General features: G+C 45.0%; 6 protein-coding genes across 16 annotated transcripts; 4 read left to right on the forward strand and 2 right to left on the reverse strand.

The window, feature by feature from the left end:
* The first annotated feature begins 2058 nt into the window (after positions 1-2058).
* On the forward strand, positions 2059-26917 carry pdss2 (prenyl (decaprenyl) diphosphate synthase, subunit 2). Its single transcript, XM_056426874.1, has 8 exons — positions 2059-2565; positions 10057-10191; positions 14999-15197; positions 19014-19088; positions 19825-19998; positions 21271-21402; positions 21825-21860; positions 23949-26917. The coding sequence occupies exons 1-8, from the start codon at positions 2318-2320 to the stop codon at positions 24102-24104; spliced, it is 1155 nt and encodes a 384-aa protein (XP_056282849.1). The 5' UTR covers positions 2059-2317; the 3' UTR covers positions 24105-26917.
* Positions 26918-28353: 1436 nt separating this feature from the next.
* On the forward strand, positions 28354-34433 carry bend3 (BEN domain containing 3). Of its 2 annotated transcripts, none has more exons than XM_056426902.1 (4): positions 28354-29725; positions 30466-30520; positions 30724-30902; positions 30983-34433. In XM_056426902.1, exons 2-4 carry the CDS (start codon positions 30469-30471, stop codon positions 33221-33223), a joined length of 2472 nt encoding a protein of 823 aa, XP_056282877.1. In that variant the 5' UTR covers positions 28354-29725; positions 30466-30468; the 3' UTR covers positions 33224-34433. The 2 variants fall into 2 exon arrangements, with proteins under 2 accessions (XP_056282877.1, XP_056282875.1); XM_056426900.1 differs by lacking the exon at positions 28354-29725 and adding an exon at positions 29825-30268.
* Positions 34434-34673: 240 nt separating this feature from the next.
* Positions 34674-36819, reverse strand: mtres1 (mitochondrial transcription rescue factor 1). Its single transcript, XM_056426903.1, has 4 exons — positions 36761-36819; positions 35462-35921; positions 35158-35230; positions 34674-35056 (listed from the first exon to the last, which is right to left on the reverse strand). Exons 1-4 carry the CDS (start codon positions 36777-36779, stop codon positions 34874-34876), a joined length of 735 nt encoding a protein of 244 aa, XP_056282878.1. The 5' UTR covers positions 36780-36819; the 3' UTR covers positions 34674-34873.
* Positions 36820-49425: 12606 nt separating this feature from the next.
* tmem151bb (transmembrane protein 151Bb) lies at positions 49426-51415 on the reverse strand. Its single transcript, XM_056427156.1, has 2 exons — positions 51338-51415; positions 49426-50838 (listed from the first exon to the last, which is right to left on the reverse strand). Exons 1-2 carry the CDS (start codon positions 51413-51415, stop codon positions 49426-49428), a joined length of 1491 nt encoding a protein of 496 aa, XP_056283131.1.
* An 18221-nt stretch (positions 51416-69636) lies between these two features.
* Positions 69637-74555, forward strand: LOC130200983 (protein tyrosine phosphatase type IVA 2-like). 3 transcript variants are annotated; one of them, XM_056425553.1, is made up of 8 exons: positions 69637-69715; positions 70264-70402; positions 70490-70629; positions 70932-71666; positions 71774-71866; positions 71942-72072; positions 73018-73092; positions 73247-74555. In XM_056425553.1, exons 4-8 carry the CDS (start codon positions 71571-71573, stop codon positions 73356-73358), a joined length of 507 nt encoding a protein of 168 aa, XP_056281528.1. In that variant the 5' UTR covers positions 69637-69715; positions 70264-70402; positions 70490-70629; positions 70932-71570; the 3' UTR covers positions 73359-74555. The 3 variants fall into 3 exon arrangements, with proteins under 3 accessions (XP_056281528.1, XP_056281529.1, XP_056281530.1); XM_056425554.1 differs by having other exon boundaries at positions 70490-70615; XM_056425555.1 differs by having other exon boundaries at positions 69695-69715; positions 70267-70402.
* Positions 74556-76358: 1803 nt separating this feature from the next.
* On the forward strand, positions 76359-118663 carry LOC130200981 (apoptosis-stimulating of p53 protein 1-like). 8 transcript variants are annotated; one of them, XM_056425548.1, is made up of 24 exons: positions 76359-76501; positions 86976-87123; positions 89353-89460; positions 91792-91856; positions 103076-103171; positions 104891-104947; positions 105126-105246; positions 105368-105447; positions 105535-105693; positions 106095-106235; positions 106355-106550; positions 106860-106988; positions 111062-111129; positions 111272-111473; positions 112046-112267; positions 112373-112585; positions 112907-113057; positions 113147-113184; positions 113269-113636; positions 113729-113866; positions 115482-115615; positions 116071-116237; positions 116335-116534; positions 117070-118663. In XM_056425548.1, exons 1-24 carry the CDS (start codon positions 76493-76495, stop codon positions 117109-117111), a joined length of 3252 nt encoding a protein of 1083 aa, XP_056281523.1. In that variant the 5' UTR covers positions 76359-76492; the 3' UTR covers positions 117112-118663. The 8 variants fall into 8 exon arrangements, with proteins under 8 accessions (XP_056281523.1, XP_056281525.1, XP_056281520.1 ...); XM_056425545.1 differs by lacking the exon at positions 76359-76501 and adding an exon at positions 83620-83852; XM_056425547.1 differs by lacking the exon at positions 76359-76501 and adding an exon at positions 83620-83852 and having other exon boundaries at positions 112085-112267.
* Positions 118664-132930: the final 14267 nt, after the last annotated feature.

A 132930-nucleotide genomic window follows, 5' to 3' on the forward strand; every position in this document is an offset into this window, starting at 1 on the left:
GGTCATTGGTGGCATATGGAACAGTTTCAAAACCCCATTATAAGTGTTATTTTTTTGCTACAGGCATGAGTTTACCTGTTTCATCTGTGTGCTGCAGGCTGTCACAGAATTACAATGAGTTGGCAGGTGGAAAGCCACTGAGTGTGCCTGGGGAGGAGGGGTGTAGGGAGAGGAGGGGAGATAGGGAGGGAGGGGTGGGGGGCTGCTCATGGCATTGTGACACCCGTTTGAGCCGGAAAATCGGCAGGAAAAAACGGGAGCTGTGAACCGTGACGCAGGGTCAGGAGGGAGATGAGTGGCGCGCGCTACGGCGCGCATCCGTGCCACGGCAGCTCGGCTTATAGCGTAATACGACTATGAGGCTCCCGGTGGCAAGCGGCGCGGTAATGCAGGTGCATGGCGGCGCGCGTGTCAATAAGGATCCGTGTGAAGGAAAACACTTTTTGGGGGGAGGATATAGAATCAAATAAAGCGTGTGTGTTGATTCTGGTGCAATTTTGTTTTGTGCGTGTGTGTGTGTGTGTGTGTGTGTGTGTGTGTGTGTGTGTGTGTGTGTGTGTGTGTGTGTGTGTAAATTGTGCTCGACAGACGCTCTCTCGCTGTCGGGGCATTTCCCTGGAACTGTAACAAGGATGATATTACATGATGAACTGAAACACGAGGGGTGTTTTTTCACAATTTAAACACTTTGGTTTAAATGGATAGTTTATTTTTTTCCCATCTGGTATTCATCTTCAGATTTGTGGTTTGCTCAACGTCGCTGGGAATAGAAACACTGACATAGGACAGAATTAAGACGATTTGATCCAAACGCGGTCCCATGGCGTCAAGTCTCAGGAAGCAGGTTCTCGTTTTGCAGTAATCTGACTTAATATATAAACTTTAAAACATGCATGTTTCAGGGTCAATTAAATAAGGAGAAAGCTGTGAGGAAGCACTGCCTCTTAATATATAAAAAAGAAGCAGCATAATTTGTTTTGAGGTTCCTGGCCTCTATTTATTGAAATCATTCCCATTTTTGTTGATTAATTCAAAGGCAAACGTTGAATAATTAAATAATTTGACACTGCACAAGGCCGAGTCATTCATTCCATCCGCCATGCTGAAGGCATCCGTCCTTGTGTATAGCTGGATAAAGACCCTATAATTAAGCTTTTCTTTAGCTTGGGGGATGAGTTATGAAGGCATGTTGATAAGACTTTGCTTTGCAAGCGATAATTGTTAGCAAATCAAGAAGTTTCCTCCCAACTTCATCGTTGGACGGCCCTGCATGACGTCATCGCTACTGATGCACGTGCTTGAAGCAGGCGCACTGCACCTCCAGCATATTCTGGCTTTCTGTGCTATCTCGTGCGCACAAATTAACCAACACATGGGAATGGTTTAATAAAATTGAAGCCACAACATATATTCTGTGTGCGTTACAAATTAATATATGATACTAAAATACGATGAAGCAAATCACAAATAGGCCCATCAATTCAGCTATGACCAAAATATGATCCACTTGTCCCCATGCAACCCTAAATGTTTCAGCAATCAATGCATCGGGCCATTTGGATACCACACTATTTCGTGATTCACTTTTTAATGAGCCCAATACATAATTAAAACAGATTTATTCCCAAACATTAAAAAAAGAAACTAAACTCTTGTTTATTGGTTTGTATTGGGGCACTAGGTTACTTGACAATAGCACAGTTGTTGTTGTTGTTGTTGTTGTTGTTGTTGTGAATGGTGGTGGTGATTGTGTGACATCTTCACCACCATTGAGACTGATGAATACATAATAATTGACCTGCTGTGTATTTTCACAATGACGTTGCTGAATCATTCGCAACATTTGACCAGGTGACACTTTATTAATCTTATTCCCACCGAATCAAGCACTAAAACTAAGGAAATTCGTAACTTTATTCACGTCACGGAGTAAAAGTGTCTCATTTTCTAACGGCCCTCTCTTCCTTGATATTAAGGGGCGTGTTCTATCTCAAGTTGACGGAAGACGTCATCACGTTGACGACGTAACGTGTCACGTGAGTAAAGATGGCGGCCCGCAGCAGCCGACAGGTCGTGTGTTGTGAAACTTCTAGTTGCCCCCACGGTGACATTACGTGGTTTCTGTCATGACGGTGGACTATAACGTTTAATAAACGATACCAACGCGGTCCAGTTTGAGAGCACGTCACGGCGTTAGCGGTTTGAATCTGGGAATACAGTACAGAGATGTTGGCGTGTACCCGAGCGGCACCGTGAGCAACTTATCTACAAACTGCAAAAACAAAAACATTACAGTCAAGATATATAAAGAGAGAAAATGTTTCCAGCGACGTGGTCGCGACTGTCCCGCGCGGCGTTGTCCCGCGCAGGACTGAGGACGCGGACTCTGCTGTCCAGCTCCGGACCTTCCGACTGGAGCAAAGTGGTGTCCGACGCGGAGAAGCTCGTCGGGTATCCGACCTCCTTCATGAGCCTGCGCTGCCTGCTCAGCGATGAGCTTAGTAACGTGGCCATGCACGTGAGGAAGCTGTTGGGGACTCAACACCCGTTGCTCAACACTGCAAGGTAACGCCGTGAAGATCGCCTCCCCCGCCACACCCCCTCGTTTCCGGTGTAACGGTTAAACAGGCGACCCTGTTTACTGTAGCGTTTTCACCTAACATGTAGCTGTCCTCGTGAATGCCGCTTGGTTTGATGTTGTAATGAAGTGTCAACCCATATTCTCTCATATACTTAATAATATATACTATACAAACTAAACAATGCGGCGTTAACGAGAGCAGCTACGTGTTCTCTTCCAATTTTCAACGGCTGTCTGTAACTACGACTTTGGTTCAAAGTCGCCAGTTAACACGGGCACTTAAACCGTAACACCGGTCGGTGGGCTTTCCACCCCCAGGGAGTGAACGACACTAAACAAAATCTGTGTGGATAATAACACGAGTCTCGTCTGCGAGAAAAGCGTCTTAAGATAGACGATGACGCGATAAGATCTTGGAATGATTGTAATCCACCAACTGACAGTCTGAGTAGAGATCATGTCAGTGAGATGAGGTCACGGGGTCATGAATGTGGTGTTCCTTCAGTCCTTGAGCCTCTCATTGAATCATCTCTCTTTCTTATCAAAAAGGTTTCACTGACGTTGAAACTCAAATCACCGCGTCAAAACCGCAACAACAAAAACACATACAGGGCAAACTTAAAATTGAAACCAGCATGTCATTTGTTCTCGTAGTGGGTTGATGTTGTGGCCCACACACGGACAAACACTTGACCCCCACCTGCTGATTCATGGTATCCACTTTCATAATCCTATAGACCTGTGGGTGAACAGCAATTGTTTGGAATCAATAAATCCATATTTAGCCCCAGACAGACATTGGTGTAGATTTCAGACGCTATATTGAGTGTTTACATTTTTTTAGAATTATTGGAAAATGGGTGGTTGAGTGGTTAGCACTGTCGCCTCGCAGCAAGAGGGCCCTGGGTTCGGATTCCGGTGTTGGCGGTCCTTCTGGGTAGAGTTTGCACGTTCTCCCCGTGACAGCGTGGGTTCCCTCCGGGTTCTCCGGCTTCCTACCACAGTCCAGACATGCAGCTCAGGTTATTTGGACTTAAATGGTTGTCTGTCTATATATGTGCCCTACAATAGACTGGTGACCTGTCCAGGTGAACCCCGCCTTCGCCCAATGTCAGCAGGGATTGGCCTGTTCAGATTATGGAAAGGAATGGAATAATAGGCACAATTACCAAAAGAAAAATAAAGTCAGAAACCGCATCGGTCTTTATTAGACCAGGTGGGACGCGTCTCATATCCTGACATGTTTCACTCGCTCACAGGAAACGTCTTGCATTAAATGACCAAACTTTACAACCGGCATCGTTTCCTAACCAGGGCTGAGCAATTATGGGCGAAATGTTCTGTCACAAACTAGATAATTTTAGATCTCTGTCACAATGCATATCAATAAACATATATCAAATAACCACATTGGCTTCTGTGAATGAGTAGTTGACGAATAAGATGTGCTGAGTGTTTACTCGCATAATTATAAAAAAGCGTCTGCTAAATGACATGTAATGTAATTAAGTCCAAAATAATGTGATTTTTCGGAGAAATGTTAGTCGGCTTGCGCTCGTTATTTTCAATTCTAGACATCGTGATTGTGTGTCATGATATGTCAATATAAAAAAGGTCAAGAAAAGAATCCTGTGCTTTTATTTTGAATGTAATTTCTTGTGCAGTGGAGTGGAGTGGATAAAAGCTGCTCCTCAAGACACTGACTCGTTTCCATAGTGCAGCGTTGGTTGTCATGGATTCGGTGAGTGAGTATTATCAGCTGAAGTTGCATCATCTTTTTCAAACTATCTCTCACTAGACTTTTTTATTTCATGTTTGTGCATTAATGCACTGAGTATTTTTTTAAAGTCAATTTTTAAGTTGAAAATGTTCCTTGATTTGGGTCACGGCTTGTCATTCAGGGGTGATGCTGGGTTCCACAGCCAGACCAGCTGAGAAATACTGCCCCAGACCAGTGGAGAACCACTGCCCCAGACCAGTTAAGAACCACTGCCCCAGACCAGTTAAGAACCACTGCCCCAGACCAGTTAAGAACCACTGCCTAAGACTAGTGGAGAACCACTGCCTCAGACTAGTGGAGAACCACTGCCCCAGACCAGCGGCGAACCACTGCCCCAGACCAGTGGCGAACCACTGCCCCAGACTAGTGGCGAACCACTGCCCCAGACTAGTGGAGAACCACTGCCCCAGACCAGTGGCGAACCACTGCCCCAGACCAGTTAAGAACCACTGCCCCAGACTAGTGGAGAACCACTACCCCAGACAAGTGGAGGTCCACTGCCACAGACCAGTGAACAACCACTTCCCCAGACTAGTAGTGGAGAATCACTGCCCCAGATCAGTGAAGAACCACTGCCCCGGACCAGTGAAGAACCACTGCCCCAAACCAGTATAGAACCACTGTCCCAGACTAGTGGAGAACCACTGCCCCAGACTAGTGGAGAACCACTGCCCCAGACCAGTGGAGAACCACTGCCCCAGACCAGTGGCGAACCACTGCCCCAGACCAGTTAAGAACCACTGCCTAAGACTTGTGGAGAACCACTGCCTCAGACCAGTGGAGAACCACTGCCCCAGACCAGTGGCGAACCACTGCCCCAGACCAGTTAAGAACCACTGCCTAAGACTAGTGGAGAACCACTGCCCCAGACCAGTGGAGGTCCACTGCCACAGACCAGTGAACAACCACAGCCCCAGACCAGTGGAGAACCACTGCCCCAGACTAGTGGAGAACCACTACCCCAGACAAGTGGAGGTCCACTGCCACAGACTAGTGGAGAACCACTACCCAGACCAGTAGAGAACCACTGCCCCAGACCAGTAGAGAACCACTGCCCCAGACCACACCTGTCACCTGTTCTTAGCAGCTCACTCTTTGGTGAGTTTTGTCTCAACTGTGATAATAAAGCTTCGAACAAAGTTAATGTAATAACGTGCGCTTGATCTTTGACACAGTAATGTGGGTTTCTTAACCCTACATTAAATGGATTATGTTATAATAACAAAGACTTTTCATAAAGCGTGTACAATATTTTTACACTTAAACAATAGTCAAATGCAAAGACAGTTATGTAACAATATGTTCGTGAGTAGTTACAATTATTTAACTTTTGTGGGCATTTCTTGTATGGAATTTGTTCTCTGGGGACATTTTAAAATGACGGGAGCAAAAGCAGAACCATGAATCGGTCCGTTGCGTCACGAAGGCTCCACTTCCAGAGGAACACTCACAGGAACGTGTCCCACCTTTCACAGTTTGCCCGCTAAATACTTTGTGGGTGTTTTCTTTTGTGTATATCGTTATAAAAGACCTGCATTCAAAGGGACACATAAGACTGTTCCCTCCTCTTTTTGGGTGTTTAAATCAACTTTATTAGACATTCCTAAACAGACCTACGGCCACGGCATGCGTCGTTGTATCCAGTGCATCGCTACATCCCGGCCGCTTTGTGACGCAACTGCAAAGCCGCAGAACAGATTAACATCTTCCAAGTATCATCCCGTCGCTTTTAGATAGGAATTGCCTGCAGGTATGTTAGAAAAAATTAAATGTTATCAAAGAAATCAGGCACTCGGAGCACCAAAGGAAGAGAAGGAGACGAGAGAGTCCTCAAGCTGCATCCAGACGGGTGTGTTGGAAACAGGAGCCCAAGGGTGTAATAACCTATACGCCTAAATCTGATATGACAATCCATTTGGGTGTTGTAGCAGAGGGGCGGTGGTGGAGGGGCGAGCGCAGACCTCTTGACAGTCCGACTCCTCACTGTCAGCTTGGGTTCGGCTGGTTCGTATTTCCCACTGTGTCTCCGCCATAGACGCGTTGCAGATAAAAATATCCACAATAGCAGACAGGCAGACCCCCGTGGGGTCGGGTTTCGGTGTTCCCTTTCCCTTTCATTCTCAAAAAACTGCAGCTCAGCTAACTTTGCCACAAAGTCTGGAGTTACAGCGACACGGGGACCGCGGCCCGGGATGACAAAACTTAACTTGCTTACAGTCCTTGAGAGTTTGACTTCGACTGGCGTTCCTTCCCAAGCGTCCCTCCCCCTCCCTCCCGTCCCCCCTCCTCCTCCTCAGGCTCCGAGCTTGATCATCAGGCCCGTGTTCAATACGGCGCCCGTTTAGGATTCGTTCTAAAATGGACCCGAACAAGCAGAGTCTTTCGGAGCCACTGAGGACATGAATGAGAAATATCAAAGATCCTCTCCGGTCAAAGACGTAAGAATGGCTTGTTTTTCTTCTTCTGTTATTAATGTAATTGACCGATTTGAGGACGACTGCTAGCATGTAAACAAATGGGAATTGTCTAAATCTCCGCCGTGAAATGACCATCATAGTTAGACGAAAGCGGTGCATTGATTGGATCCTTTGGCTCAAAGTAAGAAGCCGTTTTCAGAAGCCGAGTGTCTTCAAGACAAAAGAGGCCCACTTCCTCACCACAGGAGGAACACCCGCCTGCTGTACTCCAGACGTTTTGGAATTGTGGGAATAAACTGCCGGGCGATTTGTCTGGACCGTCGTTATGACCACGTGTGAAGGTATCTGCACAGTGGAGGCGGACGCATTGCATGAATTCTGTCCTCCAAGGAAAGTATCGGCCCCGTTCCTTCTTTCGATATTTACAACAACAAAAAAAGGCTGACAGAAAATTTGAGATGCACGATCAGGTTTTTGGTGCCGATCACCGATCACTGAAATCAGTATCTGCCGATCCGATAATACCGATCACGGTGTCGATTGAAGCATTCTATTTATTGTGTAGCATTATTGCCTAGGACTATGAGGAAATACATATATAAAGCAACTCAAACATTAAAGAAATTACCGATTTCTTTAAACATTTAGGACTTTTACTTTGAAAAATGTCCTAATTGATACATTAAAATTGTTTGATTGCTATTGTAGGGGATTTCAGATATTTATGGAACACATCTGCATTATTCATTTCCTGGAACTCTTGGGGAAATCTATTTACAGGACTTTTTTTAACATACAGAGTCTGACTTATTTTTTATAAACTCTTCCTTGGTACAGTAAAAATGTTTTAATGTGAGCATAATTTAAGCTAAATCTCAGAAAAGATCTATAAAGATACCAAATCAGTTCATTGTTTACTTTTATATGCTAGTGTATTTGTCGACATTTTATTTTGATAAACGGATGTTGTTTCACGTGGTTCTTTCCGCTAACTTTGCAAAACCGGATGTTGTCAGTTAAATCCTTCCGCTAACTTTATCAAAACCCTCGCGCGCTCCGGATCGAATGCGTTTACCGTCAACATCAGTCTCTAGGGGCTCAGACATGTGAGAGTCAGCTGAGTCGACCCAGTGATTCAACTCGAAGGACGGGGACGCCGCTCGGTGGTGAGGATCCCCCCGTGGACCTCTCACTCTGCGGCCCTCGCCGAGTGCATTGTCACCGTTGCGGTGCGCGGCGATTGAAACGTCTGATAGTTCTCGCAGATGTTACGTCATCTGATCGGCCGTTTTGAGAACGCCGATCAAAACCGATAATGGGAATATCGGCCGATATGGATCGGCGCCGATCAGATCGGTGCATCCCTACAGAAAATCAGTAAACACACACACGCACGCGCGCGCGCACACACACACACGGTCATACATTCGCAAGCATTACTTCAGGCCCCTGCACACGGCGTCTAAAGTTCCTGAAATTCCTGCGCAGCAGTTGCAGAGCAGAAGGCGTGGTGACCCGTTCACAACCCTTTTTAAAATGACAGCAGCCCATTTTTCGCTCTCTCTCTCTCGCTCTCCCACACCTCTGAAGCCCTCGCTGTCTCTCGTTCTCCCATATCATCCTGGCCCCACCCCTTTTTGCGGGAGGGCGTTTGTGATTGATTGATGTGTGCTGGTGTGGAAAGTGACATACATATTAATCATCTGCCACCGCCAGTCCACTGGCCATAACCGGACTCCCCAGGAGGAGAGCAGCTTCATCATCTTTATTTTTTTTATTTTTTTCGCTCTTGCCTTGTTTTTAACGGGCTTCTGTATTAATCAGAGCACCGGGCTGTTTTCTCCCTTTGAGCAGAAATGTGACCATAAATATGATGATAAAAGACGGCCCTGCGTAATGTCAGCTTTATCGTAATTGTTATGGGGGTGAGCAACATGAGGTGTTTTTTATTTTTATTTGGAAGAAACAAAGCTTTAGGGTCTTTTTCTCTCTCTTTCAGCACCAGAACACTTGTGTGTGTGTTTTTCTGTCTGGCCTCTTTTCCCTCCATCTCTCTTCGGTTCCCTCCCTCTCGTCGTGCTTTATCTCTCGCATACACTCTCTGCGTCGGGTTCCTCCACCTCCCCCATGTGGTGCAGGGGTGGGTCAGAGAGACTGTGTGTGTGTGTGTGTGTGGGAGGGAGGGAGGGAGGGGGGGATAGTAGAGGTGGCGGTGAGGGCCGGTGTCTGGGCATCGAGCGGGGGGGGGGGGGGGGGCGTGGCTGCCTGTCTGCCTCGGAGCCCCTAACGAGAGCGTGATTCATGGCACAAGGGGCTCCCGCAGGGACGGGATTAGAGGTGCTCTGTCTAACCGCTCCCCAGAGAGACTAAAAATATATTTAATCTGCCCACCATGCAGGCAGCCACCACCGTGTGAGTCTTCATGGGATGTTTCTGTCTGTCTATGCCCCCCCCCTCTCCTATATTGACATATACAATCCTACAGCAAGAGTCTGATCCATTATGTTCCTGTATTTGTCATTTACCATGTTTTGTGTCATCAAGTTGCACATCGTGTTTCTCTTTATTCCTTTTCAAGTGTCCTCATGTTAACACACGTAGATATTAAAGCTGCTGTGATCTCTGTTGTTCTTTTGTTCTTTTAACTAAAGGATTCGTTCATAAAGGCAAACCCACAGAGGAGCGTCGCCCCTCAGAGCATGACACCATCTTTAAACTCTTTGTTTCTTGGTGCCGTCACTTGGTAACTTTTTACCTCGTTGGTTCGGTCTCGCCGTTTCATTTGCACGTTGTTTGTCGTCACGCTATCGGAAACCGCCCCGCGGCGATGATGAGCTGCCCTCGACGTGGCGCTCGAGCATCCGCCGCCTCGAGATCGCCGGAGATCGAAGGAGAGAGAAAGAGTTGAGCTTTAAAAGATGTAATGTGTCGGCCGACGTCGAGTCCCTTCCACTGTTGAAACCGCACAGCTCTCCACATTCGCTCGCCGAATGAGTTCACGCTGTTACCGGCTCCTAAAACATCGCTCATTGAAACGGGGCAGTGGGAGCAGGTGTAACTGGAACTGGGCGCTTCACAACAGATGGCAGCAGGGTGTCGGACAGATGTTGGAAACACGAATGCCGCAGGTCTGAGTCACCGTCCAGGACGACAAGGAAACGCTTTTTCACACAGAGTTAACGGACCTTCATGACTTCAAGTGTACAGTCGAGTTACATCACCGGTGTTTCATGTTTTTTTTCCCGTTTGTACTTCAATCTATGCTATTTTCTTTCCAGGGGCTACGTGTACGACAGCCGGCACAACCTCCAGACCAGGGGCCTGATCGTGCTGCTGCTGTCGAAGGCGGCGGGGCCGAGCCACGCGGCCGCCGGCCTCCTGTCCCACGACATGGTCAGCGGCATCTACCCGAGGTACGGCGCTCGGCGCTACCGCCGGCGGGCAAACGGTTTGAATTGCGTTTGGTTTGAGTCACAAGACGGCGAGTTGGGGACCACGGGTTCAATTCAGTTCATTTTATATCGCCCAATATCACAAGTTATGAATAGCAGGGCCATGCGAGAGGCATCAGACACCGCCGTGAAGTCACAAAGACCCCAGGGAGGAAGTGGAGGTAGTAATGTGTGATGGAGAGATGAAATATCATCCGTAAGTCGAGAGAGAAGAGGAGAGAGGTGCTCAGCGTATCTTCACACGTCCCCCAGCAGCCTCCAACTCGATTCCGTGCACCCCTCCAGGAAACATTGGCTAAGAAGAATACGTCCTTGAGAATCTTTTCTCAAACGCTAAATGTTTTCCACCAACTCTCCTCACGGCGAAGGAGTTCACCACAACCCGTTTTCCCGCCGGGCAAATCGTTTAAAAGATGCCGTCGTGCCGGTGATTCCCGCGCGCGGCAGCCGGTTCGTATCGGTCACCCAGCAGACGATCCTCAGTTCTCATTGTATGCGCTACCGGGCAGGAAACACGTGTCCCAGTGCACCGTAGAGCCATAAATGTGCAGAGCGAGAAAGGCGATGCCGCTTCCGTCCCCGTTACACGGCTGCAGAAGGGTAAATAGTGTGTGGGGGGGGTGAAGGGGGGGGGGGATCCTGGTGTGAGGTAATTCTATCTCGTCGTCTGTGGTTATCATCCATATCTATTCCTGTAAGTGAAGCGCTACATTATCGAGAGAATATGATGGGATGTGAGGGTGATAACACCACGGATAGAAGACGGAATCTAATTATGTATAAATTATTTGTTGGATTTAAAATGTCGCTAATGGGGAAACTGTTCTTCCAGCTGCGGCTCTGAAATCATTTCGTTCTTGCATTTTTCCCCAACGGCCACCATTTTGGTTCCAATGACATTCCCATCGGCCTCGGTCGGTGTGCAGGTGACATCTATCTAAACTAAACGTTGTCGATTATTGGCAAGGAATTGGCTTTGTTGTGTTATTTGACACCACCCTCTGGCTAATTATAACATTTGCTCCACCGCAAATTCCCCAAACCACGAGTGGTTGTTGACTTCTCGATTCTGCACGGTGAGCGTTCACATGACCGACTTGCCTGGAACCACAACACGCGTTGATTTATTCCGAACCATTCAAACGCGCAGTGGTATTAATAATACGCTGCTGTTTCCGGCCTCTCTGGCTTTCTCACACACATTAACCACCGGCACGCCGCTCAGAACCGGGGAGGCGGGCCAAGCGCTTTCCAGAAGTGACTGCTGCTGTGTTTGGCGTGGCCGTGCGCTCCGTGCCTGAAAGGCCCCTTTCTTACTGCTAGCTGACCCAAGACGCGTGTGTGTGTGTGTGTGTGTGTGTGTGTGTGTGTTCGTGCAGGAACATCCTAATATTAGCACTAATTGGAATAACCCTGGGCGCCGCAGCAGCGCTCGGAGCCCCCGTCCCTTTCATTCGTGGCCCGCGACGGCGAGACCGCGACGCCAGGTTGCGTCTCACTGCAGGAAGTCATGACATCACAACCGGGCCCTCACTGGGACTCTGGATCACTGAGTCCATCATGCAGCATTCCCTCACTCTTGTGCGATAGATGGAGCACACACACACACACACACACACAGCATGACTTGATCACCTCATTTGCACTATTTTGCTCCCTCTTTCTCTCCCCCTAACACCCACCCCCCACCTCTCCCGTGGCTCATTAGCACCTCTGATGGAAGAGATGGAGGGTGTTGGGTTGGGGGGGGGGGGGGTCATTGAAGCCTCTGGGGGATGGTCTCCTCCCTCCTGGCAGGCAGCATTTGTAAAACATTCCCCACTCTGCTGCCTGACACTGATGGCTCACAAAAGCACCACCATGATGGATGGATGGAGGGATGGTTAGATGGACCTATAGATAGATAGATAACACACACTCACAGATGTACCCACCACACTTCTTAATTTCTCGTGACTAATGAAAGCCGCGCCGCCGAGCCACACGTCTCGCTGCCGGCGTGATGGACAGGCCGCCTCTTTAAATCACACGGGGACGCACTTACATCCGCAAGGCTGCATTTTGATGGCGCCGGCAGACTGCGGAGGGAGGAAATGGAACGGAGCAGTCAGGACAAGGGGCGTGGCGAGGGGCGTTACACCTCGGCAACATGGCATCGGTTGCTATGCAACTGGGCACCAAAGCTATTTATACACCGTCCCCGTTTTTCCTTTTTGCCCTCCCGAGCTCCACTGTTACCCGTCAGGACTGCCAGATTGGAGGCGCAGCGTCGGGATGCGTATCCGCCGAGGTTCAACTGATTTGGGGTTTTTTGGTGGTCGATACTTTAAGATAAAAAATTCCAACTAGTTCCAAAGGTTTTGTGTTTCCTCTTGATTTCTTTCACGTGATTATGGGACACTGGAAGTGTCAATTGAAGCCAAACCAATGGATTTCTGATCTCTCTTCATTCCCCCTATGAATTACAGTTTGGGGATATGACCGTATATTTATATCACAAGATTATATTAGATTGTCCCCAATGGCAGAATGTACTATTTATGCCACCACAGCTATCCCCTTTTGATATATTTGGGTATTTTATTCAATTTATTTTAATGTTACGAATAATTAGAACTGCATGAAGTCAATATCGTTTTTAGGATTTTTTCATCATTCCATCTTTCATCCACAAATCTTATTTCGGTGGCCTTTTCCATAACATTTACAATACCTCAATATAGTATAAAGATATCGCAGGTCTTTTATTGGCCGCTGCTTTTCTGAGATACACATTATAAATACAAGTTGTTGGGGCCATTAATTCAAAAGAGAAGACTTTATAATCCTAAAGAAAGTGGAACTTCATTATTGCACACGTAAAAAGGGAGCTGTATAAAATCGGATAGATTGCCTCGAGTGGGTTAGGGCCCGAAGTTTGTTGGTGGTGTCGAGTTTAGAAGGATGTGCGTGTGACAGACCTCTGTAGGCGGCTCGATGCTGCATTAGTAGGCGTACACTACTAGTGGCACACCCAAATCTCTAGCCAAACTTCATGCATTGCATTGTGGGAAATGTAGGCCGTAGGTTCTGACGAAGAAGACAAATGCGTGGAATACAAAAAATGACCAATGTGTCCACTGTGAGTCCTACAATCGTATGAGAGTGCAACACTAAATCAAAGGAGAGCTCTTACCACTGAAATACAAGAAGGTCTCTTTCATTGTAAACTATTGATGTAGAATTAGGACCGCAGTCGGCGTTCCTGATCACTTGATCAGGCGATGTACAACAAGTGGTCTGGGCCTGTTGAGTCAGTGGAGATGAAGCTCCACTTTGACTCTTCAGACCTGCAGTAGCCGTGTGTTCCACCTCGATGGATCGTCGTGTTGAAGTGGAGCCAATGACGGGTTCATAAAAAATGAATTGAAGTTAAACAACCAAGGAAACGGTCACAAGTCTGACCTTGGCCATTTAAATATGTTGGTTCTGTGACCCCGAACGCTGCCACCGCCCTTTATCGTCCTCCTCTCGCCCGTGACAACGAGTTCACCTCTTGACAACCCGCCGAGCGCCGTCCTCCCCCCCCCCCCCCGAAGGCGCCTCGAGAATACGCGGCCAATCCATTAATTTCCTCTCATTGCAGAACCCTGAACTTTATTAACTCTCATTCGGGGCGACCGTGTTGTTGCTCTGCGTCAGCGAGCTGAGAAACCAACCAGACAATGGAAGTGATTGAGAGGCGAAATAGATGACATTATTGAATTCTAATCACATCTTTTCCACGGCGACGTCGAACACGGCAATTACCTGGCTACAAGACGTGTGTGTGTGTGTGTGTGTGTGTGTGGAGAAAGGGGTTGGAGCGCAAGGCAGGCGACTGGCTCATCAGGTTCTCACAGCGGCTGAAAGAAGGTCGTAAGTGGCTATCAGCGCACCCAACCCTGTCTGGATGGATCCCTCCTGTCGCAGCGTGGCGAGCTCCTTCCATATGGAGAGGGGCCTAATTATCCCCCACCAATGGCTGAATCAACATTTGATTATGTCCTCCCTAAGGCTGCTCTGAAAGACTCTATTCAAAGACCACTTTTATGTTTTCTCTCTCATAATCAAGAATGGCTGTTATTTGCTAATGATGAGTTTTAATTTATTTTATTTTTTTAACACAACCCCTTCCCCCCCGCCGACGCACTGTGCAGCAAGACGTCTGACACTTGCACTGGTTAATGCCCTTGAGTGCTCTGATTTTAACTTGAAAGGTTTTTTAATCAAATTGTAGCTGGAGCGAAATCTCCTCCTCTTTTTTGTTTGTCTATTTTCTTTTTTTCCATGATGCACAGTAATTTATTCTATTATTTAAGTTGTCTACTCGGTTTATGTATCAGATGAACTGATGATCCCTGCAGAGCTGTTTTGCATATTTAAGTTAAAAAAAGAAAGAAAAAGAAAACCTTTGTATTAATAAATAGATGATTTTTCCCCCTGTCTGCTAACGGGATGAAATGAAACTCCTTTGTACGCGATTGATTCCTCTTGTGGTCAGCACACCTGTGCGTGATCGCAAATCACCTGCATATTTCAATTCAATTCAGTTTATTTTGTATAGCCTAATATCACAAATACAAAGACTCAAAGGCCTTTACAATCTGTTAACATATGACATCCCTGATCTTTGACCTCACATTGGATCAGGAGAAACTCCCAAGAAATAGAAAAAACCCTTTCACGGGAAAAATAAATGAAATTAAAATGTTGTAATTCTTTTTTTTTTCTTCTTTCTGTTTCATAGCCAACGGAACTTGGCAGAAATCACAGAGTTGATCCACACGGCGTTCCTGGTGCATCGTGGGGTCGTCGACCTGAAGGGGTGGACGGACTCGGACGGCCCCCTGAAGGACATGGAGTTTGGGAACAAGATGGCGATCCTGAGCGGCGACTTCCTGCTGGCGAACGCTTGTACCGGACTTGCCCAACTGAACAACACCAAGGTACCCCAGTCTCTTGGTAACGGCCTGTAGCTCTGTGAGACATGTGACCTGACATCGACCGTCTCAGTACCAGCTCCCAGCTGCTGTCACAGCTCCAGATTTCGGTGTCGGTCCTGATTCCTGCATCTGTTTTCACCTCCAAACTCAACACCTCACACCTGCATCCACAGTTACCCAGGATCGTGGAATATTCTAGATTCTTTTAGGTGTTTTCACCCGCAGTGCAAACTTCCTCTGCAACCAATCTGCAGTGTTTTTATTTTGTCTGGATCTGAGCGAGCGTCGGTGTGAGAGTCCTTTTTTACACAAACAGCGTAGCCCGGGGATTCCCAATCCGCAAGATAAACCTGAGGGGGCTGTGGCATGATCCACGAGATTAGCCTGTTTGAAGACCTTTAAATTACCACACATCCAATTCAGTCCGCCGTTCCAATAAGTCGGCTGTTGTCCTGCTGTTTCTCCCACTTAGAGAATAACGTGGTGAGATTGACCCCCTTCCCCAACCGATGGCTGTTTCTGCCAGTTGCGGAAATGACACAGTGGATGATCTCGACACAGCTCTACAAATGTATAGGGATTAAATGAATACCAACTCCGAAAGCCACATATTCCTTTAAACAAAGGGGCAAACGCATTGAAGGTACAGACGGCGTCAAAGTGTTCAGAGCAGCTGTCAATCACTTTTTTCATCTTTTAAAAAGCAGACTCGTTCTGGTGAGCAACACAGAATGTAAACACAACTTGTGTTTGCTCACCGAAGAAGAAGAAAAAACACGGGCAACTGCAACTTCAACTTCCCTGTCAACTGACGAATCAGCGGCGGCTCGCTACTGAGCAGTCCAGACTTGAACCCTGGTGAAGCTCGCCCTCACAGCCCTTCTCATGCCAAACACGGCGTGCTCTCAGATGCCCGGCCTTTCCGGCGGCGTACGTTAGACACGTGGTTGTTGAGACACCGCAGGCCGTGGGAATCCCACTTGTGCCGCGAGCCCTCGTCGCCTCCTCGGCAGCCTCCTGTTCAGCACGCGCCGGGCTGCGTTCATTGAAAGCTCATTTTAAAGGTGTGGCGTTTCCCTTCGCGGCGCTAATCGACTCGAGCCGATGAGGATGTGATCGCGTTAAGCGCTCATTTCAGCGCGAGCATGTCGGCTAACGGCCGAATGGGAGTTTGGGAGCGACCCCCGTCCCCTCTGGCGGCGCGGCCCGCTCGTCGAGGCCAGATCCACCACACGGGCCCGAAGCCCACCGGCCCAAACAAACCAGCAGTGATGTTCACGGGGAGCGTGACTGTAATCTGAAGCGGCCGCAGTTTCTTCTCGTTTTTAATGGCATTAAGGAGACAGACATCCGATAGCCGGCAGTTACTCGAGTTTGAAAAGGTTTGCAAAACAAAATGAACGGAGGGCAAACTACGATATGCATGGTGCTCATATTTGGTTGTGTTTTTGTGAAGCCTGCATTATAAGAGGAGATGGGGGGGGGGGGGGGGGGAGGTGTTATTAGATGATTGCAAACAGAAACATGAACATCATACTGACCTACATTTATTTATTTGACCTGTTGGGAAGATTCATGTTGACTTTTCTCCACGATTCATCTGTCGATGTGATTTATGTCGAGAACCTTTGAAGTCTTGGAAATTGGGATCTTGAAAAGATTAAGACATAATCTGAGAAGACGTAACTCTCCTACTGGCACAATAAATCCAGAAGAAGTACGACATACATAGATACATGTATACCATGCGAGCATGATAATAAAGAGCACACATAATAAAGGTGGCAACAGACTATTATAATATTTTTTTACAAAATTAAAACAGACGAGGCTGTGACATCCTGACATCTTGTTTTTTAGTAACTACATTTCCCATGATGCAGCTGGAAATCATCATGAGACTGTCCCTGTCTCCTCCATGCCCACGCAGTTCAGACCCTGCACATCCAATTCCTAAAAAACCCCGATAACATCACCAGGGTTATCTTTCTGAAAAGAAAGTTTCAAAGGGCAGCAGAAGGATAATTATTCATGGAAATACAGCCTGCAGAGGTGCTCTTTTAAACTCCATCCACCCCGGTTTAGCTACTCCGTGGAAACAAACAACAGATAGGTAGTCTGCTATGTGCCTATCTGTAACTCCATCCGTGCGTTAAATTGGAGTCGCTAAACGGAGCCTCTGGCCGCGTCCTTCCTCGCGGCTTGTGTGTGGTCATCGTCGCACACCGTCCTCATCCATCAGAAGCTCTCGCAGCTTTTCAAGTTTTCTCATAAACCAGCTTCTTTATTCTCCATTCTTTTTTTCCTTCTTTTTAAGCGAGTGAGAGCGATGGCGATCATGTGTCGTGGCCTTGAGACGAAACCTACGCCGCTACTTGTGTAAACTGTAAAGTAATCCCGGCGTGGAGGGCTCCGGTTTCTCCCTCCCCGCGCAGACCTGTCGGCAAAACACGATCTGGCTGGATTTGGGAATGGAGTAAGGGGGAGGCAGGGGCAGAGCTTATCTGATACCTTCCAAAAAAAGACCCCCGCTGGCCCCCACTTCCCAAGGCAGGCAGAGACACCACATCTGGTAATACTGTAGGCACATTGTCCTTCCAGGTCTGTGGGCGAACGCTCGGGTTTCCTCAATATTTTCCCCCGGTGGATTCGGTTACCCAAAGGGCACCGCGGAGCGCGGCCGACGGAGCGTCACCGGACTTTTTCTGAGGGACCAAGGATGTCTGGGATGAGCTGAAGGAGCTCTAAATTTAACCTCATTCATCCGGGCCGCACGGGGCCCGGCCCACAGTGCGGCTGTGAGCGGAGGACGGAGGGAGAGATCGACGGAGGGAGAGATCGACGGAGGGAGAGATCGCCTTCGCTCCGTCATCTGAGCTTTTTTGAATAACCCTTTTGAAAAAGATGCAGCGTGTCCTCCGGTGGGTTGGTCCAGGGGCCCGCGGTGTAGAAATGTAGTCGTGCATGCCCCCTGCAAGAGGGAAGGAGCAACTGCAGCCTGAGAGAATATGTTCAGACCTCCCATTTCTATCCAATCGATTTGTTGCCCATCTATTGGGAGGTCGTTATACATCCACAAAGCAGCGTGTTGTTCCCTGTGCAGTTTATTGATTGAAAAAATAGAAGTGGTTCTTTCTCATTTTTCACTTTCTTATGTTTTTGCTTGCATCTCTGACTCCGCAGAAAACTACCAACGTAGAGATACTCCGAGGTATCTCCGGAATAATAATAGGGGACTTTAAAAAAGAAAAGGAGATCAAAGAGTCAGATCCACCCTCCCTCGACCTCGTTAACCCCTTTGCTCTCGGGACTCACTCGGTCTCGCGTCTACCCTCTCAGCTCCATCTTAGGTCTCCGTGAATACAGAGTCTGATGAACCAAGGGGAGCCGGGATCTGCCCGTCACATGGTCTCCAACCCTGGTCTCGCCTCTTCTTGTTCTTCTTCACCCAACGAGCTGCTCAGGCGGGAGCGCCGATGGCCTCAATTAGGGGAAATTGTGTTTGGTGTTTTTCTAATTGGCAAATGTCACGGATGAACCGAGCGGCGCGTCGGCTTCCATCGACCTCGTTCACGTCTACATGTCAAGGAGTTTAATCGAGGCCGTTAGCCGCAGTGATTCGAAACGAGGGAGAAGGTTATCGGTTCGGTGCCCGAGTCCGAGGACACTTCAACGGGACGCGGGGAATGTTGAGCCGATGGATCCCTTTATTGATCTCTCTCACAGGCGTGAGGACGGCGTGCACATGAACTGTAGTCGGGGGTTCTGATGCATCGATAAATGAGAAGATTAACCCAAATGTCTCCTGTTGTCTGGCAGGTGGTCGAGCTGATCTCCAGTGCCATCGGGGATGTGGTTCAAGGCATCTACAGCGAGAGTTACAGTAATACGGAGGTAAGGCGTGTGTTGCGTTCAGGGCAAAGCAATGGCCGATATTGGAGCTTTTAAAAATAATGATACGATGATCCAAAATGGATGACTTGAGATGAAGAATAAAGGCAAATCCAGTTCTATCGCTTTCATACATATCGGTGATTCAAACGACAGAAATGTAGGATTGACTTCAGTTATTTTTCTCTAGGAGACGTACTGGTCCTTTTCCTGCCGCGGCCGGAGGCACGATGCGTTCAGGGGTCGTCCTTTCGGTCCATTTTCGTGATATCAAAAGCGCCTTGAGCAACCTTTTATTTTTCATTTAGCACAAGCCTCCACTTGTACTTAAGGACGAACTGATTGAGAAACCTCCCGGTACACACGTGAGGCCGTGACATGGGATTGTTACGCTGATTAGGAACACGAATAAAACACGGAGCGTAAACATTCCCCGTGTCCCTCAAACAGAGTTTCAATTCTGACCTCTAGAAAACACCGGAGGGGGGATGAACATAGAGTCCCTGTTTCTCGATCATCCAGTACATGCATGACCTCAGGACTGGCGTGTAACTCTGTCGAATGTCCTCTGTGGGAACCTTTTTTTGTTTGTGGAAGTTGCCGTGTCGAAGCAGCGAGAGCTCATGATATCAAAAGCCCTACTTTTTAAGACTCTAGGGACCAAAAGTACTACACACTCCGTCATACTCCTTGAATGTGTTTCTATAACTCTGTAATGCTTCCTCTGTTCGCCCCGCAGGATGGCGGTGCCACCGACGGCGTGGACGTGGCGGCGTGGGAGGAGCACGCCTTCCTGTCGCACGGGGCGCTGCTGGCCAAGAGCTGCCAAGCTGCGATGGAGCTCGCCAAACACGACAAGGGCTCGCAGAGGTCGGCCTTCAAGTACGGCAAGCACATCTCGCTGGGCCACAAGGTGAGTGCCGTGGGATCGGCCCACGAAGGAAATAACCGTGAGGTTTGTCTTCGGGAGGACTAATCCATGACGGGTATGTTTTTCGATGCTCTGTTTAAAGGCCCAAAAGAATCCCGCCATTTTTCAATCGCCTTCGTGATGAAATGCAATGAGTGATGATGGAATATACAATATTCATGACCTGAACCACGGTTCTCCCAGAGGCGGCAGTATCTAAACATTTCCCTCTTCTAACGTGGGCTTGTTCTTAGCTTCACAATATAAGTATGTCCTCACAGTAGTTCTTCATACGTGGGGTGGATAAAAAACAACCCGCCTTTGTGGGAATGTAATCCTCCCTTTGTAGACGGAGCTCATCTGGCAGTAATTAACATTTAACTGTCTTTTTCTTCTCACACCAGCGACAAACACACATTTTATATATATAAACTACCGTTCAAAAGTTTGGGGTCACTTAGAAATGTCTTTATTTTTCAAAGAAAAGCACTGTTTTTTCAATAAAGATAACATGAATCAAAACTACACTCTATACATTGTTAATGTGGTAAATGACTATTCTAGGTGGAAACGTCTGGTTTCTAATGAAATATCTCCATAGGTGTATAGAGGCCCATTTCCATCAACTATCACTCCAGTGTTCTAATGGTACATTGTGTTTGCTAATCATCTTAGAAGACTAATATCTGATTAGAAAACCCTTGTGCAATTATGTTAGCACAGCTGAAAACAGTTATGCTGGTGATATAAGCTATACAACTGGCCTTCCTTTGAGCTTGAAGTTTGAAGAACAAAATTAATACTTCAAATATTAATCATTATTTCTAACCTTGTCAAAGTCTTGACTATATTTTCTATTAAATTTTCAATTCATTTGATAAGTAAAAGTGAGTTTTCATGGAAGACACGAAATTGTCTGGATGACCCCAAACCTTTGAACGGTAGTGTGTATATATATATATATATACACTAAGTTTAGCAGATAATGGAGATGTTTTGAGGTGGCTCGATGGTTGCCAGCCAGAGGGTCCCCCCCACCGTGGCTCCCTGCAGCCGCTGCTCTGCGTGCCTCATGCGGCTACAAGGAATCTCAGCGTGGGACGGCCCCGCGAACTCGCCGCTCATTAGCAGAGCGTCGGTGGGCTCGCCTGTTGGCGCTCTCTCGCCGCCGGGCTGCTTTAATTGGCGCACGGGAGTCACAAAGTGTGATTGGTGCCCTCATTGGCCAACGCGTTCTCTCTCTCTCTCCCTCCCTCCCTCCCTCCCCCCTTGCAGCTGAACTCTGACCTGCAGCCGTTTCTGAAGAGCGGCGCGGGAGAGCCGGCGTCTTTCAGTCTGACCGCCGCCCCGGTGGTTTTCCACCGTCAGATCGTCGGCCAGGAGAGGTGGCGGCAGCAGCTGCAGCAGGTACCAGGGGTCCCCGACTCCAAACAACGCCGATCGTCATCTGACATTGTTTCTACCGATATCACCTGTGAGATGTCTAAATGAATAGTTGAATGATGAACCACCAGCACGCTGCAACGGGTTTACCCGGTGAGAGCGACCTCGGCCTTGAAAAGCTTCTCCAGGGTCTGTAGCGGAGGGACCTCGGCAACATTTAATCCCCACATTCAGTTGCCTCATCCGACTTGCACTTTTCTTTATTATTTTTTTAATTGAAAACATTTAATCCCGATGATAATTACTTATTGGGCTTTTGAGACGCACCGAAGCAACAACATTTAAAATGAATGGTGGGGGGAGTTTGAAGTTTTCATTAAATTGTATCTTTTTGTAAAAGGCAACCTCTCTCTCTCTCTCTCTCTCTCTCTCTCTTTCTTTTGAAGGCCACAACACTGAGAAACCAGCTGGATTACTCAAAGGTAAGCCCTCTGGGTTCTGTTATCTATTCACGGGGTTCGTATGGTCATGGAAAACCTGGTAAAGGTCATGGAATTTGTAAATGTTTTTTTCCAGGCCTGTAAAGTCTTGGCGGAAAAAGAATCCCCAACATTTCAAAAAAGTCATGGAAATGTGTTAAATTCATATGTGCTTTTACACTGAGTTTTAAATAATTAATCTGCTCTTAAAAGAGTGACACTCAAAATATAAGCCGGCATACATTCATTCTGAAGTGAACGCACCTTAGCTGAAAAGACATAATTGTTTATTCTTGTAATCAAATCCATTGTCTCTCACTCATTTGTGTCATTTCGGGTTATATACTGTATGCTTTGGAATCCTCATTGTTAGTTTAAATACAAAATATTCTCACTTTTTCATGTTATTTCACAAAATGTTTGATCATGTTAAAAGTCCTTGAAGTCCTGGAAATGCACTGGTCACCATGTGCATGACCCTGTGTTCAGAGCACGGTGACCTCCGCTACCTCGGCATTACATTTTTCGGTACGTTGTCATTGTTTCAACTCTCTGCAATCACCTGTTCTTCACCTGCCGTGCCGTCGGGACGTCTTCTCCCTGTAACCCATATCAGAGACACACGCTTCCCAAAGTCAATGTGTGAGGGGCGAGGGGGGGGGGGGTGCAAGAAGAGCCCGGCACTCCAGAGGAGGGGTCCGGTGGATGTCGTGGGGGTTATCTGGTCCCGCCTGAAACCAGAGCAGGAAGGATCGGTTACCGAGGCCTATTTGCGGAGGAGACACTCGGGCTGTGAGGCGGAGGCATTGAGAGAGAATCTCCTTCAGCGGAGCCGCCGAGAAAAGGGACACGAGGAGAAGTTTGAGGGGAAGGAGAGACGAGGGGACACGAGGAGGAAAGCTGAGAGCAGGACACAAGGGGGAGGGAAGTGATTTCTTTTTGTTGTTCTTTTTTTGGGGGGGGGGGGGAGAAGAAAGAAAGACCTTGGGCCCACGGGTGTCACACTTTGCTTTGCGCATCTTTAGAGGAACTTTTCTGGCATTTACATTAATTTAGCACGTGCTTTCTTCCCATTAACTCTGATAATTACATACGTACATCTACACAGAAAGACCCATTTTATTCTGCTTTGTACTCTTAACAACCCCAGAAATGTCACTTAAAAATAAATAAATTAGATTGAAGGATCAAACAAGAGTCGACACTCTACATCTTCCAAAACATTGTTTTGCACTTATAATGCAAGAAAATGTGACTAAACGTTAGAAGTGATGAGGACTTCAGCCCATTGACAAATAATGACGAGTCTGTGTAAAAGAAATGACTCAAACTACACCAAAAAAAGGAAAAGTAGCAAGGACCTGCTACCAATACATATATATTATTAAATATATTGATGAGAGCAACAAGATGCACAAGATGGGAGAACAAAGCCGACAGTTCGCTATCTTTTTTATTTTGTTTATTTCTTAAAGAAGGAACGCCTACGGGGATTTCCACCTCGGAATAAATTCATGAGGTATTTGGCCCCCGGCAAAAAGATGTCCCAACACACCGGCAGTAACTTTCTCCAAATGATCAATTCAAATCGATCACGGATGGCGATGGAAAAACTCCGTTGACACCCCCGGGGTGAGCGAGACATTTTAATTTCCTCCGCTTTGCACCTCCGTTCATTTTATTACCTGGAGAAAAAAACTGTCTGTGCAGCGCTCCTGTGATCCGGTGCCGTAATTAGGAGACTATAAAAAGACGGTGGAGAGGCTGCGTGCGTTTTCCCTTCTCGCCGTCAGAACTGGCGTGACTAATTATTATTATTTTATTTTTAATCTGAAATGTTCCCCTTGTAGTTAAATGTAGTGCGCTGCCTCTGGCGGCGCCGGGGGCAGCGTTCCTAACGGTGTCATACGATGTGATTTATGTTATTATTATTTTTTAGCCTTTTGCTCCCGTACGATCCAGTTACTTTTCCGCGTCTCTCTCCAGTTCGCCGTGTGGTTGGCGGTGAAACCGGGGAGCGGTACAAAACGTTGACAGGCTTTTTAACGTGTGTGTGTGTGTGTTTGTGTGTGTTTTCATCCCCTCCGGCAGCTTTTGGCGACGGTGAAGTCGGAGAAAGGCGTGAGCTCGGCGGTGGACTTGTGCTGTTACCATGGCAACAGGGCTCTGGAGGCCATCCACGCTTTCCCCTCCTCCGAGGCTCGATCCGCCCTGGAGAACATCGCCTCCGCTGTCAACAAATTTTGACCTGGACACACACACACACACGCACACACACACACACTCTCTCTCACTCACACAGAGTGTCTTTGTCTGCAGAGGCAAGAGGACGAGAACCACTGAACACTTGAGACGAATCAACTTCTCGCGTCTGGAGGAGCCGCCGCTCTTCACCGTCGGGGATGACGGTGTCCAACGGCCGTGCCCGTAAACGGTCGCCATTAAAAAGAGTAGAAGTCCATGACTTCAGCATCATGTCGTGCATTGTGCTGCGCTCCACGACACATACCTTACCTCTCTTTCCCTGCGGAGGAAAAACATCATCACGCTAAGCTGCATTTCCCACAACAACAAAAAAGAAAATGCCAGTTTTATCACCGTCTTATCGGCAGAGCCACATTCAGGACGCTTTTCAAGATGTTCCCGCAGAAATGTCATTCATCTGGAAAATGTGCCGTGAACGGCAAAACGAAGGCGCCAAGCAGCGCGTCTTATTCAAACCAAAACGTTATGGGGGGTTGGGGGAATCACCCCGATTCGCCCCACTCGTTACTGCACCCCTCGGGCGGCGCGGTTGTAAATCCGGTTGTAAAAAAGTCCCAAAGTCATGTTCCACCAGGTATGTGCAGCTACTGATAAGCACATCTGCAAAAAAAGAATAAGGTATTTTGCGTGATATTCGCTCCACGTGTGTGTGTGTGTGTGGGGGGGGGGTACTCGAACCAGGACAAATGTCATCCATGTTGCCTTATTATGTGTGTCCCCATTCCCGTGAACGTGATCCAAGACGACCCAGGGGCGGGGAAAGGTCACGCAGTCGCTCCCCTCGGCCCCGAACAGCGAGCGCACTGAAGCGCCGCCAAGCAGGAATTATTAATGAAGAGAGCAAATGGACAGGAAGTGCAGAGGTATTGATCGGGCCGGCTGCCCCGCTCCAAGAACTACAGGCTGGCGCCAGCCTGGTGGCCTGTGGTTTCCCAGGCTGCTGTCTGCAGAGGAGCAGGGGGGGGCATGGGGGGGGGGGGTGTGAAACCAGGCCACCGGCGGCAGCTGTCTGTCACATCCAGGCCACACCTGAAGGACGGAGCAGCGGAGACGAGGTCTGAGCTAACGGAAACATGTGGCAGCTAGCTGGAAGTAACGGTCCAGTGTGAACTTAGTTTGAAGTTGTTGGATGTCGATTCCTTCGGGAACGCCGCTATTAGCTCCAGTTGCAACTCCTGGTGAAACACCTGTGTGTTTTTAGCTTAGCTAGCGGCGTGGCTCTAGGGTCCACACGAGAATGAAACGCCTCAACGGCGTCACATGGGTTCATGTTCATGCAGCGTTCGCAGTCCCCAGAGGAAACGCCCCGTCGGTGCAGCTGTGCTTTACGTTTAGTGCTAATTGGCTAATGCTAAAGTCTGTTGGTGAGCGCGGGGAAACATTACATCGGCGTAACGTTAGCATGCCGGCGTACCGAGGCTCTGAGGTCATTTGATGGTTTTCCCAAAATACAACTTTAATAAAAACCTGTGCCACGGAAAGCTAAATAAATAATAATATAAATAATTAATAATACATTGTTTCTGTTTTTCAAGCCCCTTGTTTGAATGTTGGTGGTAATGGTTTGATCCGATACCTCACTGAGTAAACCATGTTTTGAGTAAAGATCGATGTGGCACGAAGTATTTGTGTCTGTTGCCGGGTCGTCCTCCACTTCCTCTCCTCTTGTTTTGGGTTTTCCGTTGCCCGGGTACCAGCGAGGTGCAGCGCGTGCCTCCGGCTCTTCATGAAATATGTATCCTCGCCGTGAGGAGACATGAGGAAAGTTACATGGAAAGTTAAGAGGACCAAACAAGGAAGCAGGCCGGGGCGCTGCCAGAATGACAAATATAGTTAGAAAACAGAACTATTTTTATTTTGTTCTTCTTAAAGGGGTCCGACCTACGCAGTGAAACAGAGTCCAACTCAACCAGGCGCTGCAGAAGCAGATTGAAGGGACGGGTTGTAACCTTTATTTAATTTTTTTCGACTTCAAGAAGGGAAGCACAGTTCTTCAAGCTAAATATTTAATGGAGAACAGAAATTGTAGCCTCCTCCTCCTCTCTGACAATATCGCCAGGGCCAGCATTAATCTCTTCAATATCTCCTGCGTGGCCCAAATGAAGAGGGAGGAGGAGAGGAGGTCCGGCCGCTCGGTGTCCTGCGCAGCAGAAACCGGACCCTGTGTTTGCTTACAGCTCAGAGTCTGAAAGTCTCCGGTGTCATGAAAGCAAGAGGTGTCAAGGCTATGAGTTTACATGCAAAACACAATGCGGGGCAACAGCGGCCCTGGTGTGCCCCGGCCCCGGCCCCGGCCCAGACGATGACCGGTGAAATTACAGCAGGGTCCGGTGGAGAGAGACGGTCAGCACACACAGCTGGAGACAAAGCCACCGGCAGCTCGGGAGTTGAATGTGAGGCTGCAGTGTTCTGGAAAATCTCCCCGAGTTTCTCGTTTCAATGCACATCGAGTACGGAGGCAACGCGTTGAGGACGGAGATCAGAGGCCCGCTGACGCAATGTGAAGTTTGTGTATCAACAAGTAGAGGAACACTAAATGACCCATGATGAAATCTTAAGGATTGTCACTTTAAATTATCCTCAGTGAATGCCATATTATTATTATTTGTTGGTGATATTCTGTAACTATGTGGAACAATTCCAGGATTCATTTATATACTAAAGGGTCAGAGTTACAAGGGTTGACTTTTTTTAATTTTTTATACTTGATATTTTATTTCGGTATTTTTACAGATACAACCTTCAAAAGTAAGAATGCATAATAATAAAAAAAAATAAAGTGAAAATTAACCATGCATCTGGCCAAGAGGGGTTTTTGAAGCGTGGACGCAGTCGAGCTGCACCTCCTCTGAGCCTCCAGCTCGTGAGGATGAAATGTTTCCAAAATGTCAGTCCCTCTTTTTTAAAATGTTAATCAGCGAGTAGTGGGAGGCTCGTCCCCCCCTTAGTGTCGTCACACTGCGCCCCCATTGGTTGGATGACACTGTCAAATATTGTAATCCAAATTCTAATTGGTACGTCTGTATTGCACAATGATGCACGGCCTTCTATTGGACGATTCTTTTAACATTTTGTATTCGTTGGAGTTGCCCGTCAGCAATTCTCCCGGAAGTCCAGGAGCTGCTGTTGTTTTTGTTGAGTGACCTCGGCGACCCCGGATTATCGGCACGGAGCAGGAGCTCAACTCCCTGGTGGCTGAGGCCCGAAAGACGCCTCTCTTCTGAGGACACGGACGTGTGTGTTGTGATGCCCATTTTATGATGTAATCTCTGTTGCTAAATAGTGTTATGCCTTTATTATTCACTAAAGTATGAGGGAAAAGTACCCATGTTGTATTTGTTAGTGGTGAAGCCTTTAAAATCAGGAAGCTGATCTTCATTGGGTCCACGATGGATGACATATACACATATGACCAAGTGTGCCTGATAATCTCACCACTGCTATGATTATTTTTTAATTTGTAGTTTTTTTCTAAATAGATTCACCATGTTTAAATTTGCCAAATTGACTAGCAGCTCAAAAGCAGTTGTGAACAATTTATTTTCTCCCAAGTATGTAATATTTACTGATTAAAAAACAAACAAATCCCCCCAAAATGTAGTTTGACCTATGACCTTTACAGCGGGAGATACGTCATTAATCAGGAATGATGTCATCTGTCACTCAGAAAGTTCATTTTAAGATATATTGCTTCTATGATAATAAAAAAGGAAGTATTATTTCTAAAATGTTCCGAGTAAAGACATTTGTTCTGAGGGGTTTGCAGTTCGCGGTGGGCTGCTCGTCCCCGCGCGCAGCCCCCACGTGACCCCTAAACGCGGCGTGGGAAATGACCGCGGAGTGAGACGAGCGCCTCCATCTGTCTCCCCTGAGTGGCCTCTCAGTAAACACCTGCTAACGCCATCGCGCGCTGACGGTGACGGATGAGGCCTCGACGCAGACGAGCATATTGGCCAAAAACGACACTTTAACGAGCTTCTTCCCGGTGTTAAGTGGCACGCGCCGGCCCCCTCATCGGGAGCTGACGCGGGGAGCCGTGCTCCGGGAGAGGTGGGGGCCACGCGGGGGGGGGGGCGGACAACCGCGCTCATTGGCTGACAGATCAGACTGCAATAGCGACGGCTCGTTAGTCGGATAATGACTGCGTGCGTGTGTGTGGGGGGGGGGGGGGGGGGGCACGGTGAGGTCATCTGTTCACGTCTCACCAACCCGTTCACCAGCCCCCCCCCCTTCTCAAATCCAATTGCCCCTGGTTTGCTACAATCCGATGCAGCTTCAAATGATGATTGCCCTCTTAATAATTTTCCCAGCAAGGCATTATTTCATTTGTTTAAGTTTTGACTCCATACTCTTTAATACTGTGATTATTGATAACAGATAACTTTTGTGTGCAAATTTTCTTTTGTCAGAACGAAGAGTATGTTTGTGTACAAAAGGTCTCAAATCACGTGACAAACATGCAGCGCAACCGAGTGGTATATTAATGTGTCTGTGGCATCGCATTTACAGATCATTAACCTCAATTAATACATTGTTGCATGGAGCATGATAGGGACATCTGTAAAAAATCTGTCTGAGGTAAATTTGTCGGAGACAATAAAATTAAAATGAGTTATCGACAGCACAGTGTGAGATGTTTAGGTCACAAACATTAACTATCGATGCAATGAAAGAAAACAATATGTAGCAAGAACATGTTTAATTATGTCGAACACGTGAGTGGAGTCACTGCCAAGTCGTTATCGATAAAATAGTATTCCTACTTCATTCTCCTTTGTCTAATTTAAAGATTGTGCCATTTCATTTCAACCGTCGCTGTTTCACATGCGGCCCAGAGCTCGCGCTGCTGTTGCGGCCTCTCTCCACGTGAGGGCGCTGTTCGCCCATGTAATGTGTGCTTTGGAGTTCATGGTGGACAGAGATAGTGGATCAAGAGGTATCACTCCTACCCACTTCTGTTTTTGCTTTACGAAACAACTTGCATGACTCGAATCATTGCGCTCCACTGTTTACATAAAGTACAAACATTTAGTTATTCTGCTTTATATTATGGATATAGAAAAGGCTATATACGATTATTTTTTACAGGTGCACTAATATGTTAACATTGCAATGGTGTAGTTGGCCAATCAGCTGATTTTAGCTCGTTGTATAATGTGGGCGGTTTAATTTACTGTACATTGCAAAAACAAAAACAAAAACGTGTGAGCACGAGCTCTGAGTCCTCGCGTGAGCCTCAGCGTCATGACAGCTGTCAAACTATTATTATTATTTTTAAACGCGGAACTATAACTATTGTTTCAACACAACAATACGAGTTTAACATCAACGTTATTTCATGGAGACAGAATAATAACTTTTTCTTCTTTTTTTTCTTCTTTTTTTCTTCTTCCCACCCTTCTCCCCACAGCTGTGCGGAAGTGACACAGCAGGCGCGCGCCCCGGTCACGTCACGCGAGAAAGCACAGGAGCCGAGCGAGCAAGAGAAAAAAAATGTATCAACAACAAGAACAACTGTTAGCTGCAAACACAGCCGCGTGAGAGGCCGCAGACATGTCCGACACGCCGCTAACAGTCCGAAAGGATTGCATGGACTCGTGAAGGTGAGCTCCAACCGCCGGTCACGCGCCTTTACCGTTAATTTAACGAGAGCCTGAGAGGGGGAGGAGGAAGAGGGGAGGGGTTGGGTTGGGGGGGGGGGGACTCGTCCACGCAAACATCGCCGCGTCATTACAATTCGCTTATGAAATGTTGCGTTCAAGGGACAAGTTCGTGATGGACTCTCGTTCCCACGGCTCGTGTTTTGGTTCAAGGGTTCACGGGGCGGAAGAATGAGGAAGTAGCCGGAGGAGAGCGAGGAGGCGACTCCTGTGTGCGCCGTGCACACAGCGCGCAGTGCCCGGCGGTAGCGCACCGAGCTTCTTCCTTTTCTCTGGAGGAACACAGGCACGTTGAGCTGGTACCGTCCTCACGGGCTACGGTGTTCGGCTGCAGCTGGTCCCGCGAGCCGCCTCTTGCAGCTCCCGCACGCCGATAAGAGAAGTGCAATGGGCAGTTCGGACCTGTGGTGGGAAGCCCAACGGCTGCTTAGTTGGTGGACTTCCGGTTCTGGAAATGTCTTTTTTTTCTCAGTCCACATCCTGCAGGTTAGAGAAGCAAGAAAGACGGAGGGCTAATAATACCTTAAAGATACTTTAGGAATATATTGAACATCAACATTATGGACTAAACAATACATGTACTCATAGTTCCCGCTCTTCTGTATTGTGTGTTGTCCTGCTCGTGATGTATATTAAACTTATTTTTATTTGTGACTCCATATGTTTGTGATTCACTCTTCCAGGCCATGAATTCCTCTGAGTATGGAGAAGTTTCAGAAGAAGCGATGCTTGACAACGGTAACTACCGCAGCGCCTATCGGTGTCTAAATAAAGATCAATATATTTGCAGTGTAAAGCGAGATCCATTTCTTCTAATAATCACCGTACGTCACCAAAAAACACAAACAATCCAACGTTCAACTTTCCTGTGTGTATATAAATGAGAACCAGACAACCAGTAGTTTTTAAGAAAGTAAACGTGAACCTCTCATTATTTGCAGAACATAATCATGTCCAGGACGTTAAGGAGGAATCGGAGGACGTCTCTATTTGCCAGTCACCTGAAGCACTCGGAGGAGGGTCTCCTGGAGCCCCCGAGGCTGGTTCACGGCCGTCTTCGGGGAGGGGCCCTTACACGTACCAGACCACTGGCAGCAAGAGAGCCAGACTCTCTAGCGAGGTGAGCTGACCTCCACTGACCTCACATCCTACAGGCGTCTCCCACACGCGTGTGTTCTGAATGTTATTCACTCTGTCCAGATGAGGCGGCACTTGATGGATGAGAGCGGCAGACACGAGCCACTTTGCCTCGCCACGACCGGAGAGAGGAGGAACCACGTCCAGCAGAAACCCCGAGTCTCCTACAGGAAGCCCCTCTTCAGCATCTCCCACAGGATCTCGGAGAGGAGGATCACGCCGAGCCTGGAGCAGCAGGCCGCTCACGGGGCCGCCGCCGCCGATCGGCTCGACTTCGCCGCCATCCTCTCGTCCAAGCTCCAGAGCTCGGAGGGAAACGGCCCGTCGGAGACCCCCCCCGCCAATGACGCCTCAGGCCAAGCCCCGTCAACGGACGCCAGCCTTTATCCGCTGATTGAGAAAATGTTTCTCATCATCAACACGCTCAACTCGAGCATGACGCAGCTGCATAGCAAAGTGGATTTGCTCACCCTCGAAGTCCTGCGAATAAAGAAGCAGATCCAGCCGGCCGAGATGGGGGCCGAGTTCCAGCCGCCCCCCGAGTATCTGCTGACGAGCGACGAGCTGAATCAGCTGATGGAGCAGACCTCCAGCGCCGGGGAGCTGGGCTGCCGGCTGCTGGTGCATCTCTTCCCGGAGCTGTTCAAGGCCAGGGAGTGCGCCCACGAATGCGTGGCGAGCAGGAGAACGCTGGAGTCCCTCCACCTGCAGCTGATCCGCAACTACGTGGAGGTGTGCTACCCTTCGGTCAAGGGCAACGGCGTCTGGCAGGACGAGTGCCTCCTCCAGGTCAACGACGTGTTCAACCGCTTCTGGGCGCAGAGGGACATGGAGAGCGCTCGGCTGCTCCGGAAGACGACGACGGCGGCGGCGGCGGGCGCCGCGATCAAGGCGGAGCGCCCCGAAACCTGCCGCTTAATCGACGAGCAGGGCCGGGAGGAGCACGCCCCGTCGGAGGAGCAGCAGAGCGGCGGCGCCGCGACGGACCTCGCGTTCGACGCGCGAGCCACGGAGGAGCTGGACGAGTTCTCCTCGCCCGAGGACTTCGTGGTGTTTCTCATGCACCGTCTGTTCCCCGAGGTTTTCGAAGAGGGGAGAATGCCGGAAGGCTCCGGTCCCTGCGGCAGCGCGGGGCAGCTCATCCTGGACTCGGACAAGATGGAAATCATAAGGAAGTACATGGAAGCAAATTTCCCAGATGTGCCTGAGGACAGCTGGCTTCAGGTGTGTATTCAGCACATGGAGGACGCTCTGGAGGGTCCTCGCAGCAACGGGAGCGACGGCGACAACGACAACCTCGAGGGCTACGACCTGGCCGGCCTCCCCGGGGATGATTCTGTCATCGAGGTACCTGAGGTGGGCGATTACGAAATGCTCGGCCGCAAGGCCAAGAAGTCGCTGCTGACGCCCGTGGATTTCGACCATCTCGAGGTTCCTCTCCCCGAGTTCCCCGTGCCCCAGGAGTACCTGCTGCCCAGGGAGCAGCTGAAGAACAACTATGAATGCAGCCTGTCCATCGGGAACTTTGCCTCCCGGCTGCTGGTGCTCATGTTCCCCGAGCTCTTCACCCACGAGAACGCGCGCAAGCAGTACAACTGCAGCGGCTCCCTGGGCAAGAAGCAGCTGGACCCCGTTCGCGTGAACCTCATCCGCCACTACGTGCAGCTGGTCTACTCTCGGGCCAAGAACGACCGCGTGTGGATGTTGGAATTCGTGGGCAAGCTGGACGAGCGGTGCAGGAGGCGCGACACGGAGCAGCGGAGATCCTACCTGCAGCAGCGCAAAGTCTACGGCCACGAGTCGGACCAGGACTTTCTCTGCCACCTGAACCAGCTCCACCCAGATAGCACGAGGGAGGATTCGGACGCTCCCCCTCTACCGCCTGAGAAAAGTAGTAAAGACTTCTGTAAGATCCCCCTGGAGGAGCTGACCATCTCCACGCCGGACTTCCCCGTCCCTTCCCTCTACCTGCTCTCGGACGCGGAGGTCCGGGAAATCGTCCAGCAGAGTCTCTCCGTCGGGAACTTCGCCGCCCGCTTGTTGGTGCGCCTCTTCCCGGAGCTCTTCACTCAGGAGAACCTGCGGCTGCAGTACAACCACTCGGGGGCCTGCAACAAGAAGCAGCTCGACCCCACCCGCCTCCGACTCATCCGCCACTACGTGGAGGCGGTGTATCCTGTGGATAAGATGGAGGAGGTGTGGCACTACGAATGCGTGCCGAGCATCGACGAACGCTGCCGGCGGCCGAATCGCAAGAAGTGCGACATCCTCAAAAAGGCCAAGAGGTCAAGCACTGTGTCCTAGTCACCGTAGTATTCACTTAGGCAACACTTGGTTGGAAGAGAAATAATAATAATTGCACAGTATATAAGCTGAAAGCGCTTTGTGTAACTTTTTACAAACTGTCCTCTGTAGGATGAAGCCAAGCTGTTCAGAGCTCCGATCACACCTGACGCGACTTGTAAAACGGCAGAGCGCGCCTGCGTGCGCAGCCGGGCGAAAAAACGTCATTGACAAGATGGATTCAAGCAGACGGCTGCGTTGTGGGATGAGGAGGAGGAAAAAGCCCCGAGGTTTTGGGTTCACGATGTCTAGAAAAGAAAAGGCTAGAGTACGACCAATTCAGTTAAATTCAGTTTATTTGTATAGCCCAATTTCACAAATTAGTCTCAGAGTGCTTTACAATCTGTACACATAGACATCCCTGCCCCAAAACCTCACATCAGATCAGGAAAAACTCCCAAATAACCCTTCAGGGGGGGAAAAGGGAAGAAACCTGCAGGAGAGCAACAGAGGAGGATCCCTCTCCTAGGATGGACAGATGCAATAGATGTAATGTGTACAGAAGGACAGATTTAGAGTTATAATACATTCAATGAATATGACAGAGTATGAATAGTTCGTAGTAGGCATATTCCACCTCGAATACCACCATCTGTTCCGTGAATTGTGTCTCGATGGCGAGCGCTTTGAGTTGCACTTCCGGCTGAGCCGGAGTCAGTCGGAGCGCCTTAAAAAACGCTCGAAAAACGCGCCGCGCGGCTTTTAAAAGACGCGCACGAAAGGCGCCGTGCCGTCGGAGAGCGATGGTTTTCCTAACGATACGTTTTTGAGCGTTGCGTCCGGTGTGATCGAGCCCTGAGTCATCTTTTACTTAGTGACTACAGCAGTAGAGGTTGTGGCTCATGTAGTCTTATCGTTGGATAAAACTGCTTCTATTTATGAGCCGTAGCTCATCTAACAAACCGTGTCGATAGATGTTGTAGCCTTAAAAGCGATAACGATGATAGTAGCTTATAGCGTAGGCCACATATTTGCCCTATGGATAGAAATGGATCACGACGGCGTGATATGTTTCCTTTGCAGTTACTGATGTAGCATTGTGCCACCACTGTTTTAATAACAATGTGCTTATGTTAAGCCTTCTTATAGAAGTTTATATTATAAAAGACAATTTAACATGACAATGGATCATGGTAACCGATTTCTAATAAAACCACAGCTATGAATATGACACCTGGTTGGACTGTTTTACGTGTTGGCGTCAGTGTTCCTGTTGAGGTCTCTAAACTGGACATTCAGAGGATTCAGAGGTGACCCCTTCCTGAAACCGCCCCAACGAGCGCAACATAAATAGTGCTTCTACTCACGCTTACCATTTGTACGTTTTAGCCTCGATGTGGAAAGAGTAGCCGAACGTACCACAAAGCAAATGTGCGCCGTCCACCAGCGACTCATTGGGACAACGATCTCAAAATGTCAAAGTGCACCTTTATTGGAAGAGTCACAGCATAGTGGGGAATGGTAAACACTTTGAATCTTTCTCCCAACCAGCTGAGACCTGTTAACCTTTACAATCCATTAGAGACCGCTCATCTGGTCGCATTCATCTCTCCGGCCGCGGTCGCCTTCACCGGTAAATGACGTCCCAGTCCACACCGCCCTGCTCCCAGTTCACGGCTTAATGGCCTCGTCTGAAGGAAGCTCGACACTTTTCCAGCGCCTTATGGCGACCTTGTACTTTTCTTGGTTGTTGGATTGGCCCAAAAACTTCTGGAAGACGACTCTCATCAGAGTGACTGTGTTTTCCTCGTGGTTCTCCGACAGCACCAGGTCCAAGGTGGCCCCGACCTTCACCTGGATACACAACGGGGTAGGATTCAATGAGAACAGAGTTACAAGGCACACGTGGGGCAGCGAGATATTTTTTTGGCGAGCATGTGTAACTTGTAACTCACCGTTTTACTTTTCTTGAGGAGTATCTCTCCGTTGAGCCTGAGCTTGTTTTTGTAGAAGGCGTCCTCAATTTTACTGTTTTAGGACAAAAGAAAAAGGGGTTTATTAACGGTCCTTTAGTCGACAAGTTATGTTCATGCTTCAAATGTCACCATCAGTTATTCCTGTAGGAGGCTAAAACACCACAGGTAGCACACCACGGGGAACAAATTCACCAGTCGAGCACTGGTTTAGTTCCAATGAGCCGACAACAAAGGAAAACTTCGGGTATTCAAAGCTGACGGCGTCCGAGAGGAAGCGACTCACTTGCGTGACATGTCCAGGCCGGCTTTCATCATGACATCGTACCGAAAGGACGGCACATATTTCTCCATGTCTTTATAGTCCTTTCGTAGATTTGGGTCCTCGTCCACCCCATCTTCATAATCCCTCTCCTCAGGGTCTTTTTTATCCTCATCATCCTCATCCTCTTCGTCCTCCTGCACTGTCCTCGCGGCGCCTTTCTTCTTGCTGCTCTTAAACCTCGGATGGTGGACGGACCAGCCCCTGGCGCCGTCTCTGCCTAGTAAAGCGGGCCGGTGACAGCCGAGCCCGGGGAGAGCACAGCAGCCCCACAGCTGGCGCGTGTGGATGGTCCTGGGACACCATTCAGTCTGCCTGAGTCCATATCCAGCAGCCAGCAGGTGGCGGGGGTTCAACCGGCCGAGCTGCCTCATGGCAAGTGCCTGCACCACCAAACTCTGCATGTTGGCACTCCACCTGGTCACTAAAGGAAAACGTGAAGCATTCTGGGAGATGTCTGTTCTTCAGTATTAAAGGCAGTTTGTAAAAATGATTGTAGGTGTATTAATAATATAAATTTCATCACTGACATTTTAAAATAGTCTATTTATACACCTATGAATCATCTCTTACAATAAATTGTCACCTGATGTTATGAAGGTCAAGAATAAGCTGATCAAGACCAACATTTTAGATTTACTCTTCCATCATGGCTCATTTCCGTATTGATAGTAACAGTTATTGTATGAGATACATCGTTTCTTGTTTAATTGCTAAAGTACCGTTGTTAAGAAGGTAAGGTAAGTAAATGCACCTTCAAAATAAAAGCTTTATTTTAGTTCTAGCCCTGGTGTGCCACACTCACGTGATACTAGATGGTAAATGGAAACACTGTTGTAAGTATATTGTGTGGAAAAGAATAGGTTAATAGAACGCAATTACACAATTTAAGCTGAACTACGCATTTTAAACTGCGTTTGTTGATTTCTCCATAAGTGGCGTTGTGTAGGTTTAGCTCGACACGAGCAGACAACAAACATTTATATCAGAGTAATTTCACAGTTCAGGCATATTGTATCGTGTGCGTCCACACGCTGTCTGAACTGTTGCATTGAGCGTGACATTTTCCAGGCTTTAGTTGAACCCGAGGGGAAGCGGACTGGGCTAGCTAGCTTCAACGTGACTTTTCTTCATTAGACTCATTATTATAGGGCACGTGCACCTCCCCCCGGGCTTGCTAGCCAATACACGGCATTGTCCGTTATTACTTTGCTGCCACATGATAAATATGAACACGCAATAACTACTTGGTAGTCCACTCACCTATGGAATAACCTTTCATTGCTCGTTCCAGCAGTTCGTCGGCTGGCTGGGTTACTTGTTTACCAGCCGTGGAGCGGTGCTGCCCCTATCGGACGGGAGTGGAACGACATCACGGGGCCGAGCTGTTGATGGAGCAACAAACCACAATGTGGATCTTTTTCCTTCTTCTTCGGTGGTGTTTGATATGGAAGCCCGTTTCCGCCACTGTGAGAATTTTTTTTTCATAATAATGAGATAGTATCTCATAATAATAAGATACTATCTCATTATTTTGAATTAGTATCTAATTATTATCAGATAGTAAATCTCATTAAAGAATTAGGATCCTGTAAATAATAATAATGAGATACGATCTCATTTCGTCTTAGCCTACTATCTTATAATAATAGATAGTAAGTCATATTAATACTCACATTCCTCGAGGCACCGGTCGAGGAGGTGGAGTAGCAGCCATCTTTGAATCGAGCCTATTAATTAATCCTCAACCAAAATTACACTACACCTCATTTGAAAGCCTTGTTCTTAGTCTTTCACATCCAACCTGGAAAACACTACAGCCAATTCTATTTGTGATTCTGTACCGGCCACCAGGTCCATATTCAGAGTTTATATCTGAATTCTCAGAATTTATATCAAGTTTGGTTCTTAAAACCGATAAAGTTATTATTGTTGGAGATTTTAATATCCATGTGGATGTTGATAATGATTGCCTTAGTGCTGCATTCATCTCCTTGTTGGACTCGATTGGCTTCTGTCAGAGAGTACAGAAACCCACTCACAGCTTTGGCCACACGCTTGATCTTGTTCTTACTTATGGCGTTGACATTGAGCATTTGAACGTCTTCCCACAGAATCCTCTTCTGTCAGACCACAACCTCATAACTTTTGAATTTATACTACCGGAGTGTACTCCGTTAGTCAAAAGTTTCTACACTAGATGTCTAACTGACAGTGCTGTAGCTAAATTTAAAGAAGCGATTCCTTCTGTATTTGATTCGATACCACGTCTCAATATAACAGAGGACTCCTGGTCTAACTTTAGTCCGTCCCAGATTGATCATCTTGTTGACAGTGCCATAGGCTCTCTGAGAATGACACTGGACTCGATAGCCCCTCTGAAGAAGAAGACAGTGAGGAAGAGGAGGTTTGCTCACTGGTATAACCCTCAGACCCGCAAACTGAAGCAACGTCACGAAGCTTGAACGCATATGGCGTCAACTAATCTCGAAGAATCCCGCTTAGTTTGGCGAGATAGTCTTAAAACATATAAGAAGGCCCTCCGTAATGCCAGAGCAGCCTATTACTCATCAATAATATAAAAAAATAAAAACAACCCCAGGTTTCTCTTCAGCACTGTAGCCAGGCTGACAGAGAGTCACAGCTCTGTGGAGCCGAGCATTCCTATAAACCTTAGTGGTAATGACTTTATGAACTTCTTTAATGAAAAGATTTTAACTATTAGGACAAGATTAATAATCTCTTGCCCATAACCAGTGCCAATCTGTCCTCAAGTGGAATGGCCTTGGAAACCGCTGTATGCCCTGGTGTATATTTGGAGGATTTTCTCCTATCAACCGTGACCAATTATTTTCAACGGTTTCTACTTCAACACGCCTACCTGTCTCTTGGACCCCATCCCGACGAGGCTGCTTAAAGACGTTTTGCCTTTAATTGGCGGCTCTCTTAGATATTATCAATGTGTCTCTGCTAACAGGCCACGTACCACACTCCTTCAAGGTGGCTGTTATTAAACCTCTCCTGAAGAAGCCCACTCTGGATCCAGAGGTATTGGCTAACTACAGACCGATCTCTAACCTCCCTTCCTCTCCAAGATCCTTGAGAAAGTGGTCGCAAATCAGTTGTGCGACTTTCTACATCATAATAGTTTATTTGAGAAATTTCAATCAGGATTTAGAAAACACCACAGCACCGAGACGGCACTGGTGAAAATTACAAATGACCTCTTAATGGCAGCAGATAAAGGACCTCTCACTGTCCTGGTCTTGTTAGACCTTAGTGCTGCATTCGACACCATTGACCATGACATCCTGTTACAGAGACTGGAGCAGTCGATTGGCATTTCAGGCACGGCACTAATTTGGTTTAAATCCTATTTATCAGATCGATCTCAGTTTGTATTTGTAAACGATGACGCCGATAACCACCAACGTTAATCACGGAGTTCCACAAGGTTCTGTGCTTGGACCAATTTTTTTTACCTTATACATGCTTCCTTTGGGCAATATTATCAGGAAACACTCCATAAACTTTCATTGTTATGCAGATGACACTCAACTATATTTATCGATAAAACCAGAGGAGAGCAACCAACTCTGTAAAATTCAAGCATGTCTTAAAGACATAAAACATGGATGACCTGCAACTTCTTGATGTTAAACTCAGACAAAACGAAGTAATTTTAATCGGCCCTGAGCACCTCAGAGATCAATTATCTGGTGATGTGGATTCTGTAGACGGCATTGCCCTGGCATCCAACACCACTGTAAAGAATCTTGGCGTTATCTTTGATCGACTTGTCCTTTAACTCCCACGTAAAGCAAATCTCATGACTGCATTCTTTCATCTACGTAATATTTCAAAAATCAGGCACATCTTGTCTCAAAAGATGCAGAAAATTGGTTCACGCTCGTTACTTCGAGACTGGATTACTGCAACCCTTATCAGCAGGCTGCTCTAATAAATCTCTTAGGTCCCTCCAGTTGATCCAGAATGCTGCAGCTCGTGTTCTCACTAAAACTAAGAAAAGAGATCACATCACTCCTGCACTAGCTGCTCTGCACTGGCTCCCAGTAAAATCAAGAATCACTTTTAAAATTCTTCTCTTAACCTACAAAGCCTTGATTGGTGATGCTCCATCATATCTTAAGGAGCTTGTCGTACCATATTGCTCCACTAGAGAGCTACGCACACTAAATGCGGGTCTACTTGTAGTTCCTAGAGTCTAGTCATGTAGTATGGGAGCCAGAGCCTTTACTTATCGAGCTCCTCTTTTATGGAGCCAGCATCCAGTTTCAGTCCGGGAGGCAGACACAGTCACCTCGCTTAAGAGTAGACTTAAGACCTTCCTCTTTGACAGAGTTTAGTTAGGGCTGAATCAGGTTTGCCCTGGTCCAGCCCCTTGATATGCTGCTATAGGCTTATAGCTGCCGGGGACGTTTAGGATGCACTGAGTACCTATCTCCTCTTTTTCTCTCCTTAAGGATGAATTTTCATCTCTCAATCACACGCTTAACTCTGCTTTCTCCCGAAGTCCTTTTGACTTTACGCCTCATGGGGTCATCGGCCCCTATGGGACGGCATAGGTCCTATCTCCCTGAGGGATCGTCTGGGTCGGGGAATTCCTGCTCATGACTACCCCACTGCCCTGTTGGGACTCCGCCCTCCTCCCCACCGCCATCTGCCTGATGGATCGTGGAGGTCTCCATCGTGGAATATGCCTACTATGAACTATTCATACACTCTGTCATATTCATTGAATGTATTTTAACTCTAAATCTGTCCTTCTGTACACATTACATCTATTGCATCTGTCCATCCGAGGAGAGGGATCCTCCTCTGTTGCTCTCCTGAAGGTTTTTTCCCCCTGAAGGGTTATTTGGGAGTTTTTCCTGGTCCGATGTGAGGTTTTGGGGCAGGGATGTCTATGTGTACAGATTGTAAAGCACTCCGAGACAAATTTGTAATTTGTGAAATTGGGCTATACAAATAAACTGAATTGAATTGAATTAAGTCGAAATAATGTGATACTATCTAATTATTATGAGATAGTATCTCATAATAATTCAATACTATCTCATTATTTCGACTTACTATCTATTATTATCAGATAGTAAGTCGACATAATGAGATAGTATCTCATTATTCTGACTTACAGGATCCTAATTTTTTTTCTCACAGTGTCGGAAACGGGCTTCCATAGTTTAACGGCAGCTTCGTAACAACTAAACATTTCAGTCTTGTTGCTCTTGGGAAGTTTGTAAAGCCCTTCTTCCCGGATTACTAGATCCCCATTCCAGTATATTAATCCTCTCATTACCTCCAGGATTTGTCATGTCACGTGTTGCTTTGATTCTGCGGTGCATCTTGCACATAATGTGCACTTATTTTATTATCAGGCATCTTCGTAGTCAATGGGTAATCTTGCTTTTTGTTGGAAGGATTTAAACTAATATTTCGTTATATTTGTTTGCCATGTTGTTGTTTTTTATTATTAAAAGTTAAGGGTATGACTCACCGGAAAGCGACGGGCCTGTAGTCATTGAGTCCTGTGATCTTGGGTTTTTTGGGGACGGGGATGATGGTGGAGGCCTTGAAGCAGGCTGGAACGTGGCATGTCTCCAGGGAGGTGTTGAAGATGTCGGTGAACACCGGAGACAGCTGGTCAGCACAGTGCTTCAGGGTGGAGGGGGAGACGGAGTCCGGGCCCGCTGCTTTGCGGGGGTTCTGCTTTTTAAACAGCCTGTTGACGGATCTCTCCAGGATGACGAGGGGCCGCTGAGTTGATGGAGGGTGCTCCAGAGGTGTGAGCCCTGATGGGCTGGGGAGGTGGGCTGATGGTCTGTGGCTTGTTGGTGGGGCTGTGGGGATTGTCTCAGGACTGCTCCATTGTCTTTCAAAGCGGCAGTAGAACTCATTTAGCCTGCCTGCCAGAAGCACATTGTTCATGGAGTGGGGTGATTTGGGCTTGTAGTTGGTGATCTGCCTGAGCCTCTCCAGACAGAAGCAGAGTCGTTTGCTGAGAGCTGCTGTTGCAGTTTCTCAGAGTACAGTCGGTTAGCATCTCTCACCGCCTTGCTAAACCTGTATTTGGACTCTGTGTACAGGTCCTTGTCCCCACTCCTGAATGCCTGGTCCTTCTGCAGTCTTAGCTTCCTGAGCTCCGCTGTGAACCAGGGTTTGTCGTTGTTATAACTCACCCTGGAGCTGGATGGAATACAGCTGTCCTCACAGAAGCTGATGGGAAGTTACAGCCTCTGTGTACTCATCCAGGCTGTTGGTAGCAGTCCTGAAGACATCCCAGTCAGTACAGTCAAAGCACGCCCAGATCCTCCAGAGCCTCACTGGTCCACTTCTTGAACTTCCTCACCACAGGTTTGCAGAGCTTTAGTCTCTGCCTGTATGAGGGAATCAGATGAACCATGACGTGGTCAGAGTTTCCCAGTGCAGCTCGAGGGACGGCGTGATAGGCCCTGCTGATTGTTGTGTAGCAGTGGTCCAGAATGCTCTTCTCTGGTAGGGCATTTAATTAACTGTCTATATTTAGGAGTTCGTGGCTGAGGTTTCCTTTGTTAAAACCCCGAGTACAATAACTAAAGAGTCCGGAAGGTCCGCCCACACACCGTATCTGTTCGGCGAGGGTCCGCTGTGCCTCGTTCACGTTCCCGGCGGCATGTAAACCCGCCAGGATGAATGAAGCGAACTCACGTGGGAGTAGAAGGGTTTGCAGTGGATGATAAAGATTCCAGGTCCGCGAACAGTGCTGTAGAATCACCGTTACGTCGTTGCACCAGCCGTTGTTGAGGTAAAAGCAGATTCCTCCACCCTTTTTTTACCGGAGAGCTCCGTGGCCCGGTCCGCTCGGAACAGCTGGAAGCCAGCGAGCTGAGCGCAGAGTCTGGTATCGAGCCACTAAGCCATGATTCCGTGAAACACAGAACGGAGGATGAGGAGAAGTCTCTGTCTCCCCACCAGCAGCTGGAGTTCGTCCAGTTTGTTGCACAGTGAGCGGACGTTGGAGAAATATGCCCGCAGCGCTGTACGAGATCCCCGCTCGTAGCCGCATAAGCGCCCGAACGTTTCCTCTCCGCCGGCGTTTCACCACGTGGGCGAAGGTGAGCACACCTTTACAAAATGTCCAGTAACTCCACAGAAGTTAAAAACGTTGGAAGTAACCGCTGGAGTTGTTCCCTGATGATCAAGAGCTCTTCTCTGGTGAAAGAGCTCTGGGAATCCTGCAGAAAACAGTATTTAAACGAAAACAATAAAAACATCGCGCACCAACACACCGAGGCGACCTTTACGGGCGGTCGGGCTCATCACGGCGGGACTGACTGACTGTCACCCCAGGACTACCACCCTTCTTCCACCTTCCTCTCTCCTCCTTCTTCCCGCCCTTCTCTCCCTCCTCCTCCCTCTCCTCCCACCTCCTCCCTCCTCCCTCCTGATTGTTGTTTGTTGTCATGTCCAAATGTTGCACCTTCCACCAAAAAAAAATGTCCAGAAAACATTCATTCATTCTTTGGCAATAAACCTGTTTCTGATTCTGATTCTGATTCTGATCATGAGCATAAAGTGTAGTATACATAATAAATAATAATTTAACTGATGACATCAAAGAAAGTACAAATCTGGTGCAATTTAAAAAAAAGTTTAAAAACATGACTGGAGAAGTATAGAATTGACAGTAATGATAAAGCATAAGAATAAGTAATGGATTATGGAGACAAATGCTTGAATTTCTGGGTTGTTTGTTTTGTTTTTGTTTTATATATATAAGGTTCTTTTGAACAAGTTGTTTAAGCAATCATAGTTTAGGGCACTTATAAGCTAGATAGCTTCAGCTTTAACCCTTTAGGTAAGCCACATGTATCTTTCTTCTTTTTTTAAATTACTGGTGGTTGTATATTTTGCTGATAGAAAAAAATGTATAAACTCAAACTCAAACTCAAATATACTGTGTCTAGTCTTTAAGTATAACAAGTATACATGCTGTGCCTTCCATCGACATATGCATTCATGCTTTTATAGGCCTTGTCTACAGCATATATTTTGACATGTCATAATAGTGAAAGCATGGTATTAATAACATTTACATAATGGCTCAGTTGTATTTTGGTGTCCCAGTAAGTCATGTGACAGTGAGCCAGCATGTACGATCATAACCTCAGCATTCATTCGCTTTATCATTTAAACCTGTCGTTCTCCTCCTGTGGCGCGTCTCAATATCTACTGTCAAAATATGTTTGAGGATCCAAGCCAGCAACAATATTTTAAATATACACGGATTCGCCCCAAACATTTATTGCAACTTTTATTTTTTCAGCATAAGATACAATCGAATACACATTTTAAAAGGTAATCAAGTTATGTATACAGCCCATTTGATTATAATGACGAGAACATTCTTCACATTTTACAAGAAACCGTAAGTGGTCGTGTATCATTGTTACTGTCTGAGCAGTTATGCATTTGTAAATATATCAGCTTTAATATGTTAAGGAAAATTACGTCAACATTCAAATTAACTACAATTCATAATGTCTAGTGTCACTTCAAGTGCATAATACTGTTTTCACCACATTATGGAAAATAATATAAGAACAAGCTGTAATTGTCAAGGATGCATACAATGCGTTTCTGATTTTTCTTTTTATGTATCATTAATCTGATTCGATGTGTAAACATAAAGGCATTTACATCGTTGCATATCTGCCTGTGAGCTCTTATCCAAAGAGTCAAGGAGCTCAGATAAATAAATGTCTTTATTAAACATGGTGACGCGTTAGTGTGTGCTCTGTCACTAACTCTATACAGCTCAACATGCACTGGGCAGTGAAGAATAAACATGTAACGTCAGTCCGTGTCCTATGGACACCTAATGCACATACACAAGAGTGTATTCTTCGCTCGGTGTGTATTCTTCGCTCGGTTCGACGTGAGAACGCAGCCCAAGGCAGCGCCCGAGGAGGCCAGCCTGCTGAACAGCACAGAGGCCGACGTGCGCAGAGCCTCAAGCCGGTGGACATCCGAAGGCAGCAGGTCCCGACCACATCCCGGGCGCGCCTCAGAGCATGTGCAGACCAGTTGGCAGGAGTCTTCGCAGACATCTTCAACCTCTCCCTGTCCCAGGCTGTTGTTCCTGAGAGCTTCAAGATGTCCACCATTGTGCCTGTCCCCAAACACCCCAAGGTAACCTGCCTGAATGACTGGAGACCCGTAGCCCTCACCCGATTGTCAGTAAATGCTTCAGAGGTTGGTCAAGGACTTCATTTGTTCCATGTTGCCTGCCACGCTGGACCCATGGCAATTTGCATATCGTCAAAACAGATCCACCGACGACGCAATTGCCATGGCACTTCACACCGCCTTTCCCACCTGGAGGAGGAACTGTTGTGTGCAATGCTGGCTGTGGACTACAGCTCAGCTGCTCAACACTATTGTTCCCGCCAAGCTCGACACCAAGCTCAGAGGTTCAGGCCTGCACCTACCATGTGCAGCTGGATACTGACTTCCTGTCGGGCCGCCGCCAGGTGGTGAGGATGGGCGGTACCACCCCAGAGCCGCTGACCCTCAACACGGGAGCCCCTCAGGGATGCGTGTTGAGCCCTCTCCTCTACTCCCTGTACACCCACGACTGCACGGCCATGCACAAAGTAAATCTCATTAAAGAATTAGGATCCTGTAAATCATAATAATGAGATACGATCTCATTTCGTCTATATTATCTTATAATAATAGATAGTAAGTCGAAATAATGTGATACTATCTAATTATTATGAGATAGTATCTCATAATAATTCAATACTATCTCATTATTTCGACTTACTATCTATTATTATCAGATAGTAAGTCGACATAATGAGATAGTATCTCATTATTCTGACTTACAGGATCCTAATTTTTTTTCTCACAGTGTCGGAAACGGGCTTCCATAGTTTAACGGCAGCTTCGTAACAACTAAACATTTCAGTCTTGTTGCTCGCAGGAAGTTTGTAAAGCCCCTTCTTCCCGGATTACTAGATCCCCATTCCAGTATATTAATCCTCTCATTACCTCCAGGATTTGTCATGTCACGTGTTGCTTTGATTCTGCGGTGCATCTTGCACATAATGTGCACTTATTTTATTATCAGGCATCTTCGTAGTCAATGGGTAATCTTGCTTTTTGTTGGAAGGATTTAAACTAATATTTCGTTATATTTGTTTGCCATGTTGTTGTTTTTTATTATTAAAAGTTAAGGGTATGACTCACCGGAAAGCATCATCATCATGAGCATAAAGTGTAGTATACATAATAAATAATAATTTAACTGATGACATCAAAGAAAGTACAAATCTGGTGCAATTTAAAAAAAAGTTTAAAAACATGACTGGAGAAGTATAGAATTGACAGTAATGATAAAGCATAAGAATAAGTAATGGATTATGGAGACAAATGCTTGAATTTCTGGGTTGTTTGTTTTGTTTTTGTTTGTTTTGTTTTTGTTTTATATATATAAGGTTCTTTTGAACAAGTTGTTTAAGCAATCATAGTTTAGGGCACTTATAAGCTAGATAGCTTCAGCTTTAACCCTTTAGGTAAGCCATATGTATCTTTCTTCTTTTTTGAAATTACTGGTGGTTGTATATTTTGCTGATAGAAAAAAATGTATAAACTCAAACTCAAACTCAAATATACTGTGTCTAGTCTTTAAGTATAACAAGTATACATGCTGTGCCTTCCATCGATATATGCATTCATGCTTTTATAGGCCTTGTCTACAGCATATATTTTGACATGTCATAATAGTGAAAGCATGGTATTAATAACATTTACATAATGGCTCAGTTGTATTTTGGTGTCCCAGTAAGTCATGTGACAGTGAGCCAGCATGTACGATCATAACCTCAGCATTCATTCGTTTTATCATTTAAACCTGTCGTTCTCCTCCTGTGGCGCGTCTCAATATCTACTGTCAAAATATGTTTGAGGATCCAAGCCAGCAACAATATTTTAAATATACACGGATTCGCCCCAAACATTTATTGCAACTTTTATTTTTTCAGCATAAGATACAATCGAATACACATTTTAAAAGGTAATCAAGTTATGTATACAGCCCATTTGATTATAATGACGAGAACATTCTTCACATTTTACAAGAAACCGTAAGTGGTCGTGTATCATTGTTACTGTCTGAGCAGTTATGCATTTGTAAATATATCAGCTTTAATATGTTAAGGAAAATTACGTCAACATTCAAATTAACTACAATTCATAATGTCTAGTGTCACTTCAAGTGCATAATACTGTTTTCACCACATTATGGAAAATAATATAAGAACAAGCTGTAATTGTCAAGGATGCATACAATGCGTTTCTGATTTTTCTTTTTATGTATCATTAATCTGATTCGATGTGTAAACATAAAGGCATTTACATCGTTGCATATCTGCCTGTGAGCTCTTATCCAAAGAGTCAAGGAGCTCAGATAAATAAATGTCTTTATTAAACATGGTGACGCGTTAGTGTGTGCTCTGTCACTAACTCTATACAGCTCAACATGCACTGGGCAGTGAAGAATAAACATGTAACGTCAGTCCGTGTCCTATGGACACCTAATGCACATACACAAGAGTGTATCATATATGCTGGTGGTTTACATTCAGATATGTTTTATGAATATTAACAAAGTGTCTTAGCAGAAGGAAATCATGCAAATTTCAGCATGGATTTGATGACTTCATCTTGAGGCAGTTAAACCCTGTGGTGTGTTGTTTTGAACAATTATAATGGGGACTGATGCATGTGGATGCCCATTTCTGCCACTGTGAAATATAAAACATGAGAAAATATCTCAAAGTATTGATTTAGCATCCCACAAATAATGACTTCTAAAAATAATAAATTTGCATCTCAAATGAATCCCTTCATATCACAAAATATGCGACAAAATATAAAGAAAGTTTTGTAGTATTTTGAGTTGATACGTCCATATTTTGAAATTATAATTCTATATTTTAGACACGTCATTATCTTGTGATATGTCCATATTTCGAGATACTAATTCCTTATTTTTATTTAACTTTTAATGACATTCATGGCAGTGGGGGAAAAGGGCTTCCATCGGTGTGACATCCACCTGTTCAGATGTATTCAATGTTAACGTGTCCTTGTCTTTTTTGACTACACGTTTACTGTCATAACACTTACAATATACAGGGACGGAAAGTATTCAGACCCCTTTAAATGTTTCACTTTGTTTTATTGCAGCCATTTGCTAAAATCAAAAAAGTTAATTTAATTTCTCATTAATGTTCACTCAGCACCCCATCTTGACAGAAAAAACAGAAATATAGAAATGTTTGCAAATTTATTATAAAAGAAAAACTGAAATATCAGATGGTCATAAGTATTCAAACCCTTAACCCAGGTGTGAACAACTTGTTGCATCATTCCCCAGAAGACTCATGGCTTTACTAGCTCAAAAGGCTTCTACTCAATACTGAGTATAGGGACTGAATACTTATGACCATGTGATATTTCACTTTTTCTTTTTTAATACATTTTCAAAAAATTCTACATTTCTGTTTTTTTCTGTCAAGATGGGGTGCTGAGTTACATTAATGACAAATAAAATGAACTTTTTTTAATTTTAGCAAATGGCTGCAATGAAACAAAGAGTGAACATTTTAAATGGGTCTGAATACTCTCCGTACCCATTGGAAGTGTTTGGGGGTCTGGTTGTGGCAGTAGGTAGAACAATAATGTCTAATGTAAGAAGAGGTGAAGGCTCTAGTGACTAGACAGCGTTAGTGCTCCAACCAGTTTCTAGTGTCTGGGTCAGTCAAGACCAATGAGGTGTCAAATGTTACAGCAAAAATACAACCAAAAACAACACATATACATTCTTGACTCTGTTTTTCTCGCAGATATTCAAACTGTGCCAATGTGCCATCACAATTACATAATTCCAGAATCTACGGTGGAGGTTCGTTGGACGACAGGTCTCAAAAACAGCAACTGTAAACATCAACATCCAAAAGAAAGGTGTGTTCCTCTCTGGAGCTGCCAGGTATAGCACCAACAGTCAACAGTCCAAAAAAAGGAAGAAATCCCCAGTAGCCTCAATAGCCTAGAATGCAATGCAAGCACAAGACAGGTTTGCTCTGAGTCTATTACAGTATAATGGCCGTCACTCGGTTTCTTTTTGACACAGTCCACCAACACAGAAAACCCACAGCTGAAAATAAGCTTATACCTGTCTTCTGCAGTTCGCCCAAAGGCATTCTGGGGAATGCAGAAAGTCACTAACTAAAGTAGAAATACAGTAGATGAGGCATGTTGATAAAAAAAAGAAAGAAAAGTTACAACACTTCAATGTAATTGTCATAAATGTAACAGTGCGTGAGAGTATCCCAGAGATCCCACGTCTCTCTTGGATCGGAGGTTTCCATGACGACCAATGTGTCTTTCCCATTGATACGTTTTCACTCCAGATGGTGTTTGATTTCACAGTTGTTGCCGTAATGATCTGATGTGTTTGTGTGACTGTGTTTGAACCTGCCCATCTCGTCCGTGGCCTCGGGGGGGAAGAAGAAGGTCTCATGAGGTATAACTGCAGCTTCAGCCTTGAGACCTTGAAGGCTCTGGCCAGGATGTTCAGTGTAACAGTCTTTGCCTGCTTGCTTGTCATTGGAAGCTGGGCATGACGTCATCTTTTCACAAGTGCGCATCCTCCTAAGTTCACATGCCACCATTGCTTTGGCTCTCCAATCACTCCTTTGCGCTTTTACTTTGGTGATTTGCACATTCAGGATTCAGGTTTTCTGATCTCATGACAAGACGGCGTGAATCGGTGTATCTCGCATGAAGACTTGTTTGCACACTGCGGCGTCCTCGGTGTTTGGCTGCTTCACACATGCCACTGAGTTCTGTCTGCGTGGTCACAAGGAAGTCTCCACGCAGGAGGCGTTTCTGTGGAAGGACCTGTGGTTGTGGCAGTTCTCGCTACAGTGGACGATGAGCACCGGGTAGCAGAGCGAGTCCTCGTAGTCCGGCGGGCCCTCGTCGCCTGTGCTGAGGCGCTCCGACAGACAGCGGGTGTTTTCCCCGGGGCTCTCCTGGTCGTCCAAGCTGCCGCTCCGCCAGAAGCAGCTGTGCTGGGAGCCGTAGTGCCGCGCCAACGAGAAGCGGCTGCCGCTGAAGGGGATCCGGGAGCTGGCGCCGGTGCAGACGCTGAGGGCGCTCCTGGAGAACACCGAGGAGCAGCTGACGGCTCGGTGGCAGCGCTCGCAGTTCTGACGAGAACCGCTGAAGCTCGAGGGGCACTGGGCCAGGTCCATCAGGCCGGCCTCGGAGTAACTGGGCACCAGTTGCTGGTTGGACCGAATGTGCCACTCCAGCTCGGTGCTGTCGATGGTGTTGACGCGAGGGATGCGGCGCCAATACGGACGATCGTCGCCCGGGGTCGCGGCGGGGAGGTAATCGTGCCCGAAGAGCTTCTCGACGCGGTAGTGGACGTAGGCAGTGTGATACTCGGTGAAGACTCTGAGAGGCCAGGAGAAAGTGAGGACCGAGGCCAACCAGAAGACGTAGCGGGAGAGGTACCAAGGGTGGCGCTCCGGGTCAGACATCACCATGACGTACTCCTTCAGGTCGATGTTCTTCAGGTGCATGCCCTCCCTGGCCTCCATGTAGTCATCCAGGCCCTCATTGTCGGTGAAAAAACGCGCCCGCTGCGTGAGGTAGGAGTTCTCGGACTCCACGTTGGCAAAACTGAAGCACTTGGTGAAGCGCATCTTCGTGAGGGCGGACTTCTCCAAGCCCAGCAGCTGCTTGGACACGTCTTTGACGCCACAGTGGGCGTAGTCGTACTCGGCCTCCGCCACGTAGGTGTTGACGCGCTCGTGGTAAACTTGGGTGCTGGTGTACGCGTCTCCGTTGCGGTAGCGCGTGACTTGCCGCGTCCGGCGGACATAGTGGTAGCTGAAGGCCTTCCACCAGATGCAGGGTTTGGCCTGCTGCATCCTCTCGATTCGCTCGTAGATGCCCTCCGCGTCCACCTTGTGCTGCAGCTCGTTCTTCGCGTGGCAGTGCCAGGACTCCACGAGGTAGACCAAGTAGAGCATGCCCAGCAGGGCCAGGGGGATGTAGATGTAGCCATCCGAGCAGGGGCTGTCATGGTACATCATGGATTTCCCTTTGAAGGCGCTGTCGAAGGTGAGGCGGGTCACCTTGGTGACGTGACACCAGACCATCGCTCCCATGCAACCGTACATGAGGACGGATAAGAGCAGGCATTTCCAAAAACTCTCCCGGCACAGGGACTTGCTCAGCGACTGCTTCTGGGGTCTTTGCTGTTGAGTCAAAGCAAAAAGTAGAAGCAATCAACAATAATGTTACATATCTTTTGCTTGATTGCTGCAACATAAGCATGAATATGGACTTGTGAAAGACTTGGGCTAAGATTTAATGAGCGAGCAATGAACCAGTATAACACCATTAGACATTCCCTTGACGGCGGATAACAAGAACGTTTTTTCAGGCCTTGTGGCCATTTTCACAGCTGTGAAAATACAGGAGGTGAAAGACAGGTGAAGACCGATCACGTGACCACTCATTAACAGCGCAGGATCCACTACCACAGAAATACCTTCTGTCAAACTGTCACCATGGAGATCAGGTGGCAAGGAATTCACCTGCTGGGGTTATAGTTCTGCAGAAGGCGCACACGGATCCACTAAAGCACTGCGCCAAGAACAACAACTAACAAAACACACACACACACACACACACACACACACACACACACTCAAGGTGTTCGCTCGCATGATGAAAGATGAAAAGCTCGTATACCTCCTCCCTGGTGTCCTCCTCGAAGACGGTGGTCGCGCTGCTTTCACTCGCCGTCGCGGCCGATGCTGGAGGGGACATGGTGCCGGAGGGGGGGCGGGGAGGGATGGAGGGAGTGAGGGGGGGGGGGGTGCTATCGATAATCAACGACACAGGGCGCGCGTGTATATAAGAGGAAAGATGTCACTACCTGGCTCTGCAGAGAGACCCCCCCTCATCCGAGACGAATCGGTGCACTTGTCGGGGCGCGCGCATCACATCTGTAACCCCGAGAGGAAGCAGCGCGAGACAAGTCGACGGCGGCATGTTTGATCGGTGGAGCCCCGAAATAATGGGGATATCTCTTTAAAAAGATATTATTATCATAATAATAATAATGATGAAGCGGACAGGGTGTCTGCATCCCGCCCTCAGCGCCGCAGCGACGTGGTGGAAGACGAGGCGGCGATGAGCTGGTAGTCGTTACAGAAGGAAACATGCCCTGCCCCTCGGGGCCCGCCGCGTCGCCTCGACCGGGAGCCGTGTTAAGGGAGCTGTCCGTGGTGCTGACGGAGGCAGGCAGGTGTGTACGGGGAGATGTCGGTGCACCGATCTGCCGCTTAAAGGGGAGGTCCGCCCCGAAGCGAGCAGCGGCTGCACTTCCAGTTGTGACGGGGGAGACGTACAGATGTGCAGAAGACGTGCGTGCTGTTTGTGTTTGTTGCTAAGATGGAGATCAGAGCATCGAGACTTTTTGAAGTGTTGATCTTTAGAGGCATTATCTCCCCCTATACACACATATACACTTTTTATAAATGTGTAAAGGCTGCTGATGTTCCCTCTAAGCTGCGCGCCTGTGCAATCGCGCACTGCTCGCACATTCTCAGCGCATAAGAAAATCTATGCAGCGCATAAAATAAAATTCACCATAAAAGTATTAATTAATATCTAATATTAGACCTAATCTAATCTAATTAATTAAACCAATAATGTGTTTTTTGTACCATTTTTCAATGTAACACAGTGAGTGACAGGTGTCCAGCCAATGATACGATACGGTTTACTTACGCTACGCAGCCAATCATAGCATTGATAGTGCCCTGCCCATACGCACCATGCAGGTTAGCTAGTGTCGTGTATTTTCATATTACTCTTAAAAGATACAGCTAGTTTATAGATCTGAGGCCTACAAGGCCTCAAGCATATTTGGAGGGAAAAGCTCTTTTGTCATCAAGCTGGCGCGACAGTCCACAGCGGGGGACTGCCCTATATATATCCATATTTGGTGGCCAACGCGCCGGAGATCTTCTTTGGAGGAAGGGGGGCTATGGGGATTCTTTGGGGAGCCTATAGAATCGAACATGAGACCTCCCCTCTGTCTCTTGTCTATATAAACTGTAAACACACATATCTCCGTTGAATTCCTGATACACGGACCCGTGGATTCCCAGCCGTTCGAACGAAGCGTCTGTTTTTACTTTGTACTCTAAAGAATAAACTTTGTATTCTTGGAGTGCTGGGTCTCTCGAAACTTCTTTTCCAACAAGTCCTCATTCAAACTGCGCCGACGGAAACCCCAAGAAGAAAGATACAACAAGTGGCGTCTACGAACAGTCACGTGTGAGAATACTCGGGGACGACAAACACGGTGAGCATCTGCTGACGTCATTGAGATGCTGGTTCATTAAAGTGCAGTCTGTGTGTGAGCCGTGGTTCAAGAATAATTTCACCGTGTCGAACGATATTTTTATTTTTCCTGCATATTTGAGTGCGGGGAGGAAGTGTGTGCGTTTGAATTGAGAGGGAAAAGTTTTTTCGGAATAAAGTAATAGTGGTAAAATAGCGAATGTTATTGAGGTGTATTAATTAGTAAGTGCAGTTATCCGAAAATAAGGCCTTTGATTTGTTTTAACGTTAAGACGCGGGAAAGTTAATCGCTAAAATAACATTGCGCGTAGTCAGGGAAACAGAGATAAGTAGTGCGACGTGTAGGCACATTGCCTGATCACGTTTGGAACAAAGGGAATAAGAAGAGTCATAAGGTTAAAGGACCTAAAGCGACGTGTAGGCACATTGCCTGATCACGTTCGGGACTAGGGGAATAAAAAGAGCGGGGAATTGCTTCGGGCGGAGAAATTGCACCCTGAGTGTGTGTGTGTGTGCGTGCGCGCGAGCCTGCTGTGTGTGTGTGCGTTGAGTTGCTGTGTGCGGGTGTGTGGAGTTTTTCAATAAACTCTAAATCACGCCGTGCATTTTTATTCTATAAGAGAACGTAAAGACAAACGTGAGTTCCCTGAAGAGGAGACTAACTAGTTAATAAGATCGTCGAAATAAAAAAGAAAAAATAGTAGAGGACTGACTCGTGCTCTCGCGAGAGTCCCACGGGGAACGAACACGTGGTGGTCGACTAGTCATCGCCATCTTGTGGGCAAACATCCTCATCTCAGTCCTTACATCCGGTGCACGGGTGGGGGGAACGGGGTGAACGTGTTGGGTTACACAGATGGAAGCCATGCATTCCGGGGAGAACACAGTCTGTTAAACATAAGGTTACATGCTGATAGAACCTAACCATTTCATATTTCTGTTCTTTTACTCATTTTATGACGAATGAGATTTGAGAGAAAAGAGGACAAAGAACCAGTTAACACCAAGGGCCAGGCCGGGGGCGTGGCCACTGACGTTTGGCACCACCTGCTGGACAATCTGCAACAAAAGGCCGGTACATGTTTCACTCCACAAGCTTTTTCATTTGTGTTGATATATTCGAGTCAAAGTCAGATATTCATGATACACATTGTAAAGCTGCGTACAGTGGTGAAACTGTAGAACATTGATCTAGGTAAACACATGAAGGCTTGGCGGCTGACTGATCAAGTACAATTTTAATTAAATTGGGGTACATAATAGTTGGTCGAAACTCGGCTGACAAATACGGTTTCATTTTATTTACTTAATGTTTAATTTGTTCATTTGAATCTTTAATTTTATTTTTAATTTGTAATTTTTAATTTTTAATTCTAATTATTTTTTTTATTTTTTATTATTATTTAATTTTCATATCTTTTTATTTTCATAATTTTTTTTTTATTTTATTTTTTTTTTATTTTTTTTACTTTTCATTTTTATTTTTCTTTAGTTTGCTTTGCTTATGTTTTTATGCAGTGTTTGTTTTGATATGTGCTGAATGGTGATTCAACACGGACATTGCTAGAAGAGTTCAAGACCACATTCGAGGACAGAGGGCAAACCTCTGCTTGACGTTTGGTGTCAGGAACGAGGGTATGCACTGGCTGTGTTGATTAGCACATACATTACTCAAGGTTGGGCCTGTGAGCCTTTGGTATTTTGGCAGAGACAAATCAATCTCATTAATAAAAGGGGGGAGTCTGGATTTGATTAATTCGTTAATTGGTTAATTGATTTGTTTTTGTTAATTGATTTCTGTTAATTGGTTAATTGAAGTACTTTGAGCTTGCAATAAACAATACAATAATAACAGTGCGTAAGAAAGCCGTCATAATGGGGAAAAATGTCACCAAAGAGCCAAAGGTATCTACTCCAGTTGATGTAGTACAGAAAAACAATCCTTTGGTCAGCGGCATCGCAAACATCGCAAAGATATCCAAGAAATGGTCAAAACGATGGCCCCAGGTTGACCAACCGTGGCCCAAGGAGGGGACACTCAACCCAGAGGTGATTAACGTGATGAAGGTACTTGTGTCCACATACAAGGCAGGCGAAAAGAAAGGCACAAAGGGAGGAAGACGCAAAGAGAAGAGACTGGTGGAGCTTGGCATCCTTCAGTTATTTGAAGAAGAAGGACAGAAGCTCAGGAATGCTACCATCGAGAAAAGAGATAAATACGCGGAAGAAATAGAGCAAAATACGAAACAAACTGAGAAACTGCTGACCGACACCGATCCAACTTTCTCACATATGAATCCAGTAAAAAGACGACCACGCCATGAAGAAGAGAAGAAGCCCAAGATGGTTTATCCGCAGCTACCAGTGATGAGTCAGAAGGGATCTTATCTGGTCAGAGACAGTGAGGACCAAATAACCGAGAGAGGACGAGCGGAGACAACTATAACAACGTATCCAACATCCGGAAGGAAGAAGACAACTGACTGGGAGACTGAGGTCGATTGGGTGGACTTGAGAGATGAAGAAATCGACGAGAGTGATGAAGAAGAGGACGTGGGGGGATACGATCCTAAAGTTAAGCGGACGCTGGCTAGAGCGGAAAGAAGAGGAGATAGAACCACTCAAGACAATGAAGAGGAGGGCAGCGATGAAGAGGATACACAGAGGACTGTGAGAGAGGTTGAAGTAAGCATCGACCGGCTTCTCCGTGACTTGAAGAAAACTGAAAGACAAAAAGAACAAAGGAAGCTGATAAAGCAGTTGGAAGAGTTGCAGATACAGAAGGAAGATTTACAAAGAGAAGACTCAAGGCAATCAGGCATGAAGAACAGATTGCGCCCTAGGAAACAGTCCACGCCCAAGACAATGTGCCCAGTGATCGTCCGAGGCCAGAATCTGGAGTATAAGCCATTGCTGAGCACCGATATGTCGAATATACTGGAAAAACTGCCCATTATTCAAGACGGAGCACATCCTTGGATTGCAAAACTGGAAGAAATCATGATTGGCTCACAGCCAGCGATGGGAGACATCAAAAGACTCCTGGCTAATCTCCTTGGGGTCCACGGCATGGGAGAAATCCTAGAAAAAGCTGGACTGGCGCGGTACGTGGGAACGGCTGTAAATGACTCAGAGCTGTTCGCGGCAAGCAGAGGTCGCTTGTGTAGGGCACTAAAGGAGACATTTCCGACAAATGTGCATCCCGACAACATCTTGATTGAACCACTGGGAGAGGCTGAGAACCCAAGAGCCTATGTGTCAAGAACTCATCAAACATGGAGGAATGTCACAGGGAATGATCCGGATTTGAGTCGCATGGACCAGTCAGTGTTGAGAGGCAAGATCCTGCTGGGTTTGCCGCTGCCAGTACGAAGCAAATTGGCAGAAGTGGTTGGGCTTGGGAGCATGGAAAGAAGAGTGTACACTGATCATATTGCACACCAGGTGGAGCTGTACAGGAAGAAAGACCAGGACATCAAGGGTCAGGAACAAGAAACCCTCAGGAAATTGAACAATATACAACTCGCAGACACAAAGAGGACAGAGAGGAAGCAAGCGTTGGTTATGCAGAGTCAGGCACCACCAACTCAACCTGTGTTGACATCAGAGCCATACCAGGCCCAGTTCCAGCAGCTACAGCAATCTCCAGTGGCTCCCGCCGCCTTCTACCCACGGGCAGATTACAACCAAGAACAACCCTGGAATGGCAGAAATCAAAGAAATCGCGGAAGAGGAGGACGGTATAATCCCAATTCCCAACAGCGTTCAGATGAATGCTATACGTGTGGAGCCCTTGGCCATTTCGCCAAGGAGTGTAACCAAGGAGATTACAGAGGAAATAATAGAGGAAATCCCAGAGGAGGATACAGGGGCCAATCCGGAGCGAACCAAGGACCAGTGAACCCTGACAGAGGCCCGGAACCAGGGCTATAGAGGTGCCCGGAAGACTCGAAGGGGAGGTGCCAGCTGGTAGTATCAGGCCCGGAGAAAGATCCAACGATAAAGGTGAAAATAAATAATCGACCATTGGAAGTGATGGTAGACAGCGGAGCGGCTTTCACCTGTATTCGGCCTAAAGATGCTACACATCTCCCCATGTCTGGCCAATGGATCCGGACAATCGGGTTTGAGGGAGTAAAACAGCTGATCCCTCTCACAGAGCCAGTTGATCTCAGCTACCAAGAAGTAAAGATCAAACTACCCATATTGGTCTCTGAACAGACACCTATAGCGCTGTTGGGAAGAGATGCGTTATGTAGGTTGAAGTGTACAATAAAGTGTACTCCAGACGGCTGTCTGGTTGAAATACTAAACGATATATTTCATCAATCAGTGATGAAAACAGAGACGGAAGCACCTACAGTATTCTGGATCGGAAACCTCCAGGAAGACCTTGTGGCGCCTGCCAAGTTGTGGGAGAAATTTATCATCGCCAATATGCCCAATGCGAAACTTCCAGAGAATCCACTTCACTGCACGCTCAAGTACTTCGACAAAAACGCCCAACCCAACCCAGAAGAATGGCTAAGCCACCAACCAAAGCAAGTCCAACTCAATTCAGGCTGCATAATTGTGGGACCACAAGGAGCAGCAATGAAGATACACCGGGACGACTACGTGAACAGAGAGTTTGATATCACAAGGAGTGTGCCGCATGTGACCTTGTTGGTAAATGAAGAACACACGCAGAAGCAGATAGGAGAAATGATGGCAGAAGCTGAAGAAGCTGTGTTCACACCTAAAAGAAAATCAGGCCATTTGGAGGAGCGAGGATCAGCGATTCATCAAGATTATGATCTCGGCTCAAGGACGAGGACAGCCACAAACTGCGAGGATGACACACGAATCAATTTGCAGTGTCAAACTGGACTCGGATGCATTAAGAGAAGAGATGTTACAACAAGTTCCAGAAGATTTATGGGCGCGACATAGTACTGATATTGGACTGGTAAAGTCAGCCCAACCAGTAAGAACTGAACTCAGACCAGGAGCCAGTCCACCTTGGAAAAACCAGTACCAACTGAAGGAAGAGGCAATCCGAGGAATCGCACCACAGATTGAAGGACTTCTGAAGGCAGGTGTCTTGAGGATAACACAGAACCCCCAGAGCAACACGCCTTTGTTGCCAGTGAAGAAGCCAGACAATTCTTATCGTCTGACACATGATTTGAGAGCAGTGAACGAAGCGGTAACTGACTTTCGAGCAGAGGTGCCAGATCCACACACCTTGCTAGACCAAATCCCTGCAAACGCGTCACACTTCACAGTGGTAGATTTATGTGGTGCATTTTTCAGCGTACCACTAAGCAAAGAGAGTCAAGGCCTATTTGGTTTCACATACAATGGACAATCATACGAGTATGAGAGACTGCCACAAGGTTTCAAACACAGTCCTCACATCTTCAACAAAATATTGAAAGACGATTTGGTCGGGATAGATCAGGTGATACAAAGTACTGTGATTCAGTACGTGGATGACATTATCATTTGTTCAACTGATGAGGACACATGCCATAAAGACTCAATTAAACTGCTTCAAATACTGGCAGAGAAAGGACACAAGGCCTCTCTGAAAAAGCTACAATATTGCCAGGAGAAGGTGGCATATTTGGGCCAACAAATCACGATGGGACACCGAAGCATCTCTGAAATTCATCTGGAAGCCATTCGGTCGGCTCCAAAACCCAGAACAGTCCGAGAGATGATGACATTCCTTGGCATTGCAGGGTATTCCTCAGCGTGGGTTGAGGAGTATGCCAGCTTAACGGGACCGTTGAGAGCTATGATCAAGGACACTGGAAATGCTAAACTCCACTGCAACCTTTCTTGGACGCACGATGGCCTTTTGGCATTTGAAATGACAAAAAAGAGATTGCAGGAGGCTCCGGCCTTGGCTCTTCCCGACTACTCCAAGAATTTCGTGCTATATGTATCTACATCCATTGGGGGTAAACATACATGTGCAGTCCTTTGTCAGCCAACAGGGACGGGAACAGGGCCTCAACCTATTTCCTACTACTCCACTGCTTTTTCAGAAGTAGAGTTAGGACTACCACTATGCTACAGGGCAATGGTGGGGGTTTCTCTAATGTATAGTAAAGCATCATCAGTGACCATGGGGTACCCGGTGACAATTCTTACACATCATAGTCTCAGAAATCTTTTGAACTATGGAAAGAACAATTTGACTATGTCTAGGCTCAGAGACTATCATAGGCTTTTAGAGCAGGAGGATGTCACTCTCGTAAGGTGTGTCACGACAAATCCAGCGGAAAATTTGCCAACTCCAGAGGACGGGGAGCCACACGATTGTGTTCATGAAGCAGAGAAATACTCCAGACTGAGGTCGGATTTGACAGCCCTCCCGTTGAGTGAGGTGGACCTGGAGTATTGGACGGACGGCTCCTGTTATCGTATTGGCGACAAGTTGAGTGCTGGATACGCCGTGGTGAAAGCCCAAGGAACCGGATTCACTGTTGAAAAAGCTGAAGTGATACCACAGCCGGCATCGGCGCAGCTTGCAGAGCTCAGGGGCCTGACTGAAGCGTGTTTGATGGCCGAAGGAAAGCGAGTGACAATATACACCGATTCTGCTTATGCGCATAATGTGTGTCATCTGTTTGGATCCGTATGGAAGAACCGAGGATTCAAGAAAACGGATGGGTCTCCAATACAACATCACGCCCAGATCATGAAACTGCTGCACGCGATGATGAAGCCCAAAGAAATAGCGATAGCCAAATGTGCAGCACACAAAAAGGATGCTTCAAAGATTTCAAAAGGGAACAGAGCGGCAGACGAAGCAGCCAAAGCAGTCACAGGAGCAAACAAAGTGGGCAAATGCCGGCTCGTCACTCATGAAGTGACCTTGGAAGACAAAATAACACTCAAAGATGTAATTTTGATACAGGAAGCCGGAAACGGACAAACAGCTGTGGGTAGAGCGGGGTGCCACCCGAGATTCTACCGAACTTTGGAGAAATCATGAGGGACTGATAATCGCACCACCGGACTTGTTGGGCCTAATGATTCATGAGGCGCATGGTCTGGCTCACGTGGCAAGGGGGGAAGTCAAGAGAAAAATCACAAAGGAGTATGGTTTCTGGGCACCTTATTTGCTTCAACAGATTGATTATGTGATAGGCAGGTGCACAATTTGTCTAAAAAACAATGTTCGGAGCGGAGTGACGGTCCCACCAGGTTACATTCCAACCCCAAGAGGTCCAATGCGAGAACTGGTGGTGGACTACGTGGACATGATAAAACCAATTGACGGTAAAAGATACATGCTGGTCGTTGTGGACAGATTTTCCCGATGGCCGGAAGCATGCCCGACAAAACGTAAAGATGCTCAGTCAGTTGCCAAGTTCTTGTGTAAAGAGGTCATATGCAGATGGGGGCTCCCAGACCGAATATCCTCAGACAATGGGAAAGAGTTTGTGGACAAAACGGTGAAATTGATCTTGCAAAAACTAGGAATTAAACAGCGCCTTGGTGCAGTCTACCATCCAAAGTCAAGGGATGTGCGAAGAATGAATGGTGTTCTAAAAAATCGTATTGTCAAAATATGTCAGCACACGGGTTTGAATTGGGTGGCAGCACTGCCATTGGCGTTAATGGTATGTCGCTCGAGTGAACTCCGCGATTTACATATGACACCGCATGAGTTGGTTACAGGAAGGCTGATGCCAACGCCTTGTCTACGGACAAGTGGGAAAGGACCAAGCTTGGCCCTTTTAGAAGATGAAATGCAAAAGTATGTTACATATATGGTTAATCTACATAAAAGAATATCCACATATGTTTCCGCCAGGCAGGCAAGACAGGAGGGACAAGCAGAGCTCGAAGAGCAAACCAGGAACACAGTGCAGACTGGAGACAAGGTGTTCGTAAAGGTATTCAGAAGGAAGTGGTATACTGAACGCCGTGAAGGACCATTCGAGGTGATTCGCAGTACGGGAACCGCGGTCCAGGTCAAGGGGTCACCAACGTGGTACCACTTATCACATTGTGTCAAAGCACCTGGAGAGGAGGCGACACAGTCACAGATTCAAGAGGTGGAAGGCTCGAGAGAGCCTGACAACGATGCGGGAGAACATGCGCCAGACAGGAGGATGCATGAAAATCCACAGAGTCAGAATTCAGAAGGAGAGGCCGTCCAGGAAGAAGATAATGTTGATGTTCCTGTACACACTTCTGATGATGCCGGAGACGTTTGCACAGGAGATGGGCAGGGAAATGGGTATCGCGATATTGTCATCCAACATGTCCCAGATACAGCAAGACCTAGCTCGGTTGGCTGTGATGTTCCTGGGGTCTCACAGAGGAGTGAGTCCACAACAGGACAACTCAGAGAGGTGGGGGGACAGAGGAGCCCGAGACCCGTTAGGAAAAGGCTTAAACCAAACCGTTACAAGGACCAGGGTTGAAGTGACCTTGGGAAAGTCAGTTCAGCTTCCGTGCAAGTGCCCCGGAGTAGACAGAAGAAACGGGAAACGTAGAGTTGAGTGGGAAGATAGCCGTGGCAGGGTTATAGACCTAGAAGGGAAACTACCAGCAGGGAAGTTTACAGTACTCACTGACAGAAGGAGACGGGAGATTAAGAGAGATTGCAGTCTGTATATACGACAACCTCAACCGGAAGATCAGGGAGATTATAAGTGTTCTTTTTACGACTCACCCGTTGGGAGTGAGCGGCCCGGTTTAGGACTTAGAGTTCACATAGTATCACTAGTGATACTAGGGGGGAATGCATCAATCCCCCAGACAAAAGCTGTAAAAAATAGAAGAAAAATCCATCCTGTCAACACTGAAAGCCATATATATTAAAGGAACGATATGTTTTATAATTTTACATTTACTCATAAAAGTGTTAATCTGTGTTGATGTCTGATTTGTGTCTGTTGTGTATGCAAGGATACTGGTCGTCTCTTCTGTCATTCTAGAACAACGGGGGAGACAACAGGGGAGGATGGAGTGCTGAAGGACTCCCTGGGTGGAATGGAGTCGATTATATCAAACATGAACAATACCAGTGGCCTACAAGACTCTGGACAAGGACGGGTGGAACAACCACCAGAGTCAAGACGTCCTCAAGAACCGAGTCCAGCTGCTGAAGAGCTAAAGTGTTACATACTCTTGTGTATTCTTGTAGATTTGTCATTATCAAAATTACGAATGTATTTTCTTGTTTAGGTGTTAATTGTGGAAACGATATTTTCTGTTCTTTGGTAAATATAATGGAATCTCAAGTGTTTATTCGCGTGACATTTAGGGACAGCGGGGAACAGGCAGGAGGAGGTCTGGGGAAAGGTCAATGGGATGACCAGCCGGACCCCTGGACATCATTATTTTGTTATTATTTACTGAGGAATTCCTGATGTATTTGCTAAAAAACCATTTCCCTACACAATTTGCTAAAACCTTTCTGATTTCAGTGGTATGGAGTTTAATTTAGGGTCGCCTAGGCAGAGGGACCGTGAAATAATTTTCCTGTCTAAATTGCTAAATGATATTTTAAGAAAAGATAACTGCCTGACAGGTTTTTCAATTTCACATGTAATACTTCATTTTACACCACTTTTACACTTCATACAGTCACAGTAATGTTGGAACTTTACTGAAGGACGGGGTGGTATTTTTGTCATGATAATACACCTGTATGTTTGCATTGATTGTTTGTTTATTGGCGAGAGTCTATCAACTCTCGAGGGGGGAATATGTCGTGTATTTTCATATTACTCTTAAAAGATACAGCTAGTTTATAGATCTGAGGCCTACAAGGCCTCAAGCATATTTGGAGGGAAAAGCTCTTTTGTCATCAAGCTGGCGCGACAGTCCACAGCGGGGGACTGCCCTATATATATCCATATTTGGTGGCCAACGCGCCGGAGATCTTCTTTGGAGGAAGGGGGGCTATGGGGATTCTTTGGGGAGCCTATAGAATCGAACATGAGACCTCCCCTCTGTCTCTTGTCTATATAAACTGTAAACACACATATCTCCGTTGAATTCCTGATACACGGACCCGTGGATTCCCAGCCGTTCGAACGAAGCGTCTGTTTTTACTTTGTACTCTAAAGAATAAACTTTGTATTCTTGGAGTGCTGGGTCTCTCGAAACTTCTTTTCCAACAAGTCCTCATTCAAACTGCGCCGACGGAAACCCCAAGAAGAAAGATACAACACTAGCTAACAACAATACGGCGGGGTTATGAGATGCAACCCCTTATCATGGCGAAACGAACGGGCAGCGCCGGCGACACGTCCACTCACCAAGCCAAAGTAAAAAAAGAAATGCGGTTCTTTTAGGATGGAATGGCTGTCGGAGTATGTGCAAATAGAAGAACAAGCGGTGAAACTGGGTGAGATTTTGTCTTTTTCGAGTGAGAAAGGTCTACTCTGCAAAACATGCAGCGAAGCCAAAGTAGCAAATGAGCTTTCAGCGGTAACATTGTGGACTGAATGGGAGTTGGACTACCTCAAGCGTCACATTCAGCAGAAAAGTCATTTGAAAGCTGTTGGAATTGTACGAAGACTCAAGGTGGGACAGGGGATTGGTTCATTATTGCGGGAGAGCGCAGAAGACCGAGAGAAAAGGAACGAGCTGTCACACAAAACAAAATCTGACCCCAAGCAAGTTAAAGTTCTCATTGACAATATTTTACTTGCCATCAAAATGAATGCATCAATGCTGTCAGTTCAACAAATCCACAATCACATGGCAAAGTATGTGAGTACTTGAAGTGGCACATTTGGACCAGCTGATGCGCATAAAGTCAAAGCAAGAAGCAGACGAAGCCATCAACCTGGACAAAGTGTACAACCGTTGGAGAAGTGAGAAGGACATACGTGAAAAATAAGGTAACATTTAAGTCAAAATGTGTGCATATTCTAGTGACATTAAGATTTTTTATTTATGGATATTAATCATTAAATGCTGTTACTACTAGATAATTTATGGGTAGTAGAAATGCTAATAAAAAAACGGTGTAATTAGATATTTTACAGACAAAGAGTTACAGGAATTTACACTATCACAAGCTCCAGCACATGTCATTGAGCAAAATGTGAATGTTTTAATGTGAACAAAATGTTATGGCTGAAAGGTGTATATGTCTCATTTCTTCCAGAACAGGACCCTCAGCCAGGCCACAGCTGGACCACAGCCAGGCCAAAGCAGGACTCTTCCCATGGCCAAAGCAGGACTCTCACATATATAACATACTATACATCTCATGAACAACAAGATTTTTGTCTTTTTCATCTTAAGTCGGCCAAATTGCTTATATTAAAAGTAAACTAATGAATATTGCTGCTGTAATTTGATTCTTTAAATAAGCCATGTAACTTGCTATGATCAAAGGTTTTGAACAGGTGTGATACTGGTGTGTGGCCACAGCGTGCACATCTGATGTTGCTCACAGTGGTCCTCAGTGTGCTCAGGGAGCTTGTATGTATGCCCAGACACATGGAAAATTAGAGGGAACATTGCGTGCTGACCAGAAGAACTCATTCCAGGGGTTAATTGAATTCAATATAATTCAGTTTATTTTGTATAGCCATGAATAACACATTACAAATTTGCCTCAGAGGGCTTTACAATCTGTACACATGCCCTTGACCCAGGACCTCACATTGGATCAGGAAAAATAGAAAAAATCCTTTCACAGGGAAAAATTGAAGAAACCAGGAGCGCAACAGAGGAGGATCCCTCTCCAGGATGTACAGAAGCATAGGTGTCATGTGTACAGAATGAATCGTTACAGAGTTACATAAACACATTAAATGAGTATGAGAGAAATTATTAATAATGAGTATTGTCATGGACCATGAAACAGAAGGAGGAAGAGAGGAGATGGTTACTAAAGAACAGACTTCTCCACTCTCCACTTGAGTGTTGTCGAACTTAAACAATCCTGCATGTTAAGGGAGATTTTCAATGACCTTCTGCACTCTGCTCCTTTTGAGGAGGCAAACGATTGCTTTGAGAAGTGTGACGCCCCTCTCACTGCTGGCTGTGTTCTACGATGGCTTCCATGGTGGGAGGAGCTACAGGACATTCACCTGCTGATCGGAGCCTCCAAGAAGGCATTAAAGACACTCTATCTCGGCGAGGCCTGTGAAGGGTTGTTTGATAGTCTATCCTGATTTGATGTGAGGTTTTGGGATAGGGATGTCTGTGTACAGATTATAAAGCACTCTGAGGCCAATTTGTAATTTGTGAAAATGGGCTATACAAATAAACTGAATTGAATTGAATTGCTGCACCAGCCTCATTCTTGGTTTACTCCTGGAAGTTGTGGAGTTTTGTTTAAACTGGTTTTTTTTTTTAATCAAAGATGTGTGTGTGGCCACCCTTGAGCCAGGCTGTAACATGCATTATATATGTATGTTTCAGATTTGAACTCAATGAAATTATCACAGTAAATCAGGCGTGATGTTCACAGGTATCTCAGTGGCTGATTAAGTGTTAACTTAATGTTACTTAATGGAGAGATCAGCTGAAGTCATACACCACAGCTCTCACTCACACTACCTACTGACCTCAGAGACCTTTGGTGTGAGCGATGCATTAGGAGAAAGGAGGAGATACAAAATTAAGTAATACATTTAAAAACAATTTAAACTTATGCATATGGGCCTGAAGGTAAGATCAGTCAAGATACATATGCATGGTGTTGGACTTCCTTTTTTTAGATTTTATTGAACGCTTTGATAGCCACTACAACACCATGTTCACATGATAGCAACCAAAATACGGCTCAACAGTCAGGTCTATTATCTCTTATCCCAACAGAACATCACACAACCTGACCCGGACCTATCACAGACTTTGGGTCAGCAGGTTGAGTTAAATTCCATCATGTTCTAAACAAATATGAATCTTGTGTACAATATGCTTCCTGGGGGAAATTATCACTGTGGCCTTGTCAACATCACAGCTTTCATACACACCAGAATCATCACAACTTCCTTTTCATGGTTTGTGTAACTATTTTAAATGAATAAAAGTGTCTTCATCTTTAATATGTCGTGGCAGAAAAGGGTAAAAATAAAAGAGACGCATCCAGTCTGCCAAGATATTTAAAACGGGCTCAAAGCTGTGAGGGTTTGATTCTTAAATAGCTTCTCAAAACATTGTGATTCACGAGGGGAGTGTTGCGTCCGACACGTTGTCGAGTCTCGATCACAGAAACGAGACACAGAACTCTCAGTCTCCTCCAGATACCCCAGAGTCTCCTCCAGATAGCCCTCCTAGTCTCCTCCAGATACCCCTCAGAGTCTCCTCCAGATACCCCTCAGAGTCTCCTCCAGATACCCCTCCTAGTCTCCTCCAGATACCCCAGAGTCTCCTCCAGATACCCCGCAGAGTCTCCTCCAAATACCCCAGAGTCTCCTCCAGATACCCCCCTAAGTCTCCTCCAGCTACCCCTCTAAGTCTCCTCCAGATACCCCTCAGAGTCTCCTCCAGATACCCCTCAGAGTCTCCTCCAGATACCCCTCTAAGTCTCCTTCAGATACCCCTCTAAGTCTCCTCCAGATACCCCTCTAAGTCTCCTTCAGATACCCCTCTAAGTCTCCTCCAGATACCCCTCTAAGTCTCCTCCAGATACCCCTCTAAGTCTCCTCCAGATACCCCTCAGAGTCTCCTCCAGATACCCCTCAGTCTCCTCCAGGATGATATTTAAATCACCTTGTGTAGAATTAATAAACTTGATAAAATGACCTTTTTCAGTCATGTAGAGGCTCGTAACGACTTGAATTATATGTGAAATGAACTTAAGTAAACATTAAAATTGTTTAAATGTGCATTGTTAGCAGCAGTTTATAAGAACTTTGGCCTTTTAGAAAATACTTCAATCAGTTTGTCCTCGATAACTAAGAAGTCTACACAGTAATCCACTCCCCCTGTGGTCACGTATAGTGTGTGTGTGTGTGTGTGTGTGTGTGTGTGTGTGTGTGTGTGTGTGTGTGTGTGTGTGTGTGTGTGTGTGTGTGGACATGTCCTCTGTTATGTCCACCATAGGAGTACCAGAGCCATGAGTCTGAACGAGTGAATATTGTGATACATCTTAAGACCATCTTTATTTAAACATAAAACATGGACACACACTATACATACAGCCAAATATCATGTACATGAAATGTATTATTTACTTTAATGAAATTATATTTAAATCCCTGTCTCAAGAATTGAATAAACTTAGTTAAATAATTTGTTGACATATTATTGCCACTGATTTTTAAAAAAGGGTTATCTGCCTTAATTTAGTTAAATACCTGATCCCATTCCTCATATATTTTATAGTCATGTAGAGGATAGTATCAACTTACTCTAAATGATAAGTAAAATGAACATTACAATTGTTTAAATGTACATTGTTAGCAGATGTTTAGAATAACTTTGAACTTTTAGAAAATACTTCAATCAGTTTGTCCTCGATAACTAAGAAAGGAACACAATAATCCACTCACCGTGCGGTCACTTGGCCTGCAGGGTATCGTCTATAGTGCCACACATCTTTCTGTCAATTCTTTGTAAAACCACAAATGAATATATTGGCATGATGACTTTGTGTTGATCATTGTGAAGTTATGTCATGTTATGTCTCCACAGTTTTACAATATCAAAGATCTATACTAAAGACCCTAAAACTCAACTCTGGATTCATGAGTCTTCATTGTATGGATCTGCTGTTAGCTATCTGCTCAGCTAACCGAAACCTTCTTGTAATCTTTCTTAGTTTGACTGCTTCCGCATTCATTCACATGCGTGCGTGTGTGGCCGCGTGCGTGTGTGTGTCTTTAAATGGAGAGATATCAGAGGACAACCAGCTTCAGAGTTTCTCAGGTCACATTTAAGCCACAAACATAACAAACAAATCGGCACGTTCGGCTGAATCTTTCCTCTCTCTTGATTCTACTATTTTGGTGATTTGATCATGTTTTTTTGACAGGGTTTAACAAATGCTTTTGTAGAAAATCCACTCAGTGTTTAGATCTCGTCTATCCTTCACCCTGGTTTCTCACTCTATTTGTTATTTATCTTTCTCATTCTGTCTCTCAATTTATTTATTTTTTCTCTTGTTCTTATGTCTGACTCCCCCCCCCCCCTCTCTCATTTCTTGGATTGTGATTCATATCTTTGAATATTTAGGTGATAAAGTGTTGCTTATAAAGATAAGCAACACTTATCTTTTGGAACTGGAAAAGTCCAGTTATACATTTCCCCCCAATATGTTTGTGCTTCAACACTTTCAGCAGGAAGATTCCCTTTTTGATATGTTCAGCTGTTTTAAGCTATTTTCAGCCTATTTCAGCTGTTAGCAGCTATTTTCAGCTATGTTCCGAGACAAGCAGCAACACGTTTCAGCACCTCTCACCTGGACAGCACCCAGACTGTGTTACGCAGCAGGAGATCTGTCCTCTTCCAGCAACGAACAGACCTGTCGGTGGTTTAACTCCTCTGCATTATTTAGTATACTATCTGAAAAACAAGGTTCATCACCTCCAAACATTCCAGGGTGTTTGAGCGCAGAGTACTTCCTGGTGGAAGATGAATTGAAATAACGCAGCTTTCGATCCAGCGACTCCTGAAGTAAAGTCACACATTCCTCCTCTGCTCCTCTCATATGGGTAACACGTCAGAAGTGTAGTATTTATATGTGTATACTGACAGTTAATAGTCAAAGTAAAACACTTGATACCAGCTTATCTTTTGCGCGGTGCGTTCATCTTTATTGTTTCACTGTATAGAGGCAGTTATGTATGCCACATCTGCAAGATCACTGTATTACTAAAGGATTAACAGCTTGTTGATAAATGCATTTCAACTATTTGAAATGTAACATATATTTTTCAGCTATTCTCCTGTTTGGTATCACAAGTCCAATATGTCTATAGGCTTCACTATGTGGTCTAGTGGTAGCATAGTCTCGTGTTTGTTTGGAACCTGTATGACCTGCAGGATCCTGCTGTTTGAGACTCAGCGTTCTCGGGCGCCATCTGGTGGTAGTTTGGTGGAAGCACCTGGTTATCGTCAACATCAGGTAACATATTTTATTTGAAATGCCAAAACTAACGACATTCCTATGAGCCTCAGCTGTACCTCGTGTGCAGTAATAATTAGACAAAAACATGCTAAACTAAGATGATGAACATTGTAAAGATTAGACCTGCTTAATATCAGCATGTTTCCTTTGTCATTGTATTAGACTTCAGCTCAAACCACCACTGTTCCTAGAACATCGCAAGGCCTAATTATTTATTTTATTAGTGTCAATATATTGTTGTATACATATATATGTATGTGTACATATATATATATATATATATATATATATATATATATGTGTGTGTGTGTGTGTGTGTGTGTGTGAGAGAGAGAGAGAGAGAGCGAGATGATCATAACAATCTAACAACATTAAGTATATAAGAGTCGGAAGGAACAAACTGTCATTTTTTAATAAAGCAACACAATGTGAAGAAAGAGTGATACAAAAAACCCTCATAAAAATCACATATATGAGCTGAATAGTACCGGAAGTGCATTTACAAATTAAAACGGTCAGGATTTCATTTCCAAACTGTTCACGGTGAATTATTTTTCAATCAGCTTTATTTTGAAAGCTCGCAACCGGAAAAGGCGTTTTCTTTATCGTGGCTAACTTGACACTCCTGTTCACCATCTATCCTTCGCAGACTCTCCTCTGCCAGTAGAAACGACTGGATTTTCGTGAAACAACTGCGTTTTGTAAGTAACGTTATCTGTGTGCGTGTTGTACAGCTAGCAAGCGCTGCTACCGTGTAACTGAAGTCAGCCGCGTTCACGAGCCTCCATCTCCCGCTGGCATGAGGCTGTCATTGAAAACCAGCCACTAACAAGTGGTAACGCTGTTTTTATTGTAGGAACAAGGTCGTTGACCTGGTTTTACATGACCTGGCTGGCGGCTGAGCCTCTAATGGCACATATACATAGCGTTAACGTTATATATATATATATATATATATATATATATATATCATTGCTGTTTCGTTAAGTGAGGTAACCTAGTTTCTAAATAATGTTGCATGTTATCACCGTTGGGGTATAAACACTATACGGTAGCTCGCTGGCTGTCGGTGATAACGTCGCCCGAGCTAACGGTCGTTTCTGAACATAACGTTGTGGTTGTTTGGGCCATATAACGTCACCAAACGGTCTCGTGCACGCGCAATGCAGGGAGCTAGCGGACGTTACTTGAAGTCGCGCAAACGCTCACTGGGCCACTATTAACGCGTCCTCCTGTCTCTCGCGCGCAGCAGGTTAGCAGCACGCTAGCGGGCCGTTGTCAGCCAGGACCCAGAGAAGCAGAATCATCATCAATGGTGTGTCTACATCCCGGAGCCGACACATTGTCCTGTGTGCGCTCAATGAACCACCTCCTCAGCACTCATCACGGTGAGTCTCGCCCGCGACTCGCTGCAATGCAAACCACTCTTGTCTGTCTGTCGGTCTGACCTCTCTCTCTCTCTCTCTCTCTCTCAGGCTGTACATGTATGGCGTTTGCGAAGCTCGGAGGGGAGTTTTGCCAAGCCCAGTACCTGCTGCTTATTGTGGACAAGTGAAGAGGAGACGCCAGCCAGGCGTAAACACTGCCGTCGACGTGCACAGGTGTGTCAAAGCTGGTCAGTGTCTTTTATTCAGGTACATGATGGGGGAGGAATAAAGTTCCAAGTTTTCACCACGTCACATGTCTACGGGGCAGCAGAGAGTAGAGGTGCACTGAAACAGAAGAGATACTGATGTTAGTTAATGTCCATATATGTAGTTAGTCATTTAAGTTATCCAGTGACAGTGGACAGGTACATGGTTATCAATTCTTATTCATACTAAAAATCTCTACACAAAAAGAAAATATTCATAATGAAGTCACACAACAAAAAGCCATATGGAAGGAAACCTTAATGGCGTCTCCATGTCCTCGTAGGTCCTTACTGCCATCCTGTTGAAACCATATGAAGACGAGCCAACCTTCAGCCTGTCACCTGTCCTGGGGAGTGGGAGAGGCTTTGGGTTGAACCCAGGAGTTTCCTCACAGCTCTTCTCCTTTTTCTGCTTCTTCCCTGATACGGCCAAATCTTCTCTGAATGGGCTAGCGGATTTGAAAGGAAGGAAGGACAGATCTTTTTTTTCTGTCCTCATTTGACTTTTTTCTTTCTTTCTGAACTTTGGTGGTCCGCTGCAGTCTTTTTGATTCCAATCTGCTAGAGTTTCATATTTATTTTTAACAGAGTAAATTGTTGTTATTTCTTTATTGCCAAGAAAGGTTTAAACCCCCTCATATTTCTATCCCAGGAAACTTGTATTGTCTTCAGTTTATTTATTTATTTAAAGAGTAGTTACAGTCTTTGTGCCCAGAATTCATACGGATGCATTAGTTAGGAAAATTATTGGCAAAGGGGGTTTGCTTCTTTATTTTTTTTTAGCTAAACAATCAAAATACTATCCTTTTGATTTGTTTGAAGACTGGCTTTTATTTCATTATTTATTTCTCTTCTCAATTATAAGCACAGAACTGTTCTCACATTTCCCCCCCTGTATCAATAAACCTCTCGAGGGTCTAAAAATGAACCGACCGGCTCCGGTGGAGATCTCTTATGACTGCCTGAGATTTCTCATTACACACAACCCCACCAATGCGCAACTCGGAAGGTTTATAGAGGTAGCGCACCTTTGTAATAACACATACATATCCATCAGTCATTTTCTTTTAGTAACAGGAAGCAAAGGTGACATGCTGCATTTTAAAAGGGTGTTTTTGATGTGCAGGATCTGAAGGCATATGGAGTAAACACCCTGGTGAGAGTGTGTGCTGCCACATATGACAAGACACCTGTGGAGCAAGAAGGTATTCAAGTCCTGGTAAGTGACAGATGCACTGCAGATCCCGCCTACGAATTGACTTCCTATCAAAGTCTAAATTACTGTCCCATGCAGGATTGGCCGTTTGACGATGGCTCCGCCCCCCCAGAACAGCTGGTTGATGATTGGCTGAACCTACTGCAGACAAAGTTCAGAGATGAGCCGGGCAGCTGCGTGGCCGTGCACTGCGTTGCTGGATTAGGAAGGTTAGTATGCGTGACACACGGGATTGAATGTATTGTGTTTATCACATATTAATATGCACCCAAGTCAATTAGTCCTCAGATGTTGTTTTTGTCTCCCAATGTGCACAAAACGTGTTATTTAAATACAATAATTGACAGTATAGCTCTATGGCACTACATTTTTTAAATGGTAAAATACCGGCCACCGCTGCGCCACTTTGATCTGTAGCTACAGGGACCAAGGTGACATTTAGAATTACTAAACTCTGAGTTTAAATAATGTTTTTAAAGTCTGCGCTTTGCACAGAGCCGCAGGACTCCAAACAGATGGTTGCACGTTTGCATCTGTTTGCCGCAGCGTCGGAAATACATGAGAGCAGAGGGCAAAACACCCCTAAGAAATATAATTTGGCCCCTGATGTCATTAGGAAAGGGGCACAATGACCCCATAATCTCCTCTCATAATTATCATAATTTAATAGCGTTTTGTTTTTGTGTCCCATCTGTATTACATGTGCTAGGTAGGTACAGACAAAAAAATCAATAAATATAATTTTTGATTATAAAAAAACAAAGAAATAAGTTATGATTGTTCATAGTTGTTTAGAAAAATGTAATAACAATAAATAACCACAAAAAAATAAGAATAACATTGAATATGATTGTCTGATTTATGTTTTCTGTTTGTTTTTTGTTCAAAGAAATCTCATAAATCACTTTGACTCTGTCGACTACTGTTTAATAGTTGTATTATTGCCATTTGTTATGACAATTGCTCATATGCTGTAAGCCTAAATAAGTATATATATTATTTTTTAACAACGGTTAAATGTTATTTCACATGTTTTAAAAAGTTTATTCAAAAATGTATTTTTAAATGCCCCTGGATTTCAGTCAGTGGGGGAAAAAACTTCCCCCCCTAAAAAATCTGTCCATTTCCTCCCCTGATTTGCCGTTTGCCCTCAGAGCTCCTGTGTTGGTGGCCCTGGCTCTCATTGAGTGTGGGATGGAGTATGAAGATGCTGTGCACTTCATAAGGCTGTGAGTACTAAACCACCGATTCTACTGTTTACTCGACCGTGCTCACAACTGCCCCGTCTTTGCATGTGCCTGTAATTGCCCCCACCCCACACACGCCTGTAATTGTTTGAAAGAAAGAAATATTCTGAGCACATTGTCTCTCTCACGTTGTCAGGAAGCGGCGCGGAGCGTTCAACTCCAAGCAGCTGCTCTACCTGGAGAAATACAAGGCTAAACTGTGTCTGCGCTCCAAAGACGCCAACGGCCAGAGCTGCTCTGTACAGTAGGATCTACATCTCCACGCAGCTTCATAGGAGACTCACCGCTTGATGTTCAATGGAGATGGCATTTTAAATGTTTGGTATGAATAAGGCCTTTGAAATTCAATCAAAATGTCATGTATTTACCAAAATTAAAGGGACCTAATGTGAAATTTTCTGAAAATCCTTTGAAAACTTAACACAAAATGAGTAAGCATAACATTTTTATTTGTCAACGTTTTTATTTATTTTCCTGTCTGTGACCCCCCCTTCATATGTAGCCCCCCCACCCCCACCCCACCCCACACACAAATACATAGCCCATTACAGCGAGACCCCACACAGACTTAATTTGAACAGTCACTGTTATTTCGTTAAAAACACTTTAACACATGCAGCTGCAACAAATGCTGTCGATGTTAAAGGAATACTTGTGAAAGGATGTTTCAGGAATACTTCAACACAAAAGGAACATCTGTATGTAAGTCACCCTCAGTTTATTCCTCTGTGCCTCCACAGTGATCCATGGATCACGAAACGCAGGAAATGAAATGGGGGGGGGACATCAGTTCACCAACTGTATGCAGGCCATGATACTTTGGTTCTGCTGCACATGTTGTGAGAGTTCAATAACGGATGTTGTGATGTAGTTTACCTTGGTCCATCGAGAGTTTCCTCCGATTCTTTGTTTGTTGTATAAATCAAAGAAGTCGTTTCGGTGGTGAAGTATTCCTTGAACAGACTTTGATTTTTTAAATTAACTTTGACATTGGGGGCCAGACATGGAACAGTCCGTCAGTATTGTGACGTTGAATCTGGTCCGCTGGTCTCTCAGAGGCCTGCTGGTTTATTGCAAATCAATCCATGCAGTGGTTCAGACTGATTTTGTTTATTCCAATATTTCTCCCTCGACCAAATCAAAGCCCTGGAAAGGTGACGGAGAACTGGGACCAGTCAGAAAGCGTCCACCATTAAAGGCGAGTTCTACACGTGATGTCCCCATCTGCCCCGTCTGCTATGTGTCCCATGTCAGAGGCCTAGTGCTTTGTTATATATATATATATATATACACACCACAGCTCCGTACCTATTAGCTACCTGGCTAGCTGCTGTGCTTAGTAAGAAGCTGTTGAGTCCTCGTGATGTTATTTTTTTCTCGTGATGTTTTTTTGGGATGAAATGTCAAGTAGTCTTGTTGAACAATTAAAGTGTTTAGTGATTGTTGCGGAACCTATTTTATTTTATTTTCCAGCATATTTTGATAAAAAATGTTTCCCGGTTATCAAAGACTTACGTAGCGCCGATCGGTTCCAGTCATATCAGGGGACATTGTGTGTGTGTGTGTGTGTGTGTGCGCCTCTGGCTGTGGCAATGCTGTGTGAACCCACCATCGGGGCGGGGTGACAGCGTCCTATGGAGCCAATTCAAGGTTGATTGGTTTTATTGACTGACCTGACAACACACACACATGAACCAACCTTGAACAAAAGAGCCATGGCGGATGAACGCAGGACATGCTCACGACTGACTTGTGAAAATACATATCGAGGAAGAGGTGTAATCGACATTGCTGCTTTGCATTGCTTTCCTTGTTCATGTTCAGACCGGGAAACGCCTGACTGGACTTCACTTCTCAAGACCACGTTACAGCACTGGACCCAGAGGACAATTATCTTGGTGGATTTCACAGTCGGAGGAAAGTCTAACATTTAATTTGTGTGTTGTGCAAAGTGAAAAGAAAATGTCAGTATATTTGTTACACTGATACAGACAACACACACACACACCAATAGGAAAGAAGGCTTTTCTGCCACAAATACCATTTAAAAAATAAATTAAAACAATTTACAGTCAGGCGTGTTTGTAGCTCCTCTGGACGTCAGAGGGCGCTAACTTCCTGCCAAATAGTGAACTTTATAATGAAGTCATTTGCACTGGTTCAAATGTAAAAAACAACACTTTCTCTAACACAGTGAGACAATAACTGATTAAGTTATTAAGTTAAAGAACTGTACTGCAATGTGACGCTCCATATTATTAGAGTTTGTACAATGTCACTTGATCAGTCAGAACACACACACACACAGACACACACACACACACACACACACACACACACACACACACACACACACATAGGCCCACAGTGTCCTTGGCAGCAGAGGACAGTTCTGTGATAATCTGCTGAATATATGACAGCTGAACATCTCTAAGCCAGCTGTAAACTACACGGCAACGTCTGCATGTGTGTTTTCAACGTCCCGCCGCTATCCATTTTTAAATTTGATAATATATATATATATATATATATATATATATACTACAGATGGAGGGACATGAAGATGAAAGTTGGGGTCAGACATACATGGGAGCTGTGTGTGTTATAGACATGTCCTCACACTTGTATTTAGAAATGCCGTTATACTAAAAACATCATTAACTGTCACAGTTATGGTGCAAAACATACACACGATGAGTCTTATGAGTGTGTTCGAGTCACTTCCTGTAAACTGGAGCACTGTCACAAATGATCTGTAACGCTGAAGGTAAACAATGATCTCCACACAGCAGGGGGCGCTCTCACCCTCCAAATCACATGACTTAGAATCTGCGGACAAATAGTATCGATTTCTATATTGGTGGTTGTTCCACCAACTATTTTGTTGTGTTTGTTTCTATATTTGTTACTGAACCTGGTGGTTATTTATCACAAAGGAGGAGGAGGAGACCGGGGGCAGAGGGGAGGATCATCGGGACGGTGACCCAGTTCACCCAAAACCCCGAGGACCAAAGGATGGAACCAGGGACACGAAAACCTCACATCCAGTTTGTGTTTCCTCTCCCGGTGGAACACGGCAGACTCAGAGAGTGCGCGCGCGTGTGTGCACGAGAGAGAGAGAGAGAGAGAGAGAGAGAGAGAGAGAGAGAGAGAGAGGAAGGAAGAGGGAGGGATTGAAAGAGGAAAGTAGATAGGAGCAAGAGTTTTAGTTGTCTGAGCATCTACATATCTAGCGAAGAAGAAGAAGAAGAAGAATGTGGATGTATGGTACCTGATAAAGACCTTTAAAGCTCAGTAGAAGAAGAGAGGAGGAGGACAGGGAAGAGGGGAACGAGAGGAGGATAACGTTGTGTTTTCTACCGGGACAGAAGGAGCAGCAGGAATGTTGCCGGTGAGTTTCCGTTGGTGACGTGAACCCAACTTAACCTACTTCACTTCATCATGTCGTCTTCACTCACACATGCCGAACCACCTCAGAGCTAGCTAACGTCTTTACCGCCGAGGAGTTACCTGCTGTCAGCTGGGATTTAGGAAGGTTGTGAACACGTTTTATACTTTCTCCAGATACAATACTACAACTAAAAGACATTTCCCTAAATAACGGACAGGAACAGGGGGGCGCGTGAAACTTTTCCCCCCTCGAAAGAGTGATTTCTATTCTCAGAAAAGGCACATTAGACAAGAAGCGTTGCAGTAATGTGTAGTAAGTGGACAAAGAAGCTAACGTTTCTACACTAATTAAACACCGGGGTGTGTAATCATTGTCTGGGCTGGACCAATTCGCCACATTTAAACGGTTCAAAACCGGAAGTTGCGCGCTCTGCGTTAAAAATGGAAACTTAACTAAACTTTTTAAAGTGAGCTTTGGAGGAAGCCAAGTGTGCAAAGGATGTACACTTTAATAAGTATCCCTTAAAAAAAATTGTAAAAAAATAAGTTAAATGTCCTAGACTTTGAAAACTGCATGATACCCTGAAAAAGTGGTCAGGTATATGACAAGTATGCTATTTTGTTAGTTTTTGTCGTAATTATAGATAGACGACCTTACATACATACTTTACATATACCTATTTTTTTCTGGCAAAGAATATATGCATTTGTGGTTTTCACTTTTGTTGCATTACTCACTAAAGGATACATTCACTTTTATAATGAGGCTTTTATTTTGAAGGATCCAATCAGAAGTCTTACTGAGAGAGAGAGAGAGAGAGAGAAAGAGAGAGAGTGCAGTGAAATTGCTCATCCATAATTGGTGGAAACATTTTCATATTTGGCTTTGGAGAGATGCATAGAAATGCATTCATGCACGATTGATCAGCCCAAATACTGAACAAATACTAGAACAATATTAAAATGTCGCGTGCATGCATTTCATGAAGTTTCTTTGATGCATGATACGTTTCTGGTGAGTATGAAACGGTAGATGGGAAGATGTTTGTCACATACATGGAGGCTAAAGTTTGAAAGTCGTAACAGTTTATTGTAAAAATCAGTTTGCACCATTCTCAATCATCAGAGAGTTAAATAAAAAATTCCTGCTTTCTTCCTTTCTCAATCTTCCTCTCTCTTCATTGCTCGCTTTTTTTCTCCCTCTCTCTCTCTCTGTCTCTCTCTCTCACACACACACACAGGAAAAACACTACACTGCTTTGTGGCTGGCCAGGGCTGCTGTCATCTTCGGACAATACACTGAAGATATAGAGATGTGTTTACTGAGGAGAGAGAGAGATAGGGAGACAGATAACCCTTCTACCTTGACCTTTGACCTCATCCTGCATGTTTTTTATCTGGTTCAGACGAGTTTGTTTGTAGAAAAGCTTTCAAGAAAGTCCATGAAGTGGACACAAACGATCCAGAGGGACACACGCAGTGAGATGCACTGTATACTGTATTACTCAGAAGTGTCGGGATTGTTTTCTTTCTCAATGAGTTGGAAGGTCGTGCTTCACCGGTCACATGCGGTTCCTATAGAGACGGCACAGTGTGTGTGTGTGTGTGTGTGTGTGTCTGGGGTGTGGGCAGTGGGAGCTGGGGGTGCCTGAAAAGCACCAAATCACCTCCAGCTGTCACTGTGTTCCGCTGTGTCTCACACACACACACACACACACACACACACACACACACACACACACACACACACACACACACACACACACACACACAGAGACACAATGGGGAAAGCTGGTCTTCGGGATTTCTTTCGCTCCACACTTCTTGTTTATATTGAAAACTCTAAGCTTCAAATGCATTTCTGTCTTTTTTCTTTATTCTGCGGTCGGAGACAAACACCCAGGGAACAGCGATGTGTTTGTTGTTATGCAGACGTGAGACTCACATTCACTTCTTCTTATGAAGCGCAGTTGTAAGGCGATACACTGGAGACTCTTATTAGCAGGTGTTACTTGAAGCTGACAGCGAGGCCGAGCTATTTTCTCCCCGACGTGCAATACTTTCCTAATTCTGGTTGATGCACTGCATGAAAATAGAACGTCTTCATGTGTGGTTCATAAATGGCAGCCGTTTCTACCACTCCCACACTCGCTGCTCTGCCCTTCCATGATGCATCATTAGAAATGTCCCCGAGATCAAATTAAAGATTACGTGGGCTTCCACCAGCTGCTCTCCAACAATGTCCTCGATTATTTTGATTTAAGACCAAAGAGAGTTCAGGTGCAGCCCAGGATCGCGGAGGATGAGATACGATTTATTTTAAGGGACTTCAACAAAGCACGTGGGAAGAGTCGGGATAATTAGGAGAAAGAATAATAACTTTATTTTTATGGCACCTTTTAAAAATAGAGTTTACAAAGTGCTCTACAGAGAATCAAGGATAAAAAACTGGAACGGTAAAATACAAAAAAAGAACAACAGACAAACTGCATAAAAGGACGACATCGCTTAAAAGCAGTTCTTTAAAAATGTGTTTTAAGAAGTGATTTAAAAACAGCCTCACACATATGAACAGTTAGACAGACGGAGCAGGCTACATCTATTTCACTTCCAGGAGGATAACTCTCCTTGATTGGTTGGCACAGCAGGTATAAGCTCGCCATCGTCATTTAAAATGATTTACTGGCACACATAAAAAGAGAAGGCTTCAGTGACCTGCATTCAATCACATCTATTACATAATTCACATTACCAAAAAAACATGTAGATACACTACCGTTCAAAAGTTTGGGGTCACTTAGAAATGTCTATATTTTTCAAAGAAAAGCACTGTTTTTTCAATAAAGATAACATTAATCAAAAATACACTCTCTACATTGTTAATGTGGTAAATGACTCTTCTCGGTGGAAACGTCTGGTTTCTAATGAAATATCTCCATAGGTGTATAGAGGCCCATTTCCATCAACTATCACTCCAGTGTTCTAATGGTACATTGTGTTTGCTAATCGCCTTAGAAGACTAATGTCTGATTAGAAAACCCTTGTGCAATTATGTTAGCACAGCTGAAAACAGTTATGCTGGTGATATAAGCTATACAACTGGCCTTCCTTTGAGCTTGAAGTTTGAAGAACCAAATTAATACTTCAAATATTAATCATTATTTCTAACCTTGTCAATGTCTTGACTATATTTTCTATTCAATTTTCAATTCATTTGATAAATAAAAGTGAGTTTTCATGGAAGACACGAAATTGTCTGGATGACCCCAAACTTTTGAACGGTAGTGTATATATATACATGTTTACTTCACTTCACTACAATCCACCGACTAGGCCCGCGCTCAGAGTTTACTTTTTAAATTCGAAGACGAAGCACACACTTTGCGATAAGAAAATTAAACAAAGTTATCTGTGTGAAAACCACAGCTCCCTAGAACTTGTGCCATGCAGTTTAATCGTAACATGTTTGGGTTTTTATCTGTAAAACTCTCTCCACCACATTTGGAAACCTCTGCTGTCTGAGGAATCTAAACATCTGGTGTGAGGTCCTTTCTTACTCTTTGATATTTCTTTGTTCCACGGTCAACAGGCTTTCGAACGGGCTTTTCTTCTGACATCTGGAACAGAACCTGTGTGTTTTGGTGTGACTTCAGCCCTCGACACAGTTGTCCTTTCAGTGTGCAGCTGGTGCGGCTGATGAGCGCGGCGCCATGCCCATGTGACCTCTCAAGCGCTTCGAGTCGCCGAACCGAGACGCACACATTCACACCGGTCAGCTGACCTTATCTTACCGCATACAGACCAAGCAAAAAGGTTCAAAATCTGGACGTGAAACTGATTTTACTGTTTGAAGCCAATGTGTTAGTGTGTGTGTGTTTGTGTGTGTGTGTGTGTGTGTGTGTGTGCGCGCATATGTGTGTGTCCGTGTATGTGTGAATCTGACTATCTCTGTGACAGTATAGTGTTGTTCTGTCTGGTGTAAGTGGAATGCAGTACTGTCCCTTTGCAAGAACTTGGAAGAACATTTTGTTTATAAAAATCTCAGTTCTTGTGGAGACACACACACACTCACACACACACACACACACACACACTCTTACGAGGCAGGACCTCTTATCTTCCTCCAAGTGCTGTGAGAATAAATGTGGCATCGCAGACAGGGCTTTGACCATTTAAAACAAAACACTGCTCCTCTCAAATAAGCTCATATTACTCTTGTGATATGAATCTAATGATCCATTTTCACACAGCCCCTAAATTGTCTGATGATTCCCAAAATGGGCATTTTTTCTTCTTCTTCTCCATCTGATTTGTGACGCGCTTCATGTAAAGGGTCACAGTTCAGTGTGCCGTCTCCTAGCAGCCGCTTCAAAGGATTGCGGGACATAAATATCAGTCAGATAAGTAATCTGCGACTGAAGATTTACAATTGGGTGTCTGTGTGTGTGTTTGTGTTTGTGTACGTGTGTGTGTGTGTGTGTGTGTGTGTGAGCATAAACGACCAAGAGGGAGAAGAGCAAAGAAAAAGATAGTTTAGGACGTTCTTTTTTATTGTTGTTGTATTGTTTAGTGAGGTAATGTTGACATGATGTAACGTGTCTTCTGCTTCTTCTTCGATCTGTTTCCTGCGCCGCTCTATCTACTGATTTTTTTCTACTGATGTTTCTGTTTGGAGCACATGCACCAAACATGTGACCTTGTGTGGACAAATGTATGCGTATGTGTGTGTGACAGAGAGCTTTGCTGCCAATGTACCTCATGTGTCCTTTGTGTGTGTGTGTGTGTGTGTGTGTTTCAGTGCAGTCATGCTGCAGTATATCAGTGTAGCCTCTCTAATCTGTCCCCTCCAGCGTTTCCACGGCTGCTTCTGGACAGCCTCACTCCGCACCATAACCAAGCAACACACGCCGCAAATATTATTTTCTTTCCAAAACTCTCAAGCGAGCTATCTTTAACCTTCTTGACCCTCACCAGTCTGGATTCAAGGCCGGCCACTCAACAGAGACTGCCCTCCTTGCTGTCTCTGAGCAGCTTCACACTGCTAGAGCAGCCTCTCTCTCCTCTGTCCTTATCCTTAACACTGCTAGCCTCTCTCTTCTCTGTCCTTATCCTTCTAGACCTTTCTGCAGCATTTGACACCGTGAACCACCAGATCCTAATCTCTTCTCTTCAGGACCTGGGTATCTCAGGCACTGCACTCGCCCTTTTCTCTTCCTACCTCAACGACCGCACTTAGCGGGTAACTTGGAGAGGATCTGTGTCTGATCCTTGTCCTCTCACTACTGGGGTTCCTCAAGGCTCCGTCCTGGGTCCCCTCCTCTTCTCTCTGTACACTAATTCTCTCTGCTCAGTCATTCGCTCGCATGGCTTTTCCTATCATATCTATGCCGATGACACCCAACTGATCCTCTCGTTTCCCCAATCTGAAACACAGATAGCGGCACGAATATCTGCCTGACTGACTCTCTGTTGATGTCAGCACACCACCTGAAACTCAACCCTGATAAAACTGAACTACTTTTCCTTCCAGGGAAAGGCTCTCCCACCCACGACCCGACGACCACTTTCAACAAGTCTCTCCATCTTCCGCCGCAAACTCAAAACACATCTTTTCTGACTATACCTTGAAAAGAACTAATTAGCACTTCATTGGCACTTGAATGGCACTGACTTATGGTATTACTCATGGCATTATTTATGGTATTACTTATGGTATAACTTATATTATCACTTATGGTACTACTCATGGCATTATTTATGGTATTACTTATGGTATTACTTATATTATCACTTATGGTACTACTCATGGTATTACTTATGGTACTACTCATAGTATTACTTATGTTATTACTTACGGTATTACTTATGGTATTTTGGCTTTCTTGAACAAACTACTATCTCGATTCTTGTTCTGAGTTTGTACTCATGGTTGATTTACTTATTGTAAGTCGTTTGGATAAAAACGTCTGCTAAATGCCAATATTTGTATTATAACATTAATCCTGCCATTGTTTGGAAGATGACAAAGTCACATTTTCAGGATTCTTTTCAAAGTCAATACTGGTGCCTGTCATTCAAAATACTGTTACATGTTTTACAGTAATTGTCCGCGAAACATACATAATTGAATTATTTTGTACGAACTGTTAAAGTACAGTTAAAATTTAGTGAGAAGTTCTGCTTATTGTTTTCCTCAAACTATAATCATCAGGTATAATTATGACAAAATGACATTCAAATAAAAAGCTTACAAATCACAAGTATGCAAGTAGAAGTTAAACAAAGTACTTCAATATGTTCCGGTATTGTGTATATTATTGATCTTGTAAGTGAGAGTGTTGGTCTTGACCCTAAGTGACCCGGCCGGCTCCAGCCCTGCTGGACTCGGAGCTAAAGTAAAAATGTTTTGGCATCAAAGCGTCCGGGAGTTGGCACATGCTCAAACTAATCAATAAGTCAGTTGTGTAGTAATGTAGCATTGCAAATATACCGCTTACATTAACTACAAATAAATAAATAATAAATAAGTGGATACAAAATATGGCAAGATATGAGCATGAAAACAAAATATATTCACAACATGTACACAGTTTATATGACACAAGCTGATCTGATAATACCGCCATCTTAACCGTTTCATTACTCCATCGTGATACGTGAGAAATATTTAAAGTTTTTAGTAAACTGAGTTACTTGGTACACCTCTATAATGGCAAAACCACTAAAGGATTACATTCAAGGCTGATGGGTCAAATCCTCCCACCATACTCAAACCACTTTCAATGTCACGCCCGACTTCTAACAATAAGAACAGAAGCACCTCCGTCGTATGAGAGGCGGATGGTGTTCATGGACCACATCATCTTTCTAATAAAAAGCAATATCAGTTCAATATCACTGTCCACTCCCACCAACATCCATGAAAAGTGTCCAGATCCTCTTTAAAAAAACAACTCCTCCTCACCCTCTCTCCCTCTCCTCATATTCACTGAAAGGCGACTCCCTCCCTCCCTCCCTCCCTCCCTCCCTCCCTTACTGACACACGCTCTCATATTTGTATTCCGTCCCCTTGCACTTTGACATTCGCTCATTTCAAACACACTCTCGCCCTCCAGAGACACCCCTTTTCTCTATCGGCAGCACTGAATGGCTATCGATACCAAACACACACACACACACACACTACTGTGTGTGTTTCGTTGGCCGATGGTTCTCCGATGAAGCGTTTCTTTGGCTTGCTGTTGGAGCGACTCGTGATTGTGTCTAAGAACCTCAAACTGAGTCAGTGCAGGAAACGGAAGAAGAAGGAGGAGAAGGAGGAGAAGCTCAGAACCAGGAGCAACACACCGCCGGTGAGCTTGACTATACTTTACCACCAAAGGAGTGGTCACTCTGACATTTGGTGAGCTTGCTGTTGTGCAGCATTAGGCTGGGGCCACCGTGCCATCCCGCAAGCCCCGCCTCTGAAAAGGACAAAAAACCCTGTGTTGAAATTGCCCCGGAGAAACTCAGAAAATGAGCACTGATGTGTTTTTTTGCAGCAACACACCAACTAAAGGAAGACCAGGCTGTTTGTCCCTCTCGCCTACGCAGAGGCTCCGACAGTCCGACTCCATCTCTCCCTCGCGAAGGCCTAAAATAGCCAGAGTCTCTCCATTCAGCACCAGGGTCAATTTAGGAAACACGACTTCATCGGCCCGTGCGTGTGTGTGTGTTAGTGTGTGTGTGTTATTACCTTCGCATTGAAAATGCGGAAAGTTATGTTTTGATCGCCGTGTATTTATTTATTTATATATTTGTATGCGTGTTACTCGCATAACTCAAAAAGTATTAAACCGAATTTCATGAAATTTGGTGGGATGATTGGTTATTATCCGGGGACCATTTGATTAGATTTTGGTATCGATCGGGTCAAAGGTCAAGGTCATGAAAAGGTCAAAATCTTCTTTTTACCATAGCGCGGTACATTTTTATCCAATTGGCATGCAACTAATGCCAAAATGTTCATAATTCAATGCCCAATCTTGTGATATGCGAAGGTATGCGCTCTACCGAGTGCCCATTCTAGTTTCTTTGTGAGTCCTGTCCATTGATAAATAAACAGAAATAAGTTGTGCACGATGCTCAAAATGACCTATATAGTCTGATCTATGTATATAGAGGGTTACTTCGGGCAGGAGACAGTATTGTAATCTACACTGTCGTGGCCGTATTGAAAGAGCTGCTTCAGTGAGGGTCCTGGTACTGAGCCGTGATGTGCTGGGACACTTGAACTGAGCCTTCTTATTATAACAACTGTAGTTCTCTTTGATTAAAAAGTCTAAATGCTGTGAACATGGTCAACTAACATGAGGAAAATCATCATTTCACGACAATCGCATTTAATTAATTGTGTGTATTGTGTTGGCTTTTTAGTCCGCAATATTATTGAGTCGTAGTAATGTGAAAGCGTATCTTACAAAGCAGCTCAGTAGCGGTACAAAAGGTGCACTGCAGGGGTGGAAACCAGAGGCGGACCCCCCTGGCCCCGACAGATTCTGCACTGGACCCCAAAAATGCCCCAAATAATGAGGCCTGCTCCTTGCATGTGTTTGCTCAGGAGAATGAGAAGCAACATGTGGAGTGTAAAGCGCTGTGTGAATGCAGTCCCAATGTAACATGTCACAGGGAGTCCAGTCCAGTGATCTCAGATCTCAGGTCAGAACCACCCCCCCCCCCATTTAAAAAATATCTATTAAAAAAAATCTAGCAACTTATTTCTCTTCCGCAGAACTAAACGTTTCCTGGGTTTGACACCGTCGTTGGAAAATGTTAAGAAAAACTAACAAGTGTTCAAGGGTGCAAAAAAAAGTATCCAACCGGAAAACTCGGCCCAGTGCTGCCAAGTCCAAAAGTTACTGAATCTAGCTAGAAAGTCGCCAAGTTGGCAACACTGAAAGACTCCAGGCCTCCCCTCCAAAGCCTCCCAGCCAAAGCTCTCATTACAGACACAACAACACACATGTCTGTTGTCACTGTGAGTGTACCAGATATCAGGACAGCACCAAATGAGCGCGTGTTGCATTTACAGCTACAATTTTGGGATTGCGCTTGAAGGAGAATTAGGAGGATCTTGTTACTTGCTATCTGCCTACAATTTGGAGAAAAAACACACCAATGTTTTTGATTATATAAAACATCCTTTCATCTCTGGCAGCGGCCCTGCGGGGAAACAAATGCTGTTTCCTGCCATGTAAAACAGAAACACTCCAGCCCTCAGGAGGCCTCGGTTAGCCACGCTTTAAATGATTTGTAGACTTGTGAAACTCCTGCTGGGTCTGCAGGGTTTTTGTGCGCTCGCGTGTGTGTGTCTAATCCAAGCTTAAGTGAATGTGTGTCCACTCTGTCCGTCTGCATGCAAACAGAGATTACTTAACATGATCTAGGACAGGTGTATGGACGACTGTGGATTACTGTCCAGTGTATATTTAACATGTTTGGGGGGGGGGGGGGAGGCCCCATTGAATAAAAGTGTATCTGTACGTCTGCCTGGCTGCTCCTATCCCAGATTACCTTAAATTGATCCTTCGACTGCCGACTGACTATCTGACGTGACATCACCAGTGACACTGGCGATAACGCAGGATGTCCTTTTTCTGATTGCTGTTTTAATCTCTCGGTTCAGGATTTGATAACAATGATTTCAGAGGGGAAATCACATTACTACCCAGCTGATACTTTAAAGTCATTCATTGCTTTTTTTTCTCTCGAATTTATAAAAAAATACAAACCAAACATGAAGCTTTATTGTAATAACGTTGTCCTACCCTGTATTATTCTCAACTAAGTACATTTAAGACTTGGATTAACTTGATTTCTGCAGCGTACAGACTAAATGTGAAGAGACAAAATCCATCTAATTTTAATTGTATTGAATTTAGAGCAGGTTAAACCTTCATCCTGAGCCCTCTGTGTCCAAGCAGCTATTGATGGGTATTTATAGTCGTGATCGATGTGTTGTCCGATGGATGGCTGCGTCTCGTTACCAGCGGCAGCCATCGGTCCGCTTCTTTCGTCTTCTCATCACGTTACAGTAACATTTTGTATTCTCGGATGTCTTGAAGATTCAATTAGATTTTAAGTCACGTCTGCAGCTCAGGTTTCTTTGCCTTAAACCTCCTGGATTTAAAAGGCTCCAGATTGTATTGAATGCGGTGTCTGTTGGTCTCTGTGTGTGTCGGGGTTTATTTGAGCTAATCTTGAAGCGTTCAGTTTTCCACTAAAATAAGACTAGGGCTGAGTAATGTATCCGTAGTTATAATTAACGATGTGTTTAATTGCTTATTTAACCAATAGTTAGCCAAGTTATTCAATTATGTGATTCCAATCAGTAACCGATGAGAAATACATCATCCATCAGGTCCGTGTTCCCGAAAAAGGTAAGGGAACGTTGCGCTGTTTCACGACATTTGACACCTTTGTTTCCGTGGTTACAGGTGATCCTGACGGTTTACCTCAATGACACCCAGCAGATGCTAACTGAGGTCCCTGTTACTCCGGCAACCAGAGTGATTGACGTTGTCGAATACTGCAAAGAGGCCGGGGAGGGGGAGTGTCACCTCGCGGAGGTATGGAGTGGGCATGGTGAGTCCACCCGTCTACTAACTACACCCTTCTGTACATCTACACATGTCAGTTAGTCAAATGTAAAACTGTTGAGCGTTTGCAAAACAATCAAACTAAGGAATGATGACAGGCAAGAACAATTAAGAGAGGCAAAATGTGATCTTCAGAAAGACTCCGTCTATGCAGGTGATAAACTATTGCAGGGTTCGTACGTCATGGAAAACCTGGAAAAGTCATGACATTTTAAAATGATTATTTCCAGGCCTGGAAAAGTAATGGAAAAAACTTAAATCCCAAAAGTTTTGGAAAAGTAATGGAAATTTGTTATATTCAATTTTCATTCATTTGAAATAATGAATATGTTTTTAAAAGAAAGACGCTCAAAATATAAGCGGGCATAAAAATGAACATTTATATAAATGTTTATTCTTTTAATCAAACTATTGTCTCTCATTCGTTTGTGTCATTTAAGGTTATTATACTGTATGCTTTGGAATTGTCATTGTTTGTTTAAATACTACATTTTCTCACATTTTCTAACTTGTTCATCGTATACACTGTGATTTCAGTTTGGTCATGGACATTTGGTTTAAAGTCATAGAAATATCTGAGTCAAAATGTGTAAGAACCCTGTATTGTATATACATTGTAGCCCCTGAGCTCATCTGAAGCTTGCCTGTAACTCACTATTCATAAGTATAGTTACGCAACAAGTCGCCAACAGACTGCTAGTCTATAACTAAGGAGAACTTAAAATGTCTTAAGTATAAACAAAAAAATAAATGTAAAAAATAGTTATATTTATTTCCTCCTGTTTTTATTTATTTATTTATACATTTATTTAAGCATTTATTTATTTATGTTTTCATTTATTTATTTATACATTTATGCATTCATGCATTTATTCCTGTATTTTTCCATGCATTTATTTATTTATATTTAAGACATTTTAAGTCCTCCATAGATAACTAGAAGGATTAAACTGATATGACTTTAATCTTGTTGTTTTTGTTGAACATTGATATGGGGAAGCATGAACCCACTGAAGCTCCATTAAATAAGTACAGTGATGATAATAAGTGTTGTTGTTCTGCTGTTTTTCTTAGTAGTGAGACGTGTATTTATACACAAACATCGTTCATCACAATGTCGATTACTAATATAATTACTATTGACGTCCTGTTGACCGTCTGTGTAGAACATTCACGTTTTGACATGATCTTGAATTAGATGACAGGAGATAATGACAGTGTGCCGTTGGCCTCTATCACCTGTAAACAAAGTCACCTCGAGAAATCAATAGAGAGCAGACTGAATACCGCACGCCATTGTAAAGGTGAATGGAGCGAGAGCTCAGAGCCACTGTGTCTATTAGCCACATTCAGTCAATCACAGCAGCGACCCGCACGACAACACGGGGTGTCTGTGCGGCGCTGTGGCGTGACCGCGCGGCCAGGAAGGCTATAAATGGCTCTAATCCTACGCTGTTTCTCAGAGGGCGACGCTGTGGAGCAGCCCGTCATAAATGGTGGTGTAAATTGTGTCGCCTGTGCAGCGAGAGGCCATGCCTCAAGGCCACAACCGGCCTCACCACCGGTGTGTGTGTGTGTGTGTGTGTGTGTGTGTGTATGTGTGTGTTTATTGTTAGCTATTTATTGATTTTTCTGTCAAGAATGCCACTGCTGGGTTTCTAAAAACACTAGAATACAATGACTTCATTATTTCAGACTGTCTGCTTTTATCATTAAAATAATAATTACAGACAATTGAAGAGTTTGATTTATAGATACAGAATACTAACAATACAGGTGGTTTGAACCCTTGTTTAGCCATTTGCACCATGGAGTAAGTTTAGAATAGGTAAACCTTATTTTAAGCATTTAGTTTTTATACAAGGTGAAATATATTAAATACTAAAGACCCAAAGATTTTGATACACATTTTCTCTGGACATATTTGGCATCTTTTGGGACTTTGAGATCTACAATTGTATTATCTGATGGTAATAATAATATTGTCCATGATAATTAATTAATTATTATATTATTTAAATACCTTCCCACGTGTTTTGTAATTGTAAATGTGAAAATGTGTTGAAAAAAACAGACCTTCACATTCAAGTATGCAATGGGCATATACATAATATATGTGTTTATTTTTATAACACAGTGACTTCTCTAGACAAAGCACAATAAGGCGCTCTGCAATAACCTGGCGATGGTTTTCTCGCCCTCTGTCTCCCCTCAGAGCGAGTTCTCCCTCAGGAGGTCTTATTGTTGGACCTGCTGCAGCAGTGGGGAGCCAGGAGGCCAGAGGTCAGCTTCTACCTCCGACACTGCCCCTCCTGGACACAAGGTACAGCAAAACAAACACACAACCACACACACACACACACACAATTCTACCCAGATGTCTCATCTGAATATATTCGCTGACTCAGCTACAGCTTACAAGAAGATTATTTTGTTCCCAGTATTGAGCACTGTGAACTCAAATGTAGAAATCTCGCAAACACGGAGAGCCAGTGGTGTGTATGTAGAGGTGAGGTCAGGGGTGAGGTCAGTAATTAGCCAGGTAAGATGATTAGTGTGACATAACATGGACAGGGTGAATCTGGGGGGGGCAGACGAGACCACAGAGAGCTCACTATAGATCCAGCATTAAGCTTTGATGCTAAACCAAAAGAGTCGCCATGAGTGGTCAGGGGAGGACATTTACTTTATTGTTGCCTCACTGACTGAAATCCAGGGGCACATTGGGGGCACTTTTTGAAACTTGTGAAATAACATTTAACCTTTGTTAAAAATAATAAATATACTTATTCAGGCTTATATGAGGCTTATACTATATGAGCAATTGTCATAAAAATGGCAATAATAAGACTATTAAGCAGAAGTCTACAGATTAAAGTGTTTAATTAGATTTTTTTTTTCACAAAAACATTTTCTTTCTTTCTTTGTGGTTATTTATTGTTATTACATTTTTTTAAACAACTTTTAACAATTATAACTTATTTCTTTGTTTTTTTTATAATTTAAAATTATATTTATTGATTTTTTGTTGTGTACTTATAGGCAATACAGACAGGACACACACAACAACACGCTATTAAATGATCGAAATTATGGGGTGATCCTAGTGATATTAGGGGCAAAATTATATTTCTTAGGGGCAGTTTTGCCCTTTGCCCTCCTGTATTTCCGACGCTGTGAGTGGTTCTTCTTTGAATGACGCATTATCGTGTGTAGTGTAGCTGTGGCAGTGTTTTTTGTTGTTGTTTCTGCTCCCCTAGACAACCTCACCACCTGCTGGCGCGTTCCCATTCCCCCTCAATTTATTAAAAACACAACTACCATTCATTAGAATCATTATGATATGCTCCTGAGCTGTGAAGTAAGAAATAAATTAATCACAACATTATTTTGGCCACATCTGAGTCAAAGAGACCGTTTAGGTTTCGATTTTTTGTGATAATATTTGAGCTTTAGGGCTCCAACTAAACACAATAATGTTTTTTTCTCTCATTCCCATCGAACGCTCTGTCGACAATGAGCCGATTTTTGGTCATATTTTTCCGATCCCTATGATTTGCCACCCAGTCACAGTTCGCGTGCCAGCAGATATGTAAACAGTTTAGGAGCAGCAGGGTGAGATCCAGATACAAATATAAGAAACTAAATACAAGAGAAAGTGCAGCTGTGGAGAGAAGATACTGCTCTGTTCCCGTTTCCAGCGCCAGACCGTAACACAGATGTGTTTTTGATGTGAAGGATTATTACTCAACACGCAGCAGTCGATGGCAGGTTGGAATAACCAAACAGCCAAAAATCTGCTGCCAACTTGTGTTTGTTTCCTCACCTATTCTCATGAAATAACTTTCTCAAACTAGCCACTATATTACCGTAATGCACTTGCCTTCACCCCGACTCATTTAACATCATCTGCCCTCTGCGGCTTATCGAAAGGGGCGTGTGGCGAAGACACTGCTTCCTCGTAGGAGCTGACTCTGCTACCTTCCAGATAATCAGCCAAAAGTTCGTATTGGGATGAAAACAGAGGTCATACAGACTCACCCCGACTAATGCTGTATTTCTAGCTGTTTACATACATGCTAATTCATCTGCTCAATTAATGTGCTGACTGCTCTATTGACGGGAGGTGAAATTTGGAGCTTGAGGATTATCCCACAGAAAGCCTGTCTGGTTTTAGTGGAATTAATAGGAATGATGCTATTTATAGATTACTCACAGAAAGGAAGATGGAGCTGCGTACAAAGAAGATGAGGCAGAGTTCAACTTGTATTTCCCATTCAACATTGAATTTGGTTTCATCTTTATCCAGTGGCACGACATAATAAATAAATAAATATATATATATAGCACTTCTTATTGCAACAACTTATCCTCTTTGTTTCAGGCAAGTTGCCAACAACTTTCTCTGCATCCTTAAGAGAGGCTGAATATAAACACACACACACACACACACACACACACACACACACACACACACACAGTAACGTGTACACAACACCAGAATACACTGTAGCACACTAAGACCAGAACCGACTGATGGGGAAAAATATCAAAATATGTTCCATTTATCTTTAAAAGGCCACAAGGCTCAACTCTCTCTAACCTTGTATCAATATTTAATGCTTAAACTTTCTGGTCATTGTTCATTTATAAGCAGGAAGTCCGCAGCCTCTGGAGCAGAGCTGGACCTCAGAGTCAACAGAGAGCGCTGATGACAAGGTAGGTGGAGACGCACACACACACACACACACACACACACACACACACACACACACACACACGCTGGAGCCGGGCTTGGCTGGGCTGAGGGTGCAGGAGAGGCCGTGTTATGCATCTCTAAGAAATTAAATATCAACATCCAGGTTCTATTCTGCATTATGTATTAAAGGATCTTCATACATGCGTCTCATGTTGATGGTAAAGTCCCGTACACAAATTTATCATTGTGTGAAAATGTGATAAAAATATGCATATATAGACATACTTACTATATACAGGACTGTCTCAGAAAATTAGAATATTGTGATGAAGTTCTTTATTTTCTGTAATGCAATTTTAAAAAACAAAAATGTCATGCATTCTGGATTCATTACAAATCAACTGAAATATTGCAAGCCTTTTATTCTTTTAATATTGCTGATTATGGCTTACAGCTTAAGAAAACTCTAAAATCCTATCTCATAAAGTAAAAAAAAAGATTTATAACAGCTGAGTGTTTGTCAAGGCTCAGGAAACCCTTGCAGGTGTTTCGAGTTAATTAGACAATTCAAGTGATTTGTTTAATACCCTATTAGTATACTTTTTCATGATATTCTAATATTTAGAGATAGGATATTTGAGTTTTCTTAAGCTGTAAGCCATAATCAGCAATATTAAAAGAATAAAAGGCTTGCAATATTTCAGTTGATTTGTAATGAATCCAGAATGCATGACATTTTTGTATTTTTAATTGCATTGCAGAAAATAAAGAACTTCATCACAATATTCTAATTTTCTGAGACAGTCCTGTATATATATATTTGTGTGTTACTGTTTAGATATATGTGAATATATATTTAGAGATCAGATTTACCAAATACAATTCTCTAAAGCTAAAGGTCCGTTATCTTTAGCCTTTAAAGTACAATATTTATTTAACCCTCTTTCACTTATAGCTGCACATGCAAATACTTTTTAAAAGAATACTTTAGCTTAGCATAGCTTAGCATAAAGACTGGAAACTAGCCTAGCTCGGTCCAAATGTATTTAAAAAAATCCCACCATCGAAAAAAACCCCAGCTGTTATTTCACTGACACCGTTTCTGGAAGTTCCTATAATATCAGCTTCTGCTTGGGATTTTTTGGCGGACTTGAAATATGAAGTGTACCGAGCTTAATGTTAAACTCGACTCATTTAATGCAGCGAATGGTGCTCCGACGTTTAAATGGTCGTTGCGTGCGTGTGTGAGTATCCGCATTCATACAGCGCGACGCATTTGCACGTCTGTTTGTATGTGTAGTCTAGCGGATTAGCCCCCGGATTAGTGACAGTGATGATTAGAGTCATCTCCCAGTACACACACACACACACACACACACACACAATAGTGTGTACAGAGAGTATATTTACTGTCTTCACAGACAGAGATAAAATAGGAATTAGCCGTTTTGTCCCTCGCCCGTCTTCTTGTCGTTAGCTAGCCGTGTTTTGTTTTGCTCGCTCCATCCTGTCATCTTCTCTGCAAAATAATGAGTCATGTGGTAAAAAGAGCAGCTGACCTCACGCTGGCAGCTTTTTCATTTGTCACGAATGGCTATTTTCAACCGTGGCAGCGATTGTATTCAACCCCAGACGAGACTGTTTTTGTGCCCGTCGGTTCGGCCTCGGTCGGCCTGTCACCGACCGCGTGTCCGTGCTGGGCAGCCTGCGGGTTAGTGTGTGTGTGTGTGTGTGTCGGTCAGTCAGTGAAGGTAGGATTAGCTTGGTCCCATGACATAACCAGGCTAAGAGGATTGTTAACTAGCCAAACAGCTCCTCCTCCTCCTCCTCCCTCTCCTCTTCCTCTCACCTCGCACACTCCTTCACGGTCGCCTTGAGGTATCCGTCTTCCTCGATCCGCTGCCTTTAAACATTTGTTTGAAAGGCCAAACAGAGAGTTTTAGACAAGCCAGCGTTGAGGGTGAGTTCTGGAAATGTGTTTCCCTTCTGTGTGTGTGTGTGTGTCTACCCACCTTCCACTCTTTTGCTTTCTTCTCCCATCAGCTTGTCGTACATAATAGAACGCTTGAAAAACAGGAAGTGGGAGTGAATCCAGCGGTGGCTTTGAAATGTGTCTTCGTGTGTGTCAGCGGGCCTTACTTTTCCCCCCTTCTTAAGTTTTTGAAAGTCGTTCTCTCACTTTGTTCACGATCCAAACTACACAACACACACTCGCACACATTGGCAGACAAGGCCGTTTGTCTGTGTGTCGTGGCGTTTCTGTGTGTGTGTGTGTGTGTGTGTTTGTGTCACACAATCAGAGCACAGTGTGTGTTCCGGTCAGTGTGGTTTGAGGTGTGGCGTCTTTTGGCCATTTGTGTTTGGCCTTGTCGGCGTTATTTTCTCTCCGCGTGTGTGTTTCTTAGGGTTGTGGACTCCAAGTCAGGGTGGGACACTTGGCAACACATATATATATAATCATATCCAAGAGCTCTCACTGACGCTGACTGAGGCAGTTTGCACCGCTCTCTGTAGCGTGCTGGCACACACACACACACACACACACACACACACACACACACACACACACACACACACACACAGACGCGTCAGATGATGTTTCCTCCCACAGAATGATGTCAACATCACAGCGATGACAAGCGTGTGTGTGTGAGAGAAACGTATCGTTAAAGTGTGCAGCAGTTTGAAATGTTTTATTTCACTCGTGCCGAGGTGAGTGACGAAGAACTCGTCTTCAATATCACTGAATGGGAAACCCGGCTGTGTTGATGTCATTGTTTTCTTCAAACAGGTAGCAGGGATAGTTATGCGATAACCTCGACTCAGGCACTCGGATCCCGAGGTGTGACTAAAGTTCACTTTGCTAATGCTGTGATGGCAGTCGGACGCTATTCATACATCCAGAATATTTTAAATCATGCCGTGGTTGTCGGAAAATCCCCGTTTGGATGAACTGGGTAGGAACCCCTGATTTAAAGTAAAATCTTGTTTTTCTTTCCTAAATCCTGCCGACGGCCTTTACTGCTTCTGCCCGGGGAGGAAACAGCGGCCGGCCGCCCCGCCGCGTGAACCTCTGGGTCACCGGAGCGGTTCGGCCCGGGGGGCCGCAGGAACGTCTGAAGGCTGTTATTGCAGATTAAGGATGAATATTTCTACTGGAGGCGTACAGCAGATGGGAAGGGGATGGGCTTCGTTACTGTGATCAGAACAACGTGTCTGTGTTTGCCTGTGTGTGGGTGTGTGTGGGTGTGCACGTGTGTGTGTGTGTCTCTTAAATGTGTGCATACACACTGTTCGGAAATATAATACTTGCACACTGAGAAGGTAAAAAAATCCCCACGTGCTTCTGATTATATCCGTGATTGCAAAAGACCAACAACAGCTGCACGAGGCGCTCGTGGTGACATCACAGTGCCGTTGCTCTGAGGATCGCTCGCCACAGTTCTGACAACTTGATAATCTATTGACACATATATACGGTGGCCAGTAGTTGCATTTAATATTAAAGCACCCAGTAGGACTTCCTGAGCCAAACTCACGGGTTGTTCTGAACCTTGCTTTGCGTTCATCCCGAATAAACCCCCGGCAGCGAGTCTCTCTGCAGGCTGAATGCATGGCATCGGTCCCGCTGAGATACAGAGGGGACAGTGTGGGGGACGTTTCTGTGTCACATGGTCTGTTCCTGACACAACTGGTGAAGGCTGTACGTACCAGTGCTGCCGGACCAGTCGGAGCCCGGAGTCTGCTGCCCCAGTTATCACGAAAGTAGCCCGTTTTTGAATTGGAGAGGATTTATAAATTAACTTATCTGTGGGATTTGATGATACAAACGCCCATTTGTCACTGTATCAATAGACGACTCACTCATATATCCATATTCGGGTATGCTCTGTGGCTGCAAGAGATGTGGCTCCTCTGAGCCTCTAATACGAGTGCTTTAAAAACCACAGCAGTGATCAGAAGACGCGCTCTCCTGCGTCTCCTGGTCAAAGCCCGTTATTATGTTTAAAGTTATCCAAGTCAATCAATCGAAAGTCTCGGGTAACATTGCGTCAAACACTGAAACGGTCGTGAGTTGGAAGCTTTTATGAGGATTAATCCCCGGAGGCCGAGCCCACCTGAGTCAGTGCCCGCTTCATGCTTCATGCTTCTTCTTCTTCTTCTTCTTCTTCTTCTTCTTAAAGTCGCGACCGATACGACGGCAGCAGCGGTGTCCTTTACGATTTCGATGCACGGCTGACATTAACATTTAATCAAGAAGAAATCACGAGGAGCCCAAATGATCCGTATCAATCAGATCAAAAGAAGAGTTTCAAAAAATTTCGAGAAGATTTTCCAATCTGGCTAAACCAAACTTAACTCTGCGAAGGTCTCATCGTGTTTCACATGTATGCAAGAAATATGAAATATGAAGTCCATCTTTTGAGCCATTAGATTAATGAAACGCGGACATCCCGCTGTGAAACCAGTGAAGCGACCAAACAAGTTACAAGTTTGGCGGAAGCGACTAAAAAGGCTTCCTAAAAAACACATCCAGAACACGTCTTATTGTCAATATGCAAAGTGCAAAGTCATCCCTCATCAATATGAATGTTTCACAGATTGCTGCACCCGGAACAGCAGCACTGGCAAAAATGACCATCTGCTTTCACTGCTGGATGTGTGTGTGTGTGTGTGTGTGTGTGTTTTTCTATCTGTGTGAGACAGATGTGTGTCTGTTTCACAGAGTGACGCAGCAGTCACATGACACTGTGTATTTGTGTGTGTGTGTGTGTGTGTGTTGCAGACAGTGCAAAAAGAGGAGCACAATATGACGCTGCAGCAGTCAGCTGTTATTCCACTGTGTGTCCGAGTGTGCGCACACATGCGCGTGTGTCGCCGCTCAAGCCCGGTGGGGAACGTATGCCGCTAATCTACCAATGCGGCCAACGGCTTCATCATCACCATCATCTTCTTCATAACACACATCTGGAGCATCTGGGAGGTTGAGTGAGAGCCACTGCCCTTATCGGGGCTGCGGTGCAGTGATTTCCCTTTCTGGGGGAAAGTAGGAAAAAGAAAGGAGGGAGGTGTGAGGCGGGGGGGGGGGGGGGGGGGAGAGAGAAGGGGATGTCGCTGCAGCAAAAAGCCAGCCGCAGATGGATGACACGGGTGGAGAGATTTAGAGATGAAGGAATGCAGATTTAGAAAGAGGATTAAGAAGGACGGAGAAGGTGAAGGGGGGAGGGGGATACAGAGACATGATGGGAGGTGTAAGAAGGTCTGGAGAGATGGAAGGATAGAAACAGACTTTAAAAAAAGGAATGGGGTGATGACCCACCCTGTAAATGTTTGTTTACTTTAGTAATTGAACGCAGTGTCACACTAATGGGCTTTACACATCACGTGAGAGCACACCAATGCTGGAGAGAGTTTGTATGAGAGAGAGAGAGGGAGGGAGAGAGAGAGAGGAAGAGGTGGGAGCGTTAGGGCTGAGCGAGAGGGAGAGAGGGAGAGAGAGAGGGAGAGTGTGTCGTAAATCCCAGCACATCAGCGACGAGAAGGGAAAGTTGTGATCAGGACCTCGTCTCTCGTTCCTCCCGCGCCGAGCTCCTCTGGCGGCGCCGGCAGTCACGAAAAACAACCCACGAAAAAACGGGCGTCCGGCGTCTCTCCGCGAGGATGGAGTGGAACGAGGTGGATTTGGTGCAGGAGTTTACTGTTGGAGGACAATGCAGCAAAATTAAAGTGCGCTCCTGCAGGATCACATGGGACAGCATGCAGGTAAACACACACACACACACAGGGGGGGCTGGCGGGGGACCGCATGTTAACGTCAGCCCCCCCGGAGCACCGTGTGTGTGTGTGTGTGTGTGTGTGTGTGTGTGTGTGTTGACAGCATGCACGCGGCGGAATGAATGACACCGTTATAAAGGGGTCCGGCTAAATTGTTAACTTATTTTTCTGTAGCCGTAGGAGGCATTTCATCATTGGAGGGATTTAGGAAGACGCACATGTCACACTGCTGACCGAACGGCTCGGGCAGTCACGTGATCTTTATTCATTCTGGGTTATTGTATCTACATATTCTTTTAAATGTTTGATTTTTAGACCTGTAAAATGCAGTTTTGAAAGCTCAGAATCAGTTTACTCTCTTTTCTTTAACGCATCGTGTGCAATTAAAAGGAAGCAAAAAGAAACACCACCATCATTTGTTATCTTACAAGCAACTAAATGTGAAATTTAGTCACTACTTTATCATTGTAGTGTTGAACATATGCACAATTCCCACATCCAGTCGCACACTATTCAACACTCTGCCAACGTACTAAAATAAGTTGATAAGAACTATTTAGCTTTAATGTAATTATCAAATGTCTATCCTCTGTTATATTGTATTTCATTGTTGGTTGTTCTGTTTGGGCAACAACGCTTGTTTACCAATAAAGTGTATTGAATTAAATAGAAATGTCACTGAATTCATAGCTTTCCGATACTTCATTTGGAAAACCATCTTTCTGAATGTATGTGGTATGTATTCCTTATACAAAGTGTATAAATGTGTTTCCTGCATAATGTGCTTTTCGGCTTTGCACATTCAGAAAGGAAATTTAGTTCAATATTATTCTTGACTATAACAAAATTAAGAATCAAGTATAGTCAAAATAAATCCTGTCTGCTAAATTCAAGTTTCAAGAAAATTCAAACATCTGGGCAACTGAGGAGGATCTCAGATTAGATTATTTTAGACTAGATATTCCTTTATTAGTCCCACAGTGAGGAAATTGCAGGATCACAGCAGCGGAAGCACATTAGAGCATTAATAAAAGATACAAATAAAATGCAGAATATAATAACAATATTAAATGTACAGAGGAATACAATATATATATATAAGGTACTGATTAAAGTGAATTGTCAGCAGGTTAAAGTGTCCAGGATAACCTGTGAGCCAGATGTGTAGCTCCAAGGTTCAGGAACTTTAATTTTTTTAATTTTAATTGGATATATTTTTATGAGTTTTGGACACATAAATTCACCTCAATGTTTTTCAAAATAAAACATTTCAATGTTATTCAGTTAAAATGTCAGCTTTCAGTATTCCATAGCATTCAATCTTTGCAATTACATGTCCAACCCCTTATCCAATTCTAATTATGCACTTCCATACATGTACATTCAGGTTTCTTGATGATAGACGTTCAGGAGAAAGTTCATGTCGTCCTGGTTCAGAGTCTCCTTTAAGGTGAAACCAGAATGCTGAGACCAGTGTGTATCTGCAGATTCTTCATAACGAACATGTAGGGGAGAATCTGCAGATTCCCACAGGTCAGCAGTAAGCTGATGACACGCGCCACCGCTGACTGGAAAACCAGTGCATTGTGCGCAGTGTCGTCGCCTAAAACGTGAGGCGGCCCCGCATGACGTTGGAAAATACTGTGCGTCTGCGTTATGTTCTATAAGTCAATTAATTGAGTCAGCCAGAGGCTGTTATAGCACATCGTGGCTATCAGTGTCATTAATCACTGGCGCCGATGTTTAGCATATTGCGCTAATGCCGCCAGAGTTCGAGCGTCCAAACCCACGAGCTGTTCAAGGCCAGTGGGGTAATGGAGTTTTTCATCAGCTCCTCTCTGAGTTGTGGCATCAAAGACTCCACTGGCATGTATATGAAGACTTACATTTGTTATATCCTTTTGATTACTAAATCCCAACAGGCCTATCTAATTATTAAAAAAGCAATTTCCTAAAAACATTTGACATTTTTACCCTTTTTTCCAAAGCATCTCTCAGCACCACGTCTTATTGAGTGTATCTAAGACAGTGTTCTTTGGATGAAGAGGTTGTATGGAACAGCGTGTCGGAAGGCTGGCAGCGAACTCAAAAGTAGAAAAGGTTTCAATTAACTCTGGAGTTCCTCAGGGTTTCATGTTAGGCCCCTTCACGATCTATTTACATTCTTCAAGGAAATGTGACTGCAATTGATTTCACCTAAACATGTGTCTATTGAGGCTACTTCTGTAGTTGTTTGTGCACTGACTCGACCTTTTGACCCTGTACTTTGAGTTGGTATTGTTTTGGATGATGTTTCCTCATCCTCATTTCCATATACAGAGGAGTGTCACGGGGAGTGTAACAGGGTGAGGCTCAGGCGCAGAGAGACAGAATGGACAAAATTTAAGTAACAAAAAGGAGCTCTTTAATGAGGCAAAACAGTTGAAAAATAAACAAGGTCCAAAAGGGGCAGGCAGAGGATCATCGGTCAGGGCAGGCAGGGTCGGATCGGCCAGGGCAGGCAGGCAAGCAGGATCGAAGCAGGCAGGATCAGGAACACAGACAGGACGACGGGAAAAGGACACGGAACAAGAGACGGCAATCCAACAGCAGACAAGGGAAAGACCGACACAATATATAGGGGGGGAAACAGGTGTACGACATCAGACTAACGAGACAAGAGTGGCTGAGGGCAGGTGCAGGGAATTAAACGAGAGAGAAGACACGGAACATAGGAGACACGGAACATAGGAGACACGGAACCGGGTGTTACAGTACCCCCTTCTTAAGGGACAGATACCAGACGTCCCAAAGGATCAACAAGGGTGGGTGGAGGGGAGCCGGCGGAGGGACCAAGGGCATGGCAGAAGCAGTCTGGGGGGTGGGCCGGCGATCACCAGGCGAAGGTGGAGGGCGGGCGGAGTACGGATGGGTAGCTGGGGTACCGGGCACAGGAGAGGCCGGGGTCTGGAGCCAGCTGGGATGGTGACGGGACACTGGGAACTGGAGCAGGATGAGATGGCGACGGGACACTGGGAACCGGAAGCGGGCAAGGGGGGGACGGCGACGGGACAGTCTAGAGTGGGACGGGGGAAACGGCCGGGACAGCAGTGGAACACGAGGAGCCGGGACACAGGGAACTACCACCGGGCGGGAAGGGGACGGAATAGGAACAGGAGGGACGAGAGCCGGCCGGGGCAAAGACGGGGCACGGAGAACTGGGGCCGGCAGGACAGAGATAGAGCAGGAGAACTGGGCCGGCTGGGGAAGGGCAAGAGGAACTGGGACCGGCCGGGACAGAGATCGAGAGGGGGTACTAGTGCCGACTGGGAAAGGGCATGGGGAGGTCGGATCGGCCGGGACTGAGACGGGGCATGGAGAGGTCGGATCGGCCGGGACTGCAGCACGGCGGAGGCGGCAGCGGGAGCCGGCGGGGGCTGCGGCACCGAGGCGGCAGCGGGACACAGGGAATGCCGGACAGGAACGCCGGCGGCTGCCAGGGGGCAGTGAAGAACGGCTGGGGCTCCGACAGGCACGGCGAGGGCTGCTGGGGCTTGGGCTGGTAGCCAGACAGGGCTGGCGGCGCCGACCCATCAGGCGACCGGGAACCGCAGCCGGCCCGACTCGCTTGAGAGTTGCAGATCCCTCAGCTGTACGGTCAAGGAACTCTGTTGGTCGTGGAGCTGCTTGTACTTTCCAGAGATTAACCGCTCAATTCTTAAAAGACGCTCCTCTTGCGTCTGGAGAGCTGAGCGCACACTGTCCTCTGCTGAGCCAATCATGGTCAGTTTGTTCTGTCACGGGGAGTGTAACAGGGTGAGGCTCAGACGCAGAGAGACAGAATGGACAAAATATAAGTAACAAAAAGGCGCTCTTTCATGAGGCAAAACAGTTGAAAAATAAACAAGGTCCAAAGGGGCAGGCAGAGGATCGTCGGTCAGGGCAGGCAGGCAAGCAGGATCGAAGCAGGCAGGATCAGGAACACAGACAGGACGACGGGAAAAGGACACGGAACAAGAGACGACAATCGGCCAGCAGACAAGGGAAAGACTGACAATATATAGGGGGGGAAACAGGTGTACGACATCAGACAGTAACGAGACAAGAGTGGCTGAGAGCAGGTGCAGGGAATTAAACGAGAGAGAAGACACAGAGGAGACATGGAACATAGGAGACACGGAACCGGGTGTTACAAGGAGACCGCATAGCCCAGCCAACAAAACATCAAACATATGTATTGTTGCACATAGAGCAGTATCCTGCAGGTGAGCTAATGGGCATTCTGTGATTCATATTATTATTTGTTTCTATAACCTTTTAATTATTAAAGCGAGAGCGTTTTAGGAAATTAAACTTGCGACAGTTTGTACTCTGTGTGAACTTCGTATAAGATATGCATATCAACATCACTCATTAGTCTTGTAATGACTCATAAAATAAGCAGGTGCGTATTCTCTCGGTGCCATCAGTGTTTCTCGTCTGGATCGAGACAGAAATTATATTACATTTTCACATCTTTGGCCCCGGGCATGTTTAAATAGGCCTGGAATGTAATGGATACATACATTAGGCAATAACCCATCAACACACTGAGTTGTTTGCTGTATTGTGCTCCACACCACATCGTGGCTTCATTTGATGCCGTGCGGAGCTGCGTAGGGATGAAGCTGTGAGGTGTCACAACTTGTATAGTCACAGGTCTAAAAGAAGCCGTCTTCTGTTTCACACGATGTTTAGAGAGTCAATCAAACATCGCTCTGACGCCGTCGAAATGTTAAACGAGGTGTCGACTATTAACATGGAGGAGAGTCATTTTTGTTAAAAATGGACGCAACAGACAAGGTGCAGTGTGTGTGAGTTGTGTGTGTGTGTGTGTGTGTCCATGAGTGACCGTGCACAATAGCAGGATGTGACTGGGCAGAAACCTTCCGTTGTCCCCAAAAGGCATTTCCCACCCCGCCTCCCTCACGCGTTGGCTTTTCCAAGTACGATCCCAGATGTGTTTGTACCTGGAGAACATCTGCAAACGTGAACATCAGAGGACCCGTAACCAAGTGTTCTTCCCCGGTTTCGATAGAACGCTCCTCTGAAAATGACCAGCGGGATTAGATTTATTCATAAATGTTTCTGTGTCACGCCCCTGGAATGACCAGAGTGGATAGGATTCCCACCCAAACCAATGCTGTAATTCTGTCACTCTGCCAAGGCCACCAGCTGCAGGCCTAATGACATTTCTGTAGCACACTGGAGGGGCTCCGTGACCTGAAGGTGATCGGTGTGTGCAGCTGTAGTTCATTTATCGCCTGCCGCTGTTTGGAGTTTTCATCTCGTCAGTAACCTCAACTCAGTTCTATGTGATGCATGGGAACATGAATTAGAGATACACAGGGGGGGAAACACAAAGCTTTTTCTGTGGCACACTGCATTTAAATATGGAACGTGTGTATGTGTATGTGTGTGTGTGTGTGTGTGTGTGTGTGTGTAGGTACCCCGTGTGGAGCTGACCCTCTCCGAGCTCCAGGAAATGGCCACAAGACAACAGCAACAAATAGAGGCTCAGCAACAGATGTTGGTCGCCAAGGTAACTTGTGTGCACACACACACACACACACACACACACCAAAACAGAGACAGAGCTGTTAGATGGATTGCCTGTCACTTAGTGTAAGGTTATCTACTTTAGAGTCTGTCTGAAAAGGTCGGCTTTGAGGCACCATTCGGCCTTGGAGTAATTTGTGTGTGTATGTTTGTGTGTGTGTGCGTGTGTGTGTGCTTGCACGTGTGTGTGAGGATCTCGGGGTCATACGTCTTCCTTGGAAACAGGACATGTGATCAGGTCAGGGTTTAAGGACTGGCAGGAAAGAACTGCTCCATTTGAGCAAATAGAAAACCATTCAGCTTCAGGTGTGTGTGTGTGTATGTGTGTGTGTGTATCTGTGTGTGTGTGAGACACCGATCATGGCCATTCCCACAGTAGGAAGTGACCTTTTAGTTGGCAGGAAATGAGGCCATCGAGGAAGCTTCTGGGAAGTTGAAGCAGAGTTCTCCTCCAGGAAAGAGACGAAGCTGAAGCCAACAAAGCAATTGGCTTCTTTTAAATTATTTAAATTCTCTCATTTGTGGAAAGTGAACCGGGATTTGTTTTCAACAATTAATACATACCCAATTTTGCGTATTTCAAGGCCAACTGTGGTACTGATGTTTTTGTATTTTGTATTATTTGGCTACTAAATGACAGCTAGTGTGTCCTGAAGTGTTCCAGTATTTCCAACGTAAAGGCTCCCAGCTGCCATGCAGCGGCACATCTGGCCTCGTAACGTTAATATCATTTATTGACGACTTCCAGGAACAAAGAGTCCAAAACACAGAACACAGCTCCTCTACCGGCACCCACAGCATGCACTTATCCCCCCGCACTGTTGTGAAACAAGCTACTATTGTAATGGGTTATCAGAGTGTGTGTGTGTGTGTGTGGACGTGTGTGTTGCCAGCGAATGATGGGAAGCTTCTTGCCAACATTCCGTTTCCCCTTTTTCACTGTGTGTGTGTGTGTGTGTTGAGAGAGACACACTCAGGTCAGCTGTAGTTTGTGCCAGCACGATACAGAGAGAGGTGCAAACTGCCTTAGTCAGCATCACACTTGACAGGCCTCCCCCTCTCTCTCTCTCTGTTCCTCCTCTGCTTTACGATGTGTGTACAGAAATATGCTAAATAAATCAATATGTCGTGAAGATGTGTGTCTCTTAACGTGTTTACATGACATGGTGAAAGGGTGGGAGGGCGATGCCCAAATGCTGCTGGTGCAAAGTCATGAGACGTCTCTCCGTTTGTCGGCTATGTAAAATAAAAAATACGAAGATGAGACATTTTCGCGTGCAACAAAATTGCATGTGTCACCTTTTTAAGCTACTGTGCCACCATTGAATCCCCAGAGAACCCTTTTTTTTCCTGATATCACCGCGTCAGCGCGATGCTCAATTTCTCGCTAAGAAATATACGTGATTCGATTGCAATGCAACGAACCAGTAAATTTAAATTGGTTTTGAAGTGTGGCAATAAGTTGCAATGGCTTAAGTGAGAGTCAGGCGGCAAACGTGAGCACAGTCGTGATCCTTCTCCAGCGATTCAAACATGAACGGAAAACCTCTGCGCTAAGAAGTCCATTGAGAAGATGCACATGTGACCTTCGTGGGCAAGAGCAGAAAGAGGAACGTTGTTGCTACCACAACAACTTAAAATGTGTCTGGAAATAAACAGCTTAAAATGGAATAAGTGCTCACCTTTATTGTTCTTCTTCCAGGAGCAGAGACTGAGGTACCTTCACCAGGGAGGCAGATCCAATCAGGGACAGACGCAGGTGTGCTGTTTGTCTTTTATCTTTAAAACAAATATAAGGCACTCGCTTTATCTTGTGGGTGGTCAGTCAAGACACTTTTTTTGCCACATTTAACGCCGATTAACATCTAATGAAAACATGAACGTGTATTTAAGCTTGTGTCTTCTTCTTCTTCTTCTTCTTCTCTCTTCTTGTTCAGTCTGAAGCTGAGAAGCTGCAGCGGCTGAAGGAGCGAGTGGAGACTCAGGAGGCCAAGCTAAAGAAAATCCGAGCCATGAGGGGACAAGTGGACTACAGCAAACTGATCAACGGGAACCTCTGTGAGAGACGATAGCTACATGCAAACATCGAGGCAAACTTAAATAGTCTTAAACAGTCTTTATTCGTCTTTATTAGTGATATCATGGGTCTTATTTCTACTGTCCTGGTGTCTGTGTGCAGCTGCAGAGATCAACCATGTCAGCAGCCTGTTTCAGGAGAAGCAGGCGGAGCTGCAGTCCGCTGTGGTCCGAGTCGACCAGGTAATGTGTGTGTGTGTGTGGGGGGGGGGGCAAAACTGAGTTTGGGTCGGGCCGAGTTGTAAAGCTCTCTCTAAACGGTCTCACCAGTTAACCCAGCAGCTGGAGGATTTGAGGAGGGGTCGCCTTCAGCTCGCGCCGGCTCAGGGGCCACACAGCGGGTCCCAGGGGCCACCAGCTGGCCAGAAAGGGTCACCCCTGTCCGGTCCCGCCGCCCTGGAGCTGAGGAAACTCTACCAGGAGCTGCAGGTAAACGGCCCAACTCATAATAGATAGATAGATAGATATGTACTTTATTAATCCCCAAGGGGAAATTTGTCGTAACAGTAGCAGCACCAATAAACTAAACACACAAGAATAACAAATTAAATATAAAAAACAGGGATGAAAGATAAAGATGTATACAAGAAGTATACAAAGTAAAATATAAAATATATATGTATCTATACAACATATATGCATACACAATACAATACTAATGACAAATTAAATTAAATATTAAAATATTAAATATAGACAGTGTGCAAAATGCAAAGTGTGTGTATGTGTGTAGTGTAAATGAAAATAATATAATATAATAATCTCCTTCTTCCGGCGTGGGGAAGAAGAGGAGAGCGCGTCTGAGACTTCCGCTGTCGTTGCGTTTTCAGACTCGCAACCGCCACAACCTGGAGCAGAGCGGCAAGCTGGCCCAGAACAAGGAGCTGCTGAACAAGAAGAACGCCCAGGTGACGGCGATGGACCAGCGCCTCGGAGACCTGAGGGAGCGACTGCATAAGAAGAGAGCGGAAGTACGCAACCCACCTCAGAAGTCTTTCTCGTCGGCCTCGCTTGAGTTTTTTTGTTTCTCTTGAAGTGAGCTCGACTGTTCCCGTAGATTCAAACTCTGTCCGTCTGTCTTCGCGTTCAGTTGAGCCGCATGAATGGAGGCGGCCCGTCCTCGCCGCAGACCTCTTCCCTCCCAGCTGCTGGAGTTTCGGGGCGAGTGGCGGCCGTCTGCCCCTACATCCAGGTTCCAGCGGAGGGGAGACAGGAGGCGGGTTACACCCTGCCGGCGGACCCGCCGCCCAAACCCACGCCGCTCTGCCACATCCGCTCCCTCTCCGGTTGGTAGATTTACGTTTCCTTTCGTTTGAGAGCGTCACGGCGCTCCACTTTTTATTTCAGAGTTTCATAAAACTCTTCATTTTGCATCTCTTGTCTCTAACTTTCTGTCTGTGTCCTTGTTCCGTGTGTCGCCTCCTTTTTCTTCTTCTCCCTTGTCTGTCGTTATCTTCAATGTGGATGTCGTGATCGTTGTTCTTGTCACCTGTGGTCGGGGGGGGGGGGCTCTGCTGTTCCTGTTTTGTGACATCATCTCGACGGTGATGTCACTGTCGTGGTTTGGTCTGTGGTGGTCGGGCGTTGCCGTGCAGAAGAGGACAGAAGTGGCAGCAGGAAGACTCCCGGCCAATGGAAAGAGTCCGATTTAGACATCGTCCTGTCCGAGCCCACCGAGACGTGGGCGGGACCTCGGTCCCCTCAGGGGGGCGGCGGTAACAACAGTGAGTCCCTTGTAGGCGCAACCCCCCCTCGCACCACCACTCCATCGTGTTGGAATAGCAGCACCTGTTTCCTCGCCCCTTCATCTGCACTTTAAGGTGGAGTGGGTCTGTTGACAATGTGTCCTACGTGTGCTTTATTGAGCCGTAATCCCCAAAGCAGAGATGTTCTTAGTTTGAGTCCTGGGTTGAGGAATTGAACGGTGCATTCAGCCCAAGAACTAACCAGAACAGATGGTCCAGAGAACATAATTGAATGAGCCACAGAAAAACAACCTCTGTATGTAAGGGTCATGTGTATAAGGACACGGACATGAGTCACATGCCATCTGATAGCCAGCAGCTGCTGGAGGTTAGGACGCCCAGCGTAAGAAAATAAACCGCAGCCTGGACTGAGACGCCTTGAATTGCCTCTTCTCGTCCTCCTGTCGGCTGTGAGAAGGTGAACTGAAGCGGGTTTCCCTCGTTTCCACTAAGCTGACATCAGATGGCTGAAGCTCTGTATCATATGAAATGGTGTCAATCTTCTCTCCCTCTCTAAGTGTATTACCCAAAATGTGGGAGCGTTCCTCTGACATGCCACATTATTGAGTCTGGTTAATAATCACGCTATCTTAACTTATTAATGCCAACATCTATTCCCAATAGCTAGAATCCCCTTTGTCAACATAACATCGCCTCGCCTCATTAACCACTGTCCATGCTGTGGCCTGCAGGACGCCCGTCAGACCCTCGTGCCCCTAGTAATACATCAGAACACCCAGGCTGGAAGCAGCAACGTGCTTCCACTCACTCAGATTCACTGCTGGGTCTTGAACCAGCACTGATACAAATCCCATTGGGCTCCTGAATGCCACAGCTACATGTATTTGTCCCAGCTTATGTAATGTGGAAAACACACAGTTGTAAATCATGTCAACAGTCAAACACATGACGCAACACATAATAAATGAAAGGAAGTCTGAGGTACGCTTGTAGCTTTCAACAGGCTGGGTGCAGTGTGTGTGTGTGTATGTGTGTGTGTGTGTGTCAGATAAGGAGGGGGGGGGGTCAAATTAGCAGTTGTTGCTGTCATCAGATAGATTAATGTTGGCGCTGAATACCTTATTATACTGTATGAATGCTATTTTAGTGTAAGCATACCAGTCTACAGCCGAATGCCAATTCCATGGATCCCCATGAGCTTGAGAAGTGAATCATTTATTATTCATTGGAAATGTGCATGATTAAGAGAAATGGTTTTAATGTTCCAATGAGCTGAACTAATATTGGCTGGAAGGTGGTCACAGTTCCCAGGGGGTCTTTTGTTAATGTCCTATTGGGAGGCACAATCAAAAGCTTTAAAAATAAACTTTAAAAATAAACTTTATACATGTTAGATCTGGTCCAGTCAGTGCTACCTGTGATACGACAGCTTGGTGCAGCTTGGTTGATTACAGTACGCACCACGCAGTATTTAATGGAGTATTGATCCATCTTTAAATATGTTGATTTTGTAGGAACTGTTCGACACTTTGGGAAATATACTTATTCGAAAGTAAATATCGATAAGATACTCATGTTTGTGTACTAAATATTGAGCTATACAGCCAGCAGCCGACTTCCTCTTTACTATTATTATTATAATTATTATAATGATAATAATAATAATCATAGGTCCGTCTTTCAATCAGGGGGTTGGTGGTTCAATCCCCGCCCTAGTGTATGTGTTCTTGAGCAAGACACTTAACCCTGAACTGCTCTTTGTAGCTGCGTCTACGGTGCATGAATGTAACATGATTGTAAATTGCTTTGGATTAAAGCGTCAGCTAAATGTAACGTAACATGAGGATCATCGAAAGTTTAACCGCAATAATATATCATTTTCGGGTTGATGACTTTGTGTCCGGTTTCAGTGACTTCCTGTCGTCTTCCTTGTTCATTAGTGAACTGAAAGGAGCATTTTGCTACATATCACCACCACATAGTGCCAGGCTCTCGCTCGTTGCCCCTCCTACCCGTCTTCATGCTAAACTGTGCTAAGCTAACCAGCTGCTGTCAATAGCTTTATACATTTACAGTTCAGATAGAGAGTGGTGTCAATCTTCTCTTCCCAAGAAGTTGAACTGTGAGACACTGATGAGATCAACTCAAATATCATCAGAGTGTGTTCTTTTGACTTAGTTATATAGGATATTGCTTATAATTATCACCATTCATCCTACCTCAGTGCAAGAAAACAGAGATTGGTCTTCAAAAAGTCACATCATATGTTCCCTAAAGAGAGCAATGATCTTAAAGCCCTGAACCACGACCTCAGTCCTTTGTGGCCTGAGGCGTGCTGTGGTGGTGCCGGTGCCGTGAACTGCATTCTTTCCTCTAAGACCCTCATGACTGCTTATAATCCATCAATTGGGCAGAAGGCCAAGTTTCCACCTCGCACAGATCTATTCCTTTCCCGTCGTGAGCGTTTCTCATGCTGAGGTCAACAGTTTACAGCGACAGTGAAGGCCTTGTCTTCCTGACCACAGGACTCCCAGGTTCTCTAGTTAATCAGTGTTAGTCTGGCATGTTCCAACACTGATGCGGCTGTGCCACCGACAGCTCAACCAAGTGGTTAGGGCACAGATTAAAAGGATACTTTTACAATATCCCTCAATGGACTTTTTTTATAGTTATTTTTTAGCCAGTCTTGCTACGTGTCTCTGACACACACACACACACACACACACACACACACGTTGGATACATCTGGATACATTCAGTGGAGCATGTTAGCATGCTGGAGTTACCTTTGAGCCCAAAGTGATGTGTCTAGACTCGTGTTCCATGTTGTTGTTTTGCCTCAGCGTGCTTACACAAAGTGCTTTGTAGATATTAATGAAGACATGTAGGAGGCCAAAGGTTTCAGGACAATATTGGTATCAGGATCAAAAAGTCTGCTAGCACGAAAACACAGTGCGGCAATATAGTTTGTTCTTCTTCATCGTGAAGTTCTTCTTGATAAGATTCACAAGGCCGTTTGCTCCCAGCTATAGTCTTCAGTTTATATATATATATATATATTTATATAATATAAAATGTATATATAAATCATAAAAGTAGATCTTTGGTCAGCTTTAAGCTCCAACGTTACGATGAATTAGCACTTTTTCCATACTAACTTAGCATTTTGTTTCACATCAGATCGATATATACATATATATATATGTATATATATATATAGATACATATATATATTTATATATATATAAATGTGTATATATCCATATATATATGTAAAAATCTGTAAATATATACATATATATGTATATATATATATATATATATATAAATACGGTGAGGTTAAACTGTTGTGAAACTGTAAAGCATTAATCTCGTCCCCTGACTTCCAGGATTGTCTCGAGTTAAAAAGAAACAGTGGATCAAGATGATGGACCCGCTGCACTGTGACCTTCGTGCCACTTGGTTTTGCAACACACCGTCTGAAGGAGCCGGTTAAACCGCTATCTTCCATTGCTCGCGAGCTTCTAAGAGCTCAGCGTTTTAGCGGTCACATGGGCGCAGGGATCGGGCTCCTCTGCTCCCCAGAGGCAGGAAGGCGATGTGGGGATTGAGTGGGTGTGGGTATGGAGGTTATGGTGTGTGCATCAGCCTTATTGTTTAGCTGTGGGCGGTTGGGGTATTGGGGAGATCAATTATCCTGGCGGCGGTATTGATAACACGTAAAAAAAGCAGGTGTTCTTAGTTTGTACTCTAGGTTGAAATGCACTTATTGTAAGTCGCTTTGGATAAAAGCGTCTGCTAAATGACATGTAATGTAATGTAAGCACAGTAGCATGGGCACCGTCAATACAATTGGAAATGTAGGCCACTAATTAGCATTTGCACGTCTACCAACTTGTTCTGAGTGTAACGTATATGACCTTACCTTCATACCGAGGGGCCGCCCACTCTCTATCTCCATCGTACGTCTCGCCTACTTCAATAACACACACGGTGCTTTGTCTTCCCTTCAGTGTGTGTCTGTCTTTGCCTCTCCCTCTCCTAAATCGCCTCTCTCGTTTGTTCTCAACACACCGTCTCTGTCTGTTCAGCTTCTGAGGCGTCGTGGCCGAGCATCAGTAAGAACGCGTCGGATTGGAGGACCAACCGTCCAGAACAGGTACACAAGACGTGGGGAGATAGTGGTGAAATGTATCATGGGAATTGTGATTGTTGTGAATTTAGCGAGTAGACTCCTCCCACTTTGATGACCCGTGCAAGAAATGACATATCTCCTGTTTCCTGTCCCTCCCTCTCACCAGCTTCCCTCTGGTTATGGTACGTACCCCAGTGCCACCCACCAGGTGGCGGGGCACCACTGCGCCACCAGCTCCCTGCCCCGTTCGGCCCCCGGTACGCTGGGCTGGCCCCGGTCCAATGCTGTGAATGCCTCGCCGTACTCATCGTCTTCTGCTTTACAGCAAATACAGCAGCGGATCTCCATCTCTCCAAGTTCACCTCAAGGTAATTTAAAGAGTTACTTAAAGAGAGAAACGTTCAACCTGAACCTGTTTTTCCATGTGTCTTCTTGTCTAAATGGAAAACAGTTCAAAGGAAGTCAATTAAAACTGGCCCAGCATTGAGCTGGATCACTGACTGGCCAAGGAGAAGTACTCAATAATGGACTGATTAAAAACAATGTTAACAACATTAGCAATAACCTTGATTTCTGATGCAGTGGGTTGTTTGAAGGAGAAACGTGTCCCCTTTCTTAAACTACCAAATATTCATTCATTTTCCGTTTAAACCCTTTAAATGAATTTGTTTCAAACTTTTTTCCCCGAGATACCGCTGTGATTACTGAGAAAAATGAATAATCGAATCATAAAATTATAAAAAATTAAAAGAGAAAAATCTACAAAATGGCCCTTTAGTTATGCACATAGCGTTTATTGGGTTTTCTTTTATTCAAGCAGTCATTTATAGAATAATATGTAACGCCCTGCTCTGGTAGGGAAACTGAATGATGAACTTTAATAATACCTTTGTTGTTGTGGAGATGTCGGTGTTTTTATTGGTTATTTCTCTCTCTTTAGGCTCCACCTCCCATTCATCTCCCTTGTCCCCACAAACAGAGCGAACAGACCCCCCTCCAGCAGTGGCTGTACGTCCCTATGTCCCGGACCACCCCTCCAGACCCCAGTCCCCCAGGAAGGGCCCCGCCACTATGAACAGCAGCTCCATCTACAGCATGTACCTCCAGCAGCCTCAGGCCAAAAACTATGGCTCTCTCAGCAACAGGACGACGGTCAAAGCAGGTCATTTAACAGCAGATACAGATTAATACGTCTTTACAGTTTGTGCCACATATAAAGGTTTTGATGGTGAAAGAATGAATACATTTATTTTCTCTCCCTCCATAGTCTACGGTAAACCCATCCTCCCGACCTCCTCCACCTCTCCGTCCCCTGTCCCTTTCCTCCAGGTGGGAGGAGGAGGGCGAGCAGGAGGAGAGGATGTCACGGATAAAGAAGGAAGGAAAGGAGGAGGCGAGAGCAGCGATGGGCAAAGCCTCCCACCGCCCACTGTGGACAACATCCCTCGCCCCCTCAGTCCCACTAAGCTCACCCCAGTTGGTAGGTACCGGAAAATAGATCAAACTCTGTGTGTTCCCTTAATCTCATTCCTGTCTGATTTATTACATTCTGTAGTTTAACTTGAGTTTGATTTTTCACACGTCTAATAATGATCTGATTCGCTCAGTGTCAGTCAAAGGGCTCCTTGCCCTTGTAATGATTTCTGTAGAAACTTCCTTTTTGTGCACTTCACTGGATAAAAAGCTCTGTGCCACACTGGGCATGGTTTGGGATCTGATAAATCATAACAACAGCATTCCAATAAACAAACACCAGAAGAAGGTTGTACACAGTTCAGACTCCCACCTCTGCGTCCCACAGCCCACTCCCAGCTGCGCTACCAGAGTGACGCCGACCTGGAGGTCCTCCGCCGTCGCCTCAGCAACGCTCCACGACCCTTGAAGAAGCGGAGCTCGATCACCGAGCCTGAGGGCCCTCAGGGGCCAAACATCCAAAAACTGCTGTACCAGAGGTCTGTTTGGATTCAGAACCCCCTGCACTGTCCCTTTAAATACAAATACATCCAATGAATGAAGGTTAAAGCCGGTTTCTGTTGTGCAGGTTCAACACCTTGGCAGGAGGCATGGAAGGAGGCTCAGGTGAGACACTGATGTGACGTCGGTCTGGGTCGTGTTGGAGGGCTTGGTGATGCTTAAATCAGCTGCTTCCCTCTTAACTCCCAGGCAATACTTTCTACCAGCCGGACTGCCTTTTGGGGGAAATGGACAACATCCACTCGGCTAATGGAAACGTAGAAGCTGGTGACAAGCACGGCGGCGTGGGAACCGCGGCAGGCGAGGTGCAGAACCTGAACGCGAGCTCCCGCCGCTTGTCCCCTCCTTCTGTCGCTATAGAAACCCCCAAAGAGACGGCGGCAAACGTAGATACCGCCGTTGCCGCGTCTCCGCCGGCCCAAACCAGGCCGGCCTCGTCCCCCGAGAGGCCGGAGGACCAGAACAATAACAACAAGAGGGGATCCAATCCTGCACAGGACTCTATCGGCCACGCCTCCCCTTCTCCGTCACCTCCTGCCCCCCCCTCGCTGCCTAAGGTGGGCATGCCGTGTATCTGGGACGGGGTACACACATATAAAGTTCTCTGTTTTGTTGTTCTAACTCTGTTCCCCCTCCCTCGGCGACGCAGGCGAAGCGAACCAACCTGAAGAAGCCGTCGTCGGAGCGAACCGGCCACGGTCTGAGAGTGAAGTTTAACCCTCTGGCTCTGCTGCTGGACGCGTCGCTGGAGGGGGAGTTTGATCTGGTGCAGAGGATTATATATGAGGTAACACCAGATCACGTCGGGGTCACGCTATTTCTATTATAATACCTTCCCTCTTTTTATTATTTAGAATGTGTTTCCTGGGTGCAGAGCTGGAAATCAAATCCAGGAACACTTTTATTTGCACAACTCAATATCAGTTCTGAGTAGACGGCTTTACAAGCGTCCATTAGTGATGGTTCCACATCAAGTGATTTACAAGAACACAGATTTTTTTTTTAACCCAGAGAAATTTTATGGAGACACCGACTGTACAGACAGGCCATTCAACTTCTGTACGATGTCTGAGGTGGATACAGGACAGGTGACGGTCTGTGATCGTCTGGATTTGTTCAATGTTCACATATGGAGGTAGATCCAAAGAGAAACAGCATCTTCTGAACCAAAAAATATCATTTTTGTGTCGCTCCGCGAGTTTCGTCTCATAATGGCGATTTCAAATTGTAATCAAGATTCAAGATTCAAGATTCAAGATGTTTTATTTGTCACATACACACACAGGGTGTGCAGTGAAATGAAAGTGGCAATGCTCAGCAGGAATGTGCAAGGGCAACAAGTACACACTATTTACAATAAAAAACAACACAATATTTACAGTGTGTGTGTGTGTGTGTGTGTGTGTGTGTGTGCCTAAGAGGGGCAGTTGTGTGGGTCTATGTGGGGGTCCTGGTGAGGTCGGAGTTCACAGTCCTGATGGCCTGAGGAAAGAAACTCCGTCTCAGTCTCTCTGCGATCTGTTCCCCACAAACACGGCTTCACCTTCCACTTCAGTAATTAAATACTTAGAACTGTTTTGTTCAAAACGTGACACTCTGTCTCAATCTTTTGATTAATTTTTGAGTGAGACGGCAAACTCACATCTCCCTGAAAGCTCAGCGCATTGATGCTGCTTTCACCGACGTACTGAAATTAAAAATAAAAGCAATGCAGCTGTATTCCGTGCATGATGCACACTTACGTTTTATTCCTAATTCCCTATTGACATAACGTCCAGTGTTTCTAAAATAAGTTGGGGCTCTCCACACAATATCATCTTCAAATTTTGAGGCCGTTCGTAGACTTTAATATCATCAGACACAGTTTGGTTCTAATACTTCCGGCGAAATGTTTGTGCTGAATGACAAAAAACACCTTTCCTTACGCAATCAAAGAACACTGGTACATGCCAACTATTATTGCACGCACACACACACAGACACACACACAAACTTTCCTCGACAGAAGGCTGGAAGATGAGAGGGGGTCTCCGGTGGGAGGCGGGGGAACGTTTATGTTGAGGACACACTTACAGCACAGAGCTCCTGAGAACAAAGAGTCGAGTCTGACATCTTTAAAAGCAATGCCACCCCCCCGCCCAGTACTATCTGACTCACAGAGACTGCAAACTGGAGCTGATACAAGGAAACATGCGGATGCTCCAGCTCAGTTTGACGTCGTCCGGCCCCGAGGCTGTAAGACTCAACGACTTCCAAGCTGTTAAAGGAAGTTTCCAGTAGAGTTCGGGTGCTTGACACTTCTTCAGTGGGGGGGGGGGGGGGGTTGATGTCTTTCATTGTCGCTCTGATTCGCTCAGTCTAACATCTCTCCGTGTATTGTTCTCATCACCTCCGTCCCTCAGGTGGAAAACCCCAGTATGCCCAACGACGAGGGCATAACTCCTCTCCACAACGCCGTCTGCGCCGGCCACCACCACATCGTTAAGTTCCTGCTGGACTTCGGAGTCAACGTGAATGCAGCCGACAGTGACGGATGGTCAGTGCTCTCGTCCAGCCGCCCAATCACGCGTTCAATAGGCCGGACTAAGAATAGACCAGCAGGGCCAGAGGGTGTTTTGGGTAATGAACTCGCTCTGCGGCGGCGAGACTGGAGCTCAGCTCAGAGGCAACAATGATGGAGATGATTGCATTAAAACATATATATATATTCTCTTCTTTTTTTTACTCGAGCTGCCTTTGCTGTACTGAAGGAAGAGATTATTGGAGCTACTGTCGATCCACATCCATAAGTTACTTTATTTAATTTCCAATGCATTCCTCTGAACTCATTCAACGTCAGCCTGTTTGACGGTGACATGAATAGCGTTAGACTTATTAGATTTCACTGCATCACCTGAACATCTTTACACTGTTGTGAATGAATCTTTTCCATCCTGGGAGTAAATCGGTTTAGAGTCATGTGTCTATATTTGTTGTTGTTGGCCCTCCCAGGACTCCTCTGCATTGCGCGGCCTCGTGTAACAGCGTCCACCTCTGTAAGATGCTGGTGGAGTCGGGGGCCGCCATCTTCGCCACGACAATCAGCGACGTCGAAACTGCGGCAGACAAATGTGAAGAAATGGAGGAGGGCTACGCGCAGTGTTCTCAGTTCCTCTACGGTGCGTAGACGCAGACAGGCACGCGATGGGCCGACTAAAGAAGACGGGTCCTCTCCACAGGAGACGTGTGAACTGAAGTCCTCTGCCTCTCGCCCAGGTGTTCAAGAGAAGTTGGGTGTGATGAACAAAGGCTTGGTCTTCACGCTCTGGGACTACACGGCCCAGCAAGCCGACGAGCTGTCCTTCAGCGAGGGGGACGCCTTCACCGTGCTGCGGCGGCGTGACGACACGGAGACGGAGTGGTGGTGGGCGCGGCTTAACGACCACGAGGGATACATACCCAGAAACCTGCTGGGGGTGAGGGAACGCACACCTTCACATGGTTCACTCAAGTAGTGGAGTCAACTCAACGCAATAAAGAAAGTCTTCTTCAAATAATAATAATGCAGTTCTTAACTTGTACACTTCAATCTGTGAGAAAAATATGAAAACTAATATAATCTCTAAACAGAAATTGCATTAAATTAAATTTGGTGAACCGATTGCGCTGAATAAATGAACAGGTTTCATCAGTGGGTGGTTAAAAAGGAACGATCTCTCCGCCTCGGGGAGTATAAACGCACTCTAAAGCTCAGACATCAGTTATTGTTCCAGTTAGGCTGAACCATAGAACTTGAAATAAAACCACTTTCAGTGTAAATACCTGAATGATGGATTTACAGTCGGATGTGAAGTTTCAATTTACACAGACGACCAGAACACACCGAGAGAATCCCCCGATTCACCAGTCGGCTCCTTGCGTGGGCGATGCCCCTCAGGCACCTTGAGAACAATATTAACATGATGCAATGACCCTTCCCCCTCTCTCTCCACCTCCACCCTCCCTCTCCAGCTGTATCCAAGGATCAAACCCAGACAACGCTCACTGGCGTGAAGCCCAGATCGGGAGCCGCCGAGGGCGCACGCACGCGGAGCAGAAGAGGAGCAGCGGCATGTGGGTGTAAGCATGAGCTGGGAAAAAAGAACAAAGGATGGAGGTAGTCGGGAGGCAGACGGAGGAAAAACAAAGCCGGAGCGCACGACTCTCACGAAGCAACGTTTTCAACGTTCGTTCGGACGCCACGCTGGAACCACGGAGCCACTTTATGCTAGAATCACACATGAATATATTTTCACTGAGTTGCTGCAGTAAAAAAAAAATGAATTGCCTGGATCTTATTTATAGAGTTCAGCCGCATGAGAGAAGCTGAATAGAGAAAAAAAGGAAAGAATATTTTTATCGCTTTGGGCTCCTCGAGGGCAGAACATGAAAACATGAGCGTGGCTCCTACGAGGCCTCTCTCTATCTGACGTCCATCCCCATGACGCCACTTTACTTTTATACGGTGTACCAGGTGGACCTTCGTGAAGCCCATCCGACCGCATGGCAAGGAACATGGCTGGGGGGGGGCTTTAAGTGCAGTACAGTTACAGGGAGGATCAGATGAAAGTATGAGTAAGTGTGAGATGGGAAGTCGGTAGGGAGGAAGGTGACAGGAGAGAGACGTGTAGATTTGTGTTAAAGGAAGTGTTCAGGTTGTAAGCGGAGCAGCTGTTAGCTGGACAGGAATAACGATGGAAGTGTGACCCCCCCCCCCCCCCCCCTCAAGACTCAGAAACTAAACCCGGCCAGCTTCAATGCATGGTGGCTCTGGGCCACAGCAACCCACGCGAGCACGAAAAGATGCTGACACTAGATTAATGTCACGGCATGGTAAAGAAGACGTGTTTTTGTTTGAACTGACATCAGAGGACTATTTTCGATTCGGATGCATCGCAAAATGATAAAAGAAGCATCTGTGAGTGGTTTGGGATGCCTCAACCTGCACTGCAGTCTATTGACGTCGACTCGGCGGCGGTGCATGCGCGCCACGGCAACATCTGTGCAGCGGCAACGTGGCGGTTGCTGCTGCGAGATGAGGAAAGGTGGAGGGAAGAAGAAAGTGAGAAAAAAGTGTTTGTGAAAGGATTTCGTGAAACCAAAGCAGCTAGAACATGGGGAAGAGGATGAGTCAAACCTCTGCCCATTAACACCTAGTCCAGACGAGGGCCTGGCACATGTTGTCCTCATGCCAGGTGGTACCGGTACCAGCCTCTAACATTAACTATAGGATAAAACCGCTCTGCACATTTTAAACAAACCTGAGTTTAGAATGTTGGAAATATGCTGTATGCATTATCCCTGGGCTAACTGCTTCGGTGTTACAATGGGGCTCAATTAGCCGAGAGTGGTGACGCCGCTCAGTGCTGCCCTCCAGTGTACAGAAAGGGTTATGACACAAAGCCTTGTTTCCTTAGGAGGGGCAAAGGGATGAGTGACGTTTGAAGTGTAAATGCCACATTGGTGTGAGGAGTGGAGAACCATTCATTTCATTTGTGTATATGCAACCTGTAACTATTCATTTAATGTATTATAATAATAATAAAGATATAATCCCTACAATGAATTAATGCTGTGACTGAACAAAAACAGCTACTTTTTCACCTCTCTGTTTGAACATGCACACATTCAGCGATTGTATGATATAAAAAGGCCTGAAATGAGTGGAATCATACAGAAATTACATTTCACAACAGATCAGTAGAGAAATATAAATCTTTTATTTTTATTTGATCATTTGTTTTGTACTTTTCATAATAACAGGTGAGGCTCTGCCTTCCCTGACCCCACATGGTGTAAATATACCACACACACAAATTATAAGGACAGAACGGAGAAACAAGTTGTTACAACAAAAAACAGGTGTGAATTACCTGGGTGACACAGACAAAAATGGTTAATTAATATATAAATATAGGTACGGTATATTCATATAAATAAATATATGAATACATATATAGCTATATATATTTATACTTTATATTTATTTGTAAATATATATATATATGAATATAATATATCTAACATAATACATATAATATATATAAATATAAAAAAATATTTGGATATATATATAATGCAGCTATATATACTTATATTTTATATACATTTTTATTTATAAATATATATATGAATATAATATAAATATATACATTTAAAGATTGCTAAATATATATAAAATGTAAATATCTATACAATTTAAATATATATGAATATATATATTTATTTAGCTATAGATATTTTATATACATATGGGTTTCTTCTTATTTTGTCATTTCATCTTTTTTTCTTTTGTCTCTAAAAAAATAGAAACATTGATATATTTATTATTCTCAATATTTTACTATACCGAGAAGAATATATATTATATACACACACACACACACACACACACATATATTTAAAGAAGTAATTAATGCAGCTGAGAACACTATTTAGATCAGACTTAGAAACTGGATCATCATAATCTTTTTTCTCAGTTGTCATCTTGGGGTTCTAGATCTCAAAGGAAAAAAATAACGATAAAACGAGTCATGTGTTATTGTACCAGATGTTCACATGTTAAGAATAAGTTCACTATTGACAGAAATGCTGGAGAAGCCAGCGAGCCAAGAGAGCCAGCAGACGTGTGGCGAGCGGGGGCCGACGGAGGCCTACAGGATCACTGGGAAGCTGGCTGTTGAATAACGGCCAGAAAAAACTCCTTCTTTTTGTTATTTCCTTCTAAAATGTTTGTGACTAGTTCATATACACTGCGGGTGGTAATACGCAGACCGTCTACTATAATGTCACTTTTAAGAATAGCAGTGAAATGTATATGTATGATTTAAGGAAAAATGTAACTTATAGGAAGATGCAGTTGAAGCACACCATTCACTAGGAAGCAGATGGCAGAAAAATGTGTTGACACTGTCTATAGTGCATTGTTAACATACTCGGTATGTGTTTTAATCTGCGTACATGCATTATGATGTATATGATATGATATTCCTTTATTTGTCCCACAGTGGGGACAATTAAAAAATCACAGCAGTGGTGCACATCAGAGCATCAATGAAAATAAATATAAAACTAAATACTAAAAACTAAATACTAATACTAAATATACAGGGGGAAAATAAAGTAAAGTGCTGAGTAAAGTAAAGTGCCGAGTTTGCCAGGATCTCCAGCGATCTACTGCAGTGTGTTGTGCAGCCTGACAGCAGCAGGAAGGAAGGACTTGTGGTTCCTCTCCCTCAGACACCGGGGAGGAATCAGTCGGTGGCTGAAGGAGCTGAGCAGAGCTGCGAGAGTGTCAAGCATGGGGTGGGAGGCGTGGTTCATCAGAGACGAGAGCTTTGCCATCATCCTCCCGTCCCCCACAGTATCCAGAGGACACCCCAGCACACTGCTGGCCTTCTTTAGCAGCTTGTTCAGCCTCTTCCTGTCAGCCGCTGCCATGCTGCTGCTCCAGAAGACCACTCCATCAAAGATGGCTGATGCCACCACAGAGTCAAAGAAGGTCTTCAGCAGTGCTCCCTGCACTCCAAAGGCCCTCAGTCTCCTCAGCAGAAAAAGTCTGCTCTGTCCCTTCTTATAAAGTGCATGTGCATGGTCAGACCAGTCCAGTTTGTTGTTCAGGTGAACACCCAGGTACTTATACGATTTTACAATCTCAATGTCCAGTCCCTGGATGCTCACTGGTACCGGAGGAGTGCGTTTACCACGGCGGAAGTCCACCACTTGGTCTTACTATAGAGTTGATGTGGATTTGAGAGACGTTTGTAAGTTTATTGTACAAAAGGCTAAAAAAGGGATTAAAAGAAGATGTATTTCTGTTGGAGAAGTCCAATTTTGGACTAATGTTGAAATGGATGTAAGAATGGTGAACTCCGTTTTGGTTTTCAAGAGAATAATTTATTGAACAATTCTTGAGAGTTATAAATGTGATTAAAAACGTATTTATATGGAAGAAGTATGTGAAAGTATGTCTGTATGTATGTGTATATATGTATGCATATATTGTTTTATTTTCTTATTTTTTCTTTATTTTACATACATTTTCTGATTTATTAGATATTAATTTAGCATAGGAATATATACGCATTTTTTTCTTCAACCTATACCTTTTCAGTCTTTCTGTTTTGTATATTATATAGAATAATATTATATCGTATTTGATTGACTGAATAAAATACACAACAACAACACACATGGTGTATGAAACTTCTAAAGAAATGTCTGAGTGACCGTCAATTATTAAATATCATAAAATTATAGATATGCTTATTTACAGTAAACAGAGCAGGGTAATGTAAAAAGAACATTAGTAATATAAATAATTAACCTGTTTCTAACAGTAGTGACTACAGGCAGTTTAATTCATATTTATTAATGTACGCAGCAACTTTTCAATTAGTCGTTGCATTGTTTAATGCAACACAGTTTCAAATATAGTTTAATCAAAGTAGTGTGTGTGTGTGTGTGTGTGTGTGTGTGTGTGTATAGCGTTGTTGCTGTTATAGTTGTCCACCTCATGCTGTTTCTTGAATGAACAAAGCAGAGCCTGTATGAGGAGAAGCAGAGGAACCTTTCTACCAGTAGATGGCAGTATACGCTTATGTAAACCATACATTTAATTAAATGTGACCATCGTCTCTGTTAACTAACTAGGTTATTGATCAATATGTATTTAATGCCGTTTATTTCCTCTGATATTTAATGTTCATGGTTAATTTGCAGCATAGTTGTACATACATCATGTACAGTGGCGGTGCGTCAATAGAGGGCGCTAGGGCGCCGCGCCTCTTAAAATGTTGAGATGAAAAGAAAAAAGAAGAAGAAAAAAATATAATATATACTGTCAAAAAACATTACATACCAAATAATTTAAATAAGAAATAAAGCGTGTTGACGCGCTAAATGTGTGTGGGAGACCGTAAGCCTGTCAACAACCACTTAAGTTAAATGTGACCAAAAATAATAATATCGCCACTCATCGTCACGGAGAGAAGCCCCGCCCCCTTTTACGCGCGCCGCCGTAACGTGTGTGTACCGGAGCGAGCTAACATTTCACGGTCGTTGCGGCAATGACGGCTTCTCATTGTTGATGAAACGTGAATCTTCGGGCGCAGAAATGCGCCCTTAATTCACGTGATTGGACTATTCGGGCAATCAGAGACCGGTATGTTCCCTCACAGCCAGAGAGCTCCACGTAGCTACGCGAGCAAGTAGCTAACCGGAGCTGGTTAGCTGGATGCTAGGTGAGTAATGAGTTGTTTTGTTTCTCCTGTCTGTTGTTCCAAAGTCCTGGGACTCTGTCTCATCTATTCTCCCCGTCGCCTCATCCAGCCTGTCGTTTGCTCGCTTCAATTATTGTTTAATGTCCGTGAGTTGAACCCGTTATCTATCTTTTGTGAAGTCTCGACGTTCATTGCCTGCTTCGCCGGCTAGCCTCGGAGCTAACTCGTCATGTCGGGGCCCAGAGAGCCGAGAGCCGTTAAAAATCGCCAACATTCCGCGTATTTCCCAAAAGCTACGGGGGAGGTCGATAATTAAAATGTGAAATGTTTTTAAATTTCGTAAAAGGGTTTTTCGTGCAATTGTCACGGGGAAACGCAGAGGAACCCACCCTCAGAGGGCATTGACTCACGCGTCTCACAGACCGCCCGGGCCGGGGCGCGAACCCTCGTCAATGAAGGATCCGCGTTACATGTGAGCGCGCTACCGCTAGGCCATCATATCGGGCAATTTCTATCGCACTTTTGGTTAATTTATCATTATGAAACGCGTCACGTGACCAAGCCGCCGGTTTGAATCAAGCAATTGACAAATCTCTAAATCAAAGATATTAATAATAAATTAAAAGAGTTGACGGGTAAATAATACTTATAAAAAATAAAGAGTAACCCAGATGGTGATAATCATAATAATACTGGGAATTTATAGCGCTTTTCGAGACACTCAAATGTCGTTGTTAGCTAGCTAGTAGCAGGCTAACTACCCACACAGTGCAAACCTGCATCCGTTTTCAATGCATTCAGGAAACTCAAATCAGGCTGAGGGAGCAGCAGCTGGACCATCAGAGCTTCAGGTGAGGTGTTACATTGATTCTGTGTTGATGTGTATTATTATGGTTGACATTGTTAATATCGCCTACCTGTTTAATGTGAATTATTATTATTATAATGTTAAAACATGCATGTGCAGGCTAGGCTAAGTTTCCTTTGCTCTTTAGGGAACAGTCTGGCCACAGTGACCGTCAGCAACTTCAGCACAAGAAGTTACTGTTTCAGGCAAAGTGGTGTAGTCGGTATCCATGGCTGCATTATTATATTGCCCGACACTCTTTGTTTTGAGTAGGATATAGAATATATACTGTTACTGTATTTTGGCATTTTAGCAGAACTTTTCTTATTCATTTCTTATTTATTTGGTGCAGAATACGGTTTTGTATTTCAACTAAGGTTTGATAACAGTAATTTTGTTTAAATCAGTTTAAAGAGACTGAGGCTGTACTTCAAGCAACATCAACGCTTTTCACTTGTTTTTTTGCTAGAGAAAGTACTGGTATTTTTCCAAATATTATGTGACTCAGTAGTTTAATTATTTGTTGTGTCAGTCCTTGAAGTTCAGGCAGGTTGTGCCTTTAAAGCCCCCTGACTTGCATTTGTATTACATTGATCTGGAAAATGATAACTCGTAAAAACACCTTTAGTGGACTTGCAGTGGATGAACAGCCAGCAGCAACACGGCATCGTTCTTTTGTTGCTATTCTTTGGCGTGCTGGTGGCAGTAATAACTTTTGTAACTATGTGTGATGAAGAGGAGGAGTTGCAAGCTGTTGGATCTTCCACAAGGCAGCCTGGAGGAGAGGCTGCAGAGGGACAACGCTCTTCTCCAGGTAACCAAGAACAACTGTTGTCTTCTAACCACTTCTCCCTCCCTAATGTTCATTCATGAGTAGGGATGGGAATCGAGAACCGGTTCCCAGTGAACCGATTGTTTGGGATCGTCAGCCAAATTCTTTAACGGTTCTGCTAACGGTCCTCTGTGGCGTTGCGCATGCGCAAACTTTTTTAGTTTCTTCTTCAGACTGCAGCAAACATGGCAACTAGGCAGAAGCGTTCTAAAGTTTGGCTCTATTTCACACGACAAAATGACAACTACGCCACTTGTAACGTGTGTAAAAAGTCTATTTCGTCGAAGGGAGGAAATACAACAAATATGAAGAAGCATTTGAACACAGCATGGAATTAAATGACAGGAATGTCATGTGTTCGATGCAGCAGCTCAGATAACGTTGGCGCTTCATCTCTTTCTGTCCAAGGTAAACTCCTCCAAAGTGATCACAACCACTCACTGTGTGAAGCCATTTGCCTTTATTGGTCTCCCATTATTGATCACTTCACGTTTGGATTGAAAGTCCAGTTTTGAGAAATGTTTGATCGTAACGGTGTTAATAGCAAACGTTCGCGTTATCGCGTTAACCCATTATTAAACTGAGCATATCGATTTTTAATCCAATATTAAATTTAGCATATAGCTACGCTAGCTTAGCTATAGAATCTTCCATTGTCAGCCCCCTACATTGAGGCAGAGGTCGTGTTTGCCTCCCCTCTTAATGTGGCTTTATGTCAGCTCAGCAAATTCAGCGATTTTGTTTGTGCCATTTGTTTCATTGTGTAAACCAGCTTTCACTATATAAATAATCTCCATTGCCATCCAATTTAGCTGATGAGGTTCAGAGTCAGACCGGTTCAGAGGCTGGTCGTCTATCTGGGTCACAGGCTACAGCACGTCTTGTACACCTCCAGCCCATCTTTTCTTCGAGGCAGGGAAAAATAAAATGACCGAGGAGAGGATCAACGAATGTCACCGAGCAGTGACTAAGTTTGTGGTGAAAGGTTTGCACCCTTTTACTACGGTAGATGCCCCAGATTTTCGGTAGCTTAAGTTGTTTTTGACATGCCAGTTCAAATAAAATATCAAATTGCAATGTTGTTATTCTAACCAGCAGCATAGTTCTCTTTCATTCCTTCATCCCACGATATATGTTCTATAGGGAGATGACAAAGATTCTCAACCAAAATACAAAGCCCCAAACAGGGACAGTTTGGCAAACCAACAATCCCTGCTTGGTATGAGGTTGAAAAGAGGAACTAATGTCAGAGCTGAAGCTTGTCAAAAGGGCAACCATCACTGCTGATGGATGGACAAGTTTCAGCCAGGACCATTACCTAACAGTAACGCTGCACTGGGTCAGAGATGGTCAGAATGAGGAAAAAGTCCTGAAAACGAAGGCAGTGTATCAGGCACAGACAGGGCCAGCTGTGGCAGAGGAGATAGATGGGATCCTGGAGGAGTTCGGAGTGAGAGAGAAGGTAGTGGCAGCCACTGTTGACAACGCAGCAAACATGAGTGTAGCTGTGAAGTCTCTACACCTGATCAAGTTGCCATGTTTCGCACACGTTAAACCTCGGAGCTCAGAAACTGTACAATTGTACTACTATATCCAACTGGGTGGCAAGGATTCGTTCTGTGGTTGTGTGGATGAAGAGATCCCACATGGCCAAAGTAGTCCTCAAGGAGAAGCAAGAACTCCTCAGTAAGAACACATTTAAAATACTTTCTTTATATCATAGCCAAATACACCAACATACATATGTTAATGTAAATGAGCAGATTATGACTAATTTAAATTGATAAACTACTTGTAATTGTTTCTTGTAAACTTGTATGTGTGTGTTTGCCTTTCAAAGCTGCCAAAGCACATGCTCCTCTTGGATGTAAAGACGAGATGGAACTCTCTGTTTTTAATGATGGAGAGATTCTGCGAGCAGTTTTCTGCCATCCAAGCTGCAGCAATAGAACCACGGCTTAGAAAACCCATGGAAAAGGAGAAGTAAGTAACACTGTTTAAAAAAAATATATAATAATAATACGGCTTATTTAAAACTTTATGGACTAAAGCAATTAAAAGATTTGATAAAGCAATATATATATATATATATATATATATTTGTTATATTGCAGACTGGCCAAAATGGGCAACGAGGACTTGAGGAAGGCAGGAGTTTGTGCTGCTGATGCGCAATCATTACATGTCCACACTCGCTGTCTCCTCTGACAAAAGTCCGACCTGTGGCCAGATATTGCCTATCCTCCAAAAGTTGGAGGCACATTATACAGTGCAGGCAGAGGACTCTGCATTCGTGAGGAGCGTTAAAGTGAACATTTGGGGCGATCTCTCAAAACGCTACCAGGTACAGTGACTGACATTTATTAGTTTATTATTAATAATATGATGGTTAATCATATACACTAAATTAAATTCATATTCAGTAACATTTACCCCTAGGGTCCCCTAATGTCTGTCCATCTCTTTAAACTTAAGGATGCTGATGTCCAGGCATTCCTGCAGGAGGCCACCGATAGGGAAGAGATCTGGGACAGGGTCAGGGAAGCAGCAGTGGCAGCAAACTCGGAGGCAGCTGCAAATGAGGTTTCTGAATTTGACAATCCCTTTGATTGTAGCGAATTTTGAGACATTTCTCTCTGGCTCTGTGGTTCTTACATGGTGAATTTATTCACAAGTTGTCAGAGCAAGGAGAGACACAGAGGCAGGGGGATGAAGAGGAGGAAGAAGATGACTAAGTTCAGCTAATTTTGATAAATGATGATGATAGATGGAATGGATCTTTAGATTATTTAATTTAATCCAAACCATTTGATTATGTCCATTTCATTTCAGACACCAGCCGTAAAGCAGAGTAAAAGGACAGCCTTGGAGGAACTCTTTGAAGAGGAGGACCGTGAGCTGCAGTCCCTGCAACAACAGCAGCTCCCTGAGTCCATGGCCCAGAGAGTCCATCAAGAGGTCCAGCTGTACAGAAGTCTGCCCTCCATCCCCTCTACAAATCACACCACCCTTTGGTGGTGGCACAAGACTTGCATTTGCATTACATTGATCTGGAAAACGATAACTCATAAAAACACCTTTAGTGGACTTGCAGTGGATGAACAGCCAGCAGTAACACGGCATCGTTCTTTTGTTGCTATTCTTTGGCGTGCTGGTGGCAGTAATAACTTTTGTAACTATGTGTGATGAAGAGGAGGAGTTGCAAGCTGTTGGATCTTCCACAAGGCAGCCTGGAGGAGAGGCTGCAGAGGACAACGCTTCTCCAGGTAACCAAGAACAACTGTTGTCTTCTAACCACTTCTCCCTCCCTAATGTTCATTCATGAGTAGGGATGGGAATCGAGAACCGGTTCCCAGTGAACCGATTGTTTGGGATCGTCAGCCAAATTCTTTAACGGTTCTGCTAACGGTCCTCTGTGGCGTTGCGCATGCGCAAACTTTTTTAGTTTCTTCTTCAGACTGCAGCAAACATGGCAACTAGGCAGAAGCGTTCTAAAGTTTGGCTCTATTTCACACGACAAAATGACAACTACGCCACTTGTAACGTGTGTAAAAAGTCTATTTCGTCGAAGGGAGGAAATACAACAAATATGAAGAAGCATTTGAACACAGCATGGAATTAAATGACAGGAATGTCATGTGTTCGATGCAGCAGCTCAGATAACGTTGGCGCTTCATCTCTTTCTGTCCAAGGTAAACTCCTCCAAAGTGATCACAACCACTCACTGTGTGAAGCCATTTGCCTTTATTGGTCTCCCATTATTGATCACTTCACGTTTGGATTGAAAGTCCAGTTTTGAGAAATGTTTGATCGTAACGGTGTTAATAGCAAACGCGTTATCGCGTTAACCCATTATTAAACTGAGCATATCGATTTTTAATCCAATATTAAATTTAGCATATAGCTACGCTAGCTTAGCTATAGAATCTTCCATTGTCAGCCCCCTACATTGAGGCAGAGGTCGTTTGCCTCCTCTCTTAATGTGGCTTTATGTCAGCTCAGCAAATTCAGCGATTTTGTTTGTGCCATTTGTTTCATTGTGTAAACCAGCTTTCACTATATAAATAATCTCCATTGCCATCCAATTTAGCTGATGAGGTTCAGAGTCAGACCGGTTCAGAGGCTGGTCGCATCTGGGTCACAGGCTACAGCACGTCTTGTACACCTCCAGCCCATCTTTTCTTCGAGGCAGGGAAAAATAAAATGACCGAGGAGAGGATCAACGAATGTCACCGAGCAGTGACTAAGTTTGTGGTGAAAGGTTTGCACCCTTTTACTACGGTAGATGCCCCAGATTTTCGGTAGCTTAAGTTGTTTTTGACATGCCAGTTCAAATAAAATATCAAATTGCAATGTTGTTATTCTAACCAGCAGCATAGTTCTCTTTCATTCCTTCATCCCACGATATATGTTCTATAGGGAGATGACAAAGATTCTCAACCCAAAATACAAAGCCCCAAACAGGGACAGTTTGGCAAACCAACAATCCCTGCTTGGTATGAGGTTGAAAAGAGGAAACTAATGTCAGAGCTGAAGCTTGTCAAAAGGGCAACCATCACTGCTGATGGATGGACAAGTTTCAGCCAGGACCATTACCTAACAGTAACGCTGCACTGGGTCAGAGATGGTCAGAATGAGGAAAAAGTCCTGAAAACGAAGGCAGTGTATCAGGCACAGACAGGGCCAGCTGTGGCAGAGGAGATAGATGGGATCCTGGAGGAGTTCGGAGTGAGAGAGAAGGTAGTGGCAGCCACTGTTGACAACGCAGCAAACATGAGTGTAGCTGTGAAGTCTCTACACCTGATCAAGTTGCCATGTTTCGCGCACACGTTAAACCTCGGAGCTCAGAAACTGTACAATTGTACTACTATATCCAACTGGGTGGCAAGGATTCGTTCTGTGGTTGTGTGGATGAAGATCCCACATGGCCAAAGTAGTCCTCAAGGAGAAGCAAGAACTCCTCAGTAAGAACACATTTAAAATACTTTCTTTATATCATAGCCAAATACACCAACATACATATGTTAATGTAAATGAGCAGATTATGACTAATTTAAATTGATAAACTACTTGTAATTGTTTCTTGTAAACTTGTATGTGTGTGTTTGCCTTTCAAAGCTGCCAAAGCACATGCTCCTCTTGGATGTAAAGACGAGATGGAACTCTCTGTTTTTAATGATGGAGAGATTCTCAGCAGTTTTCTGCCATCCAAGCTGCAGCAATAGAACCACGGCTTAGAAAACCCATGGAAAAGGAGAAGTAAGTAACACTGTTTTAAAATAATAATAATACGGCTTATTTAAAATTGTATGGACTAAAGCAATTAAAAGATTTGATAAAGCAATATATATATATATATATATATTTGTTATATTGCAGACTGGCCAAAATGGGCAACGAGGACTTGAGGAAGGCAGGAGTTTGTGCTGCTGATGCGCAATCATTACATGTCCACACTCGCTGTCTCCTCTGACAAAAGTCCGACCTGTGGCCAGATATTGCCTATCCTCCAAAAGTTGGAGGCACATTATACAGTGCAGGCAGAGGACTCTGCATTCGTGAGGAGCGTTAAAGTGAACATTTGGGGCGATCTCTCAAAACGCTACCAGGTACAGTGACTGACATTTATTAGTTTATTATTAATAATATGATGGTTAATCATATACACTAAATTAAATTCATATTCAGTAACATTTACCCCTAGGGGTCCCCTAATGTCTGTCCATCTCTTTAAACTTAAGGATGCTGATGTCCAGGCATTCCTGCAGGAGGCCACCGATAGGGAAGAGATCTGGGACAGGGTCAGGGAAGCAGCAGTGGCAGCAAACTCGGAGGCAGCTGCAAATGAGGTTTCTGAATTTGACAATCCCTTTGATTGTAGCGAATTTTTGTGAGACATTTCTCTCTGGCTCTGTGGTTCTTACATGGTGAATTTATTCACAAGTTGTCAGAGCAAGGAGAGACACAGAGGCAGGGGGATGAAGAGGAGGAAGAAGATGACTAAGTTCAGCTAATTTTGATAAATGATGATGATAGATGGAATGGATCTTTAGATTATTTAATTTAATCCAAACCATTTGATTATGTCCATTTCATTTCAGACACCAGCCGTAAAGCAGAGTAAAAGGACAGCCTTGGAGGAACTCTTTGAAGAGGAGGACCGTGAGCTGCAGTCCCTGCAACAACAGCAGCTCCCTGAGTCCATGGCCCAGAGAGTCCATCAAGAGGTCCAGCTGTACAGAAGTCTGCCCTCCATCCCCTCTACAAATCACACCACCCTTTGGTGGTGGCACAAGACTTGCATTTGCATTACATTGATCTGGAAAACGATAACTCATAAAAACACCTTTAGTGGACTTGCAGTGGATGAACAGCCAGCAGTAACACGGCATCGTTCTTTTGTTGCTATTCTTTGGTGTGCTGGTGGCAGTAATAACTTGTGTAACTATGTGTGATGAAGAGGAGGAGTTGCAAGCTGTTGGATCTTCCACAAGGCAGCCTGGAGGAGAGGCTGCAGAGGGACAACGCTCTTCTCCAGGTAACCAAGAACAACTGTTGTCTTCTAACCACTTCTCCCTCCGGGTTTCCTGTGAACTATTCCAAGCGCAGGCCATGACAGGGGTGGTGCGCTGTAACTTCCGGAGACTGGTTGACCTGAAGCTGCCCGGTGTGGAGCTGCCAGCCGTGTTCGACCCCGTGTTGATAGCAGAGCTGAACAATTTGTCTGCAAAGGTGACGGCAAAGGCAAAATATCCAGCGCTGCAGGTCACCAACGGAGACACAGGAGAGAGATTCGGTCTGGACTATGTGGAGCCCGTCTGTCGTCCTGTTCCTGTCAACTGGGACAAGCACAAGACACAGCCAAGCATGGCCGCTGCGGTCGCCAAGGAGACGGAGCATCCTGCAGCTGTAGAGGCCACAGACCGTCAGGTAATCCAGATAAATGACCCGTCAATTCTCAATAATGATAATCAGATTGTGAATACTTCTTGTCCTCTCTGTGTGACGCTTCATTTCAGGAGACCAGTGCCACTGTGAGGGAAGCTCCATCCAGTCTTGTGCCCATCCTGTCCTTCCACGAGGGGTCTGATGTAAAGTTCCAGCCGCCCTTGAGGCCGTCGTCTGCTCCAGGTAAATTAAACCCCGACCACCCTCATATGGACTTTGCACTGAGAACCAGCCGTGTAAATAAAAGACAGAATAACAAGACAATCGTCTTAATATATTGTTTATTTACAATAATCTTGAAAATATATAAAACACATCACCATATAATTGTATTCTCCCAAGAAACACTGTAATCAACATGTGCTTTATACGCTGTATTTATCTACAGCACCGCTGCCCGTATCCTCCTCTCCATATAGCCGCTCGCACCGGACCGATGAAAACAGGAGGCATCGTCCAGGTCCTGGACCACGGCCGGTGGACAGAAGGTGCCATTGACGGCTTCTGATGAAACACCACGGAGCTCCACGCATGCTGAAGCAGGTGGATGACGACTACGCCGCCATGATCCAGAGGGGGTGCACTGACCCTCACAGTGTGTTACATCCGACCACATGCCAACATATCTCCAGATATGTCAAGCATCTGGCCAAAAGAAAACCCACCAGCTCCTCTCTGAACACCAGCAGGGTTTTTCCTGGGTCAAAATGGGTCTTCGGTGCTCCCAAAAAAAATTGTTACGCGCTGTGCGCGCGCCGTCTATTCATGCACGTCAGGCTGTTGAGTGAGTGATCAGCAGCTGGTCGCTCGGTCCATTCGCGCACCTCACAGTTGCGTATTGATCAGACAAGAGGACACGCTTATCAACTCCAGTGTTTCCCCTCCCATTATAACTAGGGATTGGTATCGTTTGGGTTGTTTCCGATACCGGTGCTAAACCGGTACTTTTAAAACGATACCGGTGCCTAAACGGTGCCTGAACCGATACTCTTTCTTTTTTAAACGCACAATGAGGTCATTAAAAGTCTCTTCGGCCATATTCCCTGTAGAAGCCGTTATCATGGAGCACTGACAAACAACGGATATCAGACTGTTAACATACACAATATATGTTCTCCATGATATGATGTGATATGTATTGTCATGTGCAGACTTTATAGGGTTAAACCTGTCACTGTGTTGATGGGAAAAGAGAACAACCAATCAGAGGTACTGAAGATGACACGTGACAAATAAAGTTTTGCTTCTGACAGCGAGAGTTACACTGAAACAAAGTGATGCCCCACGGTCTTTATTCCTCCGTCATTATAGTCCCAGTAACACCGGGTATACAGCCGGGACCGCTGGACATCAACACATCTGCTCGCAGACTGTCACGCTCGTAGCTCGTAGCTAGCGCTAGCTACGAGCTAGCTTCAGCATGGTTATAATGGCTAATTTATTATTTCTTGGGCTACTTTTATGAATGCAAGACTTGCAATCAACGTTCCGGTACTAATCTGAGTTCAGGCTGCTCGTCATAATCGGTCTCCACGTGTTCAGGGGGACCGGTGACGGTCTCCCCATCGCGCCCAGCCTGACGCTGGTGTGCTCCACACGGGCTCACGTAGTCACACACGGCGCAGCCTCCGCTGTCAGAGTTAAATATGAGAGGCTCGTAACCTGCTGACAGGGCGGAGTCACCAGAGAAGTTCACAACAATAGTTTTTTTTCAATTTCAATCGGCTCAGGCACCGGAAAGAAGCACCGAAATGTGCGTTGCGTTTCGGTCCGGGTAATAACGGTTGTATTTTTTATTTTATTTTTTCCATCGCGGACTTTTTTTTGCCTTAGGCGCTCGGGATTTGTCATAGGCGCTCGGGAAAACGGCGTAGGCGCGCGCCCAAATGTTCTCTGCAGGAAAAACCCTGCACCAGCCCAGAGAAGGTGTTGGAGACACAGCAGCTGTGGCAGAGCTTGACCACCGGCAGCCAAACGGTCAGTGT

The sequence above is a fragment of the Pseudoliparis swirei genome, chromosome 11 (genome assembly GCF_029220125.1).
Source record: "Pseudoliparis swirei isolate HS2019 ecotype Mariana Trench chromosome 11, NWPU_hadal_v1, whole genome shotgun sequence".
Classification (NCBI taxonomy): domain Eukaryota; kingdom Metazoa; phylum Chordata; class Actinopteri; order Perciformes; family Liparidae; genus Pseudoliparis; species Pseudoliparis swirei.

Coding starts and splice junctions, on each gene's coding strand:
- mtres1 (XM_056426903.1), bottom strand. Junction 35,231..35,461: donor GGCCTGGACATGTCACGCAA/GTGAGTCGCTTC, acceptor GTCCTAAAACAG/TAAAATTGAGGACGCCTTCT. Junction 35,057..35,157: donor TCCTCAAGAAAAGTAAAACG/GTGAGTTACAAG, acceptor TTGTGTATCCAG/GTGAAGGTCGGGGCCACCTT.
- tmem151bb (XM_056427156.1), bottom strand. CDS start 51,415: ATGTCCCCTCCAGCATCGGCCGCGACGGCGAGTGAAAGCAGCGCGACC. Junction 50,839..51,337: donor AGGAGGACACCAGGGAGGAG/GTATACGAGCTT, acceptor TTGACTCAACAG/CAAAGACCCCAGAAGCAGTC.
- bend3 (XM_056426900.1), top strand. CDS start 30,170: ATGGGCAGTTCGGACCTGTGGTGGGAAGCCCAACGGCTGCTTAGTTGG. Junction 30,521..30,723: donor AGAAGCGATGCTTGACAACG/GTAACTACCGCA, acceptor CATTATTTGCAG/AACATAATCATGTCCAGGAC. Junction 30,903..30,982: donor GAGCCAGACTCTCTAGCGAG/GTGAGCTGACCT, acceptor CACTCTGTCCAG/ATGAGGCGGCACTTGATGGA.
- pdss2 (XM_056426874.1), top strand. CDS start 2,318: ATGTTTCCAGCGACGTGGTCGCGACTGTCCCGCGCGGCGTTGTCCCGC. Junction 2,566..10,056: donor CCGTTGCTCAACACTGCAAG/GTAACGCCGTGA, acceptor TTTTCTTTCCAG/GGGCTACGTGTACGACAGCC. Junction 19,089..19,824: donor AGAGTTACAGTAATACGGAG/GTAAGGCGTGTG, acceptor TTCGCCCCGCAG/GATGGCGGTGCCACCGACGG.
- LOC130200981 (XM_056425545.1), top strand. CDS start 83,718: ATGAAGCGTTTCTTTGGCTTGCTGTTGGAGCGACTCGTGATTGTGTCT. Junction 113,058..113,146: donor CAAAAACTGCTGTACCAGAG/GTCTGTTTGGAT, acceptor TCTGTTGTGCAG/GTTCAACACCTTGGCAGGAG. Junction 115,616..116,070: donor GCAGCCGACAGTGACGGATG/GTCAGTGCTCTC, acceptor TGGCCCTCCCAG/GACTCCTCTGCATTGCGCGG.
- LOC130200983 (XM_056425553.1), top strand. CDS start 71,571: ATGAACCGACCGGCTCCGGTGGAGATCTCTTATGACTGCCTGAGATTT. Junction 72,073..73,017: donor TGCGTTGCTGGATTAGGAAG/GTTAGTATGCGT, acceptor GTTTGCCCTCAG/AGCTCCTGTGTTGGTGGCCC. Junction 73,093..73,246: donor GCTGTGCACTTCATAAGGCT/GTGAGTACTAAA, acceptor TCACGTTGTCAG/GAAGCGGCGCGGAGCGTTCA.